General features: G+C 38.6%; 3 protein-coding genes, 1 long non-coding RNA gene, 1 other non-coding gene and 1 pseudogene across 7 annotated transcripts; 2 read left to right on the top strand and 4 right to left on the bottom strand.

Moving 5' to 3' along the window:
• The first annotated feature begins 18,032 nt into the window (after positions 1 to 18,032).
• On the top strand, positions 18,033 to 18,752 carry LOC147504336 (uncharacterized). Its single transcript, XM_086605158.1, has one exon. It carries the CDS (start codon positions 18,033 to 18,035, stop codon positions 18,750 to 18,752), a length of 720 nt encoding a protein of 239 aa, XP_086461284.1.
• A 30,130-nt stretch (positions 18,753 to 48,882) lies between these two features.
• On the bottom strand, positions 48,883 to 56,859 carry LOC147504337 (uncharacterized). Its single transcript, XR_015193034.1, has 3 exons — positions 56,408 to 56,859; positions 56,152 to 56,322; positions 48,883 to 49,531 (listed from the first exon to the last, which is right to left on the bottom strand). It is a non-coding gene; the product is annotated as an uncharacterized LOC147504337 (long non-coding RNA).
• Positions 56,860 to 57,548: 689 nt separating this feature from the next.
• Positions 57,549 to 79,054, bottom strand: LOC147504338 (histidine--tRNA ligase, cytoplasmic-like). 3 transcript variants are annotated; one of them, XM_086557267.1, is made up of 4 exons: positions 78,929 to 79,054; positions 78,660 to 78,793; positions 78,104 to 78,180; positions 57,549 to 57,996 (listed from the first exon to the last, which is right to left on the bottom strand). In XM_086557267.1, exons 1-4 carry the CDS (start codon positions 78,995 to 78,997, stop codon positions 57,704 to 57,706), a joined length of 573 nt encoding a protein of 190 aa, XP_086413393.1. In that variant the 5' UTR covers positions 78,998 to 79,054; the 3' UTR covers positions 57,549 to 57,703. The 3 variants fall into 3 exon arrangements, 2 of the variants coding, with proteins under 2 accessions (XP_086413393.1, XP_086413395.1); XM_086557269.1 differs by having other exon boundaries at positions 78,104 to 78,209; XR_015193035.1 differs by lacking the exons at positions 78,104 to 78,180; positions 78,660 to 78,793; positions 78,929 to 79,054 and adding an exon at positions 61,134 to 61,222.
• LOC147504339 (uncharacterized) lies at positions 70,273 to 71,519 on the top strand (annotated as a pseudogene).
• A 30,027-nt stretch (positions 79,055 to 109,081) lies between the features above and the next one.
• Positions 109,082 to 109,507, bottom strand: LOC147504340 (uncharacterized). The gene has a single exon (XM_086605159.1). It carries the CDS (start codon positions 109,505 to 109,507, stop codon positions 109,082 to 109,084), a length of 426 nt encoding a protein of 141 aa, XP_086461285.1.
• A 23,735-nt stretch (positions 109,508 to 133,242) lies between these two features.
• LOC147504341 (small nucleolar RNA R71) lies at positions 133,243 to 133,346 on the bottom strand. Its single transcript, XR_015194037.1, has one exon. It is a non-coding gene; the product is annotated as a small nucleolar RNA R71 (small nucleolar RNA).
• Between the last annotated feature and the right edge of the window lie 10,833 nt (positions 133,347 to 144,179).

Consider the following 144,179-nt stretch of genomic DNA (forward strand, 5'->3'; position numbering starts at 1 on the left):
TCTAATATTCCACAAAACTCTCTCTTTCACCTGTAGAATCATAAAACATAACTTTCACACACTATTAGTCCACTAAGGTGGCTAAACAAAAGGCATAATCGAGGGTTAAATTGCACTTTTTGAGCACTTATCACAACTCCCAACTAGCCTTTTGCTAGTCTCTTAGCAAATAAAATAAAAAAATAGATAAGTGATCAAAATCACTTCCTAATAACAAAAATAAAATCCTAACTCACTTTCGCAGGCATCGCAATTTTATTTACCATATGCAACAAGGCTTTAAACCTTTAAGTTCCCCAAAAAGGACAAGTTATAGTCTCGTGAGGGTTTTCAGATGATATACCCACAAAATCAATCAATAGCATGTTTAAGAATGATAGTATTTTTCAGAGACAGAAATTCCTTACCTAATTAGTGCTTACTCTAACAGACGGCCTCTATTGCTAACTACATTGCTCCAAAGACTCATAGATTATGATGGGAGATAGTAAAAATTGACAAAATTCTCAATCAAGACTTATGTGTGTACTTAGTCAATCTCCTATACTATCCTATCCAAGAAACGGAATCCCTAGTTTACCATAGGTAGATGATCTCGACTTTCAATCCTCACCGGTCATACTCTCAGAAAAGAATCTCTCAGAAGATGGTCTACTATTTTACCTCATGTATGTGAGGAAAAGAATAATGAATACGAACATCCCACATATTACCTTGAAAAACGAACTTCTTGATGAAATTAGTCTCATGGAAAGAATGTCAATCACATATGAAGTGTCGGGTCCTTCACTTTAGCATCCTCTCACTTATTCTATACTTCGTATCATACTGTAGTGATAAGTCGTGGGTTGTAACTTGGCTTGGGTATTGGTTTATGAAGGAAAGGTAACAAGGATTCTAAGGTTGTTTCTGAAAACACTAAGGGTTTTGCTTCATTCTTTGAAAGATTTTTTCAAATTTTGTATTGCAGAGAAAAATTTTCCTTTGTCTTAGCTTTTCCATCCATTCTGTTCAACTTTTTTTTTTTAAAAGCTCAGTGGTATATCCTTGATTAGTGCTGGATATGCTTGTTTTCCACTAGCTTCTTTCACTTTGAACAGAATGATGGTCTTCATTGTATCTCTCTGATATTTCCTTGTAATCTTCCTTTTGTGGTCTTTCTTTCTCCTTGTGCCCCTCGTATTCTCAGAAACATATGGGTATGGCTGATAAAGGTTTTTGGTTATACTCCTTATCTGGAGTTGGGTAAAGGGTAAAGGGTTTTATGAAAGAAAATGGCTTATTGTAAGGCTCAAAAGGGTTTAACATGATGGTCCTACTAGGTGGGATAAAGGCTGAATGGGTTCACTACTTGACTTATCAATATGATACTCTATTTCGAATAGACTACAAGACCTAATGGCTATCTCCCCAGTTGATGTCACTTGATTAACCAAATCAACAAATAATGAGACTATATTACAACGACATAAAGAACTGAAAGATGTTGAGTCACTAAGACTCGGATTTTTTGTAAGAACTCTCCAAACAATGGGTATAAAGCTCAAGTCTCACGGGCTAAGTCTAAAAATTCTACTTCCAGTTTACTAGGCCGGGGTTTAAATCTTTCTTCTAGCAAAAAAGTACACAAACCCACCAAAGTATTATGGTGGTGCCTTGATAAAGAATTCTATCAACAAGAACTATGTCCGAGCATAATAAATAGTCTAAACGGTAATGAAATCAATAATATCAACTATCTATCAAAGTCAACACTAAGCAGTATAGAATATATATCTCAAACTCATCATTAAAATTCATTTTTCTCATGCTACTGATATAGAAACAAAAATATTTTTGTTTTTGAAAACTAATTTTCAAAATTCATTTCCCAAGTACACCCTCCCCTTACTTATGCATACATTGACCTCAATGTATAAAGAAGTAAATAAAATGGATGAGAAAAAGGTAGGATATTACCATTGATGCCGAATATCAATATTTTGATCTTTCTCTGTCATATAAAGGTTAAGCTTACAAAATAGAGAAAATCAAATATAATTAGTTCAAGAAACAAAACAAATATAGGATTATTAAAGTAACTAATCCTACTGAGCAAACAGTGCTCAAAACTACTCGTGGGCCCTCCTCGACATTACGACGCCCTATCTATCCGTAGATGCCTGCCGGTCGACTCTCCACCGACTACCGACTCTTTTAATCTCGCCAACACTACCGCCGGGGTATCTATCGACCTCGTCAGTCCCGAAAGTGTATGGGTGGTCTTTGCTTCGGTAGTCCTTTGATGTTCAAACAACGCCTACACCCCCTTCTGCATATGTATCATAGCATCCCTCATGTTCTGATCCTCTATAGCTTGATAGGGTGCTATGTTTCCAAAATCATACTCAGCAGGGTGTGGTGCAGCTACAGGGTACGTCGGCTGTCCCTGCACATCTATGTACTCGGAGCCCCATTCTCCTGCGGTCCTCATAGCCAAAATATTCTTAGGATCATAGCTTTCGAGTCTCATCCGAGCAGCTGATCTAAATCCTAAGCCTTCCATGATATTTGTGGCTATGACAAGGAGTGCTATCTTAGAATGCTCCGCCTTCTTTTTCTTCATATTCCCTAGCCTTCTAAGAATAAATCTACACATACAGATCCTAATGTCCCTAGTCATCAACATCCAAAGCAAGTGTAGACCGGGCTGGTATAAAGTGTTCACACTCACCGTGCCTACTACGTTGTGACAAAGCCATATGTATGCTAGCTGCTGGTTCTTCTGCAATGACGTGGTCTTCGTTTGGCCTGCTTGATTAACCTCTACATGTGGGCCAAGATGTCCATGGTAATCCTTCAATCCTCCTAGTACAGGTGTCTCATCCCCCTCGTACGTCGGAATCTGGGTGAACTCCTAGAGCATCTCCCTCGTCAACTTAAACTCGTATGTCTCAAATTTCAACACAAGCTCACTCGTCTCTGGTATGAAATGGTCTATAGCACCGAAAATCGGTCTAACTAGACCCTCATCATACGAGTCGCTCTCGTCATACAAAAACACATCCCAACTCAGCGTCGAGATGGCATTTCCAAAGTGTGTCGAGAGACTCTCTTTCTCGAACAAATTCCCAAACTTCAACTCCGGATGTATATCTTTTAAGGCTTCCATAATAATCAAACAAATGAAAACGAACAACGATAACCAAAATGGAAAAACTGTAATTACTGTTCACTAGTCGAGCTGATGCGTTTAGATGCAAATCTCAGTGCAATCCTATGCGTCCCAGACGCATAGGTCAAGTTCAAAATATTGATTTTGGCGGGGTGTGAAATTTGATGGTATCTTTGGAAAATGGCAATGGTAGGTAGCTTATGCTGTGTTGTGAATGATATATATATGAAAATGGGATGAAGTGGTGGTGCCAAAATGCAAAAAATAAATAAAAAATTTGGTTTGGTTGCATCTAGATGCAAGGGGTAGGCAAAATTGATGTGTCCCAGACCCACAGTTGAGTGGTGGGGTTTGGAATTCTTGGGGGATGATTCCTCAACTGATTTCTTGCAATGGGTGGTGGTGGTGGTAGCGATTCTAGTTTAGGGTTTTGAGGTGGTGTGGGGAAGAGAATGAGTTGTTGGGCTGAAATGTGAACTGATTCGGCCCAAACCCATATAATTATTTTTTTTTCTTTTTTTTTTATGTCAGATCCTCAAGATGTAATGTGAGTCTTTTAAAGTTAGATTCTCAAGACTTTTGAGTCTTTTATAGTCAGATCCTCAAGACTAGTATTCCCACCTCAAAACTGATCTCTCAACAACATGCTTACTTCTTGTAGACATTTTATACTCGGTCTACTAGAGTTATGAGACTTTGACTCCGGCACTTGCAACTCTTCTCAGTAAAGGATAAAGTTATGAAAATCTGAGGGCCCGACTATCGGTGGCACTTATAACAATGAGATCCTAAGGAGTCAAGCTTACGACGCTTGGCTTCCGCATGCAAAAAACTTAAACTAGACAGAGTAACAGGTTCAACAAGACATAGAATGTAATCTTTAAGGTGTGTAGGTAACTTACCCCAATTTTCTGCTTCAACAGTGGTCTGATAAACCGGATCCTTGAGAAAAACGGCCTCCACGTCTCCAGTAGGTAACTCCATAAAAGGCTTCAGTCGATGAGCGTTGACTTTGAAATGAGTCCTTCTCTTTATGTCTTCTACTTCAATAGCTCCAAAAGTTGTGACATGTCTTACTACAAACGGTCCCGTCCATCTAGATCTCAACTTTCCAGGGAAAATTTCTACACAAGAGTTGTAGACCAGAACCTTCTATCCAGGTTCAAATTCTCTCTTCAAAATTCTTCTGTCATGTAATGCTTTAGTCTTATCCTTGTAAATCCTTGACTTATCATAAGCATCACTTCTCAATTCCTCTAATTCACTGGTCTGAAGCTTCGTCCTTTCTCCTGCTTGATCTAAGCTAAAATTCATCTCTTTCACTGCCCAGTAAGCTTTATGTTCTAACTCAACAGGTAGATGACACGCCTTTCCATATAGCAAGCGATAGGGCGACATCCATATGGGTGTTTTGAATGTTGTTCTGTATGCCCATAGTGCATCTTATAGTCTAAGAGACCAGTCTTTCCTAGAAGGATTAACTGTCTTCTCCAGAATACTCTTGACTTCCCTATTCGAAACTTCTGCTTGACCATTAGTCTGAGGATGATATGGTAAATCTAGCTTGTGAATTACTCCATACTTTGCCATAAGATTCCCAAATACACGGTTACAGAAGTGAGAATTGTTATCACTGATGATGGCTCTCAGTGTTCCAAATCATGGTAGAATGTTCTTCTTCAGAAAGTCCACGATGACTTTATGATCGGCGGTCTTTGTAGGAACTACTTCAATCCATTTTGAAACATAGTCCACAGCCAGTAGAATGTAGGTTTAACCAAAAGAAGGCGAAAATGGTCCCATGAAATCTATACCCCATACATCAAAGATTTCTGAGATAAGGATCGGTTGTTGAGGCCACTCGAACCTTTTCGAGGTCTGACCTAAAAATTGGTATCTCGAACATGCTTTGCAATAAACATTTGCATCTTTAAAAAGAGTAGGCCAATAGAATCTAGCTTGTAATACCTTGTCTGCAGTACATTGCGGGCTAAAGTGTCCTCCGCAAGGCTGATCGTGACAGAATGATAAAATGGATTCCTGTTCCGATTCTGGGATGCATCTTCGAATAATCTGATCTGAACACTTCTTGAATTAGTATGGATCATCCCAAAAATAATATCTGGCCTTTGAGTAGAAGAAATCTTTTTCTTGCTTGCTCCAATGCGATGGTACATTGTCGGTCACAAGATAATTTGCGATGTGGCTGTACCATGGTACTTCTGATATACTGAACAATTGTTCATCAGGAAAAGTCTCACAGATTTGTAAGTTATCTTCCACATTCTCCACTAGCAATCTAGATAGGTGATCAGCAACGACATTCTCTATTCCTTTCTTATCACGTATCTCCAAATCAAATTCTTGTAAAAGTAGTATCCATCAGATCAACCTAGGCTTGAATTGGCATCCTGCTTAGCGAGTAAATGACGCAAGGCAGCATGGTCAGTATAGACAATCACCTTTAAACCTATCAGATATTGTCGAAATTTGTCAAGAGAATAGACGATGGCTAAAAGTTCCTTCTCAGTGGTAGAATAATTAATCTGGGCTCCATTTAGAGTTTTGCTATCATAATATATTGCGTACGGCACTTTCTGGTCTCTTTGTCCTAGAACGGATCCTATAACATAATCTGATGCATCACACATGATCTCAAATGGCTAGCTCAAATCGGGCACACGAATGATTTGTGATGAAGTGAGTGCTTCTTTTAACTTCATAAAAGCTTCAACGCATGACGTATCAAAGTCAAAGACAATATCTTTCCCTAACAGATGTGACAGCAGTCTTGTAATTCTACTGAAATCCTTGATAAATCGATGGTAGAATCCCGCGTGACCTAGGAAGGCACGGATTTCTTTGACAGTTCTCGGTTTGGGTAGATCCTTTATAATATCAATCTTCGCTCGATCTACCAGAATTCCTTCCTTTGAAACTTGGTGACCCAGCACTATCCTTTCATTTACAATGAAATGACACTTTTCCCAGTTCAAAACTAAGTTGGTATCGCAACAACGTTTAAGGACTAAGGAGAGATAGTGTAGGCAATCCTTAAAAGATGATCCAAAAACTGAAAAATCGTCTATAAAAACTTCCATGTATTTCTCCACCATGTCGTCAAAAACTACTCATCATGCATCGCTGAAAAGTGGCCGGTGCATTGTATAGACCAAAAGGCATATGATGGTAGGCAAATGTTCTGAACGGACATGTGAATGTGGTCTTCTCTTGATCCTTAGGGTGAATATGGATTTGAAAATATCCTGAGTAACCATCAAGAAAGCAGTAGTAAGCTTGTCTAGCTAATCTTTCTAACATCTGATCGATGAATGGCAATAGAAAATGGTCTTTCCTTGATGAGCTATTCAGCTTCCAGTAATCGATGCAAACTCTCTATCCAGTCTGAATCCTGGTTGGAATCAACTTATTATTCTCATTCTCGATTACTGTGGTTCCAGACTTCTTCGGCACAACTTGAATTAGACTAACCCATTGACTATCAGAAATAGGGTAGATAATACCGGCGTCAAGGAGTTTGACGACCTCTTCTCGGACTACTTCCTTCATCTTCGGATTAAGCCTCCTCTGTGGTTGGTTAGAACTCTTGGAATCCTCTTCCAAATGAATCCTATGTTGAACTATCATAGGGCTGATCCCCTTGATATCATCAATTGTCCAACCTATAGCTGACTTGTCTTCCTTTAAAAGTGCTACTAACCTGGATTCCTACTCTTCAATCAAATCTGATGCAATGACTACTGGGTAAATTCCCAAATCTCTCAAGAAAACATACTTGAGTGTAGACGGCAAAGGTTTTGACTCTGGAAGCGTGAACACTATCATTTTGCATAGACACTCACATGAAAAATTCTTTTTCTATCCAGAGTCAAGTCAGCAATTGCCTGGCAGATTTATGCGGGGTCTTGCATTGTGACCTTGTAATGGATTCCAAATTGCGTAAAGCTAAATGCAATCCTGCGGCCGCTGCAAGGAATCATCATCTTTGCGAGGTTGTCTCTGACCACTATATCACTTATGCAATCAACTCCAATTATTATCATTCATTTATATTCCGTTCTATTGTTTGCGAGCTCCTTGGTCGATAATTATTGTTTCCATCCAATGCCGGGTCCTCCACCGGTCACCTTCATGGTAAACTTTCCTTTTTTGTCTTATTATATTGAGAAGTGCTAGCGAGCTACCCCACTATGGGGGTAGCACCATGATACCTAACAAGAAGACTATCTCAACAAGAGAACAAACAAAAAGTCGGCTCTTCTACTAGATTTTTTTTAAATTTTTTTTATTTTTTTATATTGACAATTCAATCATTTTTAACAACAAGAAAAGGACTAAAGGACTAACCACTCAAATGGCTCCTGACTTCGGGCTAGTCTCGTCCCACATTCTGAAATGAAAGCAACAACTCTAATTCCGTTAATCTTCATAAACAGTAGAGCGGGTAAGTAATGCGTAAGAACCTACCCTTGGGAGAGGAACAACAGCTGGAAATGGCTGCTAATATCCTCTCTATATGAAATCAATTTAGCCCCTGGAGATTTTAATTTTGTGTTAGGGAAATTGAATTATATTAATATGTAGACATGTAAAGGGTTCCACAGTGTTTTTGAAGTGGTGAAGGAAGGGGCTTAATAATATTTTGTAACATATTTGACTTGTTTTACAAAACCTTGAAATTTGTAAAGGTACATTCTAATCAAAAGTAAATTTGCTCTCATTCTTCATGTATTTTTTTTGGTAAGTAAGCAAATTGTATTACATTTTCAGTTCTGCGTCTTACTCAAGAGAATCTAAAGTAGAGTGAAGAGGGGTCCTACCTACACAAATATCACTTTCTCATTCGTACAGTCTAGCTCCTTTCGATGCAATATCAGCAGAAAAGTTTACTTCCCTCCATGTGGAGGAGAAGAAGCGACCTAAGATTGTCCATAGATATTGACGAAATTTGGGATCCACCCCTTGCTTTTCCATACGAGTCTTGCAAATGAGCCAGTGGTGCCACCCTCCAGATGTCTCATTTCCTTATAAAGGATACAAGTGAGTGGATAAAGGGAAGTTCGTATCACACTTTAACTTATATTCAATTTTTAAGATTGGCATCCACTCTGACTACGAATATTACAATTTTAAAGTTTGATGCACCATATGATTTGCTTCAGATCTTCCTAATACAATGTTGGAAATGGTGAGGCACTTTGCCGAAAGGTGTAACCCCAACATATATATATATATATATATATATATATATATATATATTTGTTTATTTCTTTGATTTTCATGGTTCGTGCTTGTATAAAAAATTATACGTGGTATTTAGCATTAACTTGCATGCACGGATGATTAATTTTTATATACCTAACATGTTTGTTTTCGAGATCTTGCTTAATTCAATCTTTGGCTTTGCAAGTTTTCTTTTATATATCTTTCGGGATAATTAATTAGGTGTAGGATGGTTATGGTGATTGGTGGTTATTTGTAGGTGTAAGACTTTTGTTAGGTGATTGGTGGAATGCATGTGAAAATACCTAAGAATTGAAATATCAATTATTATTATTATTATTATTTAAATGACTCTACCACAGTCTATAGTGGTAGCAGAAATAGCATATCCCACGGACCAACGCCGTAGGAAAAATTGACTTTTTCCCACTGACCAAAATCGTAGGGAAAAGTGACCTTTTGCCATGGATTATCCAACGGTTTTTGTCATGGCCATACCGAGGGCAATAGCTGACGCAAAGACCATCGCTATTGGTAGGTTTTATCCATGGTCATGGTTGTGGGTAGACCATTTCCAACTCTCAAAAAGCCCACGGTCTTGCGACGGTCCAAAACCGTGGAAAAAGACTTTCCTACGGTTTTGGATCGTGGGGTAAAACGTGTTTTCTTATAGCACGTTGCCAAAATAAAACAAACATGCGTCAGTAAAATGGAATTTGTTGGTATGATGAGTATACTAACAACATAAAGACATTTCCAAATTTTAATTATCAAATCACTTACTTTAAATGTACCCATACTTAACCATTCTTAGCTTGGAAGACAAGTAGTTCTATTTTTTCAACCAGCATAGTTTCTTCCCAAGCAAGATTTCCATTCTAATAACTCAGTAATTGAATTAAATCTTACCGATAACCGTTTATGTGTAAAGGTAGGACAATGTCTCTCCACAAAATATTAATAAGTCTTACCCTCCTGAAATTGAAAGTTAGAAATTCTTAATATACATATTTAGCTAATCTATATATATTCAAACACAAGTCCAAGAACGCACCCGCACAACCAAATTAAATCAATTTCTCTTATTAACTAAACTGATTAATTTTTATAAACCCACCCTTTAGTACCTACTTTACGATTTGCACTCCACACATTTACCAAATTACATATACATGTGTGTCTCCCACCGAGTACCACTATATCACAGCCATCTCTAGGCTTTCTATACACATAATCACAACCCCGTTGGGCATAAAATCTCAAGTTATTCATGGCACATTCAATGAAGACCTTCGGTCATTCCGACCACATTAAAGGAATATCCATCATAACACTAATAGACCATTCATGGCACATTCAATGAATGCCCTAGGTCATTCCCGCCACATTCAAGGAATACTCAACCTTACATTCTCGTACACTCAAGGAATACAACTAACCCACAAGGCGAATACCTAGTTCCTCCCTAGGGCAGTCTAAACTATTGGGTCATTCATGGCACATTCAATGAATACCCAGGTCATTCATAGCATAGTCAATGAATACCCCTTTATAACACTAACGTGCCATTCATAGCACATTCAATAAATGCCCACCTATCACATGACATCACAAGTCATAATATCTCATTTCCAAATCTGGAGGGGTGGAGAGTCCTAAAGGGTGTGGTCGACCTGTTGAGAACATTATTGAATCGTATTGTGTATATTCTTTCAGCGTAAAGAGAAGTATCTTGTTTCGTATATCATTGTTCACGCATTATTAATTATCACAATGTCTAAGTGTCATAGCGTCGTATATCATAAAAGAATTTTAGTAAAAATGTATTTTACATAGTAATTAATACACGTACACATTTATGTAAAAATATAATCTTAGCCTAAAGTCAAGCACACTAATAGCCCTAGACCTAATCCTAGCCAATAGTCAAAAGTTGTTAATCCAATATAACTTAACTACCAAGACCGAGAGCACCAGATCATACTCTCGGTCATCTCCTCCAATAGCTCCTCCTCCACCGAATCAACCACCACAACATGACCACCCAACACCACCAAAAGGTGTGGTTTTGCTCTCCATCAAAACCCAACCTTTTGGTATAAACAAAACTCAAATCCATCACTTCCCAAAATCGAGCTCGACTCTATTATCAACCGTTTCAGAGCTTTAACAGTACCCAATCCATAAAACTCAACATACCCAACTCAAACAACAACCAATGAAGATCATTCAACAACCCATATGATAATCCAAACATTTCCACAGTTCAACAAATCAACTACACTCAATATATCAACAATTAACAATTTTTAACAATTCGAATGATAATCAACAGTAGATAAACCATAAAAATCAATTAATATTCGACAGTATGTTCAGCAGTATTCCAATTCGACAGCATGTAGAATAAGCACAGAATGAGCAGAAAAATAATGAACAGAAAACTTATATCTTTGATAGTAAAATTTTTAAATAGACATAAAAATCCATGTTCAGTGAAAGATAAAATATCTACTAACTCGTTAAACAGAAACTTGTTTGTTGTAAAACCCGAGACCGAAAGCGTAGTGCAATTTTCCTCCTCTTCTCGGTAGATCTCCAGCAAAACTTCTCCCTTTTCCTCTCTATGTCAAACTCTTTTTTTCCTCTCCATTTTTAAAATCCCCAAAAACAGGGAAGAGGGTTTATCCTCTTTACCCACGTTTCCTATCTCCAACTAATCTTTATCCTATTTTGTTTTATTTTATTTATTATCATAAATATTATTATTATTATTATTTTTTATTAAAAAAAAATGGGGTGTTATAATATACACACCTTAAAGGAATCTGGTCCCGAGATTTAAGGTAAAGTGTTAGAGAAAAGCTCAGGGTGCATTTGTCTTACTTTATCTTCAAGTTCCCAAGTCACGTCATTTTCCATTTCGCTCCATTGCACTTTCACTAAGTTTACAATCCTCCTCCTAAAGTGTTTCACTTCTCTATCTAATATCGTGATAGGCCTCACCGTAAAAGTTACATCATCGTTCAACTCTAGCTCCGCTGGCTAAACAATATGAGTAGGATCTTTCACACATTTCTGCAACATAAACACGTGAAAGACATCATTAATCATGGCCAAGCTAGGTGGCAAAGCAAGACGGCATGCCAAACTACCGACGGATGTAACTATCTCATATAGTCCAATATACCGTGGACTCAACTTTTCCTTCATGCCAAACCTCATAACTCCACACATAGGGGAAACCTTTAAAAACACAAAATCACTATAGAAAACTCAACATGTTTCCTCTTCAAGTCAGCATAACTTTTCTACCTACTTTGTGATATCTTAATCCTTTCTCTAATGACTCTAATCTGTTTGGATGTCTCTCTCACTATCTCAGGCCCAAGTAATACTCCATCTCCCACTTCTGCCCAACAAGCAGGTGATCGACATGGACGCCCATACAAAGCCTCAAAGGTGTCATACCGATGCTCGATTGGAAACTATTATTATAGGCAAACTCCACCAAAGGCAAATGTTCCTCCCATCCTCCACCAAAATCCATTACACAAGACCGTAACATATCTTCTAATATCTGATTTACCCTCTCCGTCTGTCCATCTGTTTGAGGATGATAAGCAGTACTCATCGCCAAACTAGTACCCATAGCACGCTGAAAACTCTTCCAAAACTCGAAAGTAAATAAAGAATCTCGATCTGAAACAATGCTAACTAGAATCCCATGTAACCTAACCACTTCCCAAATGTACAAGGAAACCAACTTATCTATATTTCTACGCACGCCAATAGGAATGAAATTAGCAGACTTCGTTAAACGATCAACAATAACCCAAATATATTCATTACCTCTCCGAGACTTAGGTAAACCATCAATAAAATCCATAGAAATGTGCTCCCATTTCCACATCGGTATCTCTAATGGTTGCAATAATCCAGAAGGCCTCTAATGTTCTGCCTTAACCTGCTGACAAGTTAAACAATGAGAAATATATTCTCCAACATCTCTTTTCAGCCCTTCCCACCAAAAGGTCTTCTTCAAGTCATGGTACATCTTCGTTCCTCCAGATTGAATTGTAAACCGAGAACGATGAGCTTCATATAATATCTCCTTCTTTAACTCTGCATCATCTAGTACACACAATCTCCCATGAAATCTCAATCCTCCCTCAGAATCAATTGCCCAATTGATAACAATGTTCAAACATTGGGTTGCCACGATATTTCAAATTCCATGGCAGCGAGTTGCAGCAGAGGATTTTTTTGTTATTTTTTTTCACTTCAAATTTTGAATACACGACATACACATACCTCATTTTCTTCTTTAGAGCTTCTTCATATGCTCCAAGAACAATACCCAAACCCATAAAAAAAAATACAATCGAGGCATAGTCTTACTATCTTGCGGTAATTTTTTTCATACGCTTTAAAATAAACTTGTGATCAAGTTGATGAAGAAGAGTGCTGATAATTAATACAAGCAAAGACTTTATTTTGGAAAACACAACCATCTCGCAGCAACTAACTTTTTTTGCGGTGACTATAAAAAAAAAATTAAAACATAAAAAGACTCACAACAACAACTATCTATGAATTTGTCATCTTGCGGCAGCTTCTTCTTGTAGGCATTACTTTTTCGCGACAACTTTTTGCTGTGAATAATTTTTAGTAATTTTTTATATGATTAATGAAAGGGTGGTCAAAAGAGTGCCAATCCCCTAAAGTAGTAGGGTGTAAATACCGCGACCCAATTATAGAAGAAACACCGTTTTTCTTCGTATAACAAAAAACAAGAACACCTCAAAAAGTCAAAAGTCTAAACTGAACACCTCAAACAAGAACACCTCCACTGTCTTGTGCTGCTTTTCTTCTTTGCTTTCAAATGAAGAACTGCTCACCAAAAAAAATAAAAAATGAAGAACTAAATATTCAACCGTACATAGAATAGAACATTAACTTGTGCTGCTTTTCTTCTTTGCTTTCAAATGAAGAACTAAATATTCAACCATACATAGAATAGAACATTAGAATCATTGATCATCTATTTGGGAAATATCCTGGCTAGCAGCTCATTATTTCAGAAAAATATGAAGGTTTCGGCCTAGCCCAGTAGTAGGAGGAGGTGCTGACCAAGGACTTGGGTTTTGATAGTGTAGGGGAGCGATATCCTATCATGCACGCGTTCAACATAAGTAAACTCAGGATATCGACCTCCACGACCGACCTGTGAGTAGCTCCCTCGAGAACACATATGTGCGCAGCATAAGCGAACTCAGTACATCGACATCCAAGACCGATCTGTGAGTAGCTCCTTTCAGGTAGGTGGTACGAACATAGATGTCTCGGTACGAACACATGGCCAAAAACAGAACGCTTCGGATAAGGCCACCACTAGGGGTAATCATTACCAGGATCTTACTTGCACTTCCCACCACCGGGAAATAGGGGTGGCCGCACCAACTCCCAATCATCATATGACTTATAATATAACCAGCCCAACACTCCATCACGATCTCCACCCTACACGTGTGAAAGAAACACACGTGTCCCTCAATTGACATTTCATCAAGCCTATAAATACCACCTATTTGAACTACGTGGGGCCTGATTCCTCTCTCCCTGAAAAGAGAAAATACCAAAGAAAGAGGATACGTAGGCAGCTCGCTCACAAGCGAACTCGGTGCACCCAGAAAATCTCAACCCTCTTCCCTCTCCTATCGCAAACATTAAGGAAAACCAAAACGCTCCTTTACATTGGCGCCGTCTGTGGTTTCGATTACTTGAGAAATCACGTTACCCTAACTACAAACTCTCCAATTCTCAAGCCCACGGCATGGTCACCTCGGCTCGGTTCAACACCATGCAAACAACCGGTGTAATAACAAATGAAAGCATTTCCTTGCTCGTAAGAAAATGCTACTTTAAGGGCCCAAGTCGACGCTTTATCAACAAAGAACCCGATCGACAATGTTGCTGAAAATGGCATCAACGAGGTTAATCGGCAGATTAACGAATTGTCACATAGGATAGGCCAAAGTGCGGTCGAGAAAAAGACGCAACCCAAATTGTTCAAAAATGCTCAAGACATACCGCGGCGTCCCCCATTCATCTGCCGACATTCTCAAAGAAATCCTCTCCTCAAGATTTTATCCAACCACGTTTCCCCATGTATGATGGCAAAGACTTTGTCCCGGTCAACATGTGGCTCGATACATTCAGAGTTTGGCCCTCTACAGTTCTTCTGAGTATGATTATCTTCACTGTCGATTATTTTCGGCCAGTCTCAAAGATGGCGCACTTGATTGGTTCTTCTCTCTCGAACCCAATTCTATTAAAACTTTTGAGCAGCTTACTGACCTATTTGCTAGCCAATACGTGCATAACAGACGTAAGAAGGCAGATCTCGATTCGCTGTTCCAGTTATCATTCCGAGAAGATGAAACCATTCGCCAATTCTTAGGACGGTTCAAAGCTGAACTGTTGTGTATGGAAAGCGGACTGAAAGAGTCTTTTGCCACACTAGCATTTTCTAATGCTTGTCGAGTGCATAATACCGATCTCTCCAGATCGCTCATGAAGGAACGCCCGGAAACGCTATCCGAACTGTACGCCCGTGTTGACAAGTATATCAAGTTGCAAGAAAGTTTGAAGTCCAGTGGTTTAGCCGAGAACCAGGAGGTAGCAGTGATCTCTGATCATACTCAGCATTACCAAAAATGGCGATCCCAGTCGGCCGGCACCTAAAGCGCTGGACCCGCCAAGATAACAACGAGAGAATTAAGCTATCTTGACTCGCTCTCCTAGTTACATCCTCGACAAGGTCCGGCGAACCTCGTACTTCCGCCCAGACATGAAGCAGCCAGCAGATCGACCTGACAAGCCATATTGCGCCTTCCACAGAGCCAAATGTCATGACACGAAATGCGTCTTTGGGGCTTAAAGCACTATCTTCAAGACCTTTGTCGGCCGGGTCACATTAAACAAGACACCAACATTCCCGACGGTGATTTGCGTCATAAGCTCATGGCTCGTCAAGCGCGACCGATCTCCACCTCGCCGAGTCTTGCGATCGCCCTCCCTTCCGCCATCATCAAGACTTCCAAGTTCGTCCCCACCATAGGGCGTCCCCAAGAGCGTTCCGCCACGAGCGCAATAACACTCCTCGATCGCGACAATGCCCGAACAATTCACATGATTACTTTTCCGATGATTGCCATTTCATCATCGTAGAGAAAAGACGTCGTGTTGGCGCTCTTCAAGAAGTGTATCACTTTACTTCCCAAGCAGCACATGCTCCGCATCGCCCAGATCGCCATTCAGGCGATATCATTTTCACAGAGGCCGACCTTAGCAAGGTCTGCCTTCCTCACAATGATGCCCTAGTCGTCCACGTCAAGATCAGCGACTGGACAGCAAAGCGCATCTTGATCGACCCGGAGAGTTCATGCGACATTTTATTTTACCACACTCTCCAAGAAATGAGTTTACCCAAGTCCGTTCTAATAGATCCGATTGCCCCCCTTTATGGGTTCAATGGTTCCAGGGCCGACCCTGTCGGTGATATTATCCTTCCAGTGTCAGTGGGATCTAAAGAGGACAAAGTCAGCTACAATACGCCAAACCCGTCTGGACATCCCGTCCGTCCTATAATGCCATCTTAGGGACGGCGATGGATCCACCAAATGCAAGCTTATACGCCTTCAATGTCGCATCAAGTTCTCTGTTTCCGGGCCCGGACTGATGGAGCTGATGGGTAATCAACCGGAAGCATACCATTGTAACCAAATCTTGTCGAGGGAAAGACCAACGATGGAGCCACTCCACAACAACTAGCGAGCCCATCGGTTATACCATGGCCAAAGACCTGGTTGCGGGCGCCGAGCCAACGATCAAAGCAAAGACGCGGAGCTCTCCGATAAGAAGAGGAAGTCGTCCATTTACACTCCAGAAGTCAATCCAGCCGTTGCCGCTCCATCAAAATGGATTCCAAAAGTCACGTCAGTTGCTGTCCCTACCATATTCCTACCCCCAGAGGGCCCCTCTACTATTGTTATCTCACCAGTTCGCATCCCTATGGATTCACAGACATGTGTTCCCCCACAAGTCTCCATGCCGATGATCCTCCCAAACCTTTAGTACAACCACCGAAGCCGTTCCAGTCCTTGTTTTAGTCAACACAGATGCCGATCCAGTTCAGGAGAATAGGTGCACTCTCCCTCAGGTCGCTGAAGTACCACCATGCGAAGAAGCGTCGCCACCCAAGCCAGCACTTCAACAGGTCGACAGAGAACGGGTGAACTTAGGAACTGATAATGATCCCAAGTTTGTATATGTAGGGGCTAACCTTGACCCTACACTCAAGGCACAACTTGTAAACTTTCTAGCTATGAATAAAGATGTTTTCGCCTGGTCGTATATCGATGTGCCCGGTATAGACCCTAGTGTAACTTTGTCATCGATTAAATGTTAATCCTAATGCTAAACCCGGTTCAAATGACCTCGCCCGGTTATCTCTGCGGTTTTCGAAAGCCATTAATGACGAGGTCGACAAACTCAAACAAGTTGGTTTCATCGAAAGGTGGACTACCCCGATTGGTCGCTAACATGGTGGCGGTCCCCAAAAGAATGAATGGAACGGTTAAGCTATCGTCGATTTCCGCGAATGTCAATCAAGAAACGCCGAAAGATAGTTTTCCCTACCACGATTAACCGACTTTTGTCGACCGGACTTTGCGGACATGAACTCCTTTCCTTTATGGATCGTCGCGGCGCTACAATCAAATCCACTCGCGGAGGAAGATCAAGAGAAGACCTCGTTCATTCTTGAACAAGGAATTTATTGTTATAACGCGTCCTCCCGTTCGCCTTAAGAACGCCCGGTTATCTTATCAACGTCTAATGGCGACATGTTTCCAGACATGTTTAGAGAGACCATGGAGGTTTACATTGACGACATGGTCGCCAAAGAGCAAAAAGCGATCGACCATATTACTCACGCATGCATGGCGTTCTCGGATTATACGGCGCACTCAAATGAAGTTGAACCCGAGAAATGCCTCTTTGGCCGTCCCCTCGGGTAAGTTTCTCGATTATCAAGTGTCACAACGTAGGATCGGGCAAATCGACCAAATCGAGCATTCTTAGACATGCCCGATCCACAAACGAAGAAGCGGATAGAAAAGTTGTCGTGCATGGTCGCTACACTTAATCGATTCATATCCGTATGCGGACAAGTGTCGTCCCGTTCCTACAACTCCTCAAGAAAGGCGAACAGTTCTCATGGAACGATCAATGCCATCACGCATTCGCCACTCTCAAAGAATACCTCACCACACCTCCCATCTTAGCCACACCAAGTAGAGCGAGAGACATCGGGCTATACCGGCAAGATCAGATTTCTCGAATCACTTCGGTTCTTTTCAAACAGGAGAACAACTCAGAAAAGCCGATCTACTTCACAAGTAAGACACTCACGCCATCTAAGAAAAATTATTCTTTCCTCAAACGAGCCGTACTTGCTTTGGTGTATTCGGCAAGGAAATTCAGGCCGTACTTTCAGGCCCATCCGATCAACGTACTGACCGACTTTCCACTGAAGAAACTCCTCCACAAAGAAAACAAAACTACTCGTATGGCCGTATGGGCCGAGGAGCTTGGTGAACACCACATGGAGTTTGTACCTCGCATCTCTCAGAAAGGTCAAGTCGTAGCCGATTTCCTCGCCGATTTCCTTGTTCAGGACCCGCACTGGGAACCAGATACGGAGCTCGCTGTTGTCAAAGAGCGTATCAACTCAATCTGGTCTCTCTTTGTAGATGGCTCTAGCAACCCCGATGGGAGTGGTATCGGCGTCGTCTTAGTGTCTCCTGAAGGAGTTATGGTTGAAAAATCAGTTCGCCTCGAGTTTGCATCGTCCAATAATGAGGCAGAATACGAAGCGCTGATCATGGTCCTTCATATGGCGCTACAGCTCGGTGTACAAGAACTCCAAGTCTTTAGTGACTCGCAACTGGTCATTCGCCAGATTGCTAAGGAGTACATTACGCAGGAAGGTAACCTTTCGAAGTATCTTCAGGTCGTTCATCATTTGTTGCCTTATTTTAAGAAATCTACCATAGACCATTTTTTGCGGGATGAGAACCATCACGCAGACAGCCTAGCTTACCTAGCCACTCAAACACCGAGTTGTGCTCCACGACAACTCCTCATTGAGGTCGTCGATCGACCTGCATACCAGGTCGAACATGCCCTAGTTATAACCGATCTGTTCCCTCTCTCCGACGATCAATTGCGCCAGACCTGGATGCAGCCCATCATGGACTACATCAAAGCGAGCCGCACGCCCACGTAGAGCGTGCCAAAGCCGATTAAATTCAATATCAAAGCGATCGTTATTATTCGTCTTACATGATAAGTTATTTAGAAAATCTGTTTGGTGGACCGCATTTGCGGCAGTATTACTCGAGGCGGGGCAATTGATATTTACCAAATTCATGAGGGAGAATGTGGAAACCATGCGAGGTCACTCTTTAGCCCACAAGGCATTTCCCGGCTACTTTTGGCCCGTGTCTGCAGACCGATGATGCCAAAGCGTCACGTTCTCGCGTGCTTAAAATGCCAAACATTCGGCCATTAACATCATTCACCATACGACGAAATGATCAATATAACAAGCCCATGGCCATTTCACATGTGGGTATGGACATTATGGGACCATTTGTCCCCGTAAAAAATCTTGGTTTTCGGTTCGTCTTAGCGCAACCGACTATTTCACTAAGTGTCGTGAAGCCATTCCCTTAGCACATGTCAAGGAATCGCGATGTCCGCAATTTCATCTGGACTCATATCATCACCAGATTTGGGCGCCACATACACTTTCGTAATGGACAATGGACCCCAATTCAAAGGCCGAACTGTTAAAGAATTTCTAGCTAAGTAGAAGATAGTTCATGCATTTTCTCCGCCATGCGACGAGTAGTAGTGGTCGGCGGAAGCCGAACAAAGCCATTTTAGAAAACTTGAAGAAAAAAAGATTGAAAAGAACAAAAAGCCAATGGCGAACGGTTGGAGAGAACATCTTGTGGGCTCACCGCATTACCCTGGCTTCGATCCAAGATGCGCAAATCTCCATTCTCCTTGTGTTATGGCACAGAAGCTGTCATTCCCACCGAGCTGACAGTTACTACAACTCGGTCCGAGCTCATTGAGACCGGACACAATGATTCTGTCTTAGCACGAGAGTCGATTTGCTTTCGAGAACGGCGTGACTTAACCACCATCCGAGTCGCATCTTATCAACAAACTCTGAAAAACTCCTACAATAAACGAGTGCATCCTCGATCTTTCCAGCCTGGCGATCTAGTGCTAAAAAAGACGCAAGACGACTCCAAGCTAGCCCCTAATTGGGAAGGTCCGTTACATCGTTAGAACGTGTTGTAGCAAATGAGCATACCGGATAAAAACTCAAGAAGGGAAATTATTACCTCGACCATGGAATACTTATCTGGCGAAAAGATTTTATCAGTAAAACCTTTGTTGTTGTAGATTCTATTTTTTCTTTTGAAAAAGCACTGTAAGTTCAAAGTTAACTTTTTATGTTACCAAGTATAAGCTATTCCATTTACTGGCATTAGAATATCCTACGGTTATTCCATCGCACTTGCGACCGATTATACTTCCCCGCTCTCACACGCTTAACACACCATACGTTTTCATAGATGAGAACGCTCTCCGCGAGCAAACGCTCTCCGGAGCTCACAGGCTACAGAGCCTCTCCAATTCTTGTCACATCGAGGACCTATATTTCTAGGATCGACTACACGAGAACGCTCTCCAAGAAAGCAAAACGCTCTCGAGCTCACGCGCTATAGCCTCTCCAATTCTTGTCACGTCGAGGACCTATATTTCTAGGATCGATTACACGAGAACGCTCTCCGCGAGCAAACGCTCTCCGGAGCTCACAGGCTACATAGCCTCTCCAATTCTTGTCATGTCGAGGACCTATATTTCTAGGATCGACTACACAAGAACGCTCTCCGGAGCTCACAGGCTACATAGCCTCTCCAATTCTTGTCATGTCGAGAACCTATATTTCTAGGATCGACTACACGAGAACGCTCTCCGCGAGCAAACGCTCTCCGGAGCTCACAGGCTACATAGCCTCTCCAATTCTTGCCACGTCGAGAACCTATATTTCTAGGATCGACTACACGAGAACGCTCTCCATGAGCAAACGCTCTCCGGAGCTCACAGGCTACATAGCCTCTCCAATTCTTGTCACGTCGAGAACCTATATTTCTAGGATCGACTACACGAGAACGCTCTCCGCGAGCAAACGCTCTCCGGAGCTCACAGGCTACATAGCCTTTCCACTTTTTGTCATCGCGTCCCGTAACCTATAATTCTAGGATCGACTAAAAACGAGAATGCTCTCTCAGCGGAAAGCGCACTCTGGAGCTTACAGGCTACATAGCCTCTTCAATTCCTATCACGTCGAAGACCTATATTTCTAGGGTCGACTAAACAATAGGACGAATAGTTTTAGAATCATAAGTAGCACACTAGTTACACACAAGTACACGGCAACATGCATGTGGAGCATAACCAATAACATTATCGACCATTCATCAAAAACAACTACATCCACCGACCGCTTGGATTACCCGGAAAAAATCCGGATCGGTGTTCATTACGGTTAACAAAGTATCGAACTGCCACTTTCGTGGAAACCAGTTCTCTGAATAAAAAGGCGAACTGCTCAGGCAAGCCTGAAGACACAGCTCTATTGTTAACTCTCATGTAAGAGAGGAAAATGTAAACAGTACTTACAAATTATGGCTGACAAGGACAAAAGTAGATGAAATCATCAAATCTAGATCATGACATGCTTATCTTCTAGTGCCATACCGGGTCGGGGTGTGGTGCCGGATCTCGAAGATCACACGCATCCCTTGCCCTTGTTCATCGCCATCACGCGGTTAAAACTTTCTTCATACGTCATACTTCGTCGAGCAAAGATAGGTGATACAGGGCTTCGGTATCGCTTTCTTAATTTTGCACCTTCCTCCGACACTTCTTAGCATAAGCAGTCACCACAGCTAATTCCCTTTTCTAACTCCGTCACGTCAGTCACTAACACACCATTCTCAGCCATAACGTTCTGGTACTTGGTAGTCATCACTTCCAACTTTCTCTTGTCCGCCCCCCATGCAGCTCGCATACACCCGAGTTCGACGTGAGGGTTGTCATCAGTCTCCGTGTTTTGAACAACATCTTTCAGTTTATCGTATCCTGCAAGAAACTGCACGAAAAGTTAAAGAGAGTCGTTGCCTCGAAAACCAACATAATCATCTAGTGTATCATGAACTCACCAAACAAGCGGCCATGTCCATCGTCCCCAGCAGCGTCTCCATGTCTTCATCTTTCACCTCTGCCTTGTCACCATCCAAAGACGATCCCCTTCGGACTTGTCGCCATGGGCGCGTAGAGTGGAAGCTACAATCTGAATGTTTCACCATACGCTTCTTCCCCGTCTTTCCCATGTAGTAGAATTAAATCCCCACATCACCACAAATATGGGGACGAACTCTCACTACCGGCCGGGGCGACCTTTGCCTTTTAGGTCGCTACACCCTACAAATAAGTGATCATCCATGTCGCTTACCCCGCTGCGGCGACCTAAACACAATAAATTAATAATGCGTCCAATACTCCTAGATCGTTTATGACCGCCATCCTTACAACAGCGGCTTTCCCTCTTCCCCGCGATCACCACGCGTGCATGAGGTTCAAACTCCATCCTCTCCATTATCGAGGAGATGATAAGAGCCCAAAACTGTAGTTTTAACCCCTTAATAATCATAGTGTTAGACCAATTATGTGAATAATAAGTAAGAGTTAATTTCCAATGGTCCAAGCCTTGACCCAATCAGAGGAGCAGAAGTGGACGAAAAGTCTGTTGAAGCGAACTGCAGCTGAAAAGGCCTTTTGGACCCGAAAGAATTGGGTTTGGGCACGATTCTCGGCCCCAAAACATGGCTCCAAGCCCATGCACGATTTTGGATCTGGATGTATAAAAACAAAAGCTTCATTCTTTGTTAATGGTAGCTAGTTAGACCTAAATTAATATATAGAATTCTAGATCTAGTTTTATTAATAGATTAAGTTTTAGTTCCATTTCAATTCTGTTTTTAGATTAAATCTTTGAATGATTGTTCTTGATTGATTAGATTAATAAAATAGTTAGTTGTCAATTTGAATTTTGTCATTTCCATTCTAGATCTAAATTAAATTCTTGTTATTATTCCATTCCAGCCATTAAATTAGATTCATTATTGTTAATTAAGTAAATCTCAATTTCTTACATTATGTTTAGTTTAGATTCAATGGGAAATGTTAGTTTGATGACTCAAGGCTAAACCTCCATTAGAGGGTTGATGAAGCCTTGATGAAAACTTAGTGGTTAGTATAGAATTTGGTAGTAGAATCTATTCCACTCTAGAAGGTCGTGTTTAAGCCATGAGAATGGGTGGGCGACCTCACATGCTAGTTAGTATCCGGTAGGAATGCCATGAACACTAGGGATTAGACTCGAAATTCTTGCGTTAAAGCGTAAGAATCGAGATCGACAATCTATACTAGGTTATTAAGTTGGATTCGAGGTGGATTTAATTCCCCTCTATTTCTTTATCTAGAGTCAAACAATCGTATTTCCGTAGCCGTAGATTATCTTTAGTTTATATTTTATCTTGTTATTTAAATCTAGTTATTTAAAATAACGCGTCTTGTTAGCATAACATTTAAGTAAAGCTCTCATTGACTTAAGGCTGATTTCTTAGACTTAGAAAACAATCCATGCTAGGGAACTAGGAGTGGAGCGAACTTCCTACTCCACTTAGTGCAATTAAGCATCGAGTAGAAGATTTGATAATAGACACGAAAATAGTTTAAGTTTACTTACGTTGTGAATTCATCGTTCATTTTAGTAGGTAGACTATTCATTTTACTTTTATCAAATGGCCGTATGCCATCTTAGTTACACTTTAGCATTGTTTTCATAGTAGAAGTAGTCAATTTTAAGTCCCATTAAACCCACCCCACCCTTGTTTGTTTCATCTTGTGGTTTGCCCGTTTCAGGTATTGACAAATTCCGGAAAAATACCGCGGGGCCCATACAAGGAAGCGCGACCAGCTAAGTTCTTGGAATTTTGTTTACCCACTTGAAGCGCGCCATACCAGCAAAGCGACCAGCCAGCAAACACTGGAACTTCGACTTCCCCAGGCGACCAGCCCCATTTGGGCGCGACCATACCAAAACACTGTAATCTGAAAATTACTTTCGGGCCTTGGCGCCTTTTGTGGCTTGTGGCCCGTGTTAAAAAATTCCCGGATTTCCACGGTTTGATTCAAACTTTGATCTTTCATATTTTTCGGTGTTCTAATCTCTTATATACACTGAACACGCGTACACAAGGCGCTATTCATAAAGCGAAGCAAGGGCTTATCGGGTATTCCTTTCTTCCATACCTCGCGTTTCGGTTAGAGGTTTTCTACTAGTATATCGAGAATTGTTTGGAGTGTTGCATGTTTAGTTAAGCTCAACTTAGTCTTGCATGAGATTAAGGTGCAGTCGAACAAAACAACAAAGCGTAATTACGCGCAACAAACAAGTCTATCTAGTACACCACCCGACACCTCTAACTACTATCACACACACCATACGACATAATGGTGAAGAAAGAGACTCCTCTCTCCGACTTTTACAAAGCCTTGGCGATAGCCCTAAATCGTGCATCGTTCTAGCGGACCCGGTGGGGATTTTGAATCCCCAAACATATTTAATTTGTTACCCGTTTTCATGGGTTAGACCATGAAAAACCTTATCGGCTATCGTAGGATTGAACAAGTCCTTACAACATTCCATCATCCTACGGTAGGTCGCGGAACAAATTAAAGCGAGGGTATTCCCTTTCACATTAGCCCGATAAAGCGGCGTCTTGGTTAAGCGCCCAAAGCGCTAATTACAATGGACTTCGTGGGCTAAACTTGTTCAATTTGTTTATGGAACATTTTACCCACCCCTAAAGATGGATGAGATGCTTTCCAAGATTCATTTTTTCGCGCGAGAATCCTCATGAATCATTTTACGAGGCATGGAATCGTTTCACCGATCTCCTTATAGAGTGTCCACATCATAACTTAGCTAAAGACCGTTAGTTAGTGCCTTTTTCAAAGGTCTTCTACACCACCATAAAGAAGTCCTTGACATAATGAATGGGGGTAGTTTCCTAAGTAAAGGAGCCTCCGGAGGCTTATAAATTTTAGAAGACCAAACTAAGCGGAATAATAATTGGGGGTAGTGATGATATCCCCGGCTCGAGTTCTTCTTCTTCAACGGTAAAAGCCGCCGGTATGTTTGAGAAGAAAACCGATCGAAACTTAAAATCTAATCGAATCTCTAACTAAAAAGTAGAGGCTATTTACGCTCACAAAAGCCTATCCCGTCATGAATGTAAACTCCAACCCATGTAATTTCTGTTTGAGTCGAGCACCACGGCGATTATTGTCCTCTAGCTTATGAACAACAACCACGAACACAAGATAATGTTTACTCTATTAATAACTATCCTATTCCTAAGCCCTTGGAGACAACATCCCAACTTCAGTTGGAGAAATAATCAACAAGTAACACCTCCGGTACAATAATCAAAGCGTTAGGCAAGCAAACAATTATAACCAAGCTCCACCTAGGCAAGGACAAGGACAAGGTCAAGGGAATTATAATAATTATAACAACCAAAGCGCCCGACCGACAAGGTCAAGCACAAGGTCGAAATAATTATAATAATTATAATACCAATAAATTATCGTTCGGTTAATAATAATAACTATCACAACCCACCCATAAATAATCAGCGAGAGATAGTTCGATCCACACCACGTGACTACTACACCTACACAACCGGATCGTATCGATGCCTTTATACAAGTTACCCAACAACTTTTCGGACAATGACTCAATCAAACCAATAGATTTTTACAATCCATAAATCGGGGCATCTGACGGTTAGCCCAATGACCAAAGCGTGTTTCGGGACAAAGCAATACCAAACCACTAAAACGCAAACCACGACCTTTGAGGTAAGCGGTAATTCTAGTGCGGAAACTACAATGCGTAGGTGACCTAAAATGCCATCACCACTCTCGCTCTCGGAAGAGTGGTTGATAACAAAGTAACTATGCCTATAGTTACCCCATTCGATACTCCACTACACGGATATCGAACTAGATACGAAAATAGAAACTGAAGAACCTACCAGCGTAGAGGTCGGTTAAACCACAACCTAAAAACGAGAAAGCCAAGGTTACACTTCAAGTCGAGCCATACACTAAATATAGAAGCGAAACCACGTTCCCTCAAAAATTAGCCATGCTAACCGGGGATACAAACTTTGAGGAAATTAGGAGCGTTTTCAAGAATCTAACGATAAACCTTCCTTTTCTCGAAGCTATTAAAAGCTACCTAACCCGCTAAGTTTCTTAAAGAGTTGTGCACTACTAAGCGTAAGACCAATATACCTAAAGGCGCCTTTTTAACTGAGCGGTTCCCAGCGTTATCCGAAAACAATGGAATTGTTAAGTACAAGGACCACAATTAGATCCCTCTTGTAAAATGCACCTTAGGAGATTCCCACCACGGCGACCGCCTTATTAGACACGGGGGGTGAGTGTTAACTTACTCCCGTATTACTTGTATAAACAAATGGGTCTACGAAATGCAACCTACAAAATATAGCGTTGCAATTAAGCGGACGGGTCAATTAAGTATCCTAAAGGTGTAGTGGAAAACGTGCTTGTTAAGGTTCGGGATTTCTACTATCCTGCTGATTTTTTGTTATCCTCGATCTGAGAAATTAAGCTAATGACTCTGTACCGATCATTTTAGGGCGCCCTTCTTGGCAACTGCCAATGCGGCTTATAAATTGTCGCGATGGAAAGATGTCCTTATCTTTTGGCCATCTTTCGTCGAGGTAAATGTTTTAAAATGATGAAAGCGAGTTACCCGATTAGATGCGTAGATGGGGAGGTTAGCATGATCGAGAGTTTAGCTCAAGATTATTTTAACAACCGTTTCACGAAAACAATATGTACAAATTCCTTTCTTTTGGAACTTCGATTTTGTAAATGACTCTACTTAGAGGAAGTCAACACCATCCTGAGTCCACACCAATTGTAGACCCGTCGGTTGCTCCATATATCGATTCACGAAGACTTGCTACCTAAGCAAGTCTTCATTCACTGAATAAGGACACTTATGAAACATCAGCGGACATTCCGTCCCACACGGTCTTAAACCTCTTCCCCGGTTAAAATATATTCAACTTGATCCGGATGGTAGTCACCCGATAATTATATCTTCTCTGTTAACTAAGGATGAAGAGACATGTTTAATAAGGGTGATTAGGGAACATCGGTCTGCGATTGGTTGGTCCCTAGCCGATATTAAAGGGAATTGACCCCAATGTTTGCACTCATCATTATCCATTTGGAGGATAGCGAAGACTTCTCCCGAACCTCGGTAAGCGCTTGAACCCTGCCATGAAAGAGGTGGTTAGGGAAGAAGTCTTGCGATTACTTTCGATCGCGGGTATTATATACCCAATCTCCGATAGTGAATGGGTAAGTCCCATTCATGTAGTTCCTAAGAAATCGGGGAGTTACCATGAGTGCGTAGCGGGAAGGGTGACTATGTTGTCACTCGAGGTCCTATGAAATGGAGAATCTGTATTGATTCTGAGGGCGTTTAAATGCTATGACACGAAAGGATCACTTTCCGCTTACCATTTATAGATCGGATGCTAGAGCGTCTAGGCTGGTCATGCCTTTTATTGTTTTACGGATGGCTACTCTGGCTATTTTCAGATTATTATTGATATTGATGACCAAGAAAAGACAACCTTCACATGTCCGCCGGACATATGCCTATAAAGCGAATGCCTTTTGGCCTTTGTAATGCCCACAGTACCTTCCAGTGATGTATGCTTCATATATTTAGTGACATGGTAGAAGCTTTATGGAAGTGTTCATGGATGATTTTTCTATCTATGGAGACTCCTTTCTGAGAATGTTTGTCTAACTTTGTCTAAAGGTCTTGACGGTGTGAAGAAAAGAGCCTCGTTTTAAATTGGGAAAAGTGTCATTTCATGGTCAAAAGGGCATAGTACTAGGTCATATTATATCTAGTGATGGCATCGAAGTAGATAAAGCCAAACTAGATAAGATAGCGACCACTACCTAAACCCGCGGACTTGTCCGGTGAGATTAGAACCTTTCTAGGCCATCTTGAGGGGTTTTATAGGCGTTTCATTAAAGATTTTTCGAAAATAGCTAGGCCTTTAACTAACTTGCTTTTGAAGGATGCAATCTTTGATTTTAATTTTAAGCGTAAACAGGCTTTTGAAACCTTAAAAGCCATGCAACCACTTGCACCTATTATACAGCCTCTGATTGGTCTAAACCTTTCGAACTCATGTGTGATGCTAGTGACTATCACGGTTAGTGTTTGTCTTGGGACGAAAACTAGATAATAAGTCCACTGTTATTTATTATGCTAGTAAAACATTAAAAGCGATGCTCAACGGAATTATTCAACTACTGAAAAAGAATTCTTAGCTGTCATTTATGCTTTAGATAAATTTAGTCCTTATTTGGTTGGTTCTAAAACTTTAGTTTACACGGACCATCGCACCATAGGTACCTTCTTGCAAAGAAGGATGCTAGCGAGATTAATCCGATGGATTCTTCTCTACGCAAGAGTTCACATTAGAAATAAAGGACAAAAGAGAGTCAGCGTAGTTGCCGACCACTTATCTAGACTTACAAATGGCGATAGTAGTGATTCCGAGTCCATACCGATTCTTTTCACGATGAGCATCTGTATGCTATTTTTTTCATCACCATGGTATCGCGGACATAAATAAAACTATTTAGCGGCTGATGTTATGCCTTATAATTGGACAAGAAATGAGCGTAAGAAGTTCTTGGCGAGTCAAGATTATACTCTTTGGGATGAGCCCTACCTTTTTAAGTATTGTGCGGATCAGATTATTAGTCGTTGCATTCCCGGTGGGAATATAATGAAGTTCTATCGTTACGCCATGACAAAGAGTGTGGTGGCCACTTTAGCGGAATGAAAACAGCCGCTAAAGTTCTTCAATAATGGATTTTATTGGCCTACCCTTTTTAAGGATGCCCAAGTGCATTGCAAGGCGTGTATTAGTTGCCAACAACTTGGGCCGAATCCTGGCGTAATATGATGCCATTAAATCCAATCTTGATAGTAGAAATTTTTGATGTTTGGGGTATTGATTTCATGGGCCCTTTCCCTGTTTCCCACGGTTATATTTATATTCTAGTTGCCGTGGATTCGTTAATCTAAATGGATAGAGGCCCTAGCTTGCGTAGCAATGACCATAAGACCGTGGTATTTTTATTAAAGAATATATTTTCTGTCGGTTTGGCATTCCTAAAGCCATCATTAGTGATGGTGGAACACATTTTACAACAGAGTTGTTGCATCCCTAGTGAAAAAGTATGGAGTTACACACAAAAGTAGCAACTCCTTATCATCCACAAACTAGCGGACAAGTAGAAGTTTCTAATAGGAAATCAAAAGATTTTAGAAACAACGATAAAAACGATAGGAAAGATCGAAGCGTCTATCGGATGCCTTATGGGCATATAGAACTGCTTTCAAAACTCCTATAGGTATGTCTCCTTTAGACTTGTATTTGGGAAACCATGTCATTTGCGGATTGAATTAGAGCACCGTGCTCGTGGGCTATAAAAAGCCTTAACTACAATATTGATGAAGGTGTCAAACGAGTTACAATTAAATGAGCTTGAAGAAATCCGTGGCGATTCTTACGATCTCATGAAGGATTATAAAGCTAACATGAAGCGTGTTCATGATAAGCATATCTTGCGCCAAAGAGTTTGTGGTCGGACAAAAGGTTTTGCTTTACAACTCCGTCTACATATTTTCGAGGGAAACTAAAACCCGTTAGTGCGGTCCTTTTTCTAGTTCTTGAAGTCACCCCTTACGGGGCAATTACCTTGGTAAATCCCAAGGACAACGATACCTTTCAAGTTAGCGGTCAGCGGTTAAAACATTTTCACGAACTTCGTCACGATATAGAGGAAGTCCTTTTACACGGGACCACATATATGAGGAATGACCCTTGTCATTGGTGTACTTCCTTTCACTTCCATTTAATGGTAAGTGCACCATTAAAGGTAACGGGCCCCCTCCATATGGAGTGTGTGGCTGTATGAAATACGGGATCCTAAGTCCACGGTTCACATATTTCCGTTTTCCACTCTTGCATGTTTTCTCCGGATTTTGAGTCATGTTTCTCTATGGTGTGAATTATGTCTTTATTTGCTTAATGTTTTTGCTTATTATTCAAAAAAAAAAAATAAATAAATAAAAAAAAAAAATAAATAAATAAATAAAATAAATAATAATAAATAAATAATAATAATAAATAATAATAATAATAATAATTGTTTTCATTTTTAGATATAGATATATATCTAAACCCATAAAACTAACAATCCAACAAGTCTTGGGAATCGACTTTAAAGCGACCCATGTTAAAACAAATTTTGTGTTTAAAATTTGTTTGGGGGTGAAGCGATCGATCCTTGCATCGGATTGCTCGAACCTTCCTTTTCGTTGCTTAGGTCCATTAGTATAGTTCATTGGGGTTGGCGTCATCTAATTTAGTGTTCATTTGTTAAGCATAACTTCGTCATGCACGCACTTCGAGGCGTTTTCCACTATCTTATATGTCACCCACGGTCGGAATAGAGTAGTTTATGGATCATTGGATTGGAAATTCTCTCCTGATCATTTCCATATCTCATTCATAAAAATCGGACCGATATGAAGCGGCAAATTTAGTTTGAAGTTCTTGGCTGAAAATCGGCGAAAGTCGAAAAATCGAATTGGGCTTGGGCCCAACTTCATCACCCTCTGGTAGCGCCAGCTCCTTTCAAAATCCAAATCGCGAGTTCATCTTCTCCAACCGCTTCTCACAAATTTAAATTCAAACCCTAGCAACCAAAATAAAAAAAAAATAGAATAAAAATAAAAATAGAATACATCAAAATAGAAAGACATCCAACATACCTTGTGAAACACCAACACAAGCTCCAACCGTTCCACCAAGAAACCACCCACCAATTCAAGTTTTCAAACCTCCACCGTAACCACCACCGCCACCACCATTGTTTCTCCTTGTTTTCATCAAACTTGCATCCACCTCCATCTACAAACCCCCCAATCGGTTCAAACTCAATGGCTCTGACGAAAGAATGTTGTTGCGAACGCAGCGTTTGAGGCCCGACCATTTGCACCATTTTACAACGCCAATATGATTAAGAGGGATTGAACGGTACTGTGGTATTTGACCGGGGATTTCTATCACTATGATTTGGTAGAACAGTTTTATAAAAAGCGAATTGGGGAGGAAATAGGATTTTCATTAGGATAGCGAGGAGCGAGGAGGAAATGCTTGAGGCGGTTGTTGGTGAGCTATTAGGAATCACGCGTAACCAACCTAGATCGACCATTCGGGAATCGGTATACTGCGGTTCTGTTTTGATGAAAGATCTGGTCATAGAGGGTGAATACAATCACGATATCTCATTCGTTAAGCGGTGACCACGAGAACCAATCAAGTCAGTAGCTTCGGTGGATTGGTAGGAACGATCCTCGGGAAAGACAAAGTCGGCGACATATGACTTGATTAATGCACGTTCTCTGGATTTTGCAAGCGAATGAGTGTAATTTCTGCATCCTCGATTTAATTTTGAATGTGATTAGAGGAGTGGGAAAGAGCATGGTGCCTCTTCCCGTATTGATCACTAAGATTATGCTCTCATTTAGAGTTTGTCGCTAAATCTGCTCCTATTAAGATCAAATTGCATTCTAATGCAAGTATTTATAAGGAATGCATCCAAGAGACTTGGCGTTGTCTGCGAGAGAATAAAGTTGAGTCGAATAATGAAGGCGAAGATATGACATGGTTGGTTGAGGATAATTTCGATAGTCAAACTTCTAATTTAGAGCGAATGATAATCTTTGCAAAAGCTGGTTCGCGATCACGATTATCGTATCTGTGAAGATATCCGACATAGACAAATTGTAATTGAAATAAGCAAAGCGAACTTTCGGGCGAGAGTTGAAATGCTTTCGAAAGGGTCGAGGAAGATATCTTGTCTAACTTGGAGATTATCCACGAAATCACCAAGCCCGATTATCGCGATACTCAAAGGCGAGATGGAAGCCGCAGCTTGTTCGGGATAGAGATGCTTTCGGCGCGTGCCACTTTCGTGGATGAGTCTGTCTCGGTGAGTCGAGAGGCATGGCGTCGTCGCCCATGAGGCGGATAAGCTCAAGCCATTCTTCACCCGCAGAACCGATCTCCATCTCGGGGACCATCTTCTTCTTCCTGCGCCTAGGTGTTCACCATCGGTTGTGTCTGTTATTTCATTGTTTTATTGTTTTGTTAGTGGAATTTTATTTCAGTAGTTAGATTTAAATATTAAGTTGTTTGTTTTAGATTGCTTGGATTTCATATTATTTTAATATAATTTATTTTGATCATCTTTAGTAAGGTTGTCTTGGAGTTAGAGTTGAAAATTAGGCCGATATCGGCATAGCTATGATTTTTGTAGTGGTAGCATGATATGTAGGAGAGTTTAGAAGTTACTATGCTAAACCAAGTTTAAAAGATACCATGGTTGTTAGGAAATCAAAACTATGGATAGTTTCCGTTTTTCGGGTTTGGCGATTTTCAAGTTCGAATTGCCTTAAAACAATTTGGCAACTTGCCGATTCGTTTTGGAAACCGGAACCTATTTAAACTTCCATCTTTCTACACTCACAACCCACACTACACCCCATAATCATCTCTCACTTTTACTCCAAGCTTTTTCTTCTTGTTTCTCTTGTCAACTCGGTTTACGCACTTTTACCCGGCCGGAGGAGGCCTTTCGCGCTTTACACTTTTTGTCGAAATTTTGTTGAAGCGCCAGCGCCAAGTAAGTAGCGACTCGCCCTAAAACACTGTAAATCGAAAAAAATCTCAGAAGCCCAGCGCTGCGGCGCGCGACCAGCGCTCAAACACTCTAAATTCAAAAACCTAAGGCTGACTTCATCTCTATCTGCCAGCGCCAGCGCCTCCTCCGTAAACCGCAAGGAAATTCAAATTTTTACGAGGTTTCTTCCAGGTTTTCGCGACTGTTCTACGAGTAGTTTTAAGATGACACCTCCTATAGTGATTCTGAGCAGTCATTTGAAGACTTGATGGGAACCGATACCTATGGAGCATCGTTCCAAAGGCCGGATCGTGCGATTAGGATAAGCGGCATCTTACGGTGAGTGATGGCGACTCTTTTTCACCTAAGCTAACTGAATTCTTCTATAATAATATTACTTTTATTGTACCCAAGAAGGAGAACAAAAATTTTCCTTGCTATTGATGGCGACTATGAAATTGATGTAAGCAATTGATAGCTTTGGTTTCGGGGGTTGCCATTACGACCACTATGCACCGCGTGGGGATATATGACGGATAACTCATACCTATATGAATATGCCTATTTCCATGAGTATTATGGGGGAGGGTGTTTAAATATCATGGACAAAGACCAATATAACATCATACTGAGTAGCTTATCGGCTGAATGTAGGCCTGACCATGTTGTTCATCATGATGAACATTCTAGAGAACGGCGGTTTATACGCCATAATATCGGTGGTGGCGTTTTCCTTGCTTTAGGCGGGGGCGTCGTCGGTATGACATTCCCCGAAGTTTTAGTTGCTACTCCTCGAAGCGAGGCCATTCCTTGAGGCATAAGTACCTTCTTATGCCTGTCTTGGTTTGCCGCATTATCTGCGGCTTGCCTACCATATATTCGTACCGCGATTACCGCAGTTGGGAAAGGGTCGAAATCATGAGACCCACCCATCGATAATGGTAAGATCATTCGAGCCATGACTTGGCGGGATGGCGAGTCTGCAACCACATTTGGTTGCCCCTTACACCCCATCGGACCAAATAACACTAGAGGGTTAGCACTAGTTGATGATACCGCGGCCGAAGGCGTGGCAAGTTATTATGGCATGGCGGGGATCGCGAAAGAACCTCATATAGAAGAGGAGGATGGCGAGTAGATCTTTGGGGTGCGGGTAAGTTTTAGTTAAGTTAGTGTCTGCGCTTATGTCCCAAGCAATTTAATTACATTAACCCCATAATGGGTGGAACTCTTATAGAGTTCGTCGGTATTTTATTACTATATTTGTATGTTTTAACTTTGTTTTGCGGATGTTCACGAATTTCCACGCGCTTCAATGGTATTTTTCCTACCCTCTTTATTTAAATGCTTTGAGGACAAAGCATGCTTCTTGTTTGGGGGCATAGAAACCGTGTAATTAAGACATCTGTTAGGATATAGATATGTATAATATGCACTTGTTTTCTAGTTAAAATTTCAAAAGTTCAAAAATATAAATAAAAAAAAAAAAAAAAAAGTATGCTATACACTTAGGAATATTGGTATTGTTTTCTTTCTCTATGCTCTTAACAATTTAGAAGTCTCACATAGCTTTTGCATAAGAATAATTGTTAGAAACTTAGGTTAATATGTAGGTAATAATCTTTGCATCTATCTATAAATTTATTACATGAGTATCTATGATTGTTAGCGATAAAGTTTAAAATCTAGGCTAGAGTACTTATTCTACAAATCTGTGAGAATATAGCCTAAAGCCTTATATGAAGCGAAACATTTGAGAAATGACACAAGGGAGAAGTAAAATCCGGATAGAAAATCACCGTCCACTTGCTTGATCACTATGCCATATCTAAAAGCGAGAATTTAGGCCCTCTTTGGATCGATATAGCCAGAAATTCAAACCTATGAATTATTTTCCGCTAATTAAGCCCCTCTGAGCCTTTCATTAGCCCTTCCATAAACCACAATTCCTTTACCACATTACAAAACAAAACAAAATAAAAAAAAAATAATAATAATAATAAAAATCAACCTACCCAATTTAGAATAAGTCCGAGAATAGAATGATGAAGAAAAGAAGAAGAGAAAAACCTATGTAAACAAAAATTAGTTAGTTGCTTCCGAATAAAGAAAAGAAGTTTCCATCCAAAGAAAAGAAAAAAAAAGAAATAAATCAAAACTCCAAAAATAGAATAAAAGGGAGTCAAAAGCCAAAAGAAAAGAAAAAAAAATATGGCTAAGGATGGAAACAAAGTGTAGAAGCAAAGTAAATAACAAGGTTTCTCTAGTTACATAATATGAAGACTCTATTATCTCAGGACTTGTCCTTTTTGAATATCCATTTCCTTCCTTCTTAAACCATCTCCTAATCCCATGACACCTAATAAAGACCTCTAGCTCGATTAGGAATAGGTTAGTGTGATAGTAAGTGGCGGATGTGTTTGATCGACTCCGGCTTCCTTGTTGTCATTGAGATTGTAAGGTAAAGTGTGCCCACTTTGCTTGCTGGAGTAGCGAAAAACTGAGTGGAAAAATCAGTGGTTTTGTCTTGACATTTATGTGAGGACCTACTTAAGGGCCAGCTATTCGAGTTTTTCAAACGGACTGCTATTACATTTCATAGTATTACTCATTGTTATATGTTTATTTTAGATGATTGATTATTATGCATATATTAGCTTAGGGTTATTTGGGTTATTCTTATGTATTTGCTAGTGAGATGTATAGATAGTTGAGACATGAATGAGAAAACAATAGTTTTATTTCTTAGTCGTTGTAGTATAGATGAAGTTTGTGAGTACCTTCAACTTGGAAAACTCTCCGCGAGGCTATAACTTCGTCCACTAGGGAATTCCTAGTGGTTTAAGGCCTTGTTGCATATGGTCAATGCAATGCGCACTCAGTGAAAGCGAGAGTAGTTTGAACTCCATTTTTGGTCACTTATTCTAATTTCTCATCTTTGCTTGAGGACAAGCAAAATCTTTGTTTGGGGGTGGTTTGATAAGAGCCCAAAACTGTAGTTTTAACCCCTAATAATCATCTTGTTAGACCAATTATGTGAATAATAAGTAAGAGTTAATCTTGATTACGTGTTTTTATGCATTTCGGGCTTCAAAGTCCATTATGTGCTTGAAGCGTGCCACTTTAGCGAGATAAAGGAGCAAAGTCGTCAGAACTTCGAATGCCATATCTTTGGACTCAGACCTCGGAATTGGGCCTACCTTATGTCAAAACGACCGGCTCGGAAAGAGCTTTCCAATGGTCCAAGCCTTGACCCAATCAGAGGAGCAGAAGTGGACGAAAAGTCTGTTGAAGCGAACTGCAGCTGAAGAGGCCTTTTTGGACCGAAAGAATTGGGTTTTGGGCTGATTCTCTGGCCCAAAACATGGCTCCAAGCCCATGCACGATTTTTGGATCTGGATGTATAAAAACAAAAGCTTCATTCTTTGTTAATGGTAGCTAGTTAGACCAAAATTAATATATAGAATTCTAGATCTAGTTTTATTAATAGATTAAGTTTTAGTTCCATTTCAATTCCTGTTTTAGATTGAATCTTTGAATGATTGTTCTTGATTGATTAGATTAATAAAATAGTTAGTTGTCAATTTTCGAATTTTGTCATTTCCATTCTAGATCTAAATTAAATTCTTGTTATTATTCCATTCCGCCATTAAATTAGATTCATTATTGTTAATTAAGTAAATCTCAATTTCTTACATTATGTTTAGTTTAGATTCAATGGGAAATGTTAGTTTGATGACTCAAGGCTAAACCTCCATTAGAGGGTTGATGAAGCCTTGATGAAAACTTAGTGGTTAGTATAGAATTTGGTAGTAGAATCTATTCCACTCTAGAAGGTTAGTGTTTAAGCCATGAGAATGGGTGGGCGACCTCACATGCTAGTTAGTATCCGGTAGGAATGCCATGAACACTAGGGATTAGACTCGAAATTCTTGCCGTTAAAACGTAAGAATCGAGATCGACAATCTATACTAGGTTATTAAGTTGGATTCGATGTGGATTTAATTCCCTCTATTTCTTTATCTAGAGTCAAACAATCGTATTTCCGTAGCTTAGTAGATTATCTTTAGTTTATATTTTATCTTGTTATTTATTATATCTAGTTATTTAAAATACTTGCGTCTTGTTAGCATAACATTTTAAGTAAAGCTCTCATTAGATTTAAGACTGATTTCTTAGACTTAGGAAACAATCCATGCTATGGTACTAGGAGTGGAACGAACTTCCTACTCCACTTAGTGCAATTCGCATCGAGAGTAGAAGCTTTGATAATAGATTCGTAAAGTCCAGTTTTAGTTTACTTACGTTGTGAATTCATCGTTCATTTCGTAGGTAGACTATTCATTTAACTTTTATCAATTGTATTCTTAATTATTTGGTTATATATATTCTTATAATTTCTTAAGGTCTATAACTTCAGGAACTCTTTATGCCAATTAAGCTTTCAAGTTGATTTCCATTATGTTACCCCATGAAAGCATCGCAAGTACCGAAAAATTCAGTTTTTATTGAATGATTGTGTTTTTGTTTCACATTTTGTTTGCTCTTGAGGGATTTATTATGTTTTTTTGTTTTTTGTTTTTAGTGATATGTCGGTGTAAAAACTGGCGGTATCCAAATTCAATCAACATGCATTTTACACACTATTTCCTACTTTCATTGATATGAAAGTAGAGCTTAAAGTACCATAAATACATGTTGCAAAGACAAAGTCAAATGTAACAACAAAGGCTAATAGTACTTTGGTTCCATGGGAAATATGGAAGCGAGTCAAACGACATAAGAAAGAGATATCATGTTTTTTTAACCATATTTAATATTACATATTTCAGCCAACATGGCCATACCTGCTTTTGGTTTACTTATTATTATTATTATTTTTTTAAGCAATAATACTTTATGCTGATGATATTGCTATATTGAATGGGATTCCTATTGCATACTACCCCATTGCTACATGTACTAACTCATGTTCGTAGCCAATGTTTTGTTGAATGGTGTGTTTAAACTGTTGATAGCTAAATCGGTTTCTTACCCTTATGTTAAATAGTTTTTGTTAAACCTCATGTGTAGAATACCCTACATATTCTAAATCTCACTTTTCTCTTCTTCCCTAATAAAAATGTATTCAACTAAAATAAAAATTCACGCACATTTCTCCAACAAAATTCTTTCTCAATTGAAAACAACAATATTTATTGCTAATTGGAAGCCATTTTTACCAATATTAATGTTGATTCTCTCTTTCCACAGTTGAGTTGTTGTAGACCGACACTTAATTCTTAAGTTGCTACTATGAAGCAACACCTGTTGTTGTTGCAGGATGAAGGAGCAGGTTTTATATTCATCATCTTCTTTAATTCTTTTATTACCAATGACTTTTGAGGTCTAAGATAATCTATTCCACTACCTTTATATGCGGGTTTAAGGTAATCTATTCCACTGCCTTTATATGCGTTAATACAAATTGGGCTTTCATCATGCATATAGAATATTCATCCACCAGAATAGTGTTTTATTTTTGGCAATGAATTGGCCATGTTCTTTGACACCATTAATAAGATTGTGCCATTGGTCACGTGCATACCCCACCCTTTTACTGCATTTGTGGACCAAACGTAATTATTCATTTAATTAATCATTCAATGACTCTTGAATTTAGGGTGTACGTAATATATGGAGCTACTCCATGTCGTCTCACATGGAATGTATGAATTGTATATTCATATTCTATTCAAAATTGCTGAAGCAGTCATCATTCATAAATAAAAAGAGACCTCAGTATCCATAATTAGTCATTCTAAGGTCTTTTTGTAGTTTAAGAGTGACATTTCATGGGTGGCCAGAGGCCATCCAATTTTGTTCAACTCTATATTGAGTCGCAATAGTAGGTTGTTAAGTAGATCTGAGTAGCCTTGGGTAAATATGCTTCTTAGTTTTATGGATAATCAAGGCAGCATAATATTTTTAAGCAATCCATTCAGGCTACTTAGTTTCTTACCACTTTTGAAATTTTCGAATGATGTTCCTCAGGGGTAACGATTGAGTTACATGAAAGAGGTGGGAGATCGGAGTTTAGGATTTGGCTCCTTCTATTGAAAAACAAGTATGGGATGCAACAACTATTGGATACTCATTAAGGTAATCTATCTTTAGTTTATTTTAATAGTTGTTACCATTTCATTTCCACTCCATCTCCCTTAGAGTTAATTACTAATTATTTTTAAGTGTTGGTAAAATATAACGAGACATGAGGTCAGGTAGTAAGATTGCATGAACACATATGTCTCAACATGCGGTTGAGTTCTATATAATAGTACTGATAATTTACCATGTTCCATTGCCTTGGTTTGCAATCATCATATACATTATTTCTTATATTTTTTATTGCTTTCATGTGTCATTTACTTATTTCACCGAAAATAGGTTTTGAGCGTGTCTATTATAATGTCATACTTAAGTGCTAGCTATATAGTAGTACATCTAGATTCTAAAAGACATTTTGTTATTGGAACACAAATCGCCTCAGACAAAGGTACTTTGCACCTGCAAGTCATATATTTACAAACTAATCTCACATTCTCATTTAGTACTATTTTTTCCACCAATGCCCGGGACACATGCACGCCGTTTACTTATAAAATTCTCATAAACATGTCTTTACCATTTGAATAGACTTGGGAGATCATATATGTTTATATACCATATTCTCTTATCTCTTAATCTACTTACTTGACATCTTCTCATAAGGAAACAATATCTTAATCGACATGTAATTTTTGTTTAGGCGAGTAATAGATGCACAACATGGTTGTGCATGGGGAGGAAAACCTGAGTTCATAATGACTTCACATCCTCTCCGTTTCTTTTGATGCTATAAACTTCCTGTAATTATGTTACATTAAGTCACAAATGTTGTAACATATGGCAGAAATAGAAAGTTGTATTTATATTAGTTGAGTGTTGCATATTCATTTTATTCTATGGATGCAAAATCCGTGTTTCTTTATGATCGATAAATAAAAATCGATTTTTATGATCATCAATAGAAAATCGAAGACGATAACTTACAAAACTATGTTCATGTATAAAAATCCTGTTTAGGTAGTGTTTCATAGCTATGGTCATTAGTAAATTACCATATTGAACGGTAGAAGTTTAGAGTGAATATGAGTGGTATAAAAGTCCTATCTAGGTAGTGTTATTTCCACGGTTGTGGTTAGGAAAAGTACCAAATTTTATGTTTCCTTTTATTTCATTACGTAAAAAAAATACAAAAGATTAACGTTTTCCTCATGTAATAATAAGATTTATATATAAATAAAAACATCATCATGTATAATTAATAAATGTTCATTGGCTTTGTAAAAAGCCAAATATCCCAACAATTTCCCACTTGCTTTCAAAACCACATTGAGCAACTACTCTAAGACCTATATTATCCATGTGACTCTCAAAAGGATTGATAGGCAAAACTTTAGTAAAAGGGTATGCAAGATTCTCGGTTGTAGGAATCTTTGTAACTGCAATATCACCATTGCACAATGTCAATTATCAAATGATACTTACGCCCACATGCTTTGACCTCTTATGATACTTAGGCTCTTTGGATTGAGCTACTACACCACTATTGTCACAAAATAATGTTACAGGGGATCTGTGCTTGAGGCACTACTCCTAATTCCATAAAAACTTCTTAAACCGGACTACCTCTTTTCTGCTTCACTAGCCGCAACATACTCTGCCTCTGTGAGTCAATCTACAATACATTATTGTTTTACACTTCTCCAACTAACTGCTCCACCACCAAGTGTAAACACATATCTAGATGTAGACTTTCATCAATCGCGTGCTAAGATTTTACCAACTATAATTGATGTATAAATATGGTGCACATAGAACTCTTAAAAGCAATAGCCAACTAAAGTTCAAGGCCAAGTGACCATGCACAAAAAAATGCAATTCTTGGATGTTACAAAGTAATATATAGTTTGGAGTAGATACATAAACTAAAGTTTATTTACCGTCTATGATATAATTTGTTTATTAAATTTTGAAAATATACCCAGCCGACCACGTTCCAAATTATTGTTTGTTAATGGGTAATTTTTTGCAAATGTTAATTAAGATGAAATACTTCGGAACATTCAGCAACCATGATTGTATTATCATGGCTTCATGTCGATTATTTATTTTTGAGTATGTTCAATCGAGAAAAGAAAAAAAAAAAGATTATTAAGAAGAGATTCATTGCCGGAGAAGGGTAATCTTACTCCCATGAATGAAATTGTTTAAATTTTTGTTGTTTGAATTTTTTTAATTCATGCTATGCAGAAAATTTTAAGTAAATTCAAAATGTTTAGCAAAAAAAATTATTTCATTTAACGGCAAAATTATGGCTAAGTTCAAGGCGAGGAGAATATGAATAGATCGGGTTAAAGAGCATCATCTCTTAAAGTATAAATGTCTTGCATAATTATTTATTGCTTTTCATTTTCTTTATTGTTTGAAGTCTAGGACAAAATCTGGCAAATAATTGGCGACTGAACTTTGACCAATTAATTTACTGTATGAGTTTTTATATAGTTTGGAAATAAGATTTTTGATACATAATAATAAAATGAAAAAAAATTATATAAAAACAGTCTCCGTTCGTTGAACGGGTCCAAAAATCTAGTAAATAATACCAAAATCTAATGTGCCCAGACTATAGGTGTGTGTGTCAATCGAGGCCACTCATCAGGCAAGAGTGCGTGTGTATTGCTCCAAGATGTACTGCAATCAAATAATACAATTGTCTTATAAAAAAAAAACCATTTGTCCTTTCACAAGTTCACAATTTGAATTACATCAAACAAAGCTTAAACATGATATTCAAAATTATCAGAGATGCATTTTAAATTGTTAAAGCTGTATTAAAATTAGTTGTAATCAACATACATTTTTTCCTTTTTTGAAGTTGATATTTTCCACATTGTTTTGGTCTCTCCAGAAATTCATCTCACTTTTAATTGGAATTTTGTAGATTTCGAATGAATTTTAGTTATTTTGATTAACCCACTACTCTTTTGGTAACTGATTTAGTTCGTAGCTTTTTTTTTGTTGGTAGTTGGCTTCTAGTTGGCTTCTTTAGTTGGAACTAATAAAAGAGGTCAAAATTGTAAAAGTCAGTCTGAAATTTGAGACAGATATCAAATTTCAGTTTTTATGGAGGAAAAACAAAAAAAAAAGTTTGTTATTTCCTCTAAACTTAAGAAATTTGCGTATGTGTACCTATACCCAATTTTTTGGAAGGGTTTCTCTCTTGAGTTGAGGTCGAGAAGAAATCCAATTCTTTGCAGACAGTTCCGAGTTTACACCTCATCTTGTTGCATATGCCCATCACGTGCATTATTATCTCACGCCTACTTGTCGTCACTATGTTTTCTAAACATTTCTAAAAATAAACAAATTAATTATTTGACTTATTGTGACTACGAAACCCATATAGTGACATTGTTATGGCGTCACAAATTTTCTGACGTCTATTTGGCGTCACAAAACAGAAAAAGCCCCTGTCACAAAAAAACTGTTATGGTGTAGTATTGAAGAATTCAGAACACTTAATATAAAATAATTTGAACACAAATAGAACATGTAACTAACCTATGTTAAAATCGAAATGCCTTTCTTGGGGCGTGGGCCAAGGTAAGTCTTGTTTGATTTTTTTTTTTTTTTTTTTGAAAGAATAACAAGAAGGCCTCTCAAAAATTTGAAATTTTACAATAGTTTGCTAAGATGTCTAGTAAGTAGCCTTTAAAATTTGAAAATAATTGGAGTTATGAAAGTCCTTCTCCTGCCCTGCAAAGTTTGTGAAATAGTTTTCGGACACAATACAAACAAGTGAATGGTTAACCAATCAAAATAGAGCCAAAAATATCCAAAATTTTACTGGAGGCTCCTGACAGATCATGCGTGTTCCTGTAAAACATTTAGAGCAATTGGAATTCTACAAACCTTTCTTATCAGCTGTTGTTCCAGAAATTAAGTGTTGCAAAACTGCAGAAACACGCTGGAAACAATCCACTAGTTAGGTGGTCAAAACAAATAAAAAACTCTTCATATTTTTACTGTAAACTCCTGACTTATAAAAGATACTCCTACAAAAGGTTTAGAATTTTTGGAACTGCCTAAGTAACCCTACTTGTCTGTTTTTCCATAAACTTACGGTTTGAAAGCTGAAATACAGTGGTGTAAATATTATAATAGTTCACTAGGTAAAACAACTAGGAAAAATCTGAAATAAATCCAATAAATCAACAATACCTTAAAGATTATTCCTAAAAAAATTTAAAAATTTCAAAAATTTTAAAATACCTTTGCCGTAGTATTCTTCATTGTGAGTCCGTAGTCTTAAGGGAGCGCAAGCGCGCTCTTAGTTTAAAACAGTGAATTTCAAGCTTTAACATGAATTGAAAATAAGATAAACAAGAATGAAAAATTAAAAGGGTGGGTGGGTAGAGAATGGGGATTGCCCCTTGGATTCAACCAATTGAATTCTTGTCCTAAATGAGTTTAAGATGGTAGCGGCATTTGATAACCCATAAAATAGGTGTTTTACCTACTCTTAACTAATTATGCTAAAAAATAAATAAAAACGTGGATTTATATTAGTTTGTTATCAAAGTTCTACTCTCGATTATCTTATAATAAAAGGGAGTCAATTTGTTCCACACCTAGTTTAAGTAGGCGTAATAATTTCTCTAAATTAACAATTCTATAATATCCGGTGAGAGCAATTATTTTAATAGAACTAATATGGCAAAAACTATGGTTTAATATATTGTAGTTTTTAAACTTAAACAATTGAATGCTAAAATTGAATATGATAAAAGAGATTAGGAGATTTGATTCCACCTTGATTAAATCTTAATATGCTAGCATAGATTTGTTGTAATCCTAATGTAGATGTTTTCACATAAAGGTAACGTTAGGTTTTTTTAATCCCTAATTATTCATAGCAATCTCTACCAACTAATAATTAGCATGTGAGGCAATTTAAACCTATTCTCATAGTGAATTAACTACCTTTTAAAGTATAATATTTTACTCCAACTTATTCTACACTAACACATCAAGTTTTCATCAAAGCTTCATCAAACCCCTCTAATGGAGGTTTAGCAAAGATTCATTAGACTATCATCAATAGAAGAATAAGAATAAGAATAAGACATAATTGAAACAATATAAATAACTTGGCTTTATTAATGGTGTTTACGATAATAAAACAATAACTAGGGGGGTTTAACTAAAGAAGAAAACTACTTTATTCTCTAAGTTATTAACTAAAAGGTTCTATATCTAAGTAATTAGGAGAGACTTAGAGTTTTGCCTTAGTCCTCTTTATATAGGAGAGGGGCTAGGTTTGCAATTTCGTACACATGGCTTTGGAGCTATGTTTTGGGCCATTAAATCAAGCCCAAAACCTAATTACTTAAGTCCAAAAAGGGTTTCTCTATTGGAAATTACTGCAACTGCCTTTTCGTCCCTTTTTATTCCTCTGATTGGATCAAAGCCTAGACCATTAGAAATCTCTTTCCGAGTTGGTCGTTTTGACATATAGTAAGCCTAATTCCAAGGTCTGAGTCCAACGATACGGCTTCCATGGAAGTTCATTGACTTTTATGCTCTATTACGCCCGTTGACTTTGACTTTTCAACTTTTTGGGATTTAAAAGGTTTTTCTCCTTAAAACTTGGGCTTTAAACATATAACTTCTTAGCAACCAACATTTGTTCATTTCTCTTGCAAAAGTGACATATTTCTTCACATATTTGACTCTAATACCTGAAATACACAAAAGCACGTAAAGATCTAACTCTTATTTATTATACACATAATTGAATTCCGAATGTAATATTATTAAAGGGTTAAAACTATAGTTTTGGGCTCTTATCGATCATGAACTTTTATCATTTATGAACATATATAAGCGGATACAATCGGATACCACTTGCGAAAAAGACCGGGAAAAAGCCATTCATAACCCGAACAAGGAACATTCTCGCTACAACGACTACCGTTCGGCTTGAAGAACACCGTGCGACCTACGAGAGACTTGTCACGAAAATGTTCAAAGACTTGTTTGGCGACACTATGGAAGTCTACATAGATGACATGGTAGTCAAAGCCAAAAGGTCGGCGATCACATTTCTCACCGCAAAGAAGCCTTTGAAAGATTGCGCCAAAACAAGATGAAGCTCAACCCAACAAAGTGTGCCTCATTTCACAAAGACGCGTTGAAGCAAATCCGGAACAAATCACGAGCTCTCACCGAAAACCCGAACCAACTTCCAAACAACAAATTCACAAACTATCACCGCATGGTTTTGACCTTCAACAGATTCATTTCACGTGCATCGACAAATGCAAACCGTTCTGCGCAAATACTAAAGAAGGGCTAACATTCACATGCACGGACCGAGATGCCACAAAGCATTCAACGACCTGAAGGCTTACCTATCAACTCCACCCGTCCTATCTAAACCAAATGAAGGAGAAACATTGGGGTTTTACCTTGCGACTACTGATTTTACCTTCAGCTCGATCCTCTTTCGCAAAAGTGAGGGAATCGAAAAACTAGTCTATTTCACCAACAAGACATTGGTAGATTCAGAAAAGCATTACTCTCCAATTGAGAAAACAATGTAATATTTGTTATACTCTGCTCACAAGTTTCGACCATACTTCCAGGCTCATGACATCAAGGTTTTAACAGATGTACCTATCAAGCAGGTCTTGAGTTCTACCAACAAAACAGCCCGCATGGCTAAATGGGCTAAAGAACTCAGAGAACATCACATCGAATTTTTTCCTAGAACGTCTCGCAAAGGTCAAGTCATTGCCGACTTCCTTGCTGACTTCCCCGTCAAAAATATCAACTAGGAACCCGAGCCCATTACTTCACTCCATCAACCAACCACCCCAGACACATGACACCTCTACGTAGATGGAGCTTGCAACAACAACAGTAGTGGACTGGGGGCTGTGTTAACTTCACCAGAAGGAACCCATCTATAAAAGTTAATTAAGATCGATTTCACAACATCCAACAACGAATGCGAATATGAAGGCGTTAATCCGCAGGGCCTCCGCGATGGCACAACAATTACAAGTCCAAAAGCTCAAAGTTTATAGTGACTGCAACTAATCGTCAAACAAATCACCAAAGAGTATGTGATAAATAGAGCAAACTTGGCCAAGTACACTCAAGTCGTCAATGATATCATCATTCATTCACAACATTCTCCTTAGAATACATTCCCCGAGAGGATAACAAACATCTGGATAGCCCCGCTTTCTTAGCCTCAAAAATCCAAGATGCATGTCCCCAAGGTTTACATTGACATCCTAGAGAGGCCGCCTACCAACATGAAAGTGTCAATGACCCCACATACTTCCAAAATTTCATCATCCGAAGAAGAGATCACTCAATCTTGGATAGGCCCATTTCTGAAATTTATCTTACATGGCGAGCTCCCGCCAGAGGCAAAGAATGCTCGTGCCATACAATTTTGAGCTCCTAGATACATCGTGATCAACGGATGATTGTTTTGTAAATCCGCAGGATGACCCCACCTAAGGTGCATAACTCCACGTGAAGGCTAACTCATCTTCGATGAAATTCACAAAGGCGAATGTGGCAACCATACATGAGCAAGATCTTTGGCTCATAAAGCAGTCGCCTATGGGTATTATTGGCCAGGCATGCACATCGAGGCCAAGAAGTATGTTCTCAAATGCCACCAATATCAAACATTTGGCCACAACCACCTAAGTCCAGCATGGGAGTTGATCAACATAGTCAGCCCGTGGCATTTTCATATGTGGGGGCTAGGCATCATGGAACCATTTATCCCACAAAAGAAAACAAGACTCAAATAGGTCCTTGCAGCAATAGATTACTTCACCAAATGGGTTGAGGCAATCCCACTTTTTCAAGTCAAGGAAGTCCACGTCATCAACTTCATATGGACCCGATATCATCACAAGATTTGAATTACCCCACACCCTCATCATGGACAATGGAACCCAATTTGCGGCACACAACTCGAGGGCATTCCTACAAAAGGGCACATCACTCAAGTATTTTCTACACCTAGATATGCACAAAGCAATGGCCAGGCGGAGGCCACAAACAAATCCATCAAAGAAAACCTCCAAATGAAGTTGGAGAGCAAGAGAAAAAGCAATGGCGAACAACTTCGAGAACATCTTATAGGCATACTGAACAACAACCGGAGCCCGATTACCAGCGAAGTCTCCTTTCACACTTTGCTTTGGAACAAAAGCAATCATACCATCGGAACTTACAATCCACAACCACACATTAAAGGCATCGCCGAATCGGGGAGAAAATGACAACATCTTAGCCAAAAAGAAGTCGACCTCCTAGAAGAGGCGAAGGGAAACTGCTGCAATATCCCTAGCTTGGTACCACTAAACCATCCAACAATCTTACAACAAGAAGGTTAGTCCCAAGATCTTTCCAAGTTTGGCGACCTAGTCCTCAAAAGACCTTAGCACCGGCTAAAGCGACCCAACGATGGGAAAGACCATACATAGTGCATAGAGTTGTTGGAAATGGAGCTTACTGGATCAAAACTCAGCTCGGTGATGTGCTTCCCCGACCTTGGAATGTAGCTATACTTAAGCGCTTTTACCAATAATTTTTTCCCTAAATATATCAATCAATATGAATAAAATTTCATCAGCATTTCGTATATAAGTGTTTTCCTTGCATTACATGAGTACCACGATCTTGCACTTTCGCTACCCGATCTAGGATATCAAAGTAACCGACCTAGCACCAATGCGGGGTTTAAGCCTGACTCAACTATAATTACCCGCATGAAGGTTAATTATCAATCAAATTCAACCCCAAAAGGACCATAAATCAACTTAACACCAACGCCAAGTTAAGAACGATTCAACTATAATTACCACGCAAAAGGCTAATTATCAGGTCAAATACAATCCAAGGTACCCCCAAAGGACCACAAGTCAACTTAAAGCATTTGAAAGGGTTAAGTTTGACTCAACTATAATTACTACTCAAAGGCTAATTATCGGTCGACAATCAATAAGAAGTTCCCCCAAAAGGAACCACTTAATCAATCCATACACACCTAAGGACCGCGAAGAAACCTAGGTGCCAACTTCTGTAGCATCTATCGGTCGTGCAAAAATACTTCTACGACCTAAAAGCATCAGGCGATCTACCAAAATATGACAGGTCGTCGAGTCTAATACTATGCAACACAGGTCGTCAAATAACAAAACAAAAAGCAAGGGAAGCAATCACATTCGTACAAAATTCACAGACAATCTCATTTCAAAACAAGTAAGTAATTTAAATATTTTTATTTACTACAAATTCGGTTAGATACTAGAGGCCCCCAAGTTATCATGGCAAAATGACCTCAGCATCCCCATCAAAACTAGAAGTTATCAGTATCAACAATAAAAGAAAATATAGTTCAAAGACTTCATCTATCATCAATCACATCATAAGAAAAAAAATCAGTTGACACGAGGCAAATTCTCCACATTCAAGGGGTCCAGTTGGCAGCCCTCTTCACCAACAGAGCCACTAGCGAGATCACCACTTGCATTAAACACTTGGCAACATTTTTCATTGGCTAGACGGCTAGAGCAACACTTCGTCGGTTGGTAGATCGGATCGTCTACTAGCATCTATAACAATACTTTCTACGATTCTTTATTCTGACCCACTTTCAACGCGGACCTTTTGAGGGTTTGTACTTACATTCTAGTTCCATGTAATCATCCACTATAACATAGACATCACCACTCTACGGATCGACCGGGTTGTTGTATTCATTCCGAGCTCGTTCAATGCGGCTGCGATTGTTTGCTCTCCGGCAATCGAATGTGCTACCTCCACTCTTGAAGCGTAAAGAGATGGGTACAGTAATAAGGTCACTTTCCCCAAACCAAATCCCCTCGACTGAGCCCTTAGCCCCACCACTTCAAAATTGTTCAACCTCTTGCCCGCGGTAACAACTTGTCATAAGCCTCCTTGGCAACCTTCATCTCCTTTTCTTGTGCAGTCGAGGAGATAGTTGCCATCTCTCTCACTTCCTATACATCGCCAAAACCCGAGATAACAAAGTAAGTCATAAAGCATAATACAAATAGTAGGTGGGAGATAAACTTACAAAACAAATGAAATGATCCATGTCTTCGGGTTAAGCCTCCTAATCCTTCCCATCTCCGGTGATGCCTATCTCCATCTAGGGCAATACTCTCCAAAGATCCATTCGCGACCGGTGAAGACTTGAAACTACGATCCCTATTCTTCTTCACCCGGCCGCGTCAACCCACTCACTAGGTCATAATAGGTAACCGTCTTTATCTAGAACGTTAGACTCCCTAGCCTTATCACCTTGGAAAGCACTTCCAGACCCTCTACACTTCTGGATAATAGTCTCAGCATCACTAGCCTTCTTCTTACCCTTACCATCTGCCACAACAACATCAGCCGCCAACTCCTTCAAATCCATTCTTTTCAGAGGATCCCGATTTGATGCAGAACGTCCACCCCTAGTAGCAGGTCATTCTTCACTCTCAGCCTCAGGTCGCATTCTCTTAGCCCGATCTGGCTTACCACCTTCAGTTTGTCTCTTCAACATAGGCTTCCGAACTGAAAAAATACCCTCACCTCCCTCCCCAGCTTGTCTAGACACATCACGACTCCTAGCAGCACGACAACCTTTTGGACTCCTTCCCCTAGCATTTGACCCTTCATCTCTCTCCATTTTAGTAGCTGAATCTGAATCAGAATCAACACAAATCAACCGATAAGCCCTCTTCTTTTGCTCAGCCTTCTTCAAGTTTATCTTCACACCACCTCGTCTTTTGAAGTAGTGTGCAACCTCCTCCAACAAGGACACTTTTTCTTCCCAACTTAGCCTTGCAAACTCTTCAATAGCCCCCGTAGAAGTACGACCATGAATTATGACCTCTGCAAAACAAACAAATATATGTCAGAACGTAATCATATCAACTCATAACCAAAACAAATGACCTACACAAGTAAACAACCTACACATGAAAACAACCCACATAGATAACGACCTACCATCACTCCTCACACAACGACTCTCCAAAACACATCCAGGAGGACAATAACTCCCCACAATCAATAGAGGTCTATGCCACCGTTCCTCCTTACTTACACCAACAATCACCAATGATTTACCCCTCATCACTTGTAAACCAAAGTTCATAGCAGAAGATATTTTCACAGTAAAATGCTCTAGCATGTCAGACAAACAAATATTGTAACCCCTCTGTCTCAACAAATCCAGAACATGAAACACCCTCTAACTATTACCCACAAATTGCAAAGGTGCCTTCCCACAAAAGTTCAGAACATACAAGGTCAGACGTGAGAACAACAACTTAACCTCAACCCCGCCTTCAGTTGGCCATACGTAATTACAACCCCACCATCTCGAGGAACATAATCGAACCAAAAGCGTTCTTCTCACCACTTTCGGTGGTATATCATCGGTCGAACTCTTAATCCCAAACTCCCTTCTTAAATCCCCAAAATTATCAAACACCAACCAAGATACCACCTCCTCAGTCATCGTCTCCAATGAGGAAAACGATGACGTCTCACGTCTCCAATGAGGAAGACGATGACGTCTCATCTTCACTACAACCCCTAACGACACCATTGTCACCACTTCTTTTCATTTCTCTCAATTCAAACATCCCTACCTCACCACTAATACTTTCAGAAGTAATAGACATCGAATTTTTCTATAAACAAAATCAAAATCATAGACAAGAAAAAAAAAAAAAAGAAAAAGCACGCACCTGTTTTGGAGAAGAATAAGAAGATGGTTAGTTTAAGTTTTTTCTTTCTTCACAACTGATGGCAACTGAAAAGTCTTGGAAAACGAACCAACTAATAACTGCACAAAACCCAAAAGAAAAGTTGGCGTACCCAAAAACCCAAAATCACTACATATACTGACCACGCCAACAAAAGCGGCGTGACTTGGGCACACAAATCAGAAATTCCTTTTTCCCGCATAATTTCCAAAATTTTCGATTTTCAAAAGCCCACCAGCTATGCGATACGTGTTTACTGTTTCAACTTTATTCTTTTCAAACCGTCTCATCCTAACGAGTCAAACAGCCTGTAAAGAATAAAGAGGGTTGTGTAAGTACCCTCTGTTCTCAGACGTTCACTACATCACACATGTCTAACCTATCAGGTCGTATCCTCATACCTCGTACTACGCCACAAAGACGTAATCATGACCCAAACTCAAGTCGTCCCAAATATTAGATCTGACCATACATGGAAACAAATGATCTACCAAGATCCTAAAGCTCGGTCAATGCACCAATGAATAAGACATTTACTTTGTAACGGCCGAGTAATGATGGATCATCAAGATAGCACAAAATATGGATCTACACTTGATAACGGCCTTGAAGCAAATAATGAAGGTCACTCGAACATCTATAAGTAGAGAGATGAACTACGTGAAAGCTTGATTCAAGTTCACCCAAAAACTTGATCGTGAGGCAACTCTTATCTCAAGAAAGAGTCGCAGTCATTTCCTACCAACCTCAACATCAAGTTGTAGATACAAATCCACACCTCTACAAAAGAAAAATGATGAGTGATTCAATCATTCGATTCAAGAAAGAACTGAAAGATTCAAAGATCTATATGGTACAATCAATACAATTAATGTTCTAGATACAAAGATTTGGGATAAGGTTATTAATGAAGAAATGTAATAGGCCGCAATCTGCCATAAGAATAAGTTAATAACCAATTAAGCTATATCTTCAATTCGTTAATGAGATTGTAAACTTAAAGAAGTTTGCTGATGGATAAACCAATGACAGACAAAAGTTGTGATGCATATGACAAATCTCCTCAATTGTAAGTTTATAATCACCACTGTAAGAGAATGCGTTGATGGGTTCCACCTTTTTCATTGTTTGGGCTCCACCTTTGACATCTTGTGCTGTACCATTGAGCCCCCCCATCTTACAAAAGTGACAACCTAAATTTGGAAGTTAGAATCATCCCATTGAGATCTACTGCAGAATCCAAGTTCGCTCTCTTTTCGGTTTATCCTTAACAAACCCGTCAAGTAACCACTCCCTGCATTTAGCTCTTCAATGGGAAAACTTTCTTGTTCTGAGATCACCTTGAGTAGGTTCAGTGAAGAGATCTGAAAACACAAGTATCACATTACATCATATCAACCAGCTAAGAGAAATGTTAAGCTAGTAAGTAGAAAGATTGATAGTGGGATGTGACGTACTCAAGGTTTTTGTCAACCTTTAACATCATTTGGTATATTATAATCTCAATCAAGCTTCGAGTATATGAAGAGTACTCTGGGCTCCTAGTGAAGGCTCATGGAGTGCATATATGTTGGTTAAGACTCAACAAAATCCAAAAAAATATGGGTTAAATGCCCCCTCCCCCAATTAGGTATCCCCTACAAAAAAATAAAATAAAAATCAAATTGAGTTGACAGTTATGTTTTGTGTGAATTTGGAAGAGACCCTAATTTCCCTAGGGGAAATCCTAATTGGCCTCATCTAGTGGGGTAATGCTACTTAACCCAAAAATATTGTATTTCCGGCCTCTACGTTCTCAAACTTGAGTGCAATAACATTCCCCCGTGGAAGATAATACATTCTCTACGGACTCTACCAGTTTTCAAATTATTTGAGTCTTGATATGGAAACTAGTGGCTGTTTTGGCGAGTAAAATCCAATAAGATTTGTGAATCATGCAACAAAATAGACATTGCAAAAAGCGGCAATTCAAGAAGTAACAATAGTAACAACCAAATGCATTTTCTCCCTGTACAATTAGTTGACAAATCAAACTCAGAGCTTCATAAGGGTGGAAAACATACTGTGAGGGAGTAATATTCACATCTAATGAATATTAGACACGTGTCCAGCATAAACAGAAGTACCACACCGACCTCATGTCAACGTCCTCAAAGCTTGCTTCATAAGCAGCTCGCCTCATGTAGGTGGTCTACTTCAGCTCGCTCCAGGATAACGCAGGTCAAACAGACGATCTCACGCAGAACGCCTCGACTTATGACATCATCTCTTATCCATATGGGATCATTACCAAAGGTGTACTTTCACAAACCACTGCCGCAAGCTACTTGTCCAGACTGCCACTACCTATGAAGACAGTTTTCACATGCTCTCCTGATCTCCACCCCACGTTTGTGATACCCTTTACACGTGGTGGGCAAGGATACACTCTCAACATCTATAAATACCACCTACATGAACTCGTCGGACGATTTCTTCGGCTCCCTCACAAAATCGAGAAGAAGATCGTGGGCGGTTAAACAAATCAACGAACTCGGTCTTATCAATATCCAATCCCCTTCCTCTTCCACCCGTATATGTAAGGGGAAAACACGCATTTACATTGGCGCCGTCTGTGGTCTCGATTACTTGAGAAACCACTTTCACACAACTCAAAAACTCAAAAACTCACAAACTCAAAAACCAATAGTCCTCAAGCCCACGAAGCATGGAAAGCCTCGAAGCTCAAGTCTAGAGTCTAGTCGGTCACCTAGGCATAATGAACGGGCACATTACCCTGCTCCAGCAAGAAAAGTCTCCAAATTAATAGTTTTTTTTTTTTTTTTTTCTAATTTCTTTTGGATATTAGTTCGATCTAGTGCAGGTCAATCAAGCTCCATGCACACAAGGGGCTAGCCACGACCATTTCGGTAGGGGCTAGTCATTATCATCTCAATAGGCTCAATTCGGTTATTATGATCCATGCATCTCCAAAATTACTACTATTAGTTCGTACTAACTCTTTGGTGCTAGCTCGCATTTTTATTTTTACAGGTTAATGAAGCTCCAAAACTAGGGCTAACTATAGTCACGCCAATTCAAGGCTAGCTATTGACGATGATCTCCAAAGCAAGATGCCCACGGACTCACTCGGGTCACAACACCCAGCTGAATATAACGCTCATTCGAGCTCAAACGCTACATAGCGTCACCACTTCTCTCCTGTTGTCAAGACCCCAAAGGTCGCACCAACTCCTGTTGCCAAGATCTCCATCCTCCTGGCCGAGAAACAATCACTTGAGACCGACCGCTCGAGGTCGCTTCATCTTCTACGCTTCAAAGACGAGGAAACCACTCACAACTCATTCTCTACAGAACAAAACACTCTTAGGAGTTCAAACGTGCTCAAGCACAGAACGCTCTCAGGAGCTTACAGGCTCATAGCCTCTCCGAGTCTCGCTAGTTGAGGACCTATACTCCTAGGATCAACTCCGCGAGAACGCCCTACCGAAGCAAAGCCTCGGGGGCTACATACGCTCTCCAGCGAATCAAAGCGCCCCGGCCGAGCAACACGCCCTCAGGGGCTACATACGCTCTCGCGAAAGCGTAACGCCTCCGGTAGTAGCCCTACCGGGGGCTACATACGCTCTCCGAGCGAAAAAAGCGCCCGGCGACCGCCCTCAGGGGCTACATATGCTCTCCGCGAGCAAAGCGCTCCCAGCGAGCAGCACGCCCTCAGGGGCTACATACGCTCTCCGTGAGCCATACGCTTTCTTAAGCTAACACGCCCGGCGAAGCGACATACCGGGGGCTACATACGCTCTCCGTGAGCAAAGTGCTCCCGGTGAAGCAAAGACGCTCGGGGGCTATATATGCTCTCCAGCAAAGCTCGGCCGGCGGCCAAAGACCTCAAAGGGCTACATACGCTCTTCGAGCAAAAAGCACTCCGTGGCGGCCGCCCTTTGGGGCTACACTCTCCCTCATGAAAAAAGCGGCTCCCGCCGAAAGCCGCGCCTTTTGGGGCTACATAAGCTCTCCGCGAGCAGAATGCTCTCAGGAGCTTACAGGCTCATAGCCTCTCCGAGTCTCGCTAGTTGAGGACCTATACTCCTAGGATCAACTCTGCGAGAACGCCCCGGCGAAAGCAACACCGGGGGCTAAATCACCTCCGCAGCGTAACGTTCGAGGAGCTTACAGGCTCATAGCCTCTCCAAATCTCGCTAAGTTGAAGACTATACTTCTAGGATCAACTCAGTGAGAATACTCTCCGTGAGCAATACGCTTTCATAAGCTAACATGCTCTCCGTGAACAGCACGCTCTCCTGAGCTTACAGGCTCTATAGCCTCTCCAATTCTCGCTAGTTGAGGACCCACATATCTGGGATTAACTCAGTGAGAACGCTCTCCGAGCAGAACGCTTCCACAAGCGCTACAAGGTCCCTTGACCTACGCTCTCCGCGAGCAGAATGCTTCCATAAGCGCTACAAGGTCCCTTGACCTACTGGAGCAACACACTTACATACGCTAGAAATCGAACACTTTCGAGCTCTCTAAGGGTCCCTCGACCTACGGCTCAACTCAAGGTAAAACGCTCTCTACGAGCCAACCATTTATTCAACTAAAAACTCTCTTCTCCAAAGACCATATGTTTTCAGTAGCTCCAAGGCTACTTAACTCGCTACAAGACTCTCAAAAGTTATGCTAAACACGTGCCAATCACGCGTGTTTGCTTCAATCCACCACCGGTTGCTATATAATACGGAACGATCTCTCCAAAGACGGTGAATATTTCTATTCACATTTGTTCGCCTCCTCCTCATATGCTAAACCGTGGCACCATTCTTTCTCGGCCAGATCACTTCTCGGTATAAAGCGACCCATCTTGAAGGGGTCGTGTGAGGGAGTAATATTCACATCTAATGAATATTAGACACGTGTCCAAAGATAAACGAGAAGTACCACACCGACCTCATGTCAACGTCCTCAAAGCTTGCTTCATAAGGCTTCGCCTCATGTAGGTGGTCTACTTCACTTCGTTCTAGGATAACGCGGGTCAAACAGGACGATCTCACGCGAGCGCCGCCGACTTATGACATCATCTCTTATCCATATCGCGATCATTACCAAAGGTGTACTTTCACAAACCATCACCGCTAAGCTACTTGTCCACTCCACATCATCACAGCAAACCTATGAAGACAGTTTTCACATGCTCTCCTGATCTCCACCCCACGTTTGTGATACCCTTTACACGTGGTGGGCAAGGATACACTCTCAACATCTATAAATACCACCTACATGAACTACGTCAGACCTGATTCTTCGCTCCCTCACAAAATCGAGAGCAAGATCGTGGCGGTTAAACTCATCAACGAACTCGGTCTTATCAATATCCAATCCCCTTCCTCTTCCACCCGTATATGTAAGGGAAAAACACGCCTTTACACATACGAAAATATTTAGTTTTTAAGCTTATAAATGTCACATAGAGCTACAACTTATTTGATAATTGTGTATTTAATCACCTTTGGTGATAGACGTCTGTGATTAGCTATGATATTAGAGTACACAGGATAATATCCTGACATCACAAGATGCTGTAAGTGGTAAGGCTGTGATGGAAGAACTAACAAATTTATCACACACACTCGATATTTCGTTAACGGCTTTGAGATGAGGCCATGAGGGTAAGGTAATCCTAACAATTTAACACATCTAAAAATCAAAGACATATTGATATCTAACAAACAGTAGTCTTACCGTTAATCGACAGAGAAATCGTTCGTGAGTGCTCAGTCCTGACATATCTACCAGACCAGCCTCTTCAAGAGACAAGAAACTTTTCCTTTCGTTATTTCCTTCTCCTTGAGATACTTTCACCACAAAAAGCTTTCTATTCACAACCCTTCTTCCTGTGAAGGTACATATTTTCTTTCCAATGTATACTCAGAATAAGCTTACACCAACTATATAAAGAGCAAAATAAAAGTAGGAGCAGAGTTCAATTGGCATATACCTTGATGAAGTGGTTGATGAGTTTGCTGCTTTTGAAGCTTCAATAATGGATGGATAACTATTGGTGAATGTAGATGGAATTTACAGGGCTTTAGTGAAAGCATGTTTTAGACTGTGGCCTTCGTTTGGAGGGAGAAGAGAAGAGAGATTATGAGGGGTGTATGGCTGTTTGGAAGCTTCCAAGTTTTAGAGGAGATAATGCTTGATATCTCTAGACAGGAAAAGCTAAGGTGGTTGTTTTTGTTTAGTTACTAAGAAGGCTACGTTCCTTGCTGAATAGGACCAAAAACAAACAAGCAAAGGCCACAAAACAACCAGCACACTCCTTGCTGTACTAGACACTAGACAGTCTAACAAAACTAACACCATCACCTCCTTATCCATTCCCTAATCCCAATTAATTTTGGGCCATACCAAGTAATGATAATGCTAGCAGCTGATATAGTTGATAAACTGAGAAAGAGTCCTATATAAAAAGTGCACAGAGCAGGACACGCTTGAGCCATTTTGGTACTGAGGCTGAGTCCAATGGCTCCCTATCCCCATACAAGGGGAGTCACTTCCGGTGGTTTTTATTCTCTATCTCCAAATTACTCTTTCCATATAATGAGCAATTGGTTTTTACTCTATCTCCAAATTACTCTTCATATATAATGAGCAATTTAGAGAATACAGAGTACGTTTGACGCAAGTTGGTTTGGCATAAAATAAAATTATTCTTCATTTGGCGCTAATTGATCTGGCGAATATATTTTTTTTTTTTTTGTTGTGGCCAGATGAAAGATGAAGTGGGGTAGAAACCGTAGAATTATAGGGATCTCATTCTACGCCATATGAATTGACTTAATATTGCTGCAACCATTGGACACAATATTCAATTTTGTATCTGTAAAACACTTTTTTTATGGGATACAGATGCAGAGTCCAAAACCATGGAATCAGCCAAACCAGTGGCAAGCAAATTTTGTCCTCTAAAATTATGTAGACTCAAATATTCTCATACATGGGGATTTCGAGCTTAAGGGTAGAAAACTCGAACCAGTAACAGTCTTCTTGTTTGTTTTTCAACTACCCTCGCCATATATATATATATATATATATATATATACTGTTTAAAAGAAAACAACAACAAAAAACAAAAATGTGTGAACTGGCAGTCTGGCATTCATTTTACCCAATTGTGGTTCCTGAAATATCCACCTTAACAACTCTCTTGTGAACTATGTAAAAAAGTAAGAATAAATGCCATTACAATCAAATACATCCAATTGTAATGGTTTGTGCAATGGTGTGTTCTTCAAACGCTCGCTAAGCTCCTCAACCATCGTCCCTGCTCTGATTTTTTTATCCGTTTTTTCTCAACATCCTTTAAGGTGACAACACCTCCGTTTCTTTCCTCATCACCCTCAATTATCATCCATGGAATACTCGAGTCTACAGCACGATCAATCAGTTTCTTGACCTTTTTATTGACCATGAATTCTGCTTTCAAGTTGGAGCGCCAGAACTCACTAACCAATTCAGTAGCTCGAGGCAGGTCATCCCCAACAATACCAACTAGAACCTGCGTTTTTGTTTTGCCTGGACAGCCTGCCAATATGAGAAATAAAAAAGGAGAAGACAACCTTCAACATTAAAAAAAATTGGTACCCGAGCACAAACGCAGAGGATAATGGCTCAAAAAAAGTCTTCAGTCCTCAACAAAAATCAGTTAATCAATCCACACGAAAGGGTAACACCAATTGCCTCGTACACATAACACAAATTTACAAACTATATGTACAAGCAGAAGGACGTGTAAGTCACAGAGAATAGTTCAGAAGCAACGCCATAGAAATAACCAATGTTCTAAAAAACGCTAGGCGGTAGTCGGACGGTAGGGGAGCACCTAGGCCTTCTAGGCGGCGCCTAGACGGGCTAGGCGCTAGGCGGTTTTATTTAATTAATTATTTAAATATATATGTATAATTATTATTTTTTCTCTGGATAAAACATGTTATTGGAATGAAATGATGTCACTAAAATTTGGAATAGTGGTATTAAGGTAATATAGTCTTTCTCTAGAAAAGTGTGGTTATAATTTTTGTTTTTTTTTGTAAGGGCACGTGCACGTGCACAGAGACTAGTTGCAAATAATCAACTAACATCAGCTCATATGCATCAATGCATGCCTCAAGTTCTAATCCGCGCCGGTAAGAATAAGATGGAGTAATCTTTATTTCAAGAGGTATTCCAGCATAAAATTTCAGATTGATGTAAAATCCAGCATACAGGATCACAAAAACGATCAGATCTGGATCTGATTTGAAGGAATTTGAATTCAATTCAATCACCCATATTTGTTTTTTGCTTCCATTTTCAATTGAGGTTGAAACCAGGTACGATTTACCAACTCTCTCTAATTTCTTCCCACTCATTTTCTTTCTTCTCGACACCCCAATTCTTATTTCAATTTGATCTCATCAGATCTGATCTAATTTGGACTCTATTTTTTCTTCAAATCGATCTGATTTCAGCACCCCAACTCTTTCTTTCTTTCTCTTCCTTGAATCTCTCCAAAATTTCTTTTCAGAACCCGAGAAGAGAGACTGCCGATTGATTTTGTAAGCCCTAGTGGGTCTTTTTAATTTAATTGGGCTTGTAACATTTAAGTCTGTCTTTTTTTTTTCTTTTTTTTTTGGACCCTCTAAACCGTCCAGTCCCGCCTGGGCCGCCTAGGCCAATTAATCACCCGCCTGGGTCCTTCTAATCAGACCACCGATTTATAAAACGATTACATACAAAAACAGTTCGGCCAGGCACCGCCTAGCGCCTAGGTGCCGCCTAGACTGCCGCCTAGGCCGTTTTTTAGAACACTGGAAATAACCAGCAACAAACCTTTTTTTTTCTTTTTCCTTTTTTGCATGTTTTAGAAGAAACTAACAAAGGAATAAATCTGACTGGTAGCACGGATGAAAACACCAATGGTTACTGTTTTTACCGGCAACAGAAGGGGGTCATGAAAAAGCAGTAGAGTAAAAGAGATCAAAGGTTCTTCTTATGGTCTCGAATATAGTAATATTCCATGGCAATAGCACAAACGAATGAAGAGTCCAATGCATCTTATATATTTAGTTATTTACCCTTCATTTTCTATTTTGATCGGCAAAGAAAATTTAATTAAAGGACCATACACGAGGAAATTGAGGTAACCTACAAAACAAGCAAGCAAAAAGAAACAAATTTCCCCACCCCGACTGAAGAAATAAACCAGCCCCTCTCCCAAACAACACTGAATTCTTATCTAGAAATGAAACGATAAAACCGTCAAACCGATTATACTCTCAGGACCATGCTTCATCTCTCAGTCCTTGCACCTAAATTTAGGCTTATGGCCCCAAAGAGAAAAATCTATTTGATAACCACCTGGAATATGCTATATAGTTTTGCAATTATGCCTCACGAATTTCAGTAATTTCTCTTAGGATTCAAACTAAGCAACCTACATACTAATTAAGCTTGAAATTGTGCATAAAAAACCCAACCATCCATCTCTAAGCTAGAGCACTTGAGATGGAAATACACAGCCATATATTAGCAACAAATCTGTTTTCAAGGCTAGATCCTACTTCATCAAACCACCCAGTTTGCTTTCCAAACAACTATGTTGCATGGACTTCACCAATTCAAGACTTGCTACACAGAAGTTTAGATCTACCTTCAAGTTGCTTCCTTGTTGAATTGGCTCCTCCACTACACCATTTGGGTGAATTTGCAACAATTGGGTTTTTCATTAGTAACACTTATACACCCGTTAGGAAATTAGTCACATATATTATCCGTTGGCAATGCAATCAACCGTTGCTTAAATAGTTGAATTATTTTGTAACATTTCTTTAGATATTTAGCAACGTTTACCCACCGTTAGAAACTAAGAAAAAAAAAAAGAAAAAGAATATTACATCGGAAAAAAAAAAAAAAATAAACCTGGCGGGGAGTATTTCACTTAAAGGCTCATCGAAAAAAACAATAGAAGAAAAAGGGAAAAACAGATCAACTAAAGCTTCGGACGAAAGCCGCCACTTCTTTGCCGTGAACTTCTTCTTCACTTTCGGTGAGTTGCTCTATCCTCGTCTTCCTTCTCGTTCGTCTTCTCTTCTTCCTCCTACAAATTATTTAAGGTTTTGATTTTGGTTTTGGTTTTGTATGTCTAGGGTTTGAGATTTTCATTTTTGGATCTCTTGAAAAAAGATTCTCATTAACCGAGGTGAGTAGTTGATGTTTAGGGTTTTATTATCTGGCGAACATATTTAATTTTATTAGTTGATTGTTGTTTATTATGCTGATTTTCAATGGATCGATTACAAGATTGTTTTAATATGTAAAAGAGTGGATTTTGATGGTTCTAATTCGGATATCAAGTTTAGCTAAAGAATGATTTACGAGTTTTCTAATTAACAAGTTTTTCTATTTCTAATGGTTCTAATTCAGATATCAATCAAAGGAGAGCTTTATGATTTCTCTGCTCATAAAGTATTGATTACCTTTTTTTGGTCATTATTTTATGATTTTTTAATAGTTTGGTTTGAACCAATGGTTTACTTTTAATCTCTTCTACAATGAGTAGTCAGTATAAATTAAACTTGACCTAATCGTGTTTGTAAGCTAACGCTACCAAAGCACCAAGCCCTAATTCTATGTTCAACATTTCAACTATTATATATATAGCAATGATAAACAATACATACCGCTCCGATATGATGCTTAGGCGGAGATGAGCCTCCAGCCTTCCTCAAGCCCAAGCCAAGCTATCGGATCAATCTCCAAATACCTAAAACCAATAAATCCTAAAACTTCGATATATTTCGATATCAACAAAATTTGTGTGTGTGAAAGAGAGGACCTAAAAAGCGGGGCTGAAGCAAGCGGAAGATTCATGAACCCAAAGTGAGGATCTTCGGCGAGAAGAAAAACAAAATTGAAACCAAACATATAAAAAATCCACTTTGGCAAATAAAAATTTGTTTTTAATTAAAGGATCAAATTTTTTTGTTTTCGTTAATGTAATGATCAAACTCTCACCTTTAAAGCTCCTCCTTTGTTTTTGTTTCTCTGAGAGATTTACTTTATTTCTTTTTTTGAGTTATTATTATATATACCTTCGTTGGTTGTTTCATACGTGTTCCAACTTAACATCCCGGTCTTCCCATCGTGTAAAAAGGATTGCGTTTGTAGGATTTATCGGCCAATACCCCTCTGAAAGAAAAGCATTGAATGAATAGGGAACCATTTAGTAAAAATGATAGCCAAAGACTTACAAACGCAATCTTATTTTTTTTGTATAGCATTTTTTTACATAAGCTATTAAACAAAAGCTATCTATGTGCCTTTTTCTAGTAGTGATGGTAGTTGATAGTACATATGAGTGTTTAAGTGTTACCTGTACGTTTGCATATAATCGGAAGATTGGAACTTATTTGTTTATTTTGTCTTAAATTCCTTAACTATATATAAACATGTTTTATTGTAGAATGAGTGAGCAAATTGAAAAGTTTGGATGGACGAAAAAACAAAGAGGTCCATACTTTTATGAAGACGGGGTTAGGGATTTTGTTTCATTTGCCAAAACAAAGTTGGTGGTGCGGCTTGTCCTTGCCCATGTAAAAACTGTAGGAATAGGTTCCGACTAGAATATGATGTGGTCGAAGATCATTTGAACCTAAACGGTATAGATCTTTCATACCGTATATGGGTTTTACATGGTGAAAGACGCTTACAAACTTCGATGGAGCATCCGGTGGTGGGATACATGGAAGAAATAAACACCGAGGAAGAAGGGCTTGGAATAGGGAACTTTGTTGATGCTTATATGGGCCATGGTATTGAAATAGGAGATAATGAACCACCGTTTGTTCCTGAACCAGACTTGGATAAGAGGTATCTTGACTACAAAAAAAAAGCGAAAGAAAAATTGTATCCTTCTTGTGAGGGACCCGAGACAACACTTTCAGCAATTGTTAAACTTCACAATTTGAAGAAACAGTTTGGGTGGTCTGGGAATAGTGTGACAGCATTGTTGTCCATGTTGAGGAGATGGTTACCCAAAGAGAACACATTGCCCGATGAAATATCCTATAATGAAGCAAATGTTGAAAGACCTAGGGATGAAAGCCAAGTGCATTCATATGTGCGAAAATAATTGTATGCTATCTTTGGAAACTTGACCGAAAAATTGGAGGAATGTCGTCATTGTAAAAAACCTAGATATAAAGTCATAGCAGAAAAGGAGGGAAGGTTTCAAAAGAGCCTAACAAAGTGTTGAGACACTTTCCTCTCATTCGAGACTCAAGAGGTTGTATACAATACCATGGATAGCACGTGACATGACTTGGCATGCTAGATCAAAATCTTCATGGGATTATATGAGGCATCCAAACATTGGCCAATGGAAAGTATGTAAAGAGAAGTATGAAGAATTTGCGAGAAGGAGCGCAATGTTTGGCTTGCTATTGCAACGGATGGATTTAATCCACGTGGAGTTCGATCTACTGATTTCTGATTGTTGGCTTTGTCATCACGGTGCCTTATAATCTCCCACCATCCTTGTGTATGAAAGCGAGAATTCCAAATGTTGTCTCTGTTAATTCTGGGCGAAGGCACCGAGTCAAGACATTGATGTTTTTCTCGAACCCTTTGTATGAAGAGTTGAAGCGGTTGTGGGATCATGGAGTGCCAGCTTATGACATGTATAAAAAGGAACATTTCACGTTGAGAGCTATGTTGATGTGGGGATTCACGACTTCCGGCTTTTTTGGGAACTTATCCGGTTGTGTAACCCATGGATATAAAGCTTGTCCAAAGTGTGGTGACAATACTCCATCTCTTCATCTACCTATTAGCAAGAAAATTGTTTACACAAACTATAGGCGGTTTCTTAATAGTGATCACCCTTTTAGAGATGGGAAGTACTTGGGGCTCAAGGCGGTGGAAGATAGTCTACCTCGGAAACCACTAAGAGGGGAAGAACTTCTAAAACATCTAGATCGTATCGACTTTGTAACTTGGAAAGACAAATGAGGGCAAGCGAAAAAGAGCGAGGTAAATGTTGATGATAATGATGATGGTGGTGAACTTCTTTGGGGCATGGTATAAGAAGCCAATCTTTTTGGTATGGAGTCTTGGATAGACCATGAAGTCCGCCATGTTGCTTGATGTGATGCATACCGAAAGAATGTTGCAGAACATTTACTAAACCACGATCCTTTGCTTGAGTAAAACAAAATATCTTGTAAATGCACGCGGGATATGAGGCTTCTTGGAATACCGCGATGGGCGGTGGATGCAAATTGATTCAAACACGGGGAAAAGCGGTTAAGCCACATGCTTCTTTTGTTTTGGATAAGAATGAGAAAATGGATTTCTTAAAAACTTTGAAGTACTTAAAGCTCCCTTCGGGTTTTTCTTCTAACTTGAGCAACATTGTTAGTCTCAATACACAGGTTTTGCTAACAATGAAGTCGCATGACTATCATGTCATCATGGAGTACTTATTACTGTTTTACTTCAACATGCCTTTCGAAACACCGGGACTTACGGAAAAGCTATTCACCGAATAAGCTTATTCTTTAATTTATTGTGTTTCGAGGTCTTGATCGGAAAAGACATTCAAGAAGCCAAGTTGATGGTTGTCGAGGCATTATGTGTGTTAGAGAAACACTTTCCGCCATCCTTTTTTGATATAAGCATCCACCATGTAGTGCATTTGGCAGATGAGGCTTTGCGTTGTGAACCTACCCAAGATCGGTGGATGTATCCGTTCGAACGGTAATTCACTTTTATTTCAATTGTTTGACTTCATTTGACGTGTTTTTTAACTTAAAATTTACATGTGTAAGTTTGGAATATTTGATTCCAATAGGTCGATGAAATAGTGTAAAGATATTCCTAGCAACAAACGATATGTTGAAGGTTCTATTGCAGAATCCTATCTTGTTGTTGAATCTGTTAGGTATGCCATGGAGTACATGTCTAATCCACGAGCCGTAATCACAAATATAGTCAAGAAGTCTTTTTAGATGAAAATGGTGAGTACAATGATGAAGGGCCTATCCTAGATGGTAAGGATGTGTTATTATCCCTCATCAATTTGTACAGAATCGTCGATGGAGTCTTTGTTTTTCGGCGAAGTCGAAGAAGCGATACATTCTGGTCTAAATTCTTTAATCCTTCACTATGTAGGCACGGAACATGTTTTGTTATTATGGTTTTGTTATTATGTAGATACTTCTATTAAAGCATGAATGAATAAAATCATTGAGTATTGTGAGTCATTGCAATCCGGTTCCGCGTGCTAAAAAGAAAAGAGATTGCAAAAAGCGAGGTAGAGATCTGAGACAAATTTCATTGGTTGTTATATAAGAAGGTATTAATTCTTACAAAAACAATATAATTTAAAATACTAAGATAGTTCTCTTACTAGTCATGTTTTTAAATTGTTTTCTTGTGTATTATTATAGTTGTTGGAGGGCGATGCCACGAATTCTATGTTGTGGCGGTTAGTCAAAGACCCAACTAAAGCTAAGACATACAAAAGTACCGTCAATGGTTTTGTCTTCTCTCCCCAAGTCTCATGATGATCTTGTTACCACCCAAGGCGATTGGTGTTGTTACTTCTTTTTCTTGCAAGTAGGAACGCGACAAGAATCCCATTGATGCAACAACGATGTGGTATGGGGTCATTAAACGGATAATCGAGGTAGACTATACCGACTTTCAAGAGGTGGTTTTTATTGTGATTGGGTGAGGGTGGAAGACAAGACTAATGGCTGTAAAATCTGTCCGGACTCAAGCTTGGTGATGGTCAACCTCGACAAACTGAAAAGTTCAAGTAACTTTTTGGATGAGCGACCATTCTTGCTAGAGGCATATCAAGTGTTTTATTCACAAGATTTGAAACATCCCGATTGGTCGGTGGTTATACATTCTCCAAAGCGGTTGACTTGTCGAGTGGATGAGCTAGATGTACCAACCGACTTCCAATCTACTCTTGAAGACCAACCCAATTTGAGACCCTTGCTAGAAAGACGGCGTTAATTAATTGTCTAATATGTTAATATAACTTTTTGCTATGGATGTATCCATTTGTGTTTAGTTTTATATTGGGTGAGTCATGATTTTTCTGCTTGCAAGTTTGATGATTATACACTGAAATTTATTTGATGGTTGTGCCTCAAAGTTGAATGTGATTTATTTTACGTTTTGAAGTGTAGTGATTTCACTTCAAGATTAACATATCGTTACCAATATATGCATCCATTATAATTGTCACTATTTGCGGGGATATTTTAATGGAATCAAGTGGTCAATCATCAGTCCTAGTGCCTTGCGGCCACCCCCCATCAGGTCAAGCAACACCCCGACCAAGTCAAGCAACACCCCGGTAACATCCGAATCATCACGGAGCACCTTCATGGAGTTAAGGCTAAGATGCTTGTCTTGGTGTCTAGTAAAGAACCTTGTTGTTGGTCCTTATGGGGCAAAATGGGCAACCGCTTGGGGCATTTTATTCGATAACCATCCCATTGAATTACAAGGATTGGAGGCTTGTGAAACAATCCTTTAAGGATCTGATGTGGGAAGCTTTGGCGGTAACATTCAATTCTTGTTAATAATGTTATCATTTTAACTTCACCAAAATGAATTTCTAACTATTAAAATTCTTGATAGGGTGAGTTTGAATATGATGTGCCCATGGCTTTGGCTTACAAACAACTTCGGAGGGAGTTTTCCTCTAAATTCGTGGACGCAAAAGCAACTAGCGAAAAGAGATCATAAAGAAAGCCTTAAGCAAGGAAGGCTGCTATTGCGCTTGTCCGGATGGTACGAATCCACAATTTGGGCGGTTTGTGACCCGTGAATTCAGACACGAAGTCGTACAAAGGAATGCAAAGAATGCATCAAATAGGAAAATGAACGCTATTGGTCATACTCTTGGAAAAAAAAATATGCCCAAATCGTTACAAGAAGATGCCGTCCTATCTCGATGTCTTTATTATTAGAAGTGGTGCAGTAGTATCATTTTATATATTTTTGTGTAGAAACAAAAGAACCACTAATGTCAAAGTACGCCGAGAGGGCGATTGGCTAACCGGTCCTGAGCGTCGTGATGGATCTGTTTTTGGAGAGTGCTTCGTGTAGCATATGTAAGTATTTATCTTTTCTACATTTAAATGTGTTGAGCTTGTTGTTATGTTGTAAGTATATATACATGGGTGTCCTTATTTGGTTGTGCTTGTTGTTTTAGGGGAACAAGTGAAGTTTGTTAAAGAAAGGAAAGCTATTGAAGCAAGCTAGGGAGAGGAAGATCTTGGCGAGGTCATAGACCTTGAAGGTGATGTACTAGTTGAAGTCTTTGGGAAGGACAAAAAGGGCGTGTACTTTGTTGGCTCTCAAATCTCACCTGCACAAGTTGAACATGCTGCGGTTGGTGAGTACTTACTTGAAAAAGCATTGTCATCATCTGCTAGTGCTAGTCCCAACGTCGAGAAAGAGTTGGCTGAGGTTAAAGCTTCCATTACCAATTTGACTAACTTATTGTTGGTGAGTTTGTAACTTCTACAATTAGGCATACATATAACTTGTATTTTTCCTTACATGTGTTTTCTATTATCACGGGGCTCATTACACGGGGAATTGTCCCCCATAGTCTGCGATGAATACACCTCATGGTTCAAACTCACGCATCATCCATCTCCAATGTCTCCTCAAAATTTAGCTTCTCATTTTGATCGACAAGTGCTCGTGTAGGATTGTCGACCCGACTAGAGTTACCCCATTGGATAGAGAAGGTAATGAAGTAGCTAAGGGGTTAGTGGTGACCCGATCCTATGCACAAAGATGTTTGTCATGGCGGAAAAGAGTGCTTAGAGGTGAAAAAAAAGATCAATATTGAGGAAGTGTTTATGGGTGATCGTTACTCTATGATGGTCCCCAAGATGGAAATAAAACCCTTCATGGTTATGTTCTTTGGAGGGTGGTTGATTTGGCTGATGGGCGGTTGAAATATGATTAAGAATGGTTGATTAGTGCTAATCTTTTTGGACATATTGTTTAGCAAATCTTTTTTGGACATATGGGTGACAAAAACATTAAGTATGGTTAATGTTCTAGTTATAATTTAACAATCCTTTTTGGACATATGGGTGACAAAAAGAATTTAGTATGGTTAATGTTCTAGTTGTAATTATGTAATCTTTTTGGACATTGGATAAGGGTTCTAGTTGCAACTTGTTGAGCCTTTTTGGATATATGTATATAATTTTCATTATTGTTGATTGTATTATATGTATGCTTGTTTGTTTTGCGGGTTTGTGAGTTTTCTAACCCCTTTTAACTCCTTGATGCAAACTTATGAAATTAAGTTTTGCATTGCGGTTCCAACCGAATAAAGGAGGAGGAAGAAAGGGATCTCTTGGAAGTCTAGGGTTGGTGATCCATTTCAAAGGTAAACATGTCGTGCGGTTTTATTGGTATTTGTTCAGGTATATAGTGATCTTATATGGGAGATAACGATGTGTTCGATTCGATCTTAGTGATGACCAACCGAGAACAACACTTAGGCACATGTCAAAAACGCCTTGTCGGTATGTGAATTTGCACGTTCTCCTCTTCCTTGTGTGTGTGCACTGTGTATTAGGTTATTATGAGAATGCAATTTGGCTCTAATTAAGTTTATTTCCTTCATTTTTCTTGGGTGAATAATTCTAAACTCTACTATTGTGTGCTAGCTACAGATTATATTTTCCATGGCTGATGAGTATGTGCCTAAATCGTTGATAAGAAAGCCGTAGTTGAAAGGTAGGGACACTTTTAGTTGATCATGTTTATCCAAACAGTAAGAGCTAGAAAATTTAGTTTATGTACTATACTCGATGTCTCCACCAAATGTTATCGGACCTCGATAGACACTAGGCTGTGAATACACGCGGGAAAACAACAAAAGTATTTTTAGTCATAGCGCAAATTCATGATGCTTGTATGTCCTCTCCTCCATGTGTATCTCGACAAGTAATGATTAGTTTGATTGTTGGTCATTTGTAGATTGTGTAGAGCTCTGGGAGGAGCTTGAGAAAGTTGAGATCGAGTGGGAAATCATTCTCTATCTAATAGAGTTGAAGAAGCAAATGAAGGTCATAGTAAACTTCATTAAAAGTGAGGGACCAAAAGGTTGGGATGATCCCTGGAGCTAACTCGATGTGCCGTTTTATTCTTTTGTCATGTGTAGGGTTTAAAGGTTCTTGATACTTCTGTGGAAAACATTGCATCAGGAGCATGGAAAGCATTAGGCAATTCTTGGAAAGGGGGCTCAAGCTTTGTTTATAAGTATGTTCGCCTATAACTCGATGTTGTTGGTAGCAGTTTTTGTCAATTGCTTGTTTACTTTGCTCAAGAGAATAATGATATGAGTCCATATTTCATGACATGGATACTCACATATTGTCACAAAGAGAGTCATAAAAATCATATATATCTAAATTTAGTTGTTTTCAACGATGATGCCACTTGTTAGGAATTTTTATTTCATTTTGTGTTCTATATCACAAACTTGGACTACGAGTTTTGTATATTTGAACAATGAATCCAGGCATTTTTTTCTCGATTGCTTCGTTTCCTTTCGAGTTATGGATTGTTTCAAAGGCTCATTCTTCTCACTTCCATGAACTAAACAATGATGAGGTAAATATTTGTTCTGATGCATAAATTTTGTGGGTCACTTGTTTCTCTAATTCATAGATATTAGGTGCCAAGAAACTACATAACACTATATTGGTAGTTTTTCCCCTCAACACTTCTTTAATTTTCTTTGTTTCATATAGTGATAACCTTGCTTCAAACTGCAGGAGCTTAAAGGTAGCATTAGCGTCTTACGCAAAGTCGACCCATGTTAGCGTGATGATGGTGCTAGTGTAGAAGCCTCGGTTATTTGTTATCCTACATCAACGGAGTCTTTGGGTGGGGCATAGACTTGTTACAAAATGGTAATTTAGGTATAGACAAATCTAGTCTTCTTTAAGTTCAACTACACATGTATGTTTATTGAATGGGGTCTTATCGTGATTGAAACTTTGTATGAACATGTCATATTTTATTGTCTGCGGGGCAAAAAACACGGTTACTTTTGATAAAGTCTTTACCACCCAGTCTTCCGCAGCAAGATGTTTTTGTAGAAATCTCCGCGGCTTGTTGAGTGCCACTGGATGGTTATAAGGCAAGTACATGCTTTGTTACTTGGTCTTATCTATGTTAACAATGATTACTTTACGTCACGCTTTACACCTTGTTTGGATTCATTCTTTGATGTCAAAGAGTGTTACGAGCTTATATAAATGCTCATTTTGAGGTGATTAACATTTGTCTAATTTTTTTCAGATATTTCAATGTAGTCAATCTCTTGTATCCCGTGGTTGGAAGTATAAAATGCGGGTTACATTTCCACTCTTCAAGTTTAAAGTCTTACTTGTGTATTACTCTTTTAACTAATCTAAATGTCTTGCCTAAATTTTCTTAGGCCTCGATGTTGGAAATATATAATGAAACAATTAGTGATTTGTTATCAACAAATCCGGTGGGTAGTGTGGACAATAGCACAGCCGGTAGGCAATATACAATCAAAGCGTGGCGTGAATCGAAATACACATGTTTCTTATATGACCGTGGTAGATGTCTGCGGTTTGAAAGAGGTTTCCTCTCTTCTCCACCAAAATGCACAAAGCGGTATTTTCTTGCATTTTATGATAGATGAAAATTTCTTTCCTCTCAACCCTCCTCCTTCACACAAAAGCGCTTTTCTTCTTCTTCTTTCTTTCTTTCGATCCGGCCACCACAACCATGTCCTCAAATCAATCATCCGGCGTGGATTCCATCGTGATGATCCCATGGACCTTGGTTCCAAAAGGGTTTGGTGAAACCTGCTCACCAACTTTACTCACAACGGGTAATCCATGTCTCGATTTCTTTTTCCATATACTTCACGATACACCATCACAAGATTTAATCCAACGTCTAGAATTAGCATGGACTCATAATCCTTTAACACATTAAAACTTCGTTTCCCACTTACGTGGCGTTAGAGGTACCGTAAGTCGGATAAACAAGGGTTTTATCAAAATACATTGTGGTTACATGAACACCACCCCAAGACACTAGCTCTTATTGTTAGATGGTTTGGAATCGGGTATTTGAAAGATTTGCTTGAGATTTTGTATAGGATACTTGAAGGGTTAGATGTTGAAAGGTGGCGAAAGAGGAGAGGAAAGATCATGTGGTGTGTTGGAAGAGAGGAAAAGGATTGAGAGAAACGAGAGGAAGTTACTATTTGGAAGAAAGGTGAAAGAGTTAAGGTGAATAAAAAAATTTGTAAGAATAGAAGTTTGAGTGGTGCTTGTAAAGAAAGGTTGAGAACCATTGTTGAAAGATTGGGTTAATGAGAATATGAAGAATCTTACTATTGAAGAAAGAAGTAGAAAGGTGATAAGGATCGGGAGAAGTTGACTCGAAAGTGCTTAGAAAGAAAAAGACTCTGCTATGGAGGAAAAAAAAAGCTCTTGCAAGGTATACTAATGATCCCAATTATCGGTTCTTGCATGATCAGATTTGCTTTCTTTTTGCTGAGTTGTTGAGTTAGGATATTAAGTGTTTGAAATCTGAAAAGTATGGTAAGGTTAGTTTGGCTGCGAAATGGTGTCCATCTCTTGATTCTTCCTATGATCGGTCGACTCTTATATGTGAGAGCATTCGCGAAAAAAGTTTTCAAGAGACTCTACGATCCGGAGTATGAAGGGATTGTAGAAAGTCACTATGCTTTTAAAGTCCGTAATCGTCCGAGAAAACAAGTTCTAGTCCCTCTTAAATTCAAGCTCTAGAACTTCCCCGAGATTTACATGGCTGCAAACAAGTGGAACTCTCTTCCTTACAAAGGGGTGGCCTCTGTTGTTATGAAAATTTACAAGGGACTCTTCATGGAACATGACGAATCGCGATTCACTGCGTACCTTGAAGATGTGAAGAAGGGAAAGGCGAAAATCGCTCTGGTGCATTGCTTCCACCGCGAGATTTTTGGGCAAAGTGGTGGCTAGATATACATATGGTGGTGAAGAAGAAGAAGAAAAACTTGGCGAGGTTCTTTGAGCTACAATGGAAGAGAATGGTAGAAGATCTTTCCGTTAAGGGCAAATTCAAAATTGTCTTCTTTATCTGCGATGTAATGCGGTAGCATGGGCCGGGACTCCAATGGATGTATGTGTTGCCGCTTGGGATTTTGCTTCGAGCTGGCTAACACCCATGGAAAGGGAAGTTAATCACATTCAAATGAGACCCACTCTTCAAACAATTAAAGGCTAAACGGCTTGAAGAAAAGAAGGGATTTGTCCGAGACATGGATTGGGGGCAAACCGATTTCCAAAAGCCTTCGATTTAATCCTTGAAGTTCTTTGTAAAAAGGAAAGTTGAAAGCATCCAAGATGGTTAAAAAGGTGTTTGTATTTAGTGATATGGAATTCGATGAGGCTTCGCCCAATGCACTCGAAACCGATTATGAAGCCATCATAAGGAAATTCAGTGGCGAGGGTATGGTTCGGTTGTACCGGACATTGTTTTCCGGAATCTCGAGATTCAAGATCCACACGATAGCTTGGCAACACAAAAAGGAGCTGCACTTGTTAGTGGATATTCAAAAACTTGTTAACGTTGTTCCCGGGGATGATGGACAATTGAATCCGAGACTTATAATGGAATCGGCCATCTCCGGAGAGGAATATAAGAAGTTAGCTGTGTTCGATTGATTCAAAGATCAAAGTAATGTTTCTTCTTATGTTTTTAAAAAAAAAATATATATATCTTCAAATGAAAATGTTATATTTGTATTGGCATCTATCTTGTTCAAAAGCGCAACCTTTTTATTCTAATAAGATTGGTTAAGTCATCTGTATAAGACCAGAAAAATATTTGTAAAACAAATTATGTATTTGTATTTCAGGTTTGTCGGGAAAACCCAAATGAATGAACAGTCCTCTAGAAGCCATTTTGTCTTCACATTACCAATTTATGGTGTTAATGAGGTATAGGTTTTTTTTATTGGGCATTTTTAAATTTCAAATAGTTTATGTAGTAACAAAGCGTAGTCTTGTCTCGATAGAGCACCGAACAACAAGTACATGGCATCTTAAATTTTATTGGGCATTTTTCCAGTGCTTTTAATTTTGTTATATGCGGGAAAGACAAGTGTTTGGGGAGCAGTTGTACCATTTTATCCGATGAGGCGGTTGGTTGGGGTTATGGGGTTACTAGTCTGTGACTTCTTGATTCAGGGAAGCTATGAGGATCATGATCCTCAACTACCACTACTAGGGGGAAAACAAGTGAAACTATAGCTTCGACAAACCTGGTCTGACTCTTCTAACTTATTAAAGTAAGCTCTTTTATATATAGTAAACTCTACAAATGTTTGTTGTGCATATTAGAGTAGAATTGCAATTGTTTTTTAAATGGGTTTTGTATGTGTAAATGCTGCCACAATCATTAAAACATGTTGTCAGAAGTTAAGAACTTAATTTTGCTGATTAGTCTCTCTCTTAACTTGTACAACTTGTGAATGAGAAGGACTTAATTCTGATACTTCAAGCATAGATTACGTGTCTGATGAAGAATATTATGATGAGAGCATGTTTTCTACTCCACAATCTCAAGATTCACGTGTATCCAGGGCTAGCAGTTTCTCTAAGTATGATAGATGTCAGTCTCGATGGTTCAAATACATTTTCTCGTGGATAATGTGGCCTATAACGTTGCATTATTAATGGTGTATTTTTTGTCATTTCCTTATGATTTTCTGTATCTCTTACAAGTTTCTAATATGAACCCTATCTCAGGTATCCATATGAAGCTATTAGTGTGGTTACTTCTGATGGATATGTTCTTCTTTTGGAAAGAATTCCACGGTATGAGAAGAAAAAAAAACTAATTCCTCTTTCCCCTCATTAGCCGTTAAACTCCAAAAGTATTTCTCTTTGAGTTTCATACTGAAATTTCGATAACAAAATTTCCTTGCATACATTATTGCCCGACACCCGTCACCGCATGTTGTAGGATGCAAGGAAGGTTGTCTACTTACAACCTGAGGAATAATGGATTCATCGATGGGGTGAGTTTCTATTCTATTTTTTTATTTCACGAGTGCATTTTCTTTGTATCATTTTCTTTGTTATGTTTTTTTAGGTATGGTTTGGGGCAGAAAACCCTTACCGTTTTATTAAATAAACGAAAAGAAAATTACAAGATAATAATTGGAAAAAGACTTCGAGAGAATAAATTAATGATGTAATTGCAATATTACATAGTAAAGGCCTAAGCAGCTAGAGATTGAGCGATCCGGAGAATGTATATTCTTTACTATATATATCAGTTAATAGCACAGGTATTTTTTGGGTCAACCGGCTTATATACACTTTCTACCAATTATGTTAAAACGATAAAACTTGTTTCAATGCACAATACTACGCTGTCATTGATCGCCTACGTTCCATAAAAATACTTCTTTCGATGTTAAATATTATTTCTTATGAAACTTTTTTAATTTTCATTTTTTTTTTCGCTTTTGGGTATCGAATGGAGTTGTTGGCTCTCCAAATTTGCAGCGTTTGATCAAGGTACTATTACTTTGTTATACTTGGAGAATTAGTTTTCGACTTGGCGATGATTAAGATCAATGCACACTCACGGCTTAACCATACCAATGTTATAACTTTTAGAAGATGTTGGTCCCCGGATAGGTAACACAAATTCTCTAAATTCCAATTCGGGGATGTGGAGAGATACCATTTAAGGGGAGATTCATTGATAGTGAACAATGGCCTTTATATGAATGGATAATGCCGGGGAGGAGGTGTATAGCTAGGACCATCAGCCTGGTGCAATATAAATCTTATCTTCATTATGTTTTTCCTGCCAAGAGCCTCCACAGATCCTAGATACTTTAGCCAACATCGGTCTTTTCTTGTTTCTCTTCCTAGTCGACATAGAATTAGACCCAAAGTCCTTACGTCAAACCTGGAAAGAAAGCCCTTGCCATTGCTATTGCGAGGGGATCGGCGTACCATTTGCTTTAGGAATTGCGGATTCTTTTGCTCTCCATAAAATTATTTCCAATGGTGTGGACCATGCTTCATTTCTTGTCTTCATTGGCAGCGTAGCTCTTTATATCTTCCCTGTTTTTAGCCCTCAGATACCCGGCAAAGGCGTGCTCTTTTCATTGGATACCATATTGCAATTTCATCTCATATACTACACTCTCATCACTTAATGAAAGTTTTGACAAAAGCCATGAACTCATTGAACCCATGCATACAGCCATTTCCCAAGGACTTGGATTGAGACTTCCGGACTTGGTGTTGCAAACCGTGATGGAGTTGGGTGTTATCTTTGTGTGATGGAGTTGGGTGTTCTGTTGTGTGAAATGATGGAGCTTGGTGTTCTTGAGACTTTGCATAAACAAATTGGTATACATTGATAAGGTGTTGGGTGGGGGCGGATATATATCAAGTCGTTAGAGGTTAGTTTGAGGTTTATTTGCTTGGCTAAAGTGTTGGTGACCTGTTGGTTGTCCTTAATCGATGTTGACAACTTCCTATGCTAATGAATTTTTATAGTAGCTACCATACAATACTTTGTTTTGGTGTTGTTACTTACAGCCTATGCGTTTGGACGCTGTGAAAAAACTCTTTTTTGTAAAGGTGGCTCACATATAAAAAGGCCGGAGAAACCAATTTTTTTATACAATGAAAATTCGTTAGTAAATGTGATCTGGCTTACCGTTAGCAATAAATTTTTTATACAAAGAAAATTCATTAGTAACGGATAGTAAACCCGTTAGCAATAAAAATGTTTTATACAAAGAAAATTAATTAGTAACGGATATAAAACCGTTAGAAACAAAAATAAAGTGTCATTTATATCCGTTCTATCGACAAAGAATAAACAAATTTGGTAACCGTTACTAATAATTTCTAACGGATAGGTATCCGTTCTTGAAATTAATTTTAGTGACACTTTATAACCGTTAGTAAATTTTGTAACGGATAATAAAGCGTTACAGATATCCATTAGTAATATTTGTCACGCTTTTTGTGTCAACATAAAATAACCGTTACTAATATTTTTGTAACGGATGAGTATCCGTTACAAATAGGCTATTATGGTGTAGTGCTCAAAAACAAACTTTTGAAGCAAAAACGGCTTCCCAAATGCTCAAGAAAAATATGGAAGAAGGACTGCACACAAAACTTCACTCAACAACTATCCGGACCAAGGAACACCCTAAATCCCAATAGGGAGAGTGGATCTTCAAATTTTTGAACAATCAATCCGATCCAACACTAGAGTTTCATATGAGAAGCTCCAAACCAAGCAAACCATAATCAAGAAGGAATGCTTAGAGGAAAGATCCGATTAGAAGTAAAATATGTGATAATCTTAGATTGAAACAACGAGTGCGAGGAAGGCTTTTGGAGAGAACCGTAAAAATCAAAAGTTATACCTCTACTGTCTATGAAGCACCGATACGTCCCTAAGGGTGAAGTATCCATGTCCGATACGTGTCCGAAACGGATACGCCCCGATACGCATCTGATACGCGATTTGGAATATCCGATTTTATAATTAATTTTTTAATTTCCGACACGCGGGGGATACGTGGGGGACAGTAATCTCACACATACAAGAAATTTTTTTGGAACTTCAACAAAAAAAAAAACAAGTGAAATAAAATCCAAGTTAAGAAGAGATGCAAGAGAAGAAAGATGAAGTGAATTCAAGTTATACATGTAAGTTGTTTAATGTGTTTGAATTGATCATTTTATGAAGTAGAATTACCATTTTAATTTGAATTTGGTGAAAAATGCTCAATTATATAATATTTATATAAATATTATTCAAACGTGTCCATGACATATCTGTGTCCTATATTTTTCAAAGATCCGTCTGCGGTCCGTATCCGGTCATTAAGCCAGATCAGCATCCGTGCTTCATAGTTTACTATAAAGTGGACTTACACAATGAGTTAATGAGTGCTTTTTGGCAGAGACGATCCTACTACGGATATCATCTCCAAAAAAAATCAGCTAATTTCAATATGCCTAGACTTGTCAAAAATGTTTTAAGAAATTAAAAGATTGTGTGATGTGGACATGAGTCAGGTCCAATAGTCGAGTCAAGCCCATGGGTCGTGCGCATGTTGGATTGTGTGTGCAATTAGGAGTCTACTAGTTTAGTTGTTGCTTTATTGTTATTAGTATAAATAAGAGGCTTGTAGTTAGGGTTCCTCAGAGTTGATGTTTATGATTTGTGAAATTCAATAAAAGAGTTGTTTTTGTTTGTTTAATTCAAGAGTAGATTGTAATAAACCTAAGCTTCGCTGGTTTAAATCTACATTATTGTGGCTAGTTAATCAAATCACAAAGGTTAGGCTTTCCATTTAGCTAACTTTTTGTGTAGATGATATCCATTGTCCACCAAAAAATCAGACAATAATTCATTATGTAGGTCCACCTTTTATAGGGGGTGTCAGTCCACGATGTCATTTAGGGGTGTGTAGGTGTAGGTCCTACACATAATTCAGATAGCTCATAATTCGTATAGCTCCTCTTATCCCTTCCCTTTGTTCTTTCACGATGTCTCTACATTTACTTTTCAACCATACCGTTATGCGTTAGAAATTCAGGCTCAGGGCACCAAGCAGCAAAACATTTATTTGATAGCCACCTTTGACTACAAAATCCTCCATATTATTGGCAGTTCCTCAAGCAATAACTTATATATGGGTGGGGGCATGGGGCTCTATATTTAGTTGGGTTATACAAGGATATGAGTTTGTAAGGTACAAAGTTGTCCAACAACTAAAGCTGGAAGTATGTGGAGCAAAACCCGCCTTTTTTCTTGAATGGTATGAATTCTCATATCCACTCTTCTCCTTTTCCCCTCCATCTACTCGTTCTTACACTGCTTCTTCTCTTACCCTTGCCTTTATTGCTTTCTTAATTAGATTACAAACTATATTAGCATTCCAAATTAAAAGTAGTTTGTCTTGATGTCATCATCCACTAACTATATTAGCATTCCGAATTAAAGTAGTTTGTCTTGATGTCATCATCCATTAATTAACTCGGCTGGTCACACCCTGGTGGTTGTACCAGGAGGCCTTGGGTTGATACCCACTTACACCGGGTTGGGGGTTCTTCATTTCTTTAACAGCCGAGTCCAACTCATCAGCGGGAGTTACTTTGGGCAAGTTCATCGCATAGAAGTGCTACATGTTTGGTCCCTACATCATACCCCAACCACCACACAGACACACACAAACACAAATGTCCTCGTTTCTAAGCATTCTTTAATCATCTGTAAAACAAGTAGTGTCTAACCATGTACATACTGTTGATGAGCAACTGTAACCCCAAAAGCCCTCTTTTCTACCATGCTTGTTTTTTTTTTCGGTAAGTACTATAAATGGTTATAATCAAGTAGTTCCCAAAAAGTAGGAACCATGCAGTTCGATAAACAAATATAACTAATATAGGCATATTATTATACAACTCTGTAACTGTAGCATGCTTTTTGTCATGTATTGTGTGTGTGTGTGTGTGTGAGAGAGAGAGAGAGAGAGAGAGAAAACCTGCTTGCTGTCTTTTAAAAAGCTGCTCCATTATAGTAAATACTCGTTCTATCCCAAGAGACACCAACAGCCGGGACCTGCTTCGAATTTTGAATATAACAGACATCTGTATTGTAATTATTTTTTATCCAAAAAATATAACAGACGTCAACTACTAGAAGAATGAAAAAATAACAAAATTATACCAACAAGAGAAGAAGAAAAACTTTTCCAAGCAATAAAAGAACAATTTACAAATCCAAAATTACTTTAAGCATTATAATTCACCCTATGCAGTCTAATCTAATTAAGAAAATCAAGTAATACTTCTAAAGAAATTTTGTTAAGTAGCCACATTAAAAGTGATGTAATCAGGCTAAGGCACCACTATTTTTTACTAAATTACTCTATCCAATTCAATTCCAACAGCATTAGTATCAAAACTTGCAGAGAAACAGAGTCGGTGCTACGTGATTTTGCATGTAATAAAAAGATGGAACTGAACATCCTGTCAACAAGATGCATACAAGCAACTACTAAAATGTCATCCGCTTCTAAGTGGTATATGTATTCTCACCATCTCAATAGAAATCTGCTCAAAGGATTGCTTATCCAACTTGTCAATGCTTGAACATATAGTTCTGAATTTTTCAGGGGAACGCCACATATCTCCAACATTCCATCCAGCAACTTCCGATGATTCAACTTTATCTATGAAAGCAAAGATAAAAAAGAAAATATTTTATATGAACACACACTTTGAAGATTGTAAAGCTGAAATAAAAGTTTGAGTAACAATAGATGTACTATTCATATAGACCCTGTGAACCAGGTAAAAGAAACTACCTCATAGTCACCGATGTCTAACTCATCCAATTCAGTTAAGACTTTAACAACCTCAAAATCATGCCCCATCACTTCAAATTGACCAGCAATATCAAAAGTCGCCAATGATGAAATTTACGATATTGCCCTTAGATGGATTATCCCTGCTGTATACTTTAGCTATTTGGTATCTTTTCAATGGGTTGCCACCATTGACCATTCATAACTATGTATCTGGCAAATGGAACAGTTAGGTCATAGCGCATAGAACACAGCTCACCACCCTGAAAGCATGTAAATAATCAATTGCAAACTCATTACGAATACGACGAAAATCGAACAACTTTTAGTTGAAAACAAACAGAACAAAAATGTTAAGCAGCTGTATCCCTATAACTACTAAAAAGAAATGTAAAGAGAGAGAACTTTATAGGTCAAGACTGCTTGTTAAGCAGGGAATTCAAAGGTTATAAAGGGCAGCTGTTTTTGTGGTCAGTCCTTTGCAAGGTAAAACATTCATTTAGACACAATCTCAACATGACACAACATCTGGTAAACATTTAATGTGGTGTGAGCCTGTATTGTATGAATTATGAAAACACCTTCAAAATGAGGTTGTAAGCAACTAAGCGTGCAACCTCCATAAACTTCTTGAACTTTTAGACTTTAAAGCACAAATGAATTATTAGTAAAATCTACTTTATTTAGTCAGTGTCCACACAAGTTTTCTTCTAGATTTTACAAAGAATTTCCTGAATTGGCCTTCAAAAAAATCAGAATTGTCAAGTTCATAAATAATTTAATGCACTCGGTAAAACAGAACTTTATTCGTAGAGTGTGAACATTTGACAGAGATAATCGTACTCCACCCAAAGAATACAGACTTCAATTCACCCACTATTAACTATTCCAACCCAAAAGCAACACGGCCAACACCCAAAGATGGAGAATTCAATTTGCCCAAACTCTCCTAAGTCAACAGTAACATATCAATAGTTCAATACTATATCTAGTCTATGCATACAGAAGTATCATCGCTTTTAAGCTTCTCATACGCAAATGTCAAATCTCATATAATTGTTGAACATCCACATACTGGTGTCCTGATCTACAACATAGACAACGTTTCAGAGTGTTACTTCCTCCTGTAAGACCTATACCAAGTGGGATAGCAATAAAGAAGCCAAAAAGAGTGACTGCTAGACTCTGTGTCGACACGGTGACCTATATGAGTAGGACATGGGGACACAACTAATTACTGAAAAGCTATTACTATTCTTCCATGTTGTCAAAGGCGTAAGGCAGGGCGGTAGACCAGTTCCAAACGCCTTGGCCGCCCTAAGCACCACCCGGGCAATGCCTTTGGCCAATCAAAGGAACAAACCTATGTTCCTACAGTACCATATAATGCATGTCTGCATCTCAATAAAACATTTTTTTGCAGTTTGTTTACTCTTATATTCTTATGGTAATAAATCATATTTCATAAACAAACACTAACAGTGTAGGATTTTCATACAAATTACAAATTAAATAATGGTAAATCATGTTTAGAATAGAATAGAAGGTCGAGTTTTTATTAAAATGTGGGTTTTCTTTTTGGGCTTAAGAGCTTTGGACTTAACTTTTAAGCTTTTGGTGGGCTTTTATTTTTATTTTTAAGTTGTTTGTACTTTTAACCACCTTTCCCGCCTTATAAACCACCCTGCCTTGCCAAAGGCGGCTGCTACTAGTCAGGTCAGGGCGGACTTTAGGTAAACAAGTGTTGGTGTGAAAAACCTGCCCAAACATGGTGTCTTTGACAACATATTTATTTTTTAGTTACACCACTAATTCTTGGGCCTCCGACCTTACAAAAGTGCCTCCTTAATTAACAATAAAAGTGGCATATCATCATGGGTTAATGAACTTTACAATGTGTCGAACCACAGTGTCCATGTGTTTGTGTGTCCAGGCGTTTTTAAAGAATCCATGTTACTTGGCTTTTAATAAATCTTAGCCATTTGGCCTGACCTATGGTAGGACTTCCATAGATAATAATGACTCAAAAAGCTTAAAATCTACTTAAATAAATAATATGTATATATTGATAGCTAATTCATTACTTATAATATATATGTATATTTTGTTTTGAATGGTTTATATTATTCTAATTTTTTTAGAAAGTTTGATTCTTTTTTTTTATTATTGTCTTAAATAACATTTTTTATCGTCTCATCTATATAAACTATCAAAAATATAGTAACAATCAAGAAATAGAACAGCTCCAAACATACCATATGTTTAAAAAGCGATAACCAAATTATATTCATTGCCCACAATGTTCTTGTTGTTGAGTTGCACATAACCAATCAATTTCAGTTGTGTGTGCATTTGCACATAATATATTTTTTGAATCACCTTTGCAAGCACATAAAATCATATTCTGATAAACAGTTCAATTTCCTTAAAAAACAAGCGTCTTACATTTCAATTTTAATCATCGAGACAAGTTAACATCTGACAAGCTAGCTATTAATTACAAACAACTTAAGATTGCACATGCTCAACAAAGAAGTTGCTTCTCAACACATAGTTTCTCTAACAAGGTGAAAAAGTACGAAACACGTAATTATTTATATGTCGTTGTTTGTGTTATGTATCTTTTGCAAATCTTACTTAGCCTAATATATATTGATTAGTATAGTGGCTAGCAAGGTATCAATCCTAGTCTAAATAACTAAGTGTTGATAATAGAAATTCCTAATCTAAATTACTCTAATGGATGCAAGTAAAAGATGTGGCTAAGTAATAATTAATATATAGTTGATTTGATTTGAGATTTAAGCTATGCATAAAATAAACTAAATTAAATATATAAATATGTATCAAGAGAGAAAATATCTTGGGAGAGATGAATCCACCAAAATCATAGAATTAGTCTAATAGATCTACCTACCATGCTTAATATAAATCACCAACAGAAACTCACCATACCTACAAACCTTATGCTCATAACCATGATGATAATATGTGGCTTTCAACGTGCTTTCTATCTTTCCATCAAATACTTCTTCAATCTCCAATGATATCTTCTATCTAACCAAATTGTGCTTTAAGTGGCATTCAATATACAACTCTAGGTGCCATGGAAAATCCACATGTGGCATTAACCATACAACTAATTGAGGTGCCATAAAGAATCCAATCATCACACTAGAACACTAAAAACTAGAAGAAAAGAATCTAGGGTTTGTGGTATTTGGCTCTACACAATCTTGAATTACCCTAAGACCTCCTAACCTCCACATGAGCGTTACATCAATGGATCTAATAAGAAGAAACTCAATGAGGGATTTAAACTAAAACATGATAGAAGAAGAACTAAACTAAAACATACTTAAAAGGCTTCATCTCCCTCCTAAGAGAAGTGGAGATTAGCCCCTCATACTATGCTATGAACACAATATGAAAAGGAATAATCTTTATAGCTATTAATGGTGAAAAGGTCTGAACTTTCTTCTCTCTTAATTCTAGATCTAAGATGCAAACACTAAATTTCCTAGATGATGTAAACTGAGGTTTTTGTGCCTTATATATTGGCTTACATGCTCGTCTGGATAGAGATCCGAATCCTATGTTTATTTGGTGTCAAACTCTCTGTAATCTTTCTAAAAGCAATCCTAGAAAAGTTAAACTCGGTTGGAGCAAAGTTGGACGTGGCCCACTTTTCCCTGCAGGCTATTTCCCAAGTCAGCGGCTCGACTTCTTTTTCGGTTTCCTAATTCTTGTGAAACTCTGACTTCTTTTCCATGTTGATCTCATCTTCCTATGAAGTCAAAATTAAGGCTTTGAGATCAGATTGAAGAGTCTTCTAACTCAATTATTATCTTCTTTTAGAGTCCCATTAGGCTTGGCACTTATGGAGACAAATATGACATTTTTGCCCTAGGCCTTTAGCTGTAATTCCTAGTGACTCCTTTTTGACTTGTTTGACTTCGTTTCCCTCTATATTTCATATTTAGGTTCTTTGACCTGCAAAAACTCAAATTGCGTCATATTAGAATATTTAAATATAAAATGGAGACTAACATACACATAATTGGGGTTATAAATCATTACTTTTGAGCACTTATCACAACCCCCAACTAGCATTTTGCTAGTCTCTTAGCAAATATGTGGTATACTAGAGAAGTGTTCAAAACTAACAATACTAATTAAATAATAAACTAACTCACTTTCACAGGCATCGCGGTTGCATTTACCATATGCAACAAGGCCTTAAACCTTTAAGTTACCCTTAAAGGACGAGTTATAGCCTCGTGAGGGTTTTCAGTTGATATACCCACAAAATCAATTTATATATGAACTATGGTGAAATCTAGATAAAGCAATTTTTTCAGTTAAAATATCTAAATCAAAAGGTTACTACTTATCACACGCATGATCATAAAACATTAGGCTAAGGTTCTATTCATAAAGATAGAAAAGACTGACTAATCATCCTAACTAGAGCTTATTCATTTGTAACCATTTTTATTTCTTTCTCCTTTCCAAGCAACAGAATTTCTACCTCACCTTTGGATTAGTATTTTGACTTCAAATCTCACCATTTCATACACTCACAAGAAAATCTCTCTCAGATAAGTTTTCTATTTTACCTCCACATGCAGGGAAATGAGTAAAAAGATAGAACATCCCACATATTTAGTCAGAAAGACGGAAATTTTCAAATATATAAACAAAGTCTCATGGAAAGAATGTCAATCACATTTGAAGTGTCGGGTCCTTCACTTTAGCATCCTCTCACCTATTCTACACTTCATATCATACTTTAGTGATAAGTCCGGCATTAAAATGGGGCTTAGGATAGGTTAACAAGAAAATGGTAAAAATGATTCAAAAAATTCCTCGAGAATATACTAAAGACTTTTGCTTTTGACCTTCTTGGAAATTTTCTTCACTTGTAGACTACAACACTTGAACTCTATCACTACTTTTTTTGCTCAATTATTTATATATATATATATATATATATTTTTTTTTTTTTTTTGACCAAAAGGAATGATTTTCTTCATTTGACTTTGGTAAAATTTCCTTCAAAATCTTCTTCGTTCTATCTTTCTCTTTAGTTCTTTAGAAATCCTCAGAAATATGGTAAGGCTAATAATATGGGGTATACTCCTTGTCTGGAGTTAGGTTTGAGGTGATTGGTTTAAGAGTAAAGGGCTTAATATATAAGGCTCAAAAGTGGTTAATATGATAATCCTACTAGGTGGGATAAAGGCTGATTGGTTTACTACTTGACTTATCAATATGATATTCCGCTTTGAATAGACTACAAGACCTAATGGCTATCTCCCCAGTTGATGCCACCTCGTGATTGACCAAATCAAGAATAAATGAGACTACACAACGAATTTAAGCATTGAAAAATGGTTGAGTCAACTTGGACTCAGATTTACGAAAAGACTCTCCAAGAAATTAAAATTGAAAGGGTCAAGTCTCACAGGTCAAGTCTCTATACTAATCATCTAGTTTGGTAGAAGTTTAAGTTGCTTTTTCATTTGAAATTCCTCTAGTGGTGTATTATATGAACTTACTCTAGACTAAGACTTTTATCAGTGAGATCTATTTCTAGTAATAGAAACTTAGTCTAAAAGTCTTACTAATCCCCGGTCATGACTTATAATTTCCTATTTCATTAGCCAGTTTAAACGATAAAAATATACTTTTCACCTAGAATCACCATAATTCACATATAAACTTTCCAAATATTGTAATTAAAATATTGCAAAATTTTAATTCTCACCCCCCTAACTAAATTAGGCATTGTCCTCAATGACTAAATAAAATAACTGAAAGCTTACCATAATTGAAATAATCATAGAAAAGGAGGGATATTACCTTAAATGCGTGCAAAATTACATCAACTAAAATCTGTAGAATTTATATCCTTAACAAAACAAATAAGAGTGATGATTTATAAGGATCAATAATTACTACAACGACTAAATATTTGTCATGTGCTCAATCTGTAGAGTGATACGTCTCTAAAAAGACAGAGAAAATGTGCTAAAGTTGAATGTAAGAGTCACATGTACAAATGACACGACTGAAAAATAAAAAATAAAAAATAAACAATGAATAATAATAATAATAATAATAATAATTTAAATCAATAGTAATAATAATAATTTAAATCAATAGTTTCATTGTTGCACGGAATACAAGATTTGTCTCTGCCTACAAATAAAAGTGATAAAACCATAATAGACAATCAAATACATAAGTGATCAAAAATAGTTTTAAGAAAATCTTGGAACTGTGAGCCGAGTCCAAATTTTTCTACCAGAAAATCAGTTATGATAATAAACTCGGTTTCATTATCCCATTACAACTCCATTTTCCCAGGCCACTCGCCATCTCATAATCGATTTGACAATCATAAAAACATCAAACAATATATTTTCAGGACATTTGTCACCCTTAGAAAACAAGAGACAGTCCCAACACCGATTTTCACATTCTTGTTTAAAAAAAATCCGTTTATGGCGTTGTTATCAAACAACTCTCCATAACAGAGTTCGGCATGAATTTTTCGTTCGGTCATCATGCTCAACCATTTGCGAACTTATCCTCGAGTTGTCGTAATGGAGATGGCCATACAGAAGGTAAACTAACACAACAACACTACTAGAACAATACTGCAAACAGTTGCTCAGTAAACCAAAAAAAATTGTCCTGTACACCAAAAACCTTGTTTCTCCAAAAAAATTCAAGCCTAACTACGGCACCATTCCTTCTTCACAGTTCAACACCCATAACTACCTTCATGTTTTTCCCATTCTCCTCAATCAACAGCCAACAAAAAAAAAAAAAAAAGAAAAGAATACAAACTGAAAAATTAATTCAAATCGCGAATTTCAGCCACCCAGAATCGAAGCTGAGCGGTGATACATTCATTGTGGTTAATATGGGAATCAGGACGTCCCATTATGCTTGACCGGCGGTCGATCTTGCCGGTGAGCAAGTGTTGAACACGACGATAAGTGCGTCTGATCGGTTGGAAGTTGCGAGTTGTGGTGGGGGCGGCTGGAAGTGTGTCTGGAAGTGTGCAACTTGTGGTGGGTGCGGCTGGATGTGTGTCTGGAAGAAGAAGAAAAAGTGTGGAAGGGTGCGGCTGGAAGAAGATGAAGTCGTTTTTTTTTTTTTTTTTTTTTTTTTTTGGTTGTTGGGCTTTTTTGAGTTTTAAGGCCCAAAATCGATTTTAGAGAGTTTTACTAGGATTGGGATTTAAAACAAAGTGGGATTCTAACTTACTGGTCAGGAATAGAGATCTAGTCGTAATGGAGAAGAATTCCACCTTACTAAAGCACAACTTAACATATATATATATGTGTCGCAAGATACACTTCAAAGCTCATATCAATTTCATTCTTATTCATAAAAACTAATCACTCACTCCATAAACTATTGATATTTTAAGAAATTAAAAACAATTAATCCCATGACAGTAGAAAATAAAATTAACTTCTACGTAAACTCTTCCAAATATTATACCCTAACGAGTAAAAATAGATTAATTCTCCGTACTCTCGATACTTCAAGCTCCTTCCCAAACCTTGTCATTGCTATCAATGTGCTCAAAAATTATCTTCCAAACTTCCTTGTCGGTACAATTTTTGTAAATATCTTCATCACTCCAATAACACCTCGACAACAACTCTCTTCCGTATTTGATGTCCAATTTAACCTTATAATCCCAAGCCAAGAGTCTAGAGTGCCTAAGAGTGATGTGTAGTGCATTGACTGTTTGAATTGGGATCCAATCTTTGTAGTGATTCTCTAAGCCTGGACACAAGTGGCGCACCATCTTGCAAATAAAAATGGGGAGCACTAGCTTATTGGTGTTCCTAATAAAGACGTATACGATTTGTGTTAGCATTCTATAGAATACGTTGTAGAATTCACCGTTCTCCAAAGCCTTTAGTAAGTGTAGGGTATATTTATCAGCGGAAAATAGATTAGGATCACCTAAGATATTGGTAGAGATCCACATCAAAGCTAAGGCACGGTTTCGAGCAAAGGTGTTTATAGGGATGCGCTTGCGATCTATTACTTTCAAACCTGGTCCTAGTTGCTTCTCGTAGGTGAGAGCCCTATTCTTTGGTTCTTGGTTTAGAAAGTTTCTATTGACTCCTCGACTCATATCCTCCACCAATCCTGTTAGTTCACGCCTAATCTCTTCATCTTCTACTCCAAACATCCTTGAAATCACTTCGGGACTTATGCAGAAGTGCATGGTTTTAAGAGATCCTACTAGGTATCCCATAGTACTGAAGGTTTGAAGACAAGAATAGAATTCACGAACCATCTGAGGAGAGTAAGTGTCTTCTGGTGTATAAAACAAACCAGTCCAGTTTCTAACTTCTAGCTGATTTCTGAAGTAATGTCCTAAAGGGCTGTTAAACAAATCTTGATAGCACTTCTCTTGTATTATCTTGGCATCTGAAGAGAGATTGATTTGGGTGAATTCAACAGTTTGGAATGTACCTAAGTTCATGTAATTCATTGTAGCACATGGTCGGTTTATGATTTGAGATGTATTTGCGGTGAAAGTGGTGAAATATGGAGAGTATGGGTCGATTTATTCTGACTTGTTTTGGCTATGAGATACAGAACGAAAGAGATGTAGAACGTATTGAAATAATGAACTCAGGAGATGCTACAAAGTATAGCTTTATAGGAGAAGTTTCAGACGTGCTTCACTTCTCTCCTAGTCAGAAATGCAAAGCTACAGCTTCCTGACGCTGGGTAGATTTCTATTCCTTTTTGAACTCGAATTCTATAGACTACGACTCTCTCTTCTTTCTTTGCCTAAAATATTTAGTCTTTTTGGGTTATGTTGGACTATCCTAAGTCCTCTGATCCTAGTTAAAATAGAATTAGTATAAAGCTAACGAGAGTTGAAGTGGAAGTAGGAAAAATCTTCTCTTATATAGTTAAAGCAATGTGAGTTCAATGAGGTTTTTGCTGTGAATTTTCAGCACAGGCTCAGGTACGCCTCTCTCTCTCTCTCTTTTTTTTTTTTTTTTTTTTTTTTTATTAAAGAATAATTTACTATCTATTTAAACTACTTGGGTTGCCTCCCATACGCGCTAAGTTTAATGTCGCCAGCCGACATAGAGGGGGGAAACTTAAGGTTACCCCCTAACTAGCTTAGGTAATTTTTTTTTTTTTTTTTTTTTTTTTTTTTTTTTTTTTTTAATTTGGGGGTCTTTTATAGTCAGATTCCCTAGACTTAAATTTTGTTTGTAATCCAATTTTTTTGCTCTTTTTATCTTTCTTCTTTTCCATGCGTGGCCTATACATTTTAGTAGAGGGCGAGTCATCTTAATTAAATATTTGATAAATCTACGATTAAAAGTAGCTTGAAATAAAGATGATCGAATGTCTTCTATTTTTGTATGAGGTTGACCAGTGTCTAGCAATGTATTAATATGGTGTATAACACTATCCTTGTTATAATTCATGCCTAATTGTGATACACATGATAAAAATGGATCTTTGTAGTGAGTGTTCCTAAAACTTTTATTAGCTATTGTGTGTACTACACATAGATCATCCATCTTTTTCGTATCATCATCAGGGTTTCTAAATAGTGTAAATATGTTTACATCTACTCTCATATTCCCGAAAGTGATAGACATGTTCCCATTCCTACAATTAATTAAAGCTTCTGCTGTAGCTAAGAATGGTCTATCCAAGATGATAGGAATTTGCTTTCCATTTATAGGTAAAGTGTCAAGAACTATAAAATCAACGGGGTAATAAAAACCAGAGACCTTGATAATCACATCCTCTATTACTCCTCGTGGAATCTTAATAGATCTATCAGCTAACTATAGTCTAACATTTGTTGGTTTCAAGTCTTTTAACCCTAGTCGTTTATAAACTGAGTAAGGTAACAAATTCACACTAGCACCTAAATCCAATAACGCTTGATCAGTGTAGTCATCTCCTATTCTACACGTAACTGTAGGACTACCGGGGTCCTTATGTTTTACTACGGCTTTGTTCTGTAGAAAGGATGAACAACTTTGTGCAATAAAAGTGTCCTTAGGAATATTTGTTTTCTTCTTTACTAGGTCTTTTATAAATTTTGCATATGAAGGTATTTGTTTAATTGCACTTAGTAAAGGAATATTGATATTTAAAAATATTCATGATCTCATTATATTGTGCTTCCTTTTTGTTATCTTTTAACCTAGAGGGGAATGGTGCGGGTGGAATTTTTTCAGTTACCTGCTCTTTGGTTTTCTCAGTTTCAACTGGCTTTTCCTTATCTTTTGTTATAACAACTTCATCGAATCAGGTATGTCAACTTTGTTATCTACTTTCTTTCCTGACCTAAGGGTAGATATCGAGTTAACTCCCTATGTGGTTGCGGATGAAGGGGTGGTTTCAACTTGATAAACATTTCTACCTTTAGGGTTTTGTTCAGGTTGACTTGGTAGAGTTCCCTTGGGTATGTCTGCTAGACTAGCTAGTATTTGATTGAATTGTTCGCTTATCTGTTGAGTTATTTGTTGAGCCATAACATCAATTTTTTGGTCAATTCTTTTGAATTCATTCTCGGTTTTTGTGGCTAAAGCTTTCATGCTTTCATCTGCGGTGTTGGGTTGGGTTTGGTAATTAGCCATAGGATCTATGGCTAATTCTCTGTTCATGTTTGTTTGTTGTTGTTGTTGTTGTTGTTGTTGTTGTGGGTAGTACTGTGGAGAAGGTGCTACTGTGCCTCTAATATTCATGTATTGTTGCCTATTGTTCCCTTGATTACCTTGAAAACCATATTGGTTTTGTTGTGGAGGCATATTCTGTCTCCATGAATTGTTTGAGTTATTTCTAAGATCTGGGTTATAGTTGTTGTTATTACTAAAATTATTTTGATAACCCCTCGCTTTTTGAATGTATTAAAAAGCATAAAACATCATCAGTACCTTGAGCAACAAACATAGAGCAAACTGAGGTGTCATGATCTGTAGTAAGGCAATTTTCACAAAATTGATTGACACTCATTGCTTGTTGAGGTTGATTATTCTTTGGAGGGTTTAAAGTGAATGAATCAAATTTCTTGTTTAAGTTTTCGATTCCTGTGGTTAAACTAACTAGTGTGGCTTTTAATTCTTGATCACTATCGTTTCTAACCTCATACATACCTGGTTTATTAAAACTTATCCCCCCATCTACCCATGCCATGTCCTCATGGTCACTACTATTGGCCCAATCCTTAGAACTCTTAGAAAAGTTTTGCAAAAAAGTGTATGCTTCATCAGGAGTAAGACTAGTGAATCTTCCTCCATTCATTGATTCAATTAACTGACGGTTCATAGGTGAAAGACCTTTTATAAAGTAATGTACGATGTTAAGTATGTCAAAACCATGATGTGGACAGCGGACAAGTAAATCATTAAATCTATCCCATGTTGTATGAAACTCTTCATTAGGTTTTCCTTTGAAGGTTGAAATAGCCAATTGCATGGCTTCAGTTTTACGTAAAGGGTAATATTGTTTCATAAACTTTTGTGATAGTTGCTCCCAAGTAGTTATAGAATTAGAGGGTATGGATCTATACCAACGTAGTGCGGCATCCTCAAAAGTCAATGGGAACAACCTTAATCTAGTCTCTTCAGGGGAAAGATGACGTGCTTTAAAAGTACTTAATATGCTCAAGAATTTACTCAGGTGATTATATGGTTCTTCATTTGTTTTGCCATAATATCTTGGCAACATATTAAGAATAGTGGGCTTAATCTCATAGTTATTGTTATTGTTGGGCATCACTATGCAGTTCGGTGGTTGAACTGCGATAGGTTGAAACAAGGTGCTAAGAGTTCTTTGATCAGCCATGGCGGCTAATGGTACTCTCTCTGGTGTATCCTCTAAGTTTACTAGTGGTGTGTGTGTTTCAGAATCAGAATTAGATCCTGAGTTTGATGGTGTGGTCTCCTCCAAAACCAGAATTGGAAGATTGTTACAAGAATTAGCTCTTCTGATTAGACGTTTACGAGGTGAATCACGAAACCAAGTTTTCATGCACTAGATAATAAAGCTATGTAAAATAATCTAATATGCACTTAATTAACTAAATTATATTATCAAACTATATGATGCTAACTATTAATGCTAATTATGAAACCGCTAACAGGGGATTCACGGTGGAAGAGAAGCACTTACTGTTACAGCAAGCAAAACAAGTCCAAAAATTTTGAAATTTTTATAGAAGCTACCTGATATGTCCAGAAAGTAGTCTGTAAAATTTCAGAGCAATCGGAGCTTGGTAAGTCCCTCTTCTTTACTGTTCAATCCTGCAGAGTCCAGTGAGAAGTTTTCTGCACACACTGTAAACAATCGATTGAATAAATAAGTAAAAGGGCACTAAAAATCACGAAATTTTTACTGGAGTCTCCTGACGTGTCAGGGATGATCCTACAAAAAGTTTGGATTATTTAGAAGTTTATAGATCCTTCTTCTCGACTGTTCTTCCAGAGACCTTGGTCCTGAAAAGCTACAGAAACACACTGAAAACAAGCAACTAGTTAAGTAGTCAAAAAAGGTCAAACAATACTCAAATATTTTCTGGAAGCTCCTGACTAATCGAGGTTCCTCCTGTAAAAAATTTAGAATTTTTGATAATGTGCAATTAGCTCTGCTCAACTGTTTTTACAGATGCTTGCGTCCTGAAAACTGAAAACAGGGTACTGCAAAGATGATGTTAGTTACCCAAGTAAGACAAGTACTAAAAATTCGAAAAAATTCTAATAAATTACCGATACTGTACAGATCAACTTTTTAAAATTTCAGAATTTTTTAAAATTTATAAATACGTTTTCTGTACTGTTCTTTTCTGTTTAAACAAACACTAAACTTTATGGAAATACTTTTTACTATGCAAATCTAATTGAATTATGCTAAATTAATCTAATTATGCTAAATATGCAATTTATACTGTATGAATTCCTAAATTAAGTATTCTATCACCTAATCAATTTAGAGCGGGCAGCGACGCCATTGAAAATGCACGAAACACGTAATTATTTATATGTCGTTGTTTGTGTTACGTATCTTTTGCAAATCTTACTTAGCCTAATATATATTGATTAGTATGGTGGCTAGCAAGGTATCAATCCTACTCTAAATAACTAAGTGATGATAATAGAAATTCCTAATCTAAATTACTCTAATGGATGCAAGTAAAAGATGTGGCTAAGTAATAATTAATATATAGTTGATTTGATTTGAGATTTAAGCTATGCATAAAATAAACTAAATTAAATATATAAATATGAATCAAGAGAGAGAATATCTTGGGAGAGATGAATCCACTAAAATCATAGAATTAGTCTAATAGATCTACCTATCATGCTTAATATAAATCACCAATAGAAACTCACCATACCTACAAACCTTATGCTCATAACCATGATGATAATATGTGGTTTTCAACGTGCTTTCTATCTTTCCATCAAATACTTCTTCAATCTCCAATGATATCTTCTATCTAACCAAATTGTGCTTTAAGTGGCATTCAATATACAACTCTAGGTGCCATGGAAAATCCACATGTGGCATTAACCATACAACTAATTGAGGTGCCATAAAGAATCCAATCATCACACTAGAACACTAAAAACTAGAAGAAAAGAATCTAGGGTTTGTGGTATTTGGCTTTACACAATCTTGAATTACCCTAAGACCTCCTAACCTCCATAGGAGCGTTAGATCATTGGACGAATAAGAAGAAACTCAATGAGGGATTTAAACTAAAACATGATAGAAGAAGAACTAAACTAAAACATACGAAAAAGGCTTCATCTCCCCTCCTAAGAGAAGGGAGATTAGCCCCTCATACTATGCTATGAACAAAATATGAAAAGGAATAATCTTTATAGCTATTAATGGTGAAAAGGTCTAAAATTTCTTCTCTTTTAATTCTAGATCTAAGATGCAAACACTAAATTTCCTAGATGATGTAAACTGAGGTTTTTGTGCCTTATATATTGGCTTACACATAAATGCGGATAGAGATCCGAATCCTATATTTGTTTGGTGTCAAACTCTCTGTAATCTTTCTAGAAGCAATCCTGGAAAAGTTAAATTTGGTTGGACCAAAGTTGGACGTGGCCCACTTTGCCCTGCAGGCTATTTCCCAAGCTGCAGCTTCTGATAGCTTTCAGTTTCCTAATTCTTGTGAAACTCTGACTTCTTTTCCATGTTGATCTCATCTTCCTATAAAGTCGAAATGAAGGCTTTGAGATCAGATTGAAGACTCTTCTAACTCAATTATTATCCTCTTTTAGAGTCCCATTAGGCTTGGCACTTATTGAGACAAATATGACGTTTTTGCCATAGGCCTTTAGCTGTAATTCCCAGTGACTCCTTTTTGACTTGTTTGACTTCTTTTCCCTCTATATTTCATATTTAGGTTCTTTAACCTACAAAAACTCAAATTGCATCATATTAGAATATTTAAATATAAAATGGAGACTAACATACACATAATTGGGGTTATAAATCATTACTTTTGAGCACTTATCACAAGGTGAAAGACACCATATCTGAGAAAAGTATTAGAATGATATCCATCCTTTAAGTCAACATTCTTATAATGCATATATAATCCATTCCTACTCTACCTTGCACACAATTTCTATTGCAACAGAAAACTTCAAAGTATCACAAACCATTATTTGTTTTGAACTTCTATCTGAAATTTTAAAGGGTTATTTAGACTTTGGTCCTACTATTAATAGCGAAATTAGGCTTTGGTCCTACTTCTATTTGTTGATTGTGAGTCAAAATAGTTGACCTTGGTCACTCTACTTCAATCTGTTTGTGTTTTCAAAATGGCAACGTTACTCTTCAGTGTAGGACCAAAGCCTAATTTCGCTATTAATAGTAGAACCAAAGCCTAAATAACCCTAACTTTTTTAGTGTATTAATAGCAAGATGTTATTCAATATATCTTCAGATTCAGAGAACCTTCATCTTTCTCATTTTTTTACTATATAAATCTTGTTCAAAAATCTTTTGACACAATCAATTTAATCGAATTACACAATGTAAATACAAACACAACAACTTAGTAGACTTCAACACCGAATTGTCCCATATTTACATCACACATTTAATCATCAATCAATAGCCCATAATCTACTAGTTGAAACAAAAGAAGGATGGGTGGTAACGGAAAGACAAGTTACTCAGCGAATTCAAATGATTACAAGTTATTGGAAGAGGTTGGATACGGTGACAGTGCTACTACTGGTTTCAGAGCGATCTATCTCCCTTCTAATCAACTCGTTGCTATCAAGTGCTTGGACCTCGAATGATGCCACACCAATCTGGTCTCTTTTTACTCTCTCCTATTTATTACTGAATTTTTAATATCAAACGCTGTCAAGCAAGCACTTGTTTTATTTGATCATTGACTTATTGGGGTTTTAAGAGGGGTTATTTAGGCTTTGGTCCTACTATTAATAGCGTAATTAGGCTTTGATCCTACTTTTCAAATTTACCCTCCTTATTCACCAACTCCTCGAGATGCGCACAACAACAAATTGACGGTCTGATTTTTTAGTTCTTTGTAACCAAACCCTATATCGACACGTGGCAAAGTAAAAACGTCAACATAAAAACATGTGACATGCACAAGGAGGGGTATTTTGGCCATTTTAAAATAACAAGTAGCTTGACCAGGGTCAACTATATTGACTCACAGTCAAGGAAAAAAGTAGGACCAAAGCCTAATAAATTTGAAAAATAGGATCAAAGCCTAATTTTGCTATTAATAGGACCAAAGCCTAAAAACCCAATTTTAAACAAGTTCAATTCATTAAAAGTTCAATTCATTAAAACCATAAAAACAACCAACAACCCGAAAGAAATCACAATCAATTTCAACAACTAATAATTCAACTACAATATAAGCATATTATTTTTTATCATTGGTTCATTTATACAAAGAAACACATGTCTTAGTGTTGATAGGAATTAGGATCAAATAGTAAAATCTTGTATTCATATCCAATTACAACACAAGCGGGCATGCCCACATGGATGACCATGGAACTTGGACCATGAAAGGAAAAAAACATAAATTTTAATAAATGACCATGTATGAGCAGAGTATTACATGAAACAATATCAGCACACTACTAGCATGAAGGAGAATTATGATTAAATATCTCTGTTCTAACCTTAGCAATCGTTGATTTAATTCAATATACATTTTATCTCTAAACATGCATAAGAAACTAAAATTGTAAAACATCCACAATTAAACAATCATCCTTAAACATCAAAATTCCTCTTTAGTCTTCATAGTAATCTAATGGGGAGATTAGCATAACTTCATTGGAATAATAACTGTATTAACAATTAAATAAGACATTATACTAAACCGGAAGGAAAATAATAAACTTTACTGATAAAATTGTGTTTTTAAGAGAATATATAGAGGCAAGAACGTGAAACCCTAATTAAACTAAACTATGGGGAAGAAGATGAAAAGAGGAAAGAAAAGAATAAACTTTAGTGATAAAATTGTGATATTATGAGAATGGATGCAAGACCATGAAACCCTAATTAAACTAAACTATGGGGAAGAAGATGGTTATGGTTTGTGCCTATAATCCCTTTATAAAATAGAGGATTACGGTACAAATTTATGGTCAGGCTTGGGAACTAAGTTTTGGGCCACAAAATCCAATCTAAATGATTAAATCCAAAATGGCCTAAACTACTGGAGTTTACTACAATGTCCATTTCATCCACTTTTACTACTCTGATTGGGTCGAGGCTTAGATTATTAGAAATTTCTTTTTGAGCTGGTCGTTTGATATAAAATACACCCAATTCCGAGGTCTGAGTACAAAGATACGGCCTGCTTAAGTGCTATTTACTTTATATCATTTTTGTACCCGAGTTGACTTTGACTTCACAACTTTGACTTGGCTTTAAAAAGCTTTTTCTCCTTAAAACTTGGGCTTTAACCGTAGAACTTCTCCTGCAATCATATTAACTCCTTCTCTATGTAAAAGTGATGTCTTTTATACACATATTCAACTCCAAGACCTGTAACTAACCTACAAAATCATAAAAATTGTGATAAATTCACATTACTAATAACATAATTGGCCTACATGAAATAATATTAAGGGGTTTAAACTATAGTCTTTGGTATTTATTAGAGATCTCGAGCATTAATCAAGCCCAGCTGCTGTGGTTAGTAATTCGTTACTTCAATGCATATATGAGCCCCACTAATAAAAAGGGAGGTATGAGTCCATCAAACAGGTCCATGCTAGAATTTAGGGATACATAATTGTTATCTTATTGAAGCTCTTTGCAGAGGGTATAAATAGACATGTTGTAACAAACAAAAAGAAGCAGTAGGATCTTGGGTACTATAGAAGTAATTTTTTGTAATTCTTTAGGGAGCACCCAATATGCAGGTTGGTCCTACAAAATACTAGCTAGTCAGACTTCACTTTAATCATTCACCTCTCATGGGCAGCCCAGTGGACATTCCTAAGCCTCAAAATGCTCCTTTTCGATTCTTCAACACGTAGACTTCACATCCCAACTTCCTCGAACTTGTAGAGCTAAACTGGAAGTTGCCAATAATAGGTAATTCATTTTTCATTTTCACTTAGAAACTGAAAAGACTGAAGCGAGTACTAAAGAAGTGGAATAAAGAAGTTTTTGGGCACATCGATACAGAGGTAAAGAAACAAAGGGGGATTATGGAACAATTACAAGCGAGTTTTGTGTTAGACACTGAGAATGAAGCACTTGTCACTGAAGTAACTGATAGAGAAATTAAAGTGGATACATTGTTACAGCAAGAGCATGATTTATGGAAGCAAAAGGCGAGAAACAAATGGGATATTGAAGCTACTAGAACCACAAAGTGCTTCCACACCCTAGTGAACATAAACAAGAGTAAAACAATTTTTACTAAAATAAAGGATGGCAATGGGGTGAACCTAACCGAACAGCCAGGCATATCACAACATATAATGCAACATTAAACAGAGAAATTCACTAAAAGAGTGCATGACATGGATGAATAGTTGATCCCCTTCTTACCCAAAGTAATCTCGAAGGAGGAGAATGAGTAGATCACATCAATGCCTACTGAAGTGGAGATTAAATAGGCTATATTTTCCCTAAATGCTGAGAGTGCTCCGGGTCCTCATGGGTTTAGTGGAAGCTTCTACCACTGCTACTGGAACATTATTGCACATGATCTCACTAGAGTTGTGAAATACTTCTTCTTAAAGAATAAACTACCAGCAAGTTTTTAACTCTAATTTCATAGTCTTGATACCCAAAGAGAAAAATGCCACACAACTTTCCAGGCACAAACCAATATGCCTCTCAAATTTCGTCTACAAGATCATCACCAAGATCTTAGCCTCAAGACTAATTCTAATTGCCGAAAGGGTCATCTCTTCTCAGCAATATGGATTTATACCCAAAAGAAGTTCGAATTATATGATTGGACTTGCCTCAGAACTTGTCAATGACTTAAATGTCAAAAGGCATGGGGGAAGTTTAGCCCTCAAATTAGACATCATAAAACTTTGATACACTTGATTGGGACTTCTTATGGGCAGTGCTAGCACAATTTGCATTTAATGAGAAATGGATAGGGCCTATAACAAATAACAACATCTCCATACTTGTAAATGGAGGGCCAAAAGGGTACTTTGCTATGGAGAGGGGGCTGCGACAAGGAGACCGCTTTACACCGCTTCCTTTTGCATTTGCAGAGGATTGCCTAAGTTGAGTGATAGTGTTGGAAATAAGGTCGGGTTAGACCTGATATGGATAAACTCCCACCAAGATAAGGATAAACCACTGGGATAAGGATAACCACTAGGTGTTGGGATGAGTGTAGGACTCTATCCTAGCAGATATTAGATGAGTATAGGACTCTATCCTTAGCCAATTTTGGATAAGTATGGGACTCTATCCTAGCCGAATTTGATTAGGTAGGAGAGCTCTATAAATAGAACGCCACCCCCCCCCCCCCTCACATATTAATCATCCCAAAAATGAGAAAATCTCTCTCTCCCTTTAATGGTGGCCTCTAACGTTTTCTAAAGAAGAAGCTAGTTTTTCGTGGAGATTCCATAGGTGGTAACCTCCATTGCTAGCCATTGTCAGTTCTTGGTTCTTGGTTCATGAACAAAGGTTGCTTCCCGTTCATGGTTGGAACTTGACTCTAGCTAAGTTGAGAAGAAGAAGATCTTGAGTGTGCCAAGAACATTATTTTCTCCGGTAGATCAAAGCTTGGAACTTCAAATTAAAAGTTGTGACCAAGGTACGATCTTTTGTTTCCGCTGTGCTATTTTATGCATGTGATATAACATAATTGTACATATCGTAAGAATCATGCATGAGATATTGGTAAAAACCCTACATTGGCATCGAGCCAGTTTTTCCATGGTTTGCATGCTTTTGTTTGTAGTTTTGATCTTGTGATCTACAATTTTTTTTTGAAAAACTGCATTTTTTTTCAAAATCTTTTTATTAATTTTTAAATAATCAGGTTTTTTAAAATTAATTAGAAATTGCTTAAATTTTATTTTGCAAAATAAATTATTTATGGGAAATAATTTGGCTATTTTTTTAGTGGAAATTTTTTTTCTAAGAAATTTTTTTTCCTTAGAAATATTTAAATGGAAATTTATTTTTTGAGATTATTTCTCTAGAAATTTTAGGATTTTTCACATGTATTTTTTCACAATTAAAAATTGACATTAGGATGTTTATTTTTACCATGCAATAATTATTTAAATCCAGATTTTTAATATTGTATGTAAATAAAATTGTATGTTTTCTATCAATGGTCATATGAAAACTAAAGCACAATGCCTAAGTCACATAGACCCGAGACTTGTAGGAAAACTGAACCAGATCTTGGGAGACAGGCTTCCAAGAAACGCATGACTACAAAGCAATATAGGAGAGCTTTGAAGCGTACTGTCTTGAAATCTGATAGGATAAAGACAGAGCCACCATCTCACCAGGATATACACCAAAGAGCCCGAGTCCTATTCAGGATAGGAATGAGGCTCGACCACTTAAATCTCTCCTACATAGTTTATGGGACGATGCTAATGAACCAAATCCATATGATGTGTCATCAGGGTTTATTTTCCCACCTCACAGGGAAAAAGAGGAAGTGGCTAATATTTTTCAAATAGCTGATAGTGACTGTGAGGATGAGGATGACCCCCTTAGGCACCCAAGATGTTTCTATGTTCCTAGTTGACTATCTCTTTTTAGTTCCATATTGTTTTTGAAAGATAGAAAACTTTTTTTTGTCGAAATAATTTTATTAAATGGAAATTTAAGTAGTAGATTTTTTGCATATTCTATGTTATTGATAGTCAAATGCATTGATTTTATTTAATGGCTAGAATCATGCTAGTAGATTATCATGATCATCTTATATGTAAAAATGTGGATTACTTAGATTTATTTTAAAAGATGATTCTTCTTCGTAGTATCTTATTTTTTTTTTGGAATTCAAACTTGATAGAATGGCACCCGATGGAAAATCCCCGTTTACCATGCTACCTAAAAAGGACTTGTTAAACGATAAGAATTATGAACTTTGGTCTAGGACAGTTAGGCTAATTCTGGCAAATAGGTAGGTCATTGACGTAATAACTAAGACAGTAGCAAAACCTACCACCGAAGGATTAACACAAGCTGCTTATACTGCTGCACTTAGGAAGTACAATGAGTATACAAGCAGAGACAATGTTGCTAGAATTGCCATACTCGGCACCATAAGGAATGACTTCATAGAAATATGACCAATGCACTTATAGAAATATCTGATGAACCTAAAACATTCAAGGAGGCTATTTCTGGGTCCAATACAAGTAAGTGGATGGAAGTTTTGAAGTTTTGAAGGAGTCTATGAAGAAAAACAAAGTATGGGACTTAGTTGATCTACCTCCAAATAGGAGATCTATTAGGAACAGGTGGGTTCTCAAGATCAAAAAAAATGTGGAAGGGAACATAGACAAATTCAAAGCTAGGCTTGTTGCAAAAGGTTACACCCAAAAAGAAGGAATATACTATGTGGACACCTTCTCACCAGTAGTGAGATTTGCCTCCATACGTCTCCTCTTGTCAATGGTTGCCCACTTAAATTTAGAGCTTTACCAGATGGATGCCAAAATTGTTTTTCTCAATGGAGAATTGCAAGAGGAAATTTATATGGATCAACCCACTGGTTTTTCAATCAAGGGTCAGGAACGCAAAGTGTGTATACTGAACAGATCCATATATGGTTTAAAACAGGCCTCTAGATAGTGGATTCTGAGATTCCATGAAGCTATGCTTCAAGACAAATTCGAAATGGTAAATGAGGACCATTGCGTATATGTCAAGACATCTAAAAATGGTTTTGTGATTTTATCTCTATATGTGGATGACATTTTGTTAGTAGGTAACAACAAGGCATTGATAAATTCTACTAAGGAGTGGTTGTCATTAAACTTCGAAATGAAGGACATGGGTGAAGCTAGTTATGTCTTAGGATAAAATAACTCGAGATCGGCCCAAACGCTTGTTGTCTTTGTCTCAGGAGACATACATCAATAAGGTTTTGGAAAGATTCAACATGACTGATTGCAAGCAAATGGATCTCCCATTAAGTCTAGGAGAGTTTTTGAGTTCTGAAATGTCTCCCAAGTATCCTACTGAAACTCAGGCTATGAAAAATGTACCATACTCAAGCACAGTCGAAAGCTTTATATATGCAATGTCGTGTACAAGGCCAGACATATGCTATGCAGTTGGGCACACTAAAAGGCTATCAAGAAGATAATGAGGTATCGCAAAGGCACAATGAACAACTCGCTTGTCAACCAAGGGAAATATCTTAAGCTGATTGGGTACTCCGATATCGAATGGGCTGGGGACCTTGATGAGAGGATGTCAACTTCGTGGATATACCTACATAATGAATGGAGGTGTTATATCCTAGAGCAGCAATAAGCAAACTTCCATAGAAATTTCAACTATGGAAGCTGAGTATATTGCATGCTGCTCTACCACACAGGAGGCTGTGTGGCTCAGACAATTCATCAAACACTTGTCAGTGTTCTCAAGAGCTGCTGAACCAGTTCACATCCTGATCGATAGCATGGTTGCTCTTGCATATGCTAAAATCCAAAGTACCATGGAAGAACCAAGCATATAGAGTTGAAGTACCACTACGTACGACAAATGATACTGAAGAAGAAAGTGGTTCTACAACATATATCCACTGATCAGGTGGTTGCGGATCCACTGACCAAACCTATTCCAAAGGAACTCTTCCTTGCACATGTAAAAATGCTTGGGTTAAAGAGGATGTGATTATGCTAAGAACACGTTGATGGTTTAATGAATAAACGTGCATTCTTTCCAGATCGATTGCATTCTCATTATACTGTTTATCATCTCATATGTATGTCAGTAGGGTTGACTGGGTCACTCACATGAACAATCATTTCCATTTTAAACAGTGGGAGTTTAGCTTGACAAGTCACTAAATCTTATGGTAAGGGTGGACCTAGTGCCGAGTCATGCCCCTTCTTATAATTGGATAAGAAACATGCTTTATATGGAAGATTCTGTCTAAACCTACAAACGGTTGTTGCCAAGTGGGAGCAAAGTATCCTTAGAATTGTCATTAGGGATGACAACACTTGCATAGTATGAGTGGACATACATGTATCTATTATTGAGTAAACAAATTAGATACTCTTGCCATGACATGCTTTCACACAACATATGTATAGTTGACCACCTAAGAGCAAGAAAATAAATATCCCTAAAAATTCTTGCTATGTGATCCCTATTGATAGTTTATTTTAAGACATATCGAATGGTACCCTCCTTGAACTTTTGGCCTTGTCAAAAAAATAAGGGGACTACTAGTAACTTTGGTTTGCTCCCCACAAGCTCTTACTAAAAGGCTGACTGGATGTATACTGGGAAGTTGGTAGAACTCTGACGACAATGACTTGCGTGCAAAGGGTAAAAGAACTGAAGGTTTATCACATAATCACTGGGATTCTACCTAGCCAGGACATTTGATGATAATTGTGAATCATGTGATACGTTTTTTTGACTTTATGGTGTGGACTCATAGGGATGAGTGCTATTTGTCAAATTGATAAAACAAACAGATCTTGGGGTATACCCACAATCTCTGGATATTAGGTTTTCGGATTCGTCTTCTTTAAGATATTTTTCATGGTAGATCACTGTGTCGTGCTTTTCATTGCGACTTGCTACCTCACAGATATCATGATACGTGTGCTAGGGCCACACGAACCATTTGTCGTGTGAGACACACAAATGGCTGAGCATTCTATTTAAACGCTTCTCTTAGAAACCTTCTTCGCCATTGTGGTCGAGTGGGAGATGTTGGAAATAAGGTCGGATCAGACCTAATATGGATAAACGCCCACCAAGATAAGAATAAACCACCAGGATAAAGATAACCACCTGGTATTGGGATGAGTGTAGGACTCTATCTTAGCCGATATTATATGAGTATATGACTCTATGTACTCTATCCTTGCCAAATTTGAGGAGGTGGGAGAGCTCTATAAATAGAACACCCCCCCCCCCCCCTCACATATTAATCATCCCAAAAACGAGAAAATCTCTATCCCCTTTTAATGGTGGCCTCCAACATTTTCTGAAGAAGAAGCTAGTTTTTCGTGGAGATTCCATAGGTGGTAACCTCCATTGCTAGCCATTGTTAGTTCTTGGTTCTTGGTTCGTGAACAAAGGTTTCTTCCCGTTCGTGGTTGGAACTTGACTCTAGCTAAGTTGAGAAGAAGAAGATCTTGAGTGTGCCAAGAACATCATCTTCTCCAGTAGATCAAAGTTTGGAACTTCGAATTGAAAGTTGTGACCAAGGTACAATCTTCTGTTTCAGCTGTGCTATTTTATGCATGTGATATAGCGTAATTATACATATTGTAGGAATCATGCATGAGATATCGATAAAAACCCTACAGATAGAAGTCATGGTGCATGAAAACAAGAATGATTCACCAGACAAATTATGTCAGTCCGTCACATCTCATGTTTGTGGATGACATATATTCTTGTTTTGCAATGCAAATAAAAGAAGTTTGAGAAATTTAATGAAGTTAATGGGGAGATATCTAGAGTCTTCGGTCCGGTGGTTAGCGAGAGACAAATGCAAAGCCATCCTCGGTCGGATGACAAACAACAAAAGAAGAAGCGAGATATGTTCAATGTTGGGCATGGTTGAAGGACTACTACCGAAGATATCTAGGTGTTTCCGAACTTTGGGAAGGTCACCAAAGCTAGGCCAAATCCACATTGGCACCTCTAATAGATAAGATTAGGAGTAGAGCAACAAGTTGGGCTGGTAGGATGCTTTCGTTCCAAGGTCGAAAGAAAATATTGTCAAGGATGTGCTCAACAACATTCCGATTCATAACATGGCACTTTATAAGTTGCCAAAATCAGCTCTAAAGGAATGTGAGACTATCATTAGAAATTTTGTGTGGACTAGTAACCCCTCGGAAAAAGAGATTGTACCAGTTGCTTCGGAGAAAATTTGTAAGCCGAGAGAGGAAGGTTAGGCTTAAGAAGGTTGAAATGTATAAACACAACTATGCTCATGAAGCTAGCTTTGAGCATTGAGAATGAAGATATTTACTGGGCTAAATTTATGAAGGGAAAGTACATTAATCAAGTAGGGTTATGGTCTAAAAACAAGGACTCCACTGTATGGAATGGAATCATATGGGCTTTGCAGGAAATGAGAAAGCATCAAGGTTGGGTTGCTAGAAATGGGCAAAACATCAATCTGTGGCTTGATAATTGGGCTTGTGACAAGGTCATATGTGACTCGATTGAACTAAACAAAAAGCTCTGGAAGTTTTGCACAACAAAACTTAATAGCTGCATCGTCAATAACACATGGACCTTTCCTCCAGCAGTAACGTAGCTTCTTGGCACAACTGGAATAGATGTGAACATGCTTCCTCCTCCAAACCTGGACATGCACGATTGACGAATTTGTCTGCCAGCTCCTCATGGAAAGTTTACGGGCGAACTAACAATTGGTCAAAATTTCTGTGGACATCAAAAATCCACCCAAGTACAGTAGGCACAAGCTGGAAAATCATGCAAGGAGCTACGTAAATGGATGACAAACTAGTAAGAAAGAAATTCCAGCTTGCCTCTGGATGTTGCATTTGTTTTAACAGCTGCGAGACACAGGAACACTAGCTATTCTCGTGCCCATATATTTGTAGTTAAATGTTGGACCTTCATCCAGAATGAATTCAACATGACCTCTCAAGTTACAAACCTAGCTGCTGGTATACAGAGTAATAAGAATATGATCCCACTAGTACTGGATATATGGAAGGCTTCAGTAGTGACTAGTCTTGTGACCATTTGGAAAAATAGAAATAGGGTGATGTATGATAAAGGGCGGTCGAGCTACAAGTACTTTTGCTTCCAGATTAGAAAATCTATCCTTAGGGCATACAATATGTCGTCAGGATATAAGAACAACTCAGTCCGTGACTTAGCATTTCTACATAAATGGCGGCTTCAAGGGAAGTACAAGGAAGTACCAAAGGAAGTTGAATGATATTGGCTTCCTCCCCCTCCTAGCATTGTTCAAGCAACCATCGATGGCGCTTCAAAAGGTAACACTGGCATGGTAGGATGGGGATCAATATATAGAGATAGTGAAGGGCAAATTCTTGGAGTGTTTTGCGGGGTATTAGGAAATGACACCAATTAAGTGGCGGAGAGTATGGCCATAACCAATAGCTTGGCCAGAGCAATAGAACAAGGTTGGAGCAGAATTTGGATCGCCTTTGATTCAACAGCAACAGTAAAAGCTTTCTACACCAAGCATGTGCATTGGAAGGCTAGAACGGTTTGGAACAAGTACAAGGAGAAAAAGGTCCAGGAAATGGATTTTTTTTTTTTATATAAATATTTTTGCATAAGATTTGCACCCCATTAGTACGTCAATAAAATATTTGATTAGTTAGGAGATCTGCAATAGGGATTGTAAACCGTATGCACTTGTGAAATTGCACACCTTTTGCAAAAACTTTTACCCAATGGAGTGTTTATACTGTATATATTAGTTATTAGGGCAATTCAAATCTTGAAGGGTCTTGAAACTACACCATGGAACTGCTAGAACATAGTTATAGCTTTAAAAGGACTCACTGCCAGTAAGGAAATGATTACTATTATACATGTATTCAAAGAGGTAAATAGGGTTGTTGATAATTTAGCTAAACTATCAATAGCTTGTAATGTATACAGAACATGTGGTATTCTATCCTCCTTTATGTTAAACCCTCACTGAGATATTAGAAGATGATGTAACAAGAAGTTATTTGAGAATCTAATACAGGTAGAGATCTACCTAACCTCAGCAACTTTTCTAAAAAAAATTCAAAATTGGTGGTAATTTCCATCCCCTATACACCCAGTTTAAAACTAGGACATTTGTTCAACTTGCGTTTAAAACTTTATTTTCCAGTTTGGCATGTTCCTAGTCTATTGCTAAGTTATTTTAAGAGTTGAAAAACACAGACATTGTTTGGAGTGACGTGTGAAAGTTGAAAAAGCTTGTTTTATGCTTTGCTATGGATCATTCTTTCTTATTGTTGAAAGATGTGCAACAGTTTTATGTTTTAGTCCGTCATTATTTTTTGGTTACATACACATTCTCTACACCTACCACTAGAAGAACCACAACATGTAAATATAAACCTTATGTATTTACGGAGGTAGATTGGGTGTAAACTCCTAATGGCACCTATATGGAGTTGGATTTTTACACTCTCCATTGAATATGCCCTTACTGCAATGATATTAGCTTTGCAGTTAAGTGATATGGCCTTTGTTGAGATGCTTAAGATACCTTAGAAGTGGAAAATTCTTATATTTTAGGTTTGCTAGCAGCTAATCACGAATATAGGGAATTAAGTTGTCACATTTCTCCTCTTTATACTTTGTTATTTTGTATGTTTATTTGTTTCATCCCTTAGATGTTTATGATATACTCTTCTCATTAACTTCTATTAATAATATTAGATTATTCACAAGTTTTGTACGGTGCTGCTTGACAACAAGAAAAGTACACCAAAACATGGCATGGCATCCCCTTGTTGTAGAACATCACACACGTACACCTACTAAGTGACTATGTGGTACAGGTAAGGGTCTGCCTAACCCTAACTTAATTCTAAAAATAAAATAAAAAAGTGACTATGTGTGTTGATAAGTGAGGTTAGTTTTCTAAATGACTAGACAAATGTTAAGAATATTTTTGAATGACAACCACCACACATCACTCCTACTAGAAGTAATGAAGTAATATAATGGGCTCTAAAATGATATCACACATACAGTTTTTATGGCGGCCATCGTTTGTGTTCGATCACACAGGTAACTAATGGACTAGCAAGAGCAGGGATTGTTTTCCCCAAACAATAATAGTTCTAGTGATGACCTTGGTCTAGTAGAGTAGCCGAACATCAGCTAGCAAAGTACCAGATGAAATGGTGTTATGTGTAGCAAAACGAATCAGAAATGGTTTGATGTAGAAAATGACTTTTTGCAGAGGCAACAATTAAATGTTAATTAAATTAATTGTTGTAATTAGAGCATGTAACTTTCACTACTTTTAAAAGTTCCACCTTCAGTTACAGTAGAAATGTATTATTTTATATGGCCATCCTTCTTTTGACACCATATGAATGTTTTTGCCCATCACCATATTGTTCTTTATCATTTTATCTCATTCATTTGTCAAAAGGTTCAAATACTAAGCCTATTTAATTTGCAGCTTGTACATTACAAAGTAATATCCATTTTTCATCCTATCATAAGACTACATTGGCACTATATGGCAGCAAATTAGACATTTTTCACCACCAATAGGAGCACGACACATAGTAGTATACTTAAGTTTAGTAACCAAGTTAGCTCTAAAAAATTTACGAAGGAGAAATTTAGGGGAAAAAAATGGCATGCAAGCTTTAGGAGAAATTTACATGACTTTTGGAAAGTCTATATGGTCCAACATGTAGGTCAACTTTGCAAAGAGGAAAGTAATCCTTCTAGGTAAATTTCACTCGACGAAGTCTAAAATTTCAAAGCGATAGGAGAGTTGCCTTTGAATATCTGCATATTTTCAATTATCTATAAGTCAAATGGAAAGTTGCAACCGAAGCTCGAGTCCTATAAAACCCATCAGATATAAGAAAACAATCACGCCACAAATTTATTAGAGCAAAGAAAGTAAATTCGATGATGGCAAGAAGACAATACATAAATCAATCGTCAAAAATTCAAAATTTTGTTTCTTGAGTTTTTTTTTTTTTTTTAAGAAGCTAGGGATCAGGCAGACCCCAACCTGTATTAATTATAATCTTATAAACATTTTTCCTTGTGCATCCTCCTTTACAAGTTTAGCAAGGGCACCATCAACTGGAGGAAGGATAAACAAAGTAGAGTCATGTAGTGCATTACATAGCTTTGACAAGTAGTCACCTACACAATTGGTTTCCTTATAAACATGTTTGAACTCAACTAGTTCAAACTGATTTTTCAAAGAATTTATGGTAGCAGCAATATTAAGGCAGTACCAAGGGGGCTCCTCCTTGCCTGTGATAGCCTGAACAACACACATAGAGTCGGACACACAATGATTATATTCTTACCTCCAATGCTTAGTGCACCCTGATACCTACTTCAATGGCTAATAGCTCCTCGTGGTCATGGCGGCCTCTTTGTTGAGTTTCGTGAATGCTAACTTAATCGCCTGTTTCATCCCTAATTGACCCTCCAAATCCATTAGATTCATTAGTTATAAAACCATCGGTGTTAACCATAAACTCACCTGATTTAGGCTCGAGCCAAGAGCACCGGTTGGGATCCCTTGCGTAAAGGAAACTTGAATACCAATCTTGTCAATCGGCACCCTTCGGCCCCAGCACGGGGAACTTCCTTCAAAGACACGGTTTGCAAGTAGAGCTTCATCTCCTTCTTAACTTTGTTATAAACTTGGTCCTCGGTGTGTTGTTTTTGCTGGAATCTCCTTGAGTTCCTTTCAATCCATATGACATATATAGTAGCACAAACTATTACTTTTATAATTTCAGATTCCATAGAAGAGGATCGACATAGCCTCAAAAGGTTGTGCCATATTTTGAGTTTGATGTTTTAACATGACTGTTCAAACCCATCCACCTTTTCACTTTAGCCCAAACTTCTTTTGTAAAGTGACAATAAAAAATTAATGTTTTGAATGCTCTCTTGAAGAGTTGCAAAAATAACAAGTTGACTGAGTTAAAACCTTCCTCTTAACCAATCTATCTTGGGTAGGTAAGCAATTTGCAAAGAGCTGCCACCCTGTAAAATAATGTTTTGGAAGAACTATCTTGCCCCATATCAACCTGTACCACTTCACCTTGTTTCGGATATGCTTAAGAGCATAGTATGCTGATTGGACAGTGAATCTACTTGATATTGTTGGAGTCCAAATGACCTAGTCTTGTGGAAGTAGAGGGTTCATCTCGGTACCTTCAATTTTTGTCTTAAGCTCCTTTGTTAGGCAACACGTTAATAATCGATTCCAAAGGTTCATGCCAAACATAGGTCTGCTCTCCCTTGGCTATCTAGTGCCTTACAAACTATTGTGTTGTTTCTCCGTGTTTCAAGGCGCTTTCTCCAAACCCACGAAACATCAGATGGAATTTACATAGTCCAAAAGTGTTGGTTTCTGACATGGTGCTCAACTGACCACTTAACCAATAATAAATTTTCATTGCTTGCAATTTTGAATACCAGGCCACAGTAGGCAGCCTTATTCCATGTCTTTGGATACACAATGCCCAAACCACCTTGATCTTTCCCAAGTCTAATAGTAGAGTGGCTTGCATGATGCATTTTGGCATTCATGTCTGGCCCTGACCAGAGGAATCTATTACAAATCTTTGTTATTTCCTTCAAAGCTCTATTGGGTTGGATGAAGGTTCTAGCACAATAGACATGAAGAGAAGAAACAACTTATTGAATCAATTATAGTCTTCCTGCATGTGTTAGAGACTTGTTCTTCCAATTTGATATCCTCTTTGTAACCATTTCTATCAAAGGTAGGCATTCTTTGATACCCATTCTTGTTGCAGTGTGTAGAAGGGCCAAGTATGTTACAGGTGGCTGAACTAGTTTCACTTCCATGATATCAGCTAACTCCTTAGCCTCATGATGACTCATACTACCTGCAAGCAGTGTAGTCTTTTGGCTATTCAACTTCAGACCAGTACATGTAGAGAACTCATCAATGGTATTCTTCACTGCTTGGACAGTTGTGGGATCACCTTTACAAAACAACAAGATGTCATCTGCAAAGCTAAGATGTGCAATACTCAATTTCTTACATTTAAAGTGGTAAGAAAATTCCTTGGCTATCACACTTCTTCTCAATATTCCACCAAGCACCTCCATGACTAGAACAAATAAATAAGGAGAAAGTAGATCTCCTTGTTGAGCCTCCCTCTGCCACCACCAAAGTATCTTTGAGGTGTGCCCTTTACTAGAATGGAGAAGAAAGGTGAGGAATAACACATTTTAGTCTACTCAATGAACTTATCTAGGAACTTGAACATTGCCATCACCATCTCAATAGTTTGCCAACTTACCATATCATATGCTTTGGTAATATCAATCTTGATTGAACATCTTTTAGTCCCATGAGTCCTTGTGTAGCCTCTAACTAGCTCATGAGCTAGTTAGAGATTGTCCTGAATGGATTTGCTAGGAATGAAGGATTGATTTGCATGGAGATGATTTCCAGGCATGAAAGGTTTCATTCTATTAGTGAGCATTTTGGAAACACACTTATAGATTACATTGAAGCATGCAATAGGTCTGAACTCTACCACTATTTGAGGTGTTGCACATTTCAGAATGAGACACAGGTGTGTTGAGTTTACTCCTCTATGCACTAGCTGCAGAGAGAAAAAAAAAGAATAGCTTGGACAAACTCACTTTTTATCCATTGCCAAGATTTCTTGAAGAAAAAGGCATTTAATCCATCAGGCTCTAGGGCCTTATTATCCTCCATTTCAAACAAAGTTTGTTGAATCTTTGCCTCTGTAAAATCTTGCACTATATACTCGCTTCAATTGAAATCGAACCCTAGAAAAATGAAGACTTTCAAGAAATTCAGGGATCACAATTAGCTAAGGAAAATTGTACCAATAAGGTCTTATAGTAGTGAACAAAAGCTTTTTGAGACTTCTTCATTGCCTTCCCTTCTAGTACCAGTAAAGTCATTTAGAGCCCAGATCAAATTTCCACCCTTTCTCTAAGCATCTTATTGGAGAACTCATTGCATTTATCCCTATATTTCAACTAGTCACGTTTAATTATGTGCATGAGATCCTCTCCTTCCATGATGATAGTTTCGACAAAGAGCTACTCTTGCTTCTTTATCCCTAGTGCATAATAGAACATCCATATGATTACTTTATTGGGCATTCTTTAACCACTTGAGTTCCTTTCTTTCAACCTCAGTCTACTTAGATATGTCTGAGAAAAAGAATTTTTCCGACTTTTCAACTTACTTTTCAGTAGTTTAAGCTTCGAGTGTAATGAAGATGGGGCAGCCATACACTTGCACACTCCAATGGTTCATAAAGTTGCCATGAATTTCGATGGAGGATCCAAAAGTTACTAAACCTAAAATGGGGCTAGCATCAACTCTATTCATGATAGAGATAACAATAGAGAGTTTGCATTGTAATTCCAATGATACGGACTACCACAACAAGAACAAGGTTTTGGGTTTACATTGTAATTCCATGACTTAGCCGATGCATATTGATAAGCCATGGATGCTTAAACAAGGATGACTCAAAAAACCAGAAATTCATTTATGCGTTTTTGGAATTTTGAAAATGTTTACTATGCCCTATCCGAACGAACAGTTGGGTGTGAAACTAGGTGGGATCTACTACATGGCTCAGAAGAGTAAAATAATCACTTCACCAGGTGCTGTACTACCAAGAAACTCACTCACGGTGAATCTGGGGAAGGGGAGTAAGGAAGGTAGTTGGTCCACCGGAATTTGGTAATTAATTACTCTAAATCCTCATGGCTATATTTTTTTCCTATTCTGGAGGAGCGGGACTACTTTATGCTCTAGTTGATTGATTTTAATTTGTTTGTTTGTCTGGGGCTCAAGTAACAAGCAACGTCCGGTTATCTACATTGGGTAATGACCTCCCAATGGTTGTTATTTGGCTCGGGTTTAACCTTATACGTGAATTGAAATTATAGTGTGGAAATTTAACTCAAACAATCATGTAAGCATGCTCGAAATTTTCAAGGTATCCTCTTACCGGGGTTTCGAGGATGTTTAGAGCTTACACCTCTCAAGCCCGTGCTTACACACTGCTTGAGGTGGAGGTGACATTGGTTGGCTCATGATCTAAGAATCAGGCCCAACCATTCGAAGGCTTTGTTTGAGGTTACAAAAACCTACTTAAACAAAAGCCCACAGTCCGGTTTTTAATAATTATAAAACTTTGCCTTCAAGGGGACCAAAACATAAAAAGTAAAACTAATACTAATATACTAAATAACTAAAGGAAATCATAATTAGAGTGTTGATTACCAAGTTGATTCAAAGTGTGCAAGCGTATGATACACAACTCGACACTTTCGAACTTCCCAAGGCAAGTAAAACTCTAATCATTGGTAAGTTGCACAATGACAAGGTAAGTTTAGTGGTGTGGGTTTTGTTTTGTTGTTCATCTTAAATTCTTATGGTGGGAGGAATGGTTTAATGGATAAAAACAACTCTCTCTACTATTTTATAGTCTCTCTTACTCTTTTGTTCCTAAGTTTTAATGGTGAAAACACTTGTTCAATAGAGAAATATGGAATAAAATTGGTTTTGATGATTATCTTACTCACAAAGCTATACTCAATTGAACTTGTCAATGAGTATGACTTGTGTTTGTGGGATTAAATCAATATGAGATAAGTAGAGAAAACTTGTATATAAGAGAGGATGAAAAACTTGTATTGAAAGAACTGAGAACTTGTATTGAAAGATTAAGAACTTGTATTGAAAACACTAAAGCTTGAAGAATATAAAAATGGAAAACAAGTAAATAACAAATTAAATTAAAACATTTAATCTACTCCTAATGACCAAAGATTAGCTCTAGGGTAATATTCTTTTCTACAACTTTGGTTTATATAGGACACCTAACTACATATTTGCCCCTTCTAGAGAAACAACCTTGTGGGCTTTTTGACCTAAGCCCATGCATAGAATTCTTGATTTTGGCTTTAGGTCCCTGAGTCCATAGCTTTCAGCCTTGAGTCCTTGAGTCTTTGACTTTGACTTTTGACTTTGACTTTTCCGACACTTTTTGCTCCTAAGCCGGAATCACCAAGCGTAAAGTAAAATAGATCTTTTTGCGCTTAAAATGCATGTATTAGGAATATCGCCCTAAATGGCATGTATCTTGCAAACAGTAGCAAAAGCTATAAGTTGTCTATTTCTTAAGCATAAGAAGGGCATAATTGAAGCATTGTAGAGGTAATAAAATACACATTTAGGGACCGATCAACTACCCCAAACATCATTTTGCTAGTCTTCAAGCAAAAATTAGAGAGAAATAACTAGGATCACAAATGTGTGATTTATTATACTTTTCTCATTTTCTTGAGTCGCGATTGCAATGACCATATGCAACAACAAGGCCTTAAAAGCACTAGGACTTCCCTAGTGGATGAGCTTAAGCCTTGGCGAAGATTTTCCAAAGAAGGTACTCCAAACTTCCTCTATTTAGTACAAAGGATCTCGTTTCTTTTTATTTGTTCTCAGAGGTTTATACATCTTAATGGCGTTTAGGAATAACGAAAAGCTCCTTTGAACTTAGAATAATATATATACAATAGTTTAATCATCTAAAGATAAAGCGTGCAAAACATGAGTGGTGACATGCAAAAGTGGTGAGTCGTTTCAAACTTTTGGAGGGCGTCTTTAATTTGGGTTCTCGATAGGGGTGTGTTGCAATTACAACTCTCTCGATAGATTCACTCAAGTTTTGTTTTCTTAAGTGTAGGGCACTTATATTCCTCACATACTCGAGCGAAGTCCAAATAAATCGGGTCAATTGATCACAATATCCATTTACTATCACACCATCCTATTCCTATTTGAGCTAGAGGTCTTTTTATTAGGAATTAGGGGATAAGGTAGTGGTTTAGAAATAAAAGGAAGGGAAAAACAAACTCGATAAGTTGAGAAATGGGTTTTCAAGATATTTGTAACTAGAGAAGAACCTCGTTTTGTTCTTTTGCTTATGAATTTTGTGATTCACTCTTGGCCCTTTGGCTTTTGTGACTCCATATGATTTTGATTTTTGGGAGTTATAACTTTGCTTTTGTTTCTTTTTGAATTTGACTCCTTTTGATTTTGAACTTTTAAGAGATTTCGATCTTTGAATCTTTTCTTTTCTTTTCTTTCGGCTTCTAACTATTCTATTTTTATAGAAGGCCTTCTCTTCTTTTACCGGTTCAGCTCATTAATTCTCAACTCGTCATTTGGGTAAGCTTTTTATTGTGTGTAGTAACATTCGAGGATTTGTGGTAAGAAATAAAAGGCTTTTAGAATTTGGTGAAGGCTCAAGGGGGTAACTAGAGGAAAATTATCTTTTTGGGTTTTTAACGTTTATTTGGCTATATCGATCCAAAAAAGGGCCTAAATTTTCTCCCAGGATATGGGCGTGGTGATCAAGCAACCGGATGTGTTATCTCTATCCGGACATCCTTGTGTCATCACTCAATAATCATTCAAATGAGGCTTTTGGCTAGATTCTCACAGGTATGGAACTTAACCGTTTTAACTTTGATCCTCGAACTCATTTTGCTATAAACAATCAAATGCCGATGCATGCCATTCATGAAAAGATGCAAAAACTATTTTTATGTATATTAGTCCGAAGTTTGAAGAACTTAATCTTTACTCTATTGCTATAATGAGACTTCTAAACCATTTATTCCTCATATAAAAAGGGAAACAAGACTTTTAGTACTAAAATGAGAAAAATATTTTTGGATTTTTTGAAATATTTTTAAGAAAGAAAGAAATATAGAAATATACTAAATCTATCTAATATAAGAATGCTATATATATATAAATGCCTAGTTTTTGCAAAATGTTACTATACCACCCACAAACAAAAATATGTTTTGTCCTCAAATTATGAAAAATAGAAAAGAAATTACCATAGGAACATGAGCAAAACGCTTAACGTTGACACGTATGTTGTTCTTCATTATGAAAATATATCACCCTCTAAACAAGTTTGATGCGGTGGTTTGATAGATGTACAACAAGAAATACATGGTTTACTTGATAAGTTCTCAAAAAGTGCAATTTAACCCTCGATTATGACGATCTCAAATGGCTAGCTCAAATCTAATTAACGTAATGATTCACAAGCATGCAGTTTTTAATCCTCATAAAAGCTTCAACGCGATGATCGACAAAAGTCAAAGACAATATCTTTCCCTTAACAGATGTGGATGCCAGCCTTGTAATTCTACTCAAATCCTTGATAACCCACGGTAATCCTCATGCGACTCCAGCGCACTCCATTTCTTTCGACAGCTTCCTATTGGGTAGATCCTTTATAATATTAATCTTATTTCGATCTACCAGAATTCCTTCCTTGAAACTTGGTGACCCAAGACTATCCTTTCATTTACAATGAAATGACACTTTTCCCGGGCCCAAACTAAGTTGGTATCGCGAACAACGTTTAAGGACTAAGGAGAGATAGTGTAGGCAATCCTTAAAGATGATCCAAAAACTGAAAAATGCGTCTATAAAACTTCCATGTATTTCTCCACCATGTCGCCGTCAAAATACTCATCATGCATCGCTGAAAAGTGGCCCGGTGCATTGTATGGGCGAAAGGCATATGATGGTAGGCAAATGTTACGAGCGGACGTGAATAATGGTCTTCTCTTGATCCTTAGGGTGAATATGGATTTGAAAATATCACGAGTAACCATCAAGAAAGCAGTAGTAAGCTTGTCACAGCTAATCTTTCTAACATCGATGTCGATGAATGGCAATAGAAAATGGTCTTTCCTTGATGAGCTATTGACTTCGATGTCGATGCAAACTCTCTATCGGTCCCCGGATCACGATTTGGAATCAACTTATTATTCTCATTCGATTCTTGTGGTTCCGGACTTCTTCGGCACAACTTGAATTAGACTAACCCATTGACTATCGAAATAGAATTAGATAATGCACCGTCAAGGAGTTTGGCGACTCCTTTCTCGGACTACTTCCTTCATGCTTGGATTAAGCCTCCTCTGGTTGGTTAGAACTCTTGGAATCCTCTTCCAAATGAATCTATGTTGAACTATCATAGGGCTGATCCCTTGATATCATCAATTATCGACCTATAGTGACTTGTCTTCCTTTAAAAGTGCTACTAACACGGATTCCTACTCTTCAATCAAAATCGATGCAATGACTCTTTGGGTAAATTCCCAAATCTCTCAAGAAAACATGCTTGAGTGTAGGCGGCAAAGGTTTTGACTCTGGAAGCGTGAACACTATCATTTTGCATAGACACTCACATGAAAAATTCTTTTTATCGAGTCAAGTCGGTGAATTGCACAGCGGTTATCGCGGGGTCTTGCATTGTGACCTTGTAATGGATTCCAAATTCGTAAAGCTAAATGCAATCTAGCGGCGCAAGGAATCATCATCTTTCGCGAGGTTGTCTCGACCACTATATCACTTATGCAATCAACTCAATTATTATCATTCATTTTATATTCCGTTCTATTCTTTATCAGGCGCTGGCGATAATTATTGTTTCCACATCAATCTTTGGTCCTCGGTTTGGTATTCATGAAGTAAACTTTCCTTTTTGTCTTATTATATTGAGAAGTGCTAGCGAGCTACCCACTATGGGGTAGCACCATGATACCTAACAAGAAGACTATCTCAACAAGAGAACAAACAAAAGTTCTTCTACTTGCTAGATTTTTTTTAAATTTTTTTTATTTTTTATATTGACAATTCAATCATTTTTAACAACAAGAAAAGGACTAAAGGACTAACCACTCAAATGGCTCGACTTGGGCTAGTCTGGAGTCCACATTCTGAAATGAAAGCAACAACTCTAATTCCGTTAATCTTCATAAACAGTAGAGCGGGTAAGTAATGCGTAAGAACCTACCCTTGGGAGAGGAACAACAGCTGGAAATGGCTGCTAATATCCTCTCTATATGAAATCAATTTAGCCCCTGGAGATTTTAATTTTGTGTTAGGGAAATTGAATTATATTAATATGTAGACATGTAAAGGGTTCCACAGTGTTTTTGAAGTGGTGAAGGAAGGGGCTTAATAATATTTTGTAACATATTTGACTTGTTTTACAAAACCTTGAAATTTGTAAAGGTACATTCTAATCAAAAGTAAATTTGCTCTCATTCTTCATGTATTTTTTTTGGTAAGTAAGCAAATTGTATTACATTTTCAGTTCTGCGTCTTACTCAAGAGAATCTAAAGTAGAGTGAAGAGGGGTCCTACCTACACAAATATCACTTTCTCATTAGAGCGATCTAGCTCAGCACGATGCAATATCAGCAGAAAAGTTTACTTCCCTCCATGTGGAGGAGAAGAAGCGACCTAAGATTGTCCATAGATATTGACCGGGGAATTTGGGATCCACCCTTGCTTTTCATCACGAGTCTTGCAAATGAGCCCGCGGTGCCACCCTCCAGATGTCTCATTTCCTTATAAAGGATACAAGTGAGTGGATAAAGGAAAGTTCATTATCACACTTTAACTTATATTCAATTTTTAAGATTGGCATCCACTCACTCACTCTGAATATTACAATTTTAAAGTTTGATGCACCATATGATTTGCTTTGATCTTCCTAATACAATGTTGGAAATGGTGAGGCACTTTGCGAAAAGGTGTAACCCCAAACATATATATATATATATATATATATATATATATATATATTTGTTTATTTCTTTGATTTTCATGGTTTTTCATGGTTTGTATAAAAATTATCACGTGGTATTTAGCATTAACTTGCATGCACGGATGATTAATTTTTATATACCTAACATGTTTGTTTTCGAGATCTTGCTTAATTCAATCTTTGGCTTTGCAAGTTTTCTTTTATATATCTTTCGGGATAATTAATTAGGTGTAGGATGGTTATGGTGATTGGTGGTTATTTGTAGGTGTAAGACTTTTGTTAGGTGATTGGTGGAATGCATGTGAAAATACCTAAGAATTGAAATATCAATTATTATTATTATTATTATTTAAATGACTCTACCACGGTCTATAGTGGTAGCGAGAAATAGCATATCCCACTTTTACCAACCGTAGGAAAATTGACTTTTTCCCACTGACCAAAATCGTGGGAAAAGTGACCTTTTGCCATGGATTATCCAATGGTTTTGTCATGGCCATACCGAGGGGCAATAGCTGACCTGTTAAGACCATCGCTATTGGTAGGTTTTATCCATGGTCATGGTTGTGGGTAGACCATTTCCAACTCTCAAAAAGCCCACGGTCTTGCGGCGGTCCAAAACCGTGGAAAAGACTTTCCTCACGGTTTTGGATGGGTGGGGGTAAAAGCGTGTTTTCTTATAGCGTTGCCAAAATAAAACAAACATCGTCGATAAAATGGAATTTGTTGGTATGATGAGTATACTAACAACATAAAGACATTTCAAATTTTAATTATCAAATCCTTACTTTAAATGTACCCATACTTAACCATTCTTAGCTTGGAAGACAAGTAGTTCTATTTTTTCAACCAAAGATAGTTTCTTCCCAAGCAAGATTTCCATTCTAATAACTCAAGAATTGAATTAAATCTTACCGATAACCGTTTATGTGTAAAGGTAGGACAATGTCTCTCCACAAAATATTAATAAGTCTTACCCTCCTGAAATTGAAAGTTAGAAATTCTTAATATACATATTTAAGCTAATCTATATATATTCAAACACAAGTCCAAGAACGACTGACCCAAGACAACCAAATTAAATCAATTTCTCTTATTAACTAAAGGCGATTAATTTTTTATAAACCCACCCTTTAGTACCTACTTTCTGATTTGCACTCCACACATTTACCAAATTACATATACATGTGTGTCTCCCAGAATACCACTATATCACAGCCATCTCTAGGCTTTTCTATACACATAATCACAACCCGTTAGATGTATAAAATCTCAAGTTATTCATGGCACATTCAATGAAGACCTTCGGTCATTCCGACCACATTAAAGGAATATCCATCATAACACTAATAGACCATTCATGGCACATTCAATGAATGCCCTAGGTCATTCCATACATTCAAGGAATACTCAACCTTACATTCTCGTACACTCAAGGAATACAACTAACCCACAAAGCGAATACCTAGTTCCTCCCTAGGGCAGTCTAAACTATTGGGTCATTCATGGCACATTCAATGAATACCAAGGTCATTCATAGCATAGTCAATGAATACCCCTTTATAACACTAACGTGCCATTCATAGCACATTCAATAAATGCCCACCTATCACATGACATCACAAGTCATAATATCTCATTTCCAAATCTGGAGGGGTGGAGAGTCCTAAAGGGTGTGTAATTAGGCACTTTGAGAACATTATTGAATCGTATTGTGTATATTCTTTCAGCGTAAAGAGAAGTATCTTGTTTCGTATATCATTGTTCACGCATTATTAATTATCACAATGTCTAAGTGTCATAGCGTCGTATATCATAAAAGAATTTTAGTAAAAATGTATTTTACATAGTAATTAATACACGTACACATTTATGTAAAAATATAATCTTAGCCTAAAGTCAAGCACACTAATAGCCCTAGACCTAATCCTAGCCAATAGTCAAAAGTTGTTAATCCAATATAACTTAACTACCAAGACCGAGAGCACCAGATCATACTCTCGGTCATCTCCTCCAATAGCTCCTCCTCCACCGAATCAACCACCACAACATGACCACCCAACACCACCAAAAGGTGTGGTTTTGCTCTCCATCAAAACCCAACCTTTTGGTATAAACAAAACTCAAATCCATCACTTCCCAAAATCGAGCTCGACTCTATTATCAACCGTTTGAGCTTTAACGATTTACCCAATCCATAAAACTCAACATACCCAACTCAAACAACAACCAATGAAGATCATTCAACAACCCATATGATAATCCAAACATTTCCACAGTTCAACAAATCAACTACACTCAATATATCAACAATTAACAATTTTTAACAATTCGAATGATAATCAACAGTAGATAAACCATAAAAATCAATTAATATTCGACAGTATGTTCAGCAGTATTCCAATTCGACAGCATGTAGAATAAGCACAGAATGAGCAGAAAAATAATGAACAGAAAACTTATATCTTTGATAGTAAAATTTTTAAATAGACATAAAAATCCATGTTCAGTGAAAGATAAAATATCTACTAACTCGTTAAACAGAAACTTGTTTGTTGTAAAACCCGAGACCGAAAGCGTAGTGCAATTTTCCTCCTCTTCTCGGTAGATCTCCAGCAAAACTTCTCCCTTTTCCTCTCTATGTCAAACTCTTTTTTTTTTCCTCTCCATTTTAAAATCCCAAAAACAGGGAAGAGGGTTTATCCTCTTTACCCACGCTTTCCTATCTCCAACTAATCTTTATCCTATTTTGTTTTATTTTATTTATTATCATAAATATTATTATTATTATTATTTTTTATTAAAAAAAAATGGGGTGTTATAATATACACACCTTAAAGGAATCTGGTCCCGAGATTTAAGGTAAAGTGTTAGAGAAAAGCTCAGGGTGCATTTGTCTTACTTTATCTTCAAGTTCCCAAGTCACGTCATTTTCCATTTCGCTCCATTGCACTTTCACTAAGTTTACAATCCTCCTCCTAAAGTGTTTCACTTCTCTATCTAATATCGTGATAGGCCTCACCGTAAAAGTTACATCATCGTTCAACTCTAGCTCCGCTGGCTAAACAATATGAGTAGGATCTTTCACACATTTCTGCAACATAAACACGTGAAAGACATCATTAATCATGGCCAAGCTAGGTGGCAAAGCAAGACGGCATGCCAAACTACCGACGGATGTAACTATCTCATATAGTCCAATATACCGTGGACTCAACTTTTCCTTCATGCCAAACCTCATAACTCCACACATAGGGGAAACCTTTAAAAACACAAAATCACTATAGAAAACTCAACATGTTTCCTCTTCAAGTCAGCATAACTTTTCTACCTACTTTGTGATATCTTAATCCTTTCTCTAATGACTCTAATCTGTTTGGATGTCTCTCACTATCTCAGGCCCAAGTAATACTCCATCTCCCCATACAACAAGCAGTGGTGACATGGGGCGCCATACAAAGCCTCAAAAGGTGTCATACCGATGCTCGATTGGAAACTATTATTATAGGCAAACTCCACCAAAGGCAAATGTTCCTCCCATCCTCCACCAAAATCCATTACACAAGACCGTAACATATCTTCTAATATCTGATTTACCTCTCCGTCTGTCCATCTGTTTTGAGGATGATAAGCAGTACTCATCGCCAAACTAGTACCCATAGCACGCTGAAAACTCTTCCAAAACTCGAAAGTAAATAAAGAATCTCGATCTGAAACAATGCTAACTAGAATCCCATGTAACCTAACCACTTCCCAAATGTACAAGGAAACCAACTTATCTATATTTCTACGCACGCCAATAGGAATGAAATTAGCAGACTTCGTTAAACGATCAACAATAACCCAAATATATTCATTACCTCTCCGAGACTTAGGTAAACCATCAATAAAATCCATAGAAATGTGCTCCCATTTCCACATCGGTATCTCTAATGGTTGCAATAATCCAGAAGGCCTCTAATGTTCTGCCTTAACCTGCTGACAAGTTAAACAATGAGAAATATATTCTCCGACATCTCTTTTCAGCCCTTCCCACCAAAAGGTCTTCTTCAAGTCATGGTACATCTTCGTTCCTCCAGATTGAATTGTAAACCGAGAACGATGAGCTTCATATAATATCTCCTTCTTTAACTCTGCATCATCTAGTACACACAATCTCCCATGAAATCTCAATCCTCCCTCGGGAATCAATTGCCCAATTGATAACAATGTTCAAACATTGGGTTGCCAATGATATTTCAAATTCCATGGCAAAGTTGCGTGAGAGGATTTTTTGTTATTTTTTTTCACTTCAAATTTTGAATACACGACATACACATACCTCATTTTCTTTTTAGAGCTTCTTCATATGCTCCAAGAACAATACCCAAACCCCATAAAAAAATACAATCGAGGCATAGTCTTACTATCTTATGTAATTTTTTCATACGCTTTAAAATAAACTTGTGATCAAGTTGATGAAGAAGAGTGCTGATAATTAATACAAGCAAAGACTTTATTTTGGAAAACACAACCATCTCGAAAGAACTAACTTTTTTTTGGTGACTATAAAAAAATTAAAACATAAAAGACTCACAACAACAACTATCTATGAATTTGTCATCTTTGCGGCAGCCTTCTTCTTGTAGGCATTACTTTTTCGCGACAACTTTTGTCAGTGAATAATTTTTTAGTAATTTTTATATGATTAATGAAAGGGTGGTCAAAAGAGTGCCAATCCCCAAAGTAGTAGTAGGTGTAAATACCACACCCAATTATAGAAGAAACACCGCTTTTCTTAGGTATAACAAAAACAAGAACACCTCAAAAAGTCAAAAGTCTAAATCAACACCTCAAACAAGAACACCTCCAATCGCCTTGTGGTTGCTTTTTGCTTTCAAATGAAGAACTGCTCACCAAAAAAAATAAAATGAAGAACTAAATATTCAACCGCACATAGAATAGAACATTAACTTGTGTCGCTTCTTCTTTGCTTTCAAATGAAGAACTAAATATTCAACCATACATAGAATAGAACATTAGAATCATTGATCATCTATTTGGGAAATATCCCGCTAGCGGCTCATTATTTCAGAAAAATATGAAGGTTTCGGCCTAGCCCAGTAGTAGGAGGAGGTGCTGACCAAGGACTTGGGTTTTGATAGTGTAGGGGAGCCGATATCCTATCATGCACGCTGCTCAACATAAGTAAACTCAGGATATCGACCTCCACGAATCGACTGCGGAGTAGCTCCCTCGAGAACACATATGTGCGCAAAGATAAAGTTTAACTCAAGACATCGACATCCAAGACCGATCCGTGAGTAGCTCCTTTCGTGGGTGGTACGAACATAGATGTCTCTGGCATCGAACACATGGCCAAAAACGAACGCCGGATAAGGCCACCACTAGGGGTAATCATTACCGGGATCTTACTTGCACTTCCCACCACCGGAAATAGGGTGGCCGCACTAACTCCCAATCATCATATGACTTATAATATAACCCGATGAACACTCCATCACGATCTCCACCCTACACGTGTGAAAGAAACACACGCGTCCCTCAATCGACATTTCATCAAGCCTATAAATACCACCTATTTGAACTACGTGGGGCCTGATTCCTCTCCCCTGAAAGAGAAAAATACCAAAGAAAGAGGATACGTAGGCTCGCTCACAGGCGAACTTCGGTGCACCCAGAAAAATCTCAACCCTCTTCCCTCTCCTATCGCGAAACATTAAGGAAAACCAAAACGCCCTTTACATTGGGCCAATGCGTGGTTTCGATTACATTGAGAAATCACGCGTTACCCTAACTACAAACTCTCCAATTCTCAAGCCCACGGCATGGTCACCTCGGCTCGGGTTCAACACCATGCGAGAACAACCGGGTGTAACAAATGAAAGCATTTCCTTGCTCGGGCAAGAAAATGCTACTTTAAGGAGCCCAAGTCGACGCTTTATCAACAACCGGTCCGACAATGTTGCTGAAAATGGCATCAACGAGGTTAATCGCCAGATTAACGAATTGTCACATAGGATAGGCCAAAGTGCGCGGTCGAAAAGACGAACCCAAATTGTTCAAAAATGCTCAAGACATACCGCGCCCCATTCATTCTGGCGACATTCTCAAGAAATCCTCTCCTCAAGATTTTATCCGACCACGCTTCCCCATGTATGATGGGACTCGTCCCGGTCAACATGTGGCTCGATACATTCGTGAGTTTGGCCCTCTACGCTTCTTTTCTTACGAGTATGATTATCTTCACTGTCGATTATTTTCGGCCAGTCTCAAAGATGGCGCACTTGATTGGTTCTTCTCTCTCGAACCCAATTCTATTAAAACTTTTGAGCAGCTTACTGACCTATTTGCTAGCCAATACGTGCATAACAGACGTAAGAAGGCAGATCTCGATTCGCTGTTCCAGTTATCATTCCGAGAAGATGAAACCATTCGCCAATTCTTAGGACGGTTCAAAGCTGAACTGTTGTGTATGGAAAGCGGACTGAAAGAGTCTTTTGCCACACTAGCATTTTCTAATGCTTGTCGAGTGCATAATACCGATCTCTCCAGATCGCTCATGAAGGAACGCCCGGAAACGCTATCCGAACTGTACGCCCGTGTTGACAAGTATATCAAGTTGCAAGAAAGTTTGAAGTCCAGTGGTTTAGCCGAGAACCAGGAGGTAGCAGTGATCTCTGATCATACTCCGCGTACCAAACAGCGATCCAGGTCGCTGGCACCTAAGGCTGGGACCCGCCAAGATAACAACAGAGAATTCGCTATCTTGACTCGCTCTCCTAGTTACATCCTCGACAAGGTCCGGCGAACCTCGTACTTCCGCCCAGACATGAAGCGCCAATGGATCGACCTGACAAGCCATATTGCGCCTTCCACAGAGCCAAATGTCATGACACAAATCGTCTTTGGGGGCTTAAGCACTATCTTCAAGACCTTGTCGAAGCTGGTCACATTAAACAGTACACCAACATTCCCGACGGTGATTTGCGTCATAAGCTCATGGCTCGTCGTGCCGCGACCGATCTCCACCTCGCCGAGTCGCGCGATGCAATGCCCCTTCGCCGTCATCATCAAGACTTCCAAGTTCGTCCCCACCATAGAGGACGTCCCCAAGAGCGTTCTCGTCACGAACGCAGACAACACTCCTCAGATCGCGACAATGCCCGAACAATTCACATGATTACTTTTCCCGATGATTCAGCCATTTCATCCGCAGAGAAAGACGCCGCGTGTTAGCTCTTCAAGAAGTGTATCACTTTACTTCCCAAAGCAAAGACATGCTCGCGATCGCCCGGTCGCCATTCAGGCGATATCATTTTTTCACAGGGCCGACCTTAGCAAGGTCCGCCTTCCTCACAATGATGCCCTAGTCGCCCACATCAAGATCGGGCCGACCGACAAAGAAAGCGCATCTTGATCGACCCGGAGAGTTCATGCGACATTTTATTTTACCACACTCTCCAAGAAATGAGTTTACCCAAGTCCGTTCTAATAGATCCGATTGCCCCCCTTTATGGGTTCAATGGTTCCGGGCCGACCACAGCGCGGGTGATATTATCCTTCCATTAAGGTGGGATCTAAAGAGGACAAAGTCACTACAAATACAGCCAATGTCACGACATCCCGTCGTCCTATAATGCCATCTTAGGACGACGATGGATCCACCAAATGCAAGCTGTACCTTCAATGTCGCATCAAGTTCTCTGTTTCCCGGCCCCAGAGGACTGATGGAGCTGAGAAGTAATCAACTGGAAGCATACCATTGTAACCAAATCTTGTCAGTAGGAAAGACCAACAGTACACCACTCCACACAACTAGCGAGCCCATCAGTTATACCATGGCCAAAGACCTGGTTGCAGACGTCAGAGCCAACGCATCAAAGCAGCACGCTGGGAGCTCCAGTAAGAAGAGGAAGTCGTCCATTTACACTCCAGAAGTCAATCCAGCCGTTGCCGCTCCATCAAAATGGATTCCAAAAGTCACGTCAGTTGCTGTCCCTACCATATTCCTACCCCCAGAGGGCCCCTCTACTATTATTATCTCACCAGTTCGCATCCCTATGGATTCACAGACATGTGTTCCCCCACAAGTCTCCATGCCGACAGTCACTCCAGCCCCTCTTAGTACAACCACAGAAGCCGTTCCAGTCCTTGTTTTAGTCAACACAGATGCCGATCCAGCTTCGAGGAGAATAGGTGCACTCTCCTCGTGTCGTTTGGTACCACCATCGCGAAGAAGCCGCCGCCACCCAAGCCAAAGACTTCAACAGTCGACAGAGAACGGGTGAACTTAGAACCGATAATGATCCCAAGTTTGTATATGTAGGGGCTAACCTTGACCCTACACTCAAGGCACAACTTGTAAACTTTCTAGCTATGAATAAAGATGTTTTCGCCTGGTCGTATATCGATGTGCCCGGTATAGACCCTAGTGTAGCCTGTCATCGATTAAATGTTAATCCTAATGCTAAACCGGTTAAGCCACAAATGACCGCCGGTTATCTCTGCGGTTTCAGAAAGCCATTAATGACGAGGTCGACAAACTCAAGCAAGTTGGTTTCATCAGAAAGGTGGACTACCCTGATTGGGTCGCTAACATGGTGGCGGTCCCCAAAAAGAATGGAACAGTTCGCCTATGCGTCGATTTCACGAATGTCAATCAAGAAACGCCGAAAGATAGTTTTCCCCTACCACGTATTAACCGACTTGTCGACCAGACTTGCGGACATGAACTCCTTTCCTTTATGGATGCGTACAGCAGCTACAATCAAATCCCACTCGCGGAGGAAGATCAAGAGAAGACCTCGTTCATTACTGAACAAGGAATTTATTGTTATAACGTCCTCCCGTTCGGCCTTAAGAACGCCGAAGCGACTTATCAACGTCTCGTAACTGACATGTTCCAGGACATGTTTAGAGAGACCATGGAGGTTTACATTGACGACATGGTCGTCAAGAGCAAAAAAGCAGTCGACCATATTACTCACCTTGCTAGCGTTCTCCGATTGCGCGACTCAAATGAAGTTGAACCCGTGAGAAATGCCTTTTGGAGCCGCCCTCCGGTAAGTTTCTCGATTATCAAGTGTCACAACGTGGGATCGAAGCAAATCCTGACCAAATCAGAGCATTCTTAGACATGCCTGATCCACAAACGAAGAAGCAGATAGAAAAGTTGTCAGGCATGGTCGCTACACTTAATCGATTCATATCCAGGGCGTCAGACAAGTGTCGTCCGTTCCTACAACTCCTCAAGAAAGGCGAGCAGTTCTCATGGAACGATCAATGCCATCACGCATTCGCCACTCTCAAAGAATACCTCACCACACCTCCCATCTTAGCCACACCAGTAGACGGAGAGACACTGGGGCTATACCTGGCAGTATCAGATTTCGCAATCAGCTCGGTTCTTTTCAAACAGGAGAACAACTCAGAAAAGCCGATCTACTTCACAAGTAAGACACTCACGCCATCTAAGAAAAATTATTCTTTCCTCAAACGAGCCGTACTTTGCTTTGGTGTATTCGGCAAGGAAATTCAGGCCGTGACTTTCGCCCCATCCGATCAACGATCGACCGACTTTCCATCGAAGAAACTCTCCACAAAGAAAACAAAACTACTCGTATGGTCAGATGGGCGAGGAGCTTGGTGAACACCACATGGAGTTTGTACCTCGATCTCCGAAAAGGTCAAGTCGTAGCCGATTTCCTCGCCCGATTTCCTTGTTCAGACCCTTGACCGGAACCGTGATCACGAGCTTCGCTGTTGTCAAAGAGCGATCAACTCAACTGGTCTCTCTTTGTAGATGCTCTAGCAACCCCGATGGGAGTGGTATCGGCGTCGCCTTAGTGTCTCCCCGAAGGAGTTATGGTTGAAAAATCAGTTCGCCTCGAGTTTGCATCGTCCAATAATGAGGCGTAATCTGGTTACCGATCATGGTCCTTCATATGGCGCTACAGCTCGGTGTACAAGAACTCCAAGTCTTTAGTGACTCGCAACTGGTCATTCGCCCGATTGCTAAGGAGTACATTACGCAGGAAGGTAACCTTTCGAAGTATCTTCGTGTCGTTCATCATTTGTTGCCTTATTTTAAGAAATCTACCATAGACCATTTTTATGGATGAGAACCATCACGCCAGACAAATAGCTTACCTAGCCACTCAAACACCGAAGTTGTGCTCCACGACAACTCCTCATTGAGTCGCCGATCGACCTGCATACCAGTCGAACATGCCCTAGTTATAACCGACCGTTCCCTCTCTCCGGCGATCAATTTCGCCAGACTGGATGCAGCCCATCATGGACTACATCAACGAGGCACGCCCCCGTAGAGCGTGCAAAGCCGCATAAATTCAATATCAAGCGATCGTTATTAAGGCCTTACATGATAAGTTATTTAGAAAATCTGCTGGTGGACCGTGATTTGCGGTATTACTCCAGAGCAGGGCCAATTGATATTTACCGAAATTCATGAGGGAGAATGTGGAAACCATGCCGGAGGTCACTCTTTAGCCCACAAGGCAATTTCCCAAGGCTACTTTTGGCCCCGTATGCAGACCGATGCCAAAGCCGCACGCTCTCGCGCTTAAAATGCCAAACATTCGCCATTAACATCATTCACCAAGACGCCGAAATGATCAATATAACAGAAGCCCATGGCCATTTCACATGTGGGTATGGACATTATGGGACCATTTGTCCCCCGAAAAACCGGGTTTTCGGTTCGTCTTAAGCGGCAACCCGACTATTTCACTAAGTGGTCGGCCATTCCCCTTAGCACATGTCAAGGAATCGCGATGTCGCAATTTCATCCGACTCATATCATCACCAGATTGGGCGCCACATACACTCGTAATGGACAATGGACCCCAATTCAAAGGCCGAACTGTTAAAGAATTTCTAGCTAAGTAGAAGATAGTTCATGCATTTTCTACTCCACAGTACGCTCAGAGTAGTGGTCAAGCGGAAGCCAGGAACAAAGCCATTTTAGAAAACTTGAAGAAAAAGATTGAAAAGAACAAAAGCCAATGGCCGAACCAGTTGGAGAACATCTTGTGGGCTCACCGTACCACAACTCGATCCAGTACCGGCGAAATCTCCATTCTCCTTGTGTTATGGCACAGAAGCTGTCATTCCCACCGAGCTGACAGTTACTACGACTCGGTCCGAGCTCATTGAGACCGGACACAATGATTCTGTCTTAGCACGAGAGGTCGATTTGCTCGAAGAACGGCGTGACTTAACCACCATCCGAGTCGCATCTTATCAACAAACTCTGAAAAACTCCTACAATAAACGAGTGCATCCTCGATCTTTCCAGCCTGGCGATCTAGTGCTAAAAAAGACGCAAGACGACTCCAAGCTAGCCCCTAATTGGGAAGGTCCGTACATCGTAGAACGTGTTGTGGGCAACAGAGCATACTGGATAAAAACTCAAGAAGGGAAATTATTACCTCGACCATGGAATACTTATCTGCTGAAAAGATTTTATCAGTAAAACCTTTGTTGTTGTAGATTCTATTTTTTCTTTTGAAAAAGCACTGTAAGTTCAAAGTTAACTTTTTATGTTACCAAGTATAAGCTATTCCATTTACTGGCATTAGAATATCCTACAGTTCGCATCCACTGCACGACCAGTATACTTCCCCGCTCTCACACGCTTAACACACCATACGTTTTCATAGATGAGAACGCTCTCCGCGAGCAAACGCTCTCCGGAGCTCACAGGCTACAGAGCCTCTCCAATTCTTGTCACATCGAGGACCTATATTTCTAGGATCGACTACGAGAACGCTCTCCCGCGAAAGCAAACGCCCCGAGCTCACGGGCTACATAGCCTCTCCAATTCTTGTCACGCCGAGGACCTATATTTCTAGGATCGATTACCGCGAGAACGCTCTCCGCATGAAAGCAAACGCCTCCGGAGCTCACACAGGGCTACATAGCCTCTCCAATTCTTGTCATGTCGAGGACCTATATTTCTAGGATCGACTACACAAGAACGCCTCCCGAGCTCACAGGCTACATAGCCTCTCCAATTCTTGTCATGTCGAGAACCTATATTTCTAGGATCGACTACACGAGAACGCTCTCCGCGAGCAAACGCTCTCTGGAGCTCACAGGCTACATAGCCTCTCCAATTCTTGTCACGTCGAGAACCTATATTTCTAGGATCGACTACACGAGAACGCTCTCCATGAGCAAACGCTCTCCGGAGCTCACAGGCTACATAGCCTCTCCAATTCTTGTCACGTCGAGAACCTATATTTCTAGGATCGACTACACGAGAACGCTCTCCGCGAGCAAACGCTCTCCGGAGCTCACAGGCTACATAGCCTTTCCACTTTTTGTCACGTCCAGAACCTATAATTCTAGGATCGACTAAACGAGAATGCTCTCCGCGAGCAGACAGCTCTCTGGAGCTTACAGGCTACATAGCCTCTTCAATTCCTATCACGTCGAAGACCTATATTTCTAGGGTCGACTAAACAATAGGACGAATAGTTTTAGAATCATAAGTAGCACACTAGTTACACACAAGTACACGGCAACATGCATGTGGAGCATAACCAATAACATTATCTGACCATTCATCAAAACAACTACATCCACCGATCTGCTTGGATTACCCAGAAAATCCAGATCGGTGTTCATTACGAAGTTAACAAAGTATCGAACTGCCACTTTCGTGGAAACCAGTTCTCTGAATAAAAAGGCGAACTGCTCAGGCAAGCCTGAAGACACAGCTCTATTGTTAACTCTCATGTAAGAGAGGAAAATGTAAACAGTACTTACAAATTATGGCTGACAAGGACAAAAGTAGATGAAATCATCAAATCTAGATCATGACATGCTTATCTTCTAGTGCCGCTACCGGTCGTCGCGGGTGTCGCGGGCAGATCTCGGCATCATCACACGCATCCCTTGCCCTTGTTCATCGCTCACAGTCGCTTTCTTCAACGCATCATACTTCGGCCCAGAGCAATCTGAGGGCTTCGTGATACGCTTTCTATACGCTTTCTTCTTTATGCGCCACCTTCCGACACTTCTTAGCATAAGCAAATACCACCAAATAATTCCCTTTTCTAACTCCGTCCACGCCGGTCACTAACACACCATTCTCAGCCATAACGCTCGGTACTTGGTAGTCATCACTTCCAACTTTCTCTTGTCCGCCCCATGCGGATACACCCGAAGTTCGACGTGAGGGTTGTCATCGATCTCCGTGTTTTGAACAACATCTTTCAATTTATCGATCCCCGCAAGAAACCGCACGAAAAAAGTTAAAGAGTCGCTGGTTGCCTCGAAAACCAACATAATCATCTAGTGTATCATGAACTCACCAAACAAGCGCCCATGTCCATCGCCCCCCAGTCGTCTCCATGTCTTCATCTTTCACCTCTGCTTTGTCACCATCCAAAGACGATCCCTTTCGTAACGCTGGTCGCTATGGAGCCGAAAGTGGAAGCTACATCTGAATGTTTCACCATACGCTTCTTCCCCGCCTTTCCCCATGTAGTAGAATTCCGCGCCCCACATCACACAACCAATGGGGATCTAACTCTCACCGACCGATCGGCGACCTTTGCCTTAGGTCGCTACACCCTATAAATGACGGATCGATCCATGTCGCTTACCCGGCAAGGCGGCACCTAAACACAATGCCGCCCACTGTACGTCCAGCCCTCCTAGATCGTTTATGACCCTTCGCCTCTACAACAGCCGCTTTCCTCTTCCCGCGATCACCACGTGCATGAGGTTCAAACTCCATCCTCTCCATTATCAGAGGAGATGATAAGAGCCCAAAACTGTAGTTTTAACCCCTTAATAATCATAGTGTTAGACCAATTATGTGAATAATAAGTAAGAGTTAATACTGATTACGTTTTTATGCATTTCAGCTTCAAAGTCCATTATGCGTAACTGCGCCACTTTAGCGAGATAAAGGAGCAAAATCGGCCAGAACTTCCGAATGCCATATCTTTGGACTCAGACTCGAATTGGGCCTACCTTATGTCAAAACGACCGCCTCGAAAGATCTTTCCAATGGTCCAAGCCTTGACCCAATCAGAGGAGCAGAAGTGGACGAAAAGTCTGTTGAAGGAACTGCAGCTGAAAAGGCCTTTTTTGACCGAAGAATTGGGTTTTGGGCCCGATTCTCTCGCCCAAAACATGGCTCCAAGCCCATGCACGATTTTTGATCTGGATGTATAAAACAAAAGCTTCATTCTTTGTTAATGGTAGCTAGTTAGACCTAAATTAATATATAGAATTCTAGATCTAGTTTTATTAATAGATTAAGTTTTAGTTCCATTTCAATTCCTCGCTTTAGATTAAATCTTTGAATGATTGTTCTTGATTGATTAGATTAATAAAATAGTTAGTTGTCAATTTCGAATTTTGTCATTTCCATTCTAGATCTAAATTAAATTTTGTTATTATTCCATTCCAGCCATTAAATTAGATTCATTATTGTTAATTAAGTAAATCTCAATTTCTTACATTATGTTTAGTTTAGATTCAATGGGAAATGTTAGTTTGATGACTCAAGGCTAAACCTCCATTAGAGGGGTTGATGAAGCCTTGATGAAAACTTAGTGGTTAGTATAGAATTTGGTAGTAGAATCTATTCCACTCTAGAAGGTCGTGTTTCACCATGAGAATGGGTGGACGACCTCACATGCTAGTTAGTATCCGTAGGAATGCCATGAACACTAGGGATTAGACTCGAAATTCTTGCCGCTAAAACGTAAGAATCGAGATACGACAATCTATACTAGGTTATTAAGTTGATTCGAGGTGGATTTAATTCCCTCTATTTCTTTATCTAGAGTCAAACAATCGATTTCGTGAGCTTCAGAGATTATCTTTAGTTTATATTTTATCTTGTTATTTAAATTAACGCTGCTTGTTAGCATAACATTTCGTGAAAGCTCTCATTGACTTAAGGCTGATTTCTTAGACTTAGAAGACAATCCATGCTAGGGAACTAGGAGTGGAACGAACTTCCTACTCCACTTAGTGCAATTCGACGAGAGTAGAAGATTTGATAATAGACACGAAAATAGTTTAAGTTTACTTACGCTTGTGAATTCATCGCTCATTTCAGTAGGTAGACTATTCATTTTACTTTTATCAAATGGCGCCATCCATCTTAGTTACACTTTTAGCATTGTTTTCATAGTAGAAGTAGTCAATTTTAAGTCCCATTAAACCCACCCACCCTTGTTTGTTTCATACCGTGGTTGCCCATTTCAGCGCGACAAATTCCGGGCGAAAATAATACGGACCTGCCAAGAGAGAGCCAATTCCAGCTAAGTTATCGGAATTTTGTTTACCACCGAAGCTCGCTTCATACTAAGCGCCACAAAAAACACCGAACTCGACCCAATCGAGAGCGACCCCCTCTAAAACACCGTAATCTGAAAATTACTCGAGCGCTGAAGGCTTCTATGCGACCCGAAGGTTAAAAATTCCCGGATTTCCACGCCTTGATTCAAACTTTGATCTTTCATATTTTTCAGTGTTCTAATCTCTTATATACACCGAACACGCATACAAAGACGCTATTCATAAGCTTAAGCAAGGACGCTTATCGTATTCCTTTCTTCCATACCTCGATTTCCGCTAGAGGTTTTCTACTAGTATATTAGAATTGTTTGGAGTGTTGCATGTTTAGTTAAGCTCAACTTAGTCTTGCATGAGATTAAGGTCCGGGTCGAACAAAAACAACAAACGTAATTACACGGCAACAAACAAGTCTATCTAGTACACCACCCACCTACACCTCTAACTACTATCACACACACCATACCCCACATAATGGTCAAAGAAAGAGAGACTCCTCTCTCCGACTTTTACAAAGCCTTTGAGCCGATAGCCCTAAATCGCATCGCTCTAGCAGACCCAAGTAGGATTTTCAAATCCCCAAAACATATTTAATTTGTTACCCGCTTTTCATGGGTTAGACCATGAAAACCTTATCGCACACATCGCCAGGGATTGAACAAGTCCTTACAACATTCCATCATCCTACGGTAGGTGCGAACAAATTAAACCGGTGGGTATTCCCTTTCACATTAGCCGATAAGGCGCGCCTTGGTTAACCCGCCCAAGCCTAATTCTGTGGACTCGTGGGCTAAACTTGTTCAGCTGTTTATGGAACATTTTTACCCACCCCTAAAGACGGATGAGATGCTTTCCAAGATTCATTTTTTCCGCCAGAATCCTCATGAATCATTTTCTGAGGCATGGAATCGTTTCACCGATCTCCTTATAGAGTGTCCACATCATAACTTAGCTAAAGACACGCTTAGTTCGTGGCCTTTTCAAAGGTCTTCTACACCACCATAAAGAAGTCCTTGACATAATGAATGGGGTAGTTTCCTAAGTAAAGGAGCCTCTGAGGCTTATAAATTTTAGAAGACCAAACTAAACGGAATAATAATTGGGGGTAGTGATGATATCCCCCGCCTAGTTCTTCTTCAACAAGAAAAAGCGCCGTATGTTTGAGAAGAAAACCGATCCAAACTTAAAAATCTAATCAATCTCTAACTAAAAAGTAGAGGCTATTTCTCCAACAAAAAAGCCTATCCCCGCCATGAATGTAAACTCCAACCCATGTAATTTCTGTTTGAGTCCAGAGCACTCCTCGACGATTATTGTCCTCTAGCTTATGAACAACAACCACCGTAACAAGATAATGTTTACTCTATTAATAACTATCCTATTCCTAACGCCTTTTGAGACAACATCCCAACTTCAGTTGAGAAATAATCAACAAGTAACACCTCCGTGGTACAATAATCAAAACGCTAGGCAAGCAAACAATTATAACCAAGCTCCACCTAGGCAAGGACAAGGACAAGGTCAAGGGAATTATAATAATTATAACAACCAAGCGCAAACCACGACAAGGTCAAGCACAAGGTCAATAATAATTATAATAATTATAATACCAATAGAGGTATCGTTCCGCTAATAATAATAACTATCACAACCCACCCATAAATAATCAACGAGATAGTTCCAAATACACCACCCGCGACTACTACACCTACACAACCGGATCGTGATCGATGCCTTTATACAAGTTACCCAACAACTTTTCCGCATAATGACTCAATCAAACCAATAGATTTTACAATCCATAAATCGGGCATACAACAGTTAGCCCCAAGCGAAAAGCCCAACCAAAAGGCGGTTTCCGTGACAAGCAATACCAAACCCTAAAACAAAGAACACAGCCTTTGAGGTAAACGGTAATTCTAGTAATGGAAACTACAATCGTAGGTGACCTAATGCCATCACCACTCTCCTCCGCCTCGAAGAGTGGTTGATAACAAAGTAACTATGCCTATAGTTACCCCATCAAGATTCCTACACCGGATATCGAACTAGATACCAAAATAGAAACCAAGAACCTACCACCGTAGAGGTCCCAGCTTAAACCACAACCTAAGAAACAGAAAAGCCAAGGTTACACTTCAAGTCGAGCCATACACTAAATATAGAGCTAAAACCACCGCTCCTCAAAAAATTAGCCATGCTAACCGTGGATACAAACTTTGAGGAAATTAGGAACGCTTTCAAGAATCTAACGATAAACCTTCCTTTTCTCGGCTATTAAAAAGCTACCTAACCACGCTTAAGTTTCTTAAAGAGTTGTGCACTACTAGGCGTAGAAGACCAATATACCTAAAGACGCTTTTAACCGAACAGCCCTAACGCTATCCTAAAACAATGGAATTGTTAAGTACAAGGACCCCGGTCGCCCTACTATAAAATGCACCTTAGAGATTCCCACACGACGAATCGCCTTTATTAGACTGGGGCGAAAGTGTTAACTTACTCCCCGTGATACTTGTATAAACAAATAGGTCTACAGAAAATGCAACCTACAAAAAATAACTTTGCAATTAGCGGACAGTCAATTAAGTATCCTAAAGGTGTAGTGGAAAACGTGCTTGTTAAGGTTCGTGGATTTCTACTATCCCGCTGATTTTGTTATCCTCGATACGTAGTCGCTAATGACTCAGACCGATCATTTTAGGATTTTCTTCTTGGCAACCGCCAACGCGCTTTATAAATTGTCGCTATGGAAAGATGTCCTTATCTTTTGGCCATCTTTCCGCCGAGGTAAATGTTTTAAAATGATGAAACAGCTTACCGATTCGCCTCAGATGGGGAGGTTAGCATGATCGAGAGTTTAGCTCAAGATTATTTTAACAACACGCTTCCTCGAAAACAATATGTACAAATTCCTTTCTTTTGAACTTCGATTTTGTAAATGACTCCTACTTAGAGGAAGTCAACACCATCCCGAGTCCACACCAATTGTAGACCCGCCGGTTGCTCCATATATCGATACGCAAGACTTGCTACCTAAGCAAGTCTTCATTACGCAAGATAAGGACACTTATGAAACATCAACGGACATTCCGGCCCACACCAGTAAGCTTAAACCTCTTCCCCGAGTTAAAATATATTCAACTTGATCCGATGGTAGTCACCCGATAATTATATCTTCTCTATTAACTAAGGATGAAGAGACATGTTTAATAAGGGTGATTAGGGAACATCGGTCCGCGATTGGTTGGTCCCTAGCCGATATTAAGGGAATCGACCCCAATGTTTGCACTCATCGTATCCATTTGAGGATAACGCCAAGACTTCTCGCTAACCTCGCCGCCGCTTGAACCCCGCCATGAAAGAGGTGGTTAGGGAAGAAGTCTTGATTACTGATGCGGGTATTATATACCCAATCTCCGATAGTGAATGGGTAAGTCCCATTCATGTAGTTCCTAAGAAATCGGAGTTACCATGGTACGTAACGGAAGGGTGACTATGTTGTCACCAAGGTCCTATGAAATGGAGAATCAGATTGATTACGACGCTTAAATGCTATGACACGAAAAGGATCACTTTCCCCTTACCATTTATAGATCGATGCTAGAACGCCTAGCCGGTCATGCCTTTTATTGTTTTCCTCGATGGCTACTCCGCTATTTTCAGATTATTATTGATATTGATGACCAAGAAAAGATAACCTTCACATGTCCCTTCGAACATATGCCTATAAACGAATGCCTTTTGGCCTTTGTAATGCCCCCGTACCTTCCAAATGATGTATGCTTCATATTTTTAGTGACATGGTAGAGCCGCTTTATGGAAGTGTTCATGGATGATTTTTCTATCTATGGAGACTCCTTTACGAATGTTTGTCTAACTCCGTCTAAGGTCTTGACACGGTGTGAAGAAAAGAGCCTCGCTTTTAAATTGGGAAAAGTGTCATTTCATGGTCAAAAAGGGCATAGTATTAGGTCATATTGTATCTAGTGATGGCATCGGCAGATAAAGCCAAACTAGATAAGATAGCGAATTTACCTAAAACCACGGATCGTCCGTGAGATTAGAGCCTTTCTAGGCCATGCAGGGTTTTATAGGCGCTTTCATTAAAGATTTTTCAAAAATAGCTAGGCCTTTTAACTAACCTCGCTTTTGAAGGATGCAATCTTTGATTTTAATTTTAACTGTAAACAGGCTTTTGAAACCTTAAAAGCCGCCTCTAACCACTCGCACCTATTATACAGCCTCCTCGATTGGTCTAAACCTTTCAACTCATGTGTGATGCTAGTGACTATGCAGCTTGGTGCCGCTCTTGGGACGTAAACTAGATAATAAGTCCACGTTATTTATTATGCTAGTAAAACATTAAACGACGCTCAACGGAATTATACAACTACTGAAAAGAATTTTAGTCTGTCATTTATGCTTTAGATAAATTTCGGCCCTTATTTGGTTGGTTCTAAAACTTTAGTTTACACGACCATGCATGCAGCTTTTAGTACCTTCTTGCAAAGAAGGATGCTAAGCGTAGATTAATCCGATGGATTCTTCTCCCGCAAGAGTTCACATTAGAAATAAAGGACAAAAAGAGGGGTCGAAAACGAGTTGCCGACCACTTATCTAGACTTACAAATGACGATAGTAGTGATTCTCGAGTCCATACCGATTTTTTTTCCGATGAGCATCCGTATGCTATTTTTTCATCACCATGGTATGGACATCGTGAAACTATTTAGCGCTGATGTTATGCCTTATAATTGGACAAGAAATGAACGTAAGAAGTTCTTGGCCGAGTCAAGTTATACTACCGATGAGCCCTACCTTTTAAGTATTGTGCGGATCGATTATTCGTCGCTGCATTCCCCAAAGGGGAATATAATGAAGTTCTATCGCTCGCCATGACAAAGTGTGGTGGCCACTTTAGCGAATGAAAACAGCCGCTAAAGTTCTTCAATGTGGATTTTATTGGCCTACCCTTTTAAGGATGCCCAAGTGCATTGCAAGACGGTATTCGCTGCCAACAACTTGGGCTTAATCACGGCCGCGTATATGATGCCATTAAACCCAATCTTGATAGTAGAAATTTTTGATGTTTGGGGTATTGATTTCATGGGCCCTTTCCCTCGCTTCCCACGGTTATATTTATATTCTAGTTGCCGTGGATTACGGTCTAAATGGATAGAGGCCCTAGCTTGCCGTGAGCAATGACCATAAGACCGGGTATTTTTATTAAAGAATATATTTTCTCGTCGGTTTGGCATTCCTAAAGCCATCATTAGTGATGGTGGAACACATTTTGCAAATGAGTTGTTGCATCCCTAGTGAAAAAGTATGGAGTTACACACAAAGTAGCAACTCCTTATCATCCACAAACTAGCGGACAAGTAGAAGTTTCTAATAGGGAAATCAAAAAAGATTTTAGAAACAACAAGAAACCCCGATAGGAAAGATCGGTCGGCGCCTATCGGATGCCTTATGGGCATATAGAACTGCTTTCAAAACTCCTATAGGTATGTCTCCCTTTAGACTTGTATTTGGGAAACCATGTCATTTGCCCGAATTAGAGCACCGCGGCTCGCGGGCTATAAAAAGCCTTAACTACAATATTGATGAGGCGGTGTCAAACGAAGTTACAATTAAAATGAGCTTGAAGAAATCCGTGAGCGATTCTTACGATCTCGCTAAGAATTATAAAGCTAACATGAAACGTGTTCATGATAAGCATATCTTGGCGCAAAGAGTTTGTGGTCGGACAAAAGGTTTTGCTTTACAACTCCCGCCTACATATTTTCCCTGTGGAAACTAAAACCCGCTGGTCCGTCCTTTTCTAGTTATCAAGTCACCCCCTTACGGGCAATTACCTTGGTAAATCCCAAGGACAACAAGTACTTTCAAGTTAACGGTCAACGGTTAAAACATTTTCACTTAACTTCGCCCCCGATATAGAGGAAGTCCTTTTACAGACCCTATATATGAGGAATGACCCTTGTCATCGGTGTACTTCCTTTCACTTCCATTTAATGGTAAGTGCACCATTAAGGTAACCGGCCCTCCCTATGGAGTGTGTGGCTGTAAGTACCGGATCCTAAGTCCACGGTTCACATATTTCACGCTTTTCCACTCTTGCATGTTTTCTCGGATTTTGAGTCATGTTTCTATGGTGTGAATTATGTCTTTATTTGCTTAATGTTTTTGCTTATTATTCAAAAAAAAAAAAAAAAAAAAAAAATAATAATAATAATAATAATAATAATAATAATAATAATAATAATAATAATAATAATAATAATTTTTCATTTTTAGATATAGATATATATCTAAACCCATAAAACTAGCAATCCAACAAGTCTTGGGAATCGACTTTTAAACGACATCCATGTTAAAACAAATTTTGTGTTTAAAAATTTGTTTGGGGTGGGCAATCGATCCTTGCATCCGGATTGCTCGAACCTTCCTTTGCGCTGTTTTAGGTCCATTAGTATAGTTCATTGGGGTTGACGCCATCTAATTTAGTGTTCATTTGTTCGCATAACTTACGCCATGCACGCACTTCGAGGCGTTTTCCACTATCTTATATGTCACCCACGGTCGGAATAGAGTAGTTTATGGAACATTGATTGGAAATTCTCTCCTGATCATTTCCATATCTCATTCGCAAAAATCGGACCGATAACGGCTGCAAATTTAGTTTGAAGTTATACTGAAAATCGACGAAAGTCGAAAAAACGAATGGGCTTTGGGCCCAACTCATTCCACCTACAAAGGCCAAGGCCCTTTCCAAAATCCAAATCGCGAAGTTCATCTTCTCCAACCGCTTCTCACAAATTTAAATTCAAACCCTAGCAACCAAAATAAAAAAAAAAATAGAATAAAAATAAAAATAGAATACATCAAAATAGAAAGACATCCCACTTTGTGAAACACCAACACAAGCTCCAACCGCTCCACCAAGAAACCACCCACCAATTCAAGTTTTCAAACCTCCACCGTAACCACCACCGCCACCACCATTGTTTCTCCTTGTTTTTCATCAAACTTGCATCCACCTCCATCTACAAAACCCCAAATCGGTTCAAACTCCAATGGCGCTACGACGAAGAATGTTGCGAGCACGCCATTGAGGCCGACCATTTCGCACCATTTTACGGCCTTCAATATGATTAAGAGGGATTGGAACAGACCGTGGTATTCGACCGGGATTTCTATCACTATGATTTGGTAGAACAGTTTTATAAGAAACGAATTGGAGGGAAATAGGATTTTCATTAGGATAGCAGAACGAGGAGGGAAGTAACGAGACAGCTTGTTGGCTGAGCTATTAGGAATCACCAGAACCAACCTAGATATTTACCATTCAGAATCCCAAGATACCGCAGTTCCTGTTTTGATGAAAGATACGGTCATATAGGGGTGAATACAATACGATATCTCATTCGTTCGCCAGACGACCACGAGAACCAATCAACCGGGTCAGTAGCTCGCTGGATTGGTAGGAACGCCCCTGAAAGACAAAGTCACGACATAGGACTTCAGTAATCCGCGACGCTTCTCGGATTTTGCAAACGAATGAGTGTAATTTCTGCATCCTCGATTTAATTTTGAATGTGATTAGAGGAGTGGAAAAGAGCATGGCCTCTTCCCGTGATTGATCACTAAGATTATGCTCTCATTTAGAGCTGCCGCTAAATCTGCTCCTATTAAGATCAAATTGCATTCTAATGCAAGTATTTATAAGGAATGCATCCAAGAGACTTGGCCGTTGTCCGCAGAGAATAAAGTTGAGTCGAATAATGAAGGCTAAGATATGACATGGTTGGTTGAGGATAATTTCGATAGTCAAACTTCTAATTTAGAACGAATGATAATGTCGCGAACCGGGTTTCATGATGCGCTTATCGTGATCTGTGAAGATATCCGACATAGACAAATTGTAATTCGAAATAAGCAAACGAACTTTCGACGAGAGTTGAAATGCTCGAAAAGGGGTCGAAGATATCTTGTCTAACTTGGAGATTATCCACCGTAATCACCAAGCCCAAGATGCGAAGACTCAAGATCGAGATGGAAGCACAAATTTGTTCATGATAGAGATGCTACGACGATGCCACTTTCGTGGATGAGTCCGTCTCACCGAAGTCCGAGAGGCATGAGCGTCGTCGCCGCCAGCAGCCGATGGCTCAAGCCATTCTTCACCACGTAACCCGGGCCTCCATCTCGTGGACCATCTTCTTCACACGCCTAGGTGTTCACCATCACCAGGTCCCTGTTATTTCATTGTTTTTATTATTTTGTTAGTGGAATTTTATTTCAGTAGTTAGATTTAAATATTAAGTTGTTTGTTTTAGATTGCTTGGATTTCATATTATTTTAATATAATTTATTTTGATCATCTTTCGTAAGGTTGTCTTGGAATTAGAGTTGAAAATTAGGCCGATATCGGCATAGCTATGATTTTTTGTAGTGGTAGCATGATATGTAGGAGAGTTTAGAAGTTACTATGCTAAACCAAGTTTAAAAGATACCATGGTTGTTAGGAAATCAAAACTATGGATAGTTTCCGCTGGTTTGGCGCTTTTCAAGTTCCGAAATTGCCTTTAAAACAATTTGGCAACTTGCCGATTCGCTTTGGAAACCCGTAACCTATTTAAACTTCCATCTTTCTACACTCACAACCCACACTACACCCCACAATCATCTCTCACTTTTTACTCCAAGCTTTTTTCTTTTTGTTTCTCTTGTCAACTCCAGTTTCAGATTTTTCTGCGCCGCCGCTTCGAGGAGCGACTCGCCACTTTACACTTTTGTCGAATTTTGTTCAGAGCCACGCTTCAAGTAGAGCGACTCGCCTAAAAACACTGTAAATCGAAAAATCTCAGAGATACTCCAGCATTCAAGCAGAAGCCACCAATTTTAAAAACTATAATTCCAAAAAACTCGAGAGCGCGACTCGCTTATAATGAAGCTCCCTCCTCCTCCGTAAAAATGTGAAATTCAAATTTTTCTGAGGTTTCTTCCAGTGTTTCGCGACCTGTTCTACAGTAGTTTTAAGATGACACCTCCTATAGTGATTCCTAACAGTCATTTGAAGACTTGATGGGAACCGATACCTATGGAGCATCGTTCCGCCGGATCGCGGCAGCTTAGGATGGCATCTTCCGTGAGTGATGACGACTCTTTTTCACCTAAACTAACTGAATTCTTCTATAATAATATTACTTTTTATTGTACCCAATGAAGGGGAACAAAAATTTTCCCTTGCTATTGATGGCACGACTATGAAATTCAGTAAGCAATTGATAACTTTGGTTTCGGGGTTGCCATTACCCCGACCCTATGCACACGTGGGGATATATGACGATAACTCATACCTATATGAATATGCCTATTTCCATGAGTATTATGGGGAGGGGTGTTTCAGATCATGGACAAAGACCAATATAACATCGCCTCGAAAGTAGCCTATCGCTGAATGTAGGCATTAACCATGTTGTTCATCATGATGAACATTCTAGGGAACGGCAGTTTACTACGCCAATAATATCGCCGGTGACGCTTTTCTTTGCTTTAGCCGAGGGACGCCGTCGGTATGACATTCCCCGAAGTTTTAGTTGCTACTCTCGCGCGAGGCCATACCTTGAGGCATAAGTACCTTCTTATGCCTGCCTTGGTTTGCCGCGATTTATGCGCGCTTTGCCTACCCATATTCTCGCATTACACGCATTACGATTTGGGAAAGGGTCGAAACCATGAGACCCACCAATCGCGGTGGTAAGATCATTCCGAGCCATGACTTGGTCGGATGGCAGGTGCAACCACATTTGGTTGCCCCTTACACCCCATCGCACCAAATAACACTAGAGAGGTTAGCACTAGTTGATGATACACGACGGAAGGCGTGGCAAGTTTGTTATGGCATGGTAGGATGCTAAAGAACCTCATATAGAAGAGGAGGATGACGAGTAGATCTGGGGTGCGGTAAGTTTTAGTTAAGTTAGTGTCCGCTATGTCCCAAGCAATTTAATTCTGTTAACCCCATAATGGGTGGAACTCTTATAGAGTTGCGTCAGTATTTTTATTACTATATTTGTATGTTTTAACTTTGTTTTGCAGATGTTCCTGAATTTCACGCGCTTCAATGGTATTTTTCCTACCCTCTTTATTTAAATGCTTTGAGGACAAAGCATGCTTCTTGTTTGGGGGGGGCATAGAAACACGTGTAATTAAGACATCTGTTAGGATATAGATATGTATAATATGCACTTGTTTTCTAGTTAAAATTTCAAAAATTCAAAAATATAAATAAAAAAAAGTATGCTATACACTTAGGAATATTGGTATTGTTTCCTTTCTCTATGCTCTTAACAATTTAGAAGTCTCACATAGCTTTTGCATCGAATAATTGTTAGAAACTTTAGGTAATATGTAGGTAATAATCTTTGCATCTATCTATAAATTTATTACATGAGTATCTATGATTGTTAGCAGTAAGTTTCTGAAATCTAGGCTAGAGTACTTATTCTACAAATCCTGTGAGAATATAGCCTAAAGCCTTATATGAGCGAAACATTTGAGAAATGACACAAGGGAGAAGTAAAATCCAGATAGAGAAATCACACGTCCACTTGCTTGATCACTATGCCATATCCTAAGCGAGAATTTAGGCCCTCTTTGGATCGATATAGCCAGAAATTCAAACCTATGAATTATTTTCCGCTAGTCGCCCCTCTGAGCCTTTCATTAGCCTTCCATAAACCACAATTCCTTTACCCCCTACAAAACAAAAAAAAAAACAAAATAAAAAAAAAAAAATCAACCTACCCAATTTAGAATAAGTCTGAGAATAGAATGAGTGAAGAAAGAAGAAGAGAAAAACCCGTGTAAACAAAAATTAGTTAGTTGCTTCCGAAAAAAGAAAAGAAGTTTCCATCCAAAGAAAAGAAAAGAAAAAGAAAAATAGAAATAAATAAAAACTCCAAAAATAGAATAAAAGGGAGTCAAAATCCAAAGAAAAGAAAAAGAAAAATATGGCTAATGATGGAAACAAAGTATAGAAGCAAAAGAAAATAACAAGGTTTTCTCTAAGTTATATAATATGAAGACTCTATTATCTCAGACTTGTCCTTTTGTATATCCATTTCCTTACTTCTTAAACCATCTCCTAATCCTCGCAACACCTAATAAAGACCTCTAGCTCAATTAGGAATAGGTTAGTGTGATAGTAAGTGGTAGATGTGTTTGATCGACTCCGGCTTCCTTGTTGTCATTGAGATTGTAAGGTAAAGTGTGCCCACTGCACAATCGGAGTAGCTTAAACTTGAGTGGAAAAAATCAGAGTGGTTTTTGTCTTGACATTTATGTGAGGACCTACTTAAGGACGCTTATTCCGAAGTTTTCAAACGGACATGCTATTACATTTCATAGTATTACTCATTGTTATATGTTTATTTTAGATGATTGATTATTATGCATATATTAGCTTAGGGTTCTGACTGGGTTATTCTTATGTATTTGCTAGTGAGATGTATAGATAGTTGAGACATGAATGAGAAAACAATAGTTTTATTTCTTAGTCGTTGTAGTATAGATGAAGTTTGTGAGTACCTTCATCGGAAAACTCTCACGAGGCTATAACTCGTCCACTAGGGAATTCCTAGTGGTTTAAGGCCTTGTTGCATATGGTCAATGCAATCGCACTCAGCGAAACGAGAGTAGTTAGAACTCCATTTTTGGTCACTTATTCTAATTTCTCATCTTTGCTTGAGGACAAGCAAAATGTTTGTTTG

This window comes from Coptis chinensis, chromosome 4 (genome assembly GCF_015680905.1).
Source record: "Coptis chinensis isolate HL-2020 chromosome 4, ASM1568090v1, whole genome shotgun sequence".
Lineage (NCBI taxonomy): Eukaryota > Viridiplantae > Streptophyta > Magnoliopsida > Ranunculales > Ranunculaceae > Coptis > Coptis chinensis.

Excerpts from the sequence above, each read along its gene's own strand:
- LOC147504336 (XM_086605158.1), top strand. The coding sequence starts at position 18,033 with ATGGCCGTATGGGCCGAGGAGCTTGGTGAACACCACATGGAGTTTGTA.
- LOC147504338 (XM_086557267.1), bottom strand. The coding sequence starts at position 78,997 with ATGGGGCATGATTTTGAGGTTGTTAAAGTCTTAACTGAATTGGATGAG. Across the intron at positions 78,181-78,659 it reads AGCAGATTTCTATTGAGATG|GTCCCGGCTGTTGGTGTCTC; the intron begins GTGAGAATACAT and ends AATTCGAAGCAG. Across the intron at positions 57,997-78,103 it reads TTTTAAAAGACAGCAAGCAG|GCTGTCCAGGCAAAACAAAA; the intron begins GTTTTCTCTCTC and ends TCATATTGGCAG.
- LOC147504340 (XM_086605159.1), bottom strand. The coding sequence starts at position 109,507 with ATGGAGGTGCTTGGTGGAATATTGAGAAGAAGTGTGATAGCCAAGGAA.